Consider the following 144179-nt stretch of genomic DNA (forward strand, 5'->3'; position numbering starts at 1 on the left):
AACAAATGGTGCTGGCATAACTGGATATCCATCTGCAAAAAAATGAAACAAGACCCATACCTCACTCCATGCACAAAAACGAGCCCAAAATGGATCAAAGACCTAAATATAAAATCTAAATAAACATCATGGAAGAAAAAATAGGCACGTTAGGAGCCCTAATACATGGCATAAACAGTACACAAAACACTATTAAGAATGCAGAAGAAAAACTAGGTAACTGGGGAAAAAAATCAAACACCTATGCTCATCCAAAGACTTCACCAAAAGAGTAGAAAGATTACCTACAGACTGGGAAAAAGTTTTTAGCTATGACATTTCCGATCAGCGCCTGATCTCTAAAATCTGCATGATACTGCAAAAACTCAACAGCAAAAAGACAAATAGCCCAATGAAACAATGGGCAAAATATGAACAGACACTTCACTAAAGAAGACATTCAGGTAGCTAACAGATACATGAGGAAATGCTCACGATCACTAGCCATTAGAGAAATGCAAATCAAAACTACAATGAGATTTCATTGCACTCCAACAAGGCTGCCGTTAACCCAAAAAACACAAAACAATAAATGTTGGAGAGGCTGTGGAGAGACTGGAACACTTATGCACTGCTGGTCGGAATGTAAAATGGTACAACCACTTTGGAGACAGATTTGGTGGTGCTTCATTAAAAAGCCAGAAATAGAACTACCATACGATCCAGCAATCCTACTCCTTGGAATATATCCTAGAGAGATAAGAGCCTTCGCACGAACAGATACAGGCACACCCATGTTCATTGCAGCATTTTTTACAATAGCAAAAAATGATGGAAGGAACCAAGGTGCCCATCAACGGATGAATGGATAAATAAATTATGTTATATTTACACAATGGAATACTACACATTGATAAAGAACAGTGATGAAACTGTGAAACATTTCATAACGTGGAGGAACCTGGAAGGCATTATGCTGAGTGAAATTAGCCAGTTGCAAAAGGACAAATATTGTATAAGACCACTATTATAAGAACTCGAGAAATAGTTTAAACACAGAAGAAAATATTCTTTGATGGTTACGAGAGGGGGGAGGGAGGAGGAGTGGGGTATTCACTGATTAGGTAGTAGGTAAGAACTACTTTAGGTGAAGGTAAAGACAACACACAATACAGGGGAGGTCAGCACAACTGGACTAAACCAAAAGCAAAGAAGTTTCCTGAATAAACAATGCTCCGAAGGCCAGCATAGCAGGGGCAGGAGTTCGGAGACCGTGGTTTCAGGGGACATCTAAGTCAATTGGCATAATAAAATCTATTAAGGAAACATTCTGCATCCCACTTTAGTGAGTGGTGTTTGGGGTCTTAAACGCTAGCAAGTGGCCATCTAAGATGCATCAATTGGTCTCAACCCACCTGGATCAAAGGAGAATGAAGAATACCAAGGACACAAGCTAATTACGAGCCCAAGAGACAGAAAGGGCCACATAAACCAGAGACTACATCCACCTGAGACCAGAGGAGCTAGATGGTACCCAGCTACAACCAATGACTGCCCTGATAGGGAAGACAACAGAGAACCCCTGAGGGAGCCAGAGAGCAGTGGGATGCAGACCCCAAATTCTCGTAAAAATACCAGACTTAATGGTCTGACTGAGACTAGAAGAACCCCAGGGGTCATGGCCCCCAGACCTTCTGTTGGCCCAGGACAGGAACCATTCCCAAATCCAACTCTTCAGACACGAATTGGACTGGACAATGGGTTGGAGAGGGATGCTTGTGAGGAGTTAGCTTCTTGGATCAGGTGGACACTTGAGACTATGTTGGTATCTCTTCCCTGGAGGGGAGGTGAGAGGGTAAAGGGGATTGGAAGCTGGCAAAATGGGCATGAAAAGAGAGAGTGGAGGGAGGGAGCAGGCTGTCTCATTAGGGGGAGAGGAATTGGGAGTATGTAGCAAGACGTATATAAGTTTTTGTCTGAGAGACTGACTTGATTTGTAAACTGTTACTTAAAGCACCATAAAAATTAAAAAAAAAATTACAGCCTTGGAAACCCTGTGAGGCAGTTCTACTCTGTCCTATAGGGTCACTATGATTTGGAATCAACTCGACACCAACAGGTACCCAGTGAACCGACACACACATGATGGTAATCCCAGAAGGAGAAAAGAGAAAGAGATAGAAAGAATATTTGTACAAATATTAGCAGAAAACCTCCCATATTTAATGAAGAACATGCATCTATAAATCCAAGAAGCTAAACAAATTCTAAGCAGTATAAACCCAAAGAGATCCACACCAATATAATTTATAATCAAACTCCTGAAAACTATCTTAGGCTAGGTCTCTAGAGGAGCAAAACCAGTGAAGCTGGTTTGAGAGAGAGAGAGAGAGAAATTTCAAGAAAATAGCTCACACAGTTGTGGAGGCCAGCAAGTCTCAAATCCATGGGTCAGATGTCAAGCTAGAGGCTTCTCCTGACTCATGTGGTTGCAGGGGCTGATGATTCCAAAATTGGCAGTTAAGACAGCAGACTGTTGGCTCACAGGGCTGCAGGAACTGGCGAATCCCAACATCTGCAGATCCTGGCAGGCTGCTGGCTCATGTCCCAAGAACCGGAGGTCAGAGGATGATGAACCAAACGCAAGATCCAGAGAGGGCAAACTTTACCAGAACATCTATATATATTGAATGCAGGCCTTATACTCAAGGAAACTCTGTTTTCAACTGATTGGTTGCTCACATCAGATCTCAAAATGGACGATGATTACATAATATCTGTCAAACCACTGAGAATCATAGCCTAGCGAAGTTGACGCATAACCTTAACCATCACAAAAACCAAAGATAAATGTTATTGCAGTGGGAAATACTAACAAATGTTAAGTATTAGCACTGGTCCCACACATTCTCTTCCAGAAAATAAAAGAGGAAATAAGCACTTTTCAAATATATCTCATTGATATGACAGTATAAAAAGAGAAAACTACTGACCAATATCTGTCATGAATACAGATAAAAAAAACATTATCAAGATATTTGTAAATAAAATTCAGGTATATATAAAAGGACTTATACACCGTGTCAGAGGAGGTTTATTTGGATGCAAGGCTGGTCAGATATTCAATAATCAATACATGTAATACAGTATATTGACAGGATGGAGAAAAAAATTGCATCATCATATCACTTAGTGCAGAAAAAGCATTTGGCAAAATCCGTCCCTCATTCCTGAAAAAAATTCTCAGAAATAAAGGAACAGAGAGGGGCTTCTTCAACTTGTTAAAGAGTACATACAAAAAATATGTACAACTAAAATCATACTTAATGGTGAAAGACTGAATGCTTTTCCCCTAAGATCAGGATCAAGGAAATAATGTCCACTCACCCTGATTTTATTTAACATAGTGCTGGCAGTTTTAGCTAGGGCAATAAGACATGAAAAGGAAATAAAAGGGATACAGAATAGAAAGGAAGAAAAAACTGTCGCCGTTTAAGGAGAGCATGATTGTCTACTAAAAATTTTTTAGAGCTAATAAGTGAATTCGGCAGGGTCTCAGGATACAAGGTAAACATACAAAAATCAATTGTATTTCTACATAATACCAACGACCACATGGACATAAAAATTTTAAATACAATATCAATTATTCCAGAGAAATGAAATACTTAGGTGTAAATAGAACAAACATATTCAGGACTTGTATGTTGAAAACTACAAAATAATGTTGTAAGAACTCCGAATTCAGGGGGCCAAGATGGCGGAGTAGTCAGATGCTTCCAGTGATCCCTCTTACAAAAAAGACCTGAAAAATCAAGTGAAACAATTATATTTATGATAAGCTAGGAGCCCTGAACATCGCAGGAAAATATATAAAATGGACTGAGCAGCAGGGGGTGAGAGAGACGGTTCAGAAGTGGAGAGGAGTTTCCAGACTTGAATCACCAGGAACCCTCAGATGCCATTCCCAGGAGCGACTGTGGCAGGCTGGCAGTAGCGTTCTAGCTACAGTTTCCTCAGGGAGAGACAACCAGCCACACATCCTACTCACACCTCCGGAACCAGAGAGGAGTGGTGCCCTCAGCCAAAGCTAAGTACTTCTGTATATTTTACTGCAGCCCCAGCCCCCAAGCTGGCTTATGTGGCCGTTGATTTCCATGGGCCTGAGATAGGTCCTGCTGACCATCCTGAGGCATTCTCCTGGCCTTGGAGAAGGAATAAATTCACAATTGGGGGAAAAGATAATCTATCAACTCCACTAACCTGGGGAGCTCAGGACAGAAGCAGCTCCTGTCTAGGCATAAACAGTCCGTGGACTTTGAATACCTTTGCCCCCTGCATGGACCTGTGTGGGCCTATTTCAGGAGAATAGGCCCTTGTTGGCAGACTGCAACTGTTTCAGCTGTGCGGTGGAGAGGTGGTTGTTCAATGTTTGAGAGTACTTTGCCTATTAAACAGGGTCCTCACCTACCCACATCAGGGGCCTAAGGACTAGTGGCTCCACTCACGTCACACAGCCATCTGCAACTGGGGTCCAAGGACAACTGGTACCTCTCAGTCCTTACAACCAAAAGCATTGGGTGCCCAAGGTCCGTCTGCAGAACCCACCCACCTGTGTGCTCTAGGAAACAGGGACACACTTTCCTCACAGACTCGGGGGAAGTTTGTCAGCCCCCTGCCTTGTTCAGAGCATGACCTCCTGCTGCAACCAGATATTTGTACCTACACCAATCACCCCTGCCCCTCTAAGACTGTAGGACAGAGCTTGTACCACACACTTGATGACCAACTATCTGGACACCTGAGCCGAATCCATACAGGAAAAGTGGATGGACTCCTAGGCTCATATACCTGATAACAGCTCTAGCCAGCTGGTGACAGGACATTAGCTTCAAAGGCAAAAATAATCAAGCTAGCTCACTCAGGAACCTATTTGGGCATATCAAAACAAAAGAAAGCAAAAAGCTAGGAAACAGTAAGCAAACATAAAATAAACTAATAACTTATAGATGGCTCAGACACAACAGTCAATATCAAATCATATAAAGAAGCAGACCGTGATCGCGTCAACAAGCTCTCAAAACAAGGAATCAAGGGATCTTCTGGATAAAGGTGCCTTCCTGGAATTACCAGATGCAGAATACAAAAGATTAATATGCAGAACTCTTCAAGACATCAGGAACGAGATCAGGAAGGTGATCAGGCAATACACAGAACAAGCCAAGGAACAGACAGTTGAAGTTAGAAAAGTTATTCAAGAACATAACGAAAAATTTAATAAGCTGGAAGAATCTGCAGAGAGACAGAAATCAAACTCAGAAGATTAACAATAAAATTACAGAATTAGACAACTCAATAGAAAGTCAGAGGAGCAGAATTGAGGACATGGAAGGCAGAATTAGTGAGTGAAGATAGAACACTTGGCACCAATATATTTGAAGAAAAATTAGATAAAAGAATTAAAAAAAATAAACCCTAAGAATCATGTGGGACTCTATCAAAAGAAATAACCTATGAGTGATTAGAGTACCAGAACAGGGAGGGATAACAGAACATACAGACAGAATTGTTGAAGATTTAGTGGCAGAAAACTTCCCAGATATCGTGCAAGATGAGAAGATATCTATCCAAGATGCTCATCAAACTCCACATAAAAAGGTAGAGTAGATCTCAAAAGAAAATCACCGAGACATATTATAATGAAACTTCCAAAACTGAAGATAAAGAATTTTAAGAGTGGCTAGGGATAAATGAAAAGTCACCAACAAAGGAGAGTAAATAAGAATAAGCTCAGACTACTCTGCAGAAACCGTGCAGGCAAGAAGGCAATGGGATGACATATAAAGCATTGAAGGAAAAAAATTGCCAGCCAAGAATCATATATCCAGCAAAACTTTCTCTCACATATGAAGGTGAAATTACTACATTTCCAGATAACCAGAAGTTTAGGGAATTCGTAAAAAACCAAACCAAAACTACAAGAAATACTAAAGGGATTTCTCTGGTTAGAAAATCAATAATATCAGATATCGACCCAAGACTAGAACACAGGACAGAGCAACCAGATGGCAACCCACATAGGGAAATCACAAAAATAAATCAAGATAAAAAAAAGGTCAAAGCAGGGAAACATATCAACGAAGACAACATTAAAACAATAAACAGGGACTAAGAAATGTAGTCTTAGGTCCTTCATATGGAGAGGAAGACAAGGTGATATAAAGAAATAAAAGTTAGGTTAAAACTTAGGAAAATAGGAGTAAATATCATCAAAATAAAATACAAGAAAAAATAAAATATCATCAAAATAAAATACAAGAAAAAAACAGAGACTCGGCAGAAACAAAATCAACAACGAATAACATGAAAAGACAATATATAAAGATGAACTACTCAGCACAAAAATTTAAGTGGGAAAAAATTGTCCACGACACACAAAAAAGACATCAAAATGACAACACTAAATTCATACCAATTCATAATTACGTTGAATGCCAACAGACTAAATGCACTAATAAAGAGAGAGTGACAGAATGGATAAAAAAAACAAAATCCGTATATATGCTGCCTACAAGAGTCACACCTTAGACTTAGAGACAAAAACAAACTAAAACTCAAAAGATGGAAAAAAATACATCAGGAAATCAACAATCAAAAAAGAGGAGGAGTGGCAAAATTAATTTCTGACAAAATAGACTTTAAAGTTAAATGCACCATAAAGGATAAGAAAGCACACTACACAATGATTAAAGAGACAATATACCAGGAGCATATAGCCATGTTAAATGTTTATGCACCCAATGACAGGGCTGCAAGATATATAAACTCTAACAGCATTGAAAAGTGAAAGAGACAATTATAGTAGGAGACTTCAACACACTGCGTTCAGTGAAGGACAGAACATCCAGAAAGCAGCTCAATAAAGACATGGAAGATCTAAATGCCTCAGTCAACCAACTTGACCTCATAGACATATACAGAACACTCCACCCAACAGCAGCCAAGTATACTTTCTTTTCTAGCGCGGATGGAACTTCTCTAGAATAGACCACATATTAGGCCATAAAGCAAGCCTTAGCAAAATTCAAAACACTGAAATATTACGAAGCATCTTCTCTGACCATAAGGCCATAAAAGTAGAAATCTATGACAGAAAAAGCAGAGAAAAGAAATCAAATACTTGGAAACTGAACAATACCCTGCTCAAAAACTACTGGGTTATAGAAGACATTAAGGATGCAATAAAGAAATTCATAGAATCTAATGAGAATGAAAACACTTCCTATCAGAAACTTTGGGACACAGCTAAAGCAGTGCTCAGAGGTCAAGTTATATCAATAAATGCACATATCCAAAAAGAAAGGGCCAGAATCAGAGAATTATCCCTACAACTTGAACAAATAGAAAGAGAGCAACAAAGGAAACCCTCAGGCACTAGAAGGAAGCAAATAATAAAAATTAGGGAAGAATTGAATGAAATAGAGAACAGAAAAACAATTAAAAGAGTTAACAAGACCAAAATCTGGTTCTTTGAAAAAATCAACAAAATTTATAAACCATTGGCCAAACTGATAAGAGAAAAACAGGAGAGGAAGCAAATAACCAGAATAAAAAATGAGATGGGCGATATCACAACATACTCAACTGAAATTAAAAGAATCATGTCAGATTACTACAAAAAATTGTACTCTCGCAAATTTGAAAACCTAGAAGAAATGGATGAATTTCTAGAAAAACTCTACCTACCCAAACTAATACAAACAGAGGTAGAACGAGTAAATAAACCCGTAACAAAAGAAGAGATTGAAAAGGTAATTTAAAAACTCCCGACAACAAAAAAAAAGCCCTGGCCCGGATGGCTTCACAGGAGGGTTCTACCAATGTTTCAGCAAAGAGATAACACCACTACTGCTAAAGGTATTTCAGAACATAGAGAAGTACAGAATACTCCAAACTCATTCTACAAAGCCAGCATATGCCTGATACCAAATCGAGGTAAAGACACCACAAAAAAAGAAAATTACAGACCTATATCCTTCATGAACTTAGATGCAAAAATCCTCAACAATACTCTAGCCGAAAGAATTCAACAGCATATCAAAAAAAAAATTGACCATGACCAAGTGGGATTCATATCAGGTATGCAGGGATGGTTCAACATTAGAAAAACAATCAGTGTAATCCTTCGTATAAATTAAACAAAAGACAAGAACCACATGATCTTATGAATTGATGAAGAAAAGTCATTTGACAAAGTTCAACACCCATTCATGATAAAAACTCCCAGCAAAATAGGGATAGAAGGAAAATTTCTCAACATAATAAAGGCATTTATACAAAGCCAACAGCCAACATCATCCTAAATGGAGAGAGTCTGAAAGCATTCCCCTTGAGATCAGGAACCAGAGCAGCATGTCGTTTATCACCACTCTTTTTTAACATTGTGTTGGAGGTCCTAGCCAGAGCAATTAGGCTAGATAAAGAAATAAAGGCATCCAAATTGGTTAGGAAGGAGTAAAAATATATTTGTAGATGACATGATCTTGTATACAGAAAACCCGAAGGAATCCTAAAGATGCTACTGAAACTAATAGAGTCCAGCAGAATGTCAGGATACGAGATAAACATAAAAAAATCAATTGGATCCCTCTACACCAACAAAAAGAACATCAAAGAGGTAATCACCAAATCAATACGATTTACAGTAGCCCACAAGAAGATAGAATACTTAGGAATAAATCTTCCCAGAGATGTAAAAGACATATAGGAAAAAACTACGAGACCCCACTGCAAGAAACCAAAAGAGACCTACATAAGTGGAAAAACATACCTTGCTCATGGATAGGAAGACTGAACTTTGTAAAAATGCCTATTCTAGCAAAAGCGATCTATAGATACAATGAAATTCTGATCCAAATTCCAACGACATTTTTCAATGAGATGGAGAAACAAATCACCAACTTCATATGGAAGGGAAAGAGGCCCCAGATAAGTAACACATTACTTAAAAAGAAGAGAAAAGTGGGAGGTCTCACACTACCTGATTTTAGAAGCTATTATACTGCCACAGTAGTCAAAACAACCTGGTGCTGGTACAACAACAGATACATAGACCAGTGGAACAGAATTGAGAATCCAGACATAAATCCATGCACATATAAGCAGGTGATATTTGACAAAGTCCCAAAATCAGTGAAATGGGGGAAAGGACAGTCTCTTTAACAAATGGTGCTGCCGTAACTGGATATCGACCTGCAAATAAATGAAAGAAGACCCATAGCTCACACCATGGAGCAAAACTAACTCAAAATGGATCAAAGACCTAAATATAAAATCTAAAACGATAAAGGTCATGCAAGAAAAAATGGGGACAACACTAGGAGCCCTAATACATGGCATAAAGAGTATAGAAAAGATTCTTAACAGTGTACAAATACCAGAAGACAAAGTAGATAACTGGGAAGTCCTAGTAATCAAACACCTCTGCTCATCCAAAGACTTCACCAAAAGAGTAAAAAGGTTACCTACAGACTGGGAAAAAGTTTTTAGCTATGGCATATCTGATCAGCGTCTGATCTCTAAAGTCTACATAACACTGCAAAAACTCAAAAACAAAAAAGACAAATAACCCAATTAAAAAATGGGCAAAGGAACTTCAGTAAAGAAGACATTCAGGTAGCTAACAGACAGAGGAAATGCTCTTGATCGTTAGCCATTAAAAAAAAAAAGAAGAAATGCTCATGATCGTTAGCCACTAGAGAAATGCAAATCAAAACTACAATGAGATTCCATCTCACTCCAACAAGGCTGGCATTAATCCAAAAAACACAAAATAATAAATTTGGAGAGGTTGTGGAGAGACTGGAACACTTATACACTGCTGGTGGGAATGTAAAATGGTACAACCACTTTGGAAATCGATTTGGTGCTTCCTTAAAAAGCTAGAAATAGAAGTACTGTACAATCCAGCAATCCCACTCCTTGGAATATATCGTAGAGAAATAAGAGCCATCACACAAATAGATATATGCACACCCATGTTCATTGCAGCACTGTTTACGATAGTAAAAAGATGGAAGGAACCAAGGTGCCTATCAAAGGATCAATGGATAAATAAATTATGGTACATTCACACAATGGAATACTATACATCGATAAAGAACAATGATGAATCCGTGAAACATTTTATAACATGGAATCCGGAAGGCATTATGCTGAGTGAACTCAACCCAAACTCACTGCTGTCAATTCGATTCCGACTCATAGCGACACTGGTGGCATAGTGGTTAAGTGCAACCAAGAGGTCAGCAGTTCAAATCCGCCAGGCAGGCGCTCCTTGGAAACTCTATGGGGCAGTTCTACTCTGTCCTATAGGGTCACTATGAGTGAACTTAGTTGCTTGCAAAAGCACAAATATTGTATGAAACCACTATTATAAGAACTTGAGAAATAGTTTAAATGGAGATGAAAATATTCTTTGATGGTTGTTACTCGAGTGGGGATGGAGGGAGGGAGAGGGTTTTTCACTAATTAGGTAGTAGACAAGATCTATTTTTGTTGAAGGGAAAGACAACACACAATACAGGAGAGGTCAGCACGACTGGACTAAACCAAAGTCTGTTTCCTGAATAAACTGAATGCTTTGAAGGCCAGCATAGCAGGGGCAGAGATTTGGTAACCATGGTTTCAGGGGACATCTAGGTCAGTTGGCATAATAAAATCTATTAAGAAAATATTCTTCATCCCACTTTAGAGAGTAGTGTCTGGGGTCTTAAACACTAGCAAGCGCTCATCCAAGATGCATCAATTGGTCTTAAGCCACCTGGAGCAAAGGAGAATGAAGAACACCAAAGATACAAGGTAATTATGAGCCCAAGAGACAGGAAGGGCTACATAAACCAAACTACATCAGCCTGAGACCAGAAGAACTAGATGGTGCCCGGCTACAACCCATGACTGCCCTGATGAGGAACAGAACAGAGAACTCCTGAGGGAGCAGGAGAGTGGTGGGATGGAGACCTCAAATTCTCGTACAAAGACCAGACTTAATGGTCTGACTGAGACTAGAAGGACCACGGATGTCATGTTAGCCCAAGACAGGAACCATTCCCAAAGCCAACTCTTCAGACAGGGATTGGACTGGAATATGGGGTAGAAAATGATACTGGTGAGGCGTGAGCTTCTTGGATCAAGTAGACATATGAGACTATGTGGGCAGTTCCTGTTTGGAGGGGAGATGAGAGGGCAGAGGGGGTCAGAAGCTGGCCAAATGGACACGGAAATAGAGGGTGGAGAGAAGGAGTGTGCTGTCTCATTAGGGGGAGAGCAACTAGGCATAAATAGCAAGGTGTATATAAATTTTTGTATGAGAGGCTGACTTGATTTGTAAGCTTTCACTTACAATAAAAATAAAAAGAAGTTTGAATTCAGGGCGCCAACGCCAGGGGAAGGCTTTCTCTTTCTGTTGGCTCTGGGGGAAGATCGTTGTCATCAATCTTCTTCTGGGTCTAGGAGCTTCTCAGCACAGGGATCCCTGGTCCAAAGGACATGTTCCACCTCTGGCTCTTCTTTCCTGGTGGTAAGAGGTCCCTCTCTCTTTGCTGGCTTCTCTTTTATTTCTCAAAAGAGATTGACTCAAGATACAACCTGATGCTATAGATTATGTCCTGACTCATTAACGTAACTGCCTCCAATCCTGCCTCATTAACATTATTGTTGTTGTTGTTAGGTGCCCCAGAGTCAGTTCTGACTTGTAGTGACCCCATGTACAACAGAACAGAACACTGCCTGGTCTTGCACCATCCTCACAAACACTGTTAATGCTTGAGCTCTTTGTTGCAGCCATTGTGTCAGTCCACCTCGTTGAAGGTCTTCATCTTTTCACTGACCCTCTACTTTATCAAGCATGATGTCGTTCCCCAGGGACCGGTCCCTCCTGATAAAATGTATGTGAGATGAAGTCTCGTCATCCTTGCTTCTAAGGAGCATTCTGGCTGTACTTCTTCCAAGATAGATTTGTTTGTTCTTCTGGCAGTCAATGGTACATTCAATACTCTTTGCCAACACCATAATCCAAAGGTATCAGTTTTTCTGCAGACTTCCTTATTCACTGTCAGGCTTTTGCATAAATATGAAGGAATGGAAAATATCATGGCTTCAGCCAGGCGCACCTTAGTCCTCAAAGTGACATCTTTGCCTTTTCACACTGTGAAGAGGTCTTTTGTAGCAGATTTGTCCAGTGCAATGTGTCTTGATTTCTTGACTGCTGATTAAAAAAAAAAATGCCATAGATTAGTATTTTCAACACATAGGATAATTAAATCAGATTACAAAATGGAGGACAACCACACAATACTGGGAATCATGGCATAGCCAAGGTGACACACATTTTTGGGATACACAATTCAATCCATAACAAAAGTCATCATGGACTTAAATGTAAATTGTAAAAGTATAAAACTTTTAGGAACAAAAGAAAAGGAGAACATCTTTAGTATCTTGAGTTAGGCAAAGAATTCTTAATCCTGACACAAAAAGCACAATTCATAAAAGGAAAAATTAATAAATTGGACTTCATCAAAACTCAAAACTTTTGCTATGGAAAATCCTGTTAAGAGTATGAAAAGACAAGCTGCAGAATTGGAGAAAATATTTGGAAAATACATATCTGACAAAGGACTATTATCTAGAATATATAAACAACTGTCAAAACTCAACTGTAGAAAAACACAATTCAGTTAGAAAGATGATGTCCATCAACTAAGAAACCATTACCTCACCCAAGGTCATAAATACTTACACCTAGGTATTCTTGTGGAAGCCCTGGTGGCGTAGTGGTTAAGTGCTATGGCTGATAACCAAAGGGTTGGCAGTTCGAATCTGCCAGGCGCTTGTTGGAAACTCTATGGGGCAGTTCTACTCCGTCCTATAGGGTCGCTAGGAGTCAGAATCGACTCGACGGCACTGGGTTTGGTTTTTTGTTTGGCTTATGTATTCCTGTAAAAATTTAATAATTTTAGCTCTTACAATTATGCCTTTGATCCATTTTGAGTTAATTATTGTGGTGTGAGGTTGATGTCCAAAGTCATTATTTTGCATGTGGATATCCAGTTGTCCCAGTACTATTTGTAGAAAACAAAATTCATTCCCCGTTTAATTGTCTTGGCACCATTGTAAAATATCAATTAACCATAAATGAGGAGATTTCTCTCTGGACTCCTGATTCTGTTCCATTGAACTCTACATCTGTCCTTGTGCTAGCTTCACACTGTCTTGGTTACTGTAGCTGTGAATTAACTTTTGATATAGGGAAGTGTGAGCCTTCCAACTTTGTTCTTCTTTTTCAAGATTGTTTTGGCTGTTCCTAACCCTTTGAATTTCCAAATGAGTTTTAAGATTGTCTTGTCAATTTATGCACAGAAATAAGATGGATTTTTTTTATAGGGATTGCATTAAATCTGCAGTTCAGTTTGGAGAGTACTGTCACCTTAATATTAAGTTTTCTGATCCATAACATGTAATATATTTACATTTATTTAGGTCTTTAATTTTTTCAAAAATCGTTTTTAATTTTCCGAGTATAAGTTTTGCACTTATTTTCTATTTATTCCAACTAAGTATTTTTTTAAGTAAAAAATCATTTTTGTTGTTGTTTTTGATGATGAGAGTGTACACAAATAGAGGACCAGTGGCAGGGAAGCAGCAGCAGCAGCAGCAGCAGAACCAGGAGAGGAGTGCATGACAGCCCTGGAGCCAACCCACGGAGCAAGGGAGCTGAGTGCCTGTGCACAGAAGGCTTCCTGGTGGAGTGGGGTACCTCCAGGCACTTATCCGTGGAGCTAAGCTTCCCGACCCACAGAGAGAGAGAGCTGAGTGCCTGTGTGCAGGAGGCTTCCTCGTGGAGTGGGGTGATCTCTGGGCACTTATCGGTGGAGCTACAGAGCTTTGGAACACTTGCCACAGCAGGGCAGATGCGGGCGTGAGGCCCTAGGAGCCGAGAGGCCAAGAAACCAGGAAACAGAAGTTGAAGTGACAAGGAACACAAGAAGCAGAGCTGCCTCAGTCTCAAAAGGTATGGCCATGACCTCAGGGGTTTCAAAAGTGGAGCCATGGCCTCTGGTGTTTCTAAGGGTGGAGTCGCCATTCAGATGGACCAGGAGAATGGTGTGCCTAAAGCTGAGGGAGCAGAGTTGCTGTCCCAGTGGGCCTGGAAGGTGGAGCTGAAGCCCAGGGCTGAGGGGCCTCCACTCAGAATCTGGAGAGTGTGGCCAATACCTAGAGTCTGGAGGGCAGGGCTATTACGTAAATGGTCTCAGAGAACAGAGGATTATTTTCAAAGCCTTGAGGACTAATATAATGTGTTCTGCTGAGTTGCTTGGTGCCTGTTATGACTTCTTTTCCTCCAATTTGTCCTATTTGTAATGCAAATGTCTAGTTTGTGCCTCTTCTGCCTTGTGCCTGTGGAAGCAGATAACTTGTATTCTAGATTTCACAGATGAAGAAGAATTTTTGGATTTTGGACTTGGAGTTAAGACTTTTGCTATGATATGGGATGAGAATGTTTTGCATGCTGCAAAGATGTGATTTTGGGGGGGCCAGAGGGTGGAATGTCATAGATTGAATTATGTCCTCCCCAAAATATGTGTATTAACTTGGTTAGGCCGTGATTCTCAGTATTCTGTGGTTGTCCTCCATTTTGTGATTGTAATTTTATGTTAAAGAGGATTAGGGTGGGATTTTAATGCCCTTACCAAGTCACATCCCTGATTCAATGTAAAGGGAGTTTCCCTGGGGTGTGGCCCATATCACCTTTTACCTCTTAAGAGATAAAAGGAAAGGGAAGCAAGCAGAGAGTTGGGGACCTCATGCCACCAAGAAAGCAGCACTGGGAGCAGAGCGTGTCCTTTGGACCTGGGGTCTCTGTGCCTGAGAAGCTCCTCAACAGTGGAAAGACTGAGGGCAAAGACCTTCCCCCAGAGCCAGTGGGAAGACTGAGAGCAAAGACCTTCCCCCACAGCCGACAGAGAGAGAAAGCCTTCCCCTGGAGCTGACACTTTGCATTTGGACTTTTAGCCTACTTTACTATGAGGGAATAAATTTCTCTTTGTTAAAGGCATCCACTTGTGGTATTTCTGTTATAGCAGCACTAGATGACTAAGACAAATTTTACCCCACATGGATAGATCTTGAAAGAGTATGATGCTCAAGGCAGAAATTCTCTACTAGGTAAGCTAAACTATTGTTTGGTTTTAAGAAGACTTTAGCGGATATTTTTGGTTTAAGGTTTAAAGCTTATCTCAGGGCAATAGTTTCAGGTTTATCCAGCCTCCATGGCACCAGAAAGCCTGGCGTTCATGGAAATTTACAATTCTGTTCTGCATTTTCCCGCTTTTGATCAGGATTGTTCTATAGAATGTTTCATCAAAATTTTCAGTAATGATAGCCAGGCACCATCCAGTTTATCTGGTCTCCTGGCAAAGGAGGCAGTTGTTAATGGAGGCAATTAGCCACACATTCCATTTCCTTTTATTCCTGTCTCTCCTTCCTCTGTTGCTCCAGGCAAATAGACACCAGTTGTTGTGCCTTGGATGGCCATTTGCAAGCTTCTAAAGCCCCAGGCAATATGCAACAGACTAGGAGGTAGAACAGAGTAGGCCAATTAACTGGAATGTCCCAAGAAACCATGACACTAAACCTCCAAACCAAGCAATCAAATCCGTTGAGGTGTTTGGTTGTGCATAAGCAGCCCCAGCAGCTACTCTTTTGTTGTTGTTGTAAATATATCTATCACACAAATTTCGCCAATTAACTTTTTAGAGGTGTACAACTTATTGACATCAATTTGCAATAATTGGCTGTGCAACCCTACCTTTAATCAATATGATTTTTCCATTACCATTAAGCTCTCCCCCCTCTCCCTCCTGGTAACCAACCACTAATGAACTTTGGTCTCTATACATTTGCCTTTTCATCTTTTTATGTAAGTCATACAGTATTTGTCCTTTTGTGATTGACTTATTTTACTCAGCATAATGTCTTCAAGCTCCATTCATATTGTAGAATTTATTATTTTTGATGCTATTGTGAATGGAATTTTTTTCTTAATTTCATTTTCTGTTTGGTAATGTATACAAATACAATTGATTTCCTTTTATGCAACCTTGCTGAACTTGTTCACTGGTTCTAATAGATTTTTAAGTGTAATACTTAGGATTTTCTATATACGAGAGCATGTATGTCAAGATCATCTGCAGATAGAGAGATTTACTTCTTCCTTTTAAATATGGATAAATTAATTTTATTCTGTCACCTAATGGCCCTAGCTAGTTCCTCCAGTAAAATGTTGGATAGAATTGTGAGGCGTGGACATTCTTATCTCATTTCTGATCTTTGGGGGAAAAGAGTCAATCGTTTACCATTAACTGTGATGTTAGCTGTAGGTTTTTCATAGATGTTCTTTATCACGTTCAGAAAGTTCCTTTACTATTCCTACTTTGTTGAGCGTTCTTCTATTATGAACGAGTGTAGAATTTTGTCATATGCTTTTTTCTGCATCTATTGAAATGATCCTGTGATTTTTGTCCCCCCCCCCCTTTTTTTTGTACATGTGGTGCATTAAATACATTGATATTTGGGCTTTAAACCAACCTCATATTCCTGGGATGAATCTCACTTGGTCATGGTCATAATTGTTATAATATCTCGATGGACTTTTTTTTTTTAATTTATTGCGCTTTAAGTGAAAGTTTACAAATTAAGTCAGTCTCTCATACAAAAACTCATACACATCTTGCTATGTTGTCCCAGCTGCTCTCCCCCCGATAAGACAGCACAGTCCTCCTTTCCACCCTATATTCCCTGTGTCCATTCAGCCAGCTCCTGTCCCCCTCTGGCTTCTCATCTCGCCTCCAGATAGGAGCTGCCCACAGAGTATCATGTGTCCACTTGAGTCAAGAAGCTCACTCCTCACCAGTATCCTTTTCTATCTTATACTCCAGTCTGGTACCTCTCTGAAGAGTTGGCTTCAGGAATGGTTCCAGTCTTGGGCTAACAGAGGGTCCAGGGACCATGACCTCCAGGGCCCCTCCAGTCTCATTCAGACCATTAAGTCTTGTCTTTTTACAAGAATTTGAGATCTGCATCCCACTGTTCTCCTGCTCCATCAGGGATTCACTGTTGTGTTCCCGGTCAGGGCAGTCATCTAGTTCTTCCATCTAGTTCTTCCAGTCTCAGGCTGATGGAGTCTCTGGTTTATGTAGCCCTTTCTGTCTCTTGGGGTCATCTTTACCTTTTGTCTTTGGTGTTCTTCATTCTTCTTTGCTCCAGGTGGGTTGAGACTCATTGATGCATCTTAGATGGCCCTTGAACACCCCAGACGCCAATCACCAAAGTGGGATGCAGAACATTTTCTTAATACATTTTCTTATGCCAGTTGACTTAGATGTTCCCTGAAACCATGCTTCACAGACTGCAGTCCCTGCTACTCTGGCCTTGGAAGTGTTTGGTTGTATTCAGGCAACTTCTTTGCTTTTGGTTAAGTCCAGTTTTGCTGACCTCTCCTGTATTGTGTGCTGTCTTTCCCTTCACCTAAAATAGTTCTAGTCTACTATCTAATTAGTGAACACCCCCTCCCTCCCTCCCTCACCACCCTCATAACCATCAAAGAATATTTTCTTCTGTGTTTAAACTTTTTCTTGAGTTCTTATAATAGTGCTCTCATAAGATATTTGTCCTTTTGCAACTAATTTCACTCAGTATAATGCCTTCCAGATTCCTTCATGTTATGAGATGTTTCACGTATTCATCATTGTTCTTAATCATTGCATAGTATTCCACTGTGCAAATATACCATAAGTTATTTATCCACTCATCTGTTGATGGGCACCTTGGTTGCTTCCATCTTTTTCCTATTGTAAACAGTGCTGTGATGAACGTGGGTGTGCATGTATCTGTTCGTGTGAAGGCTCTTATTTCTCTAGGACATATTCCAAGGGGTGGGATTGCTGAATGGTTTGGTAGTTCTATTTCTAACTTTTTAAGGAATCACCAAATCGATTTCCAGAGTAGTTGTACCATTTGACATTCCCACCAACAGTGTATAAGTGTTCCAGTCTCTCCAAAACCTCTCCAAAAAAATAAAAAGCACTTATTATTTTCTGTTTGTTGGATTAATGCCAGCCTTGTTGGGGTTAGATGGTATCTCATTATAGTTTTGATTTGCATTTCTGTAATGGCTAATGATCGTGGGCCTTTCCTTATGTATCCGTGAGATGCCTGAATGTCTTCTTTGATTGAAGTGCCTTTTCATATCCTTTGTCCATTTTTTTAATTAACTTTTATTAAGCTTCAAGTGAACGTTTACAAATCCAATCAGTCTGTCACATATAAGTTTACATACATCTTACTCCGTACTCCCACCTGCTCTTCCCCTATTGAGTCAGCCCTTTCAGTCTCTCCTTTCGTGACAATTTTGCCAGCTTCCCTCTCTCTCTATCCTCCCATCCCCCCTCCAGACAACAGCTGCCAACACACTCTCAAGTGTCCACCTGATATAATTAGCTCACTCTTCATCAGCATCTCTCTCCCACCCCGCTGACCAGTCCCCTTCATGTCTGATGAGTTGTCTTAGGGGATGGTTCCTGTCCTGTGCCGACAGAACGTCTGGGGAGCATGGCCGCCGGGATTCCTCTAGTCTCAGTCAGACCATTAAGTATGGTCTTTTTATGAGAATTTGGGGTCTGCATCCCACTGATCTCCTGTTCCCTCAGGACTTCTCTGTTGTACTCCCTGACAGGGCAGTCATCGATTGTGGCCGGGCACCAACTAGTTCTTCTGGTCTCAGGATGATGTAGGTCTCTGGTTCATGTGGCCCTTTCTGTCTCTTGGGCTCCTAGTTGTCGTGTGACCTTGGTGTTCTTCATTTTCCTTTGCTCCAGGTGGGTTGAGACCAATTGATGCATCTTAGATGGCCGCTTGTTAGCCTTTAAGACCCCAGACGCCACATTTCAAAGTGGGATGCCGAATGTTTTCATAATAGAGTTATTTTGCCAATTGACATAGAAGTCCCCTCAAACCATTTTCCCCAGACCCCCACCCCTGCTCTGCTGACCTTTGAAGCATTCATTTTATCCCGGAAACTTCTTTGCTTTTGGTCCAGTCTAATTGAGCTGACCTTCCATGTATTGAGTGTTGTCTTTCCCTTCACCCAAAGCAGTTCTTATCTACTGATTAATCAATAAAAAACCCTCTCCCTCCCTCCCCCCTTCGTAACCACAAAAGTATGTGTTCTTCTCAGTTTTTACTGTTTCTCAAGATCTTATAATAGTGGTCTTATACAATATTTGTCCTTTTGCCTCTGACTAATTTCGCTCAGCATAATGCCTTCCAGGTTCCTCCATGTTATGAAATGTTTCACAGATTCGTCACTGTTCTTTATCGATGCGTAGTATTCCATTGTGTGAATATACCACAATTTATTTACCCATTCATCCGTTGACGGACACCTTGGTTGCTTCCAGCTTTTTGCTATTGTAAACAGAGCTGCAATAAACATGGGTGTGCATATATCTGTTTGTGTGAAGGCTCTTGTATCTCTAGGGTATATTCCGAGGAGTGGGATTTCTGGGTTGTATGGTAGTTCTATTTCTAACTGTTTAAGATAACGCCAGATAGATTTCCAAAGTGGTTGTACCATTTGACATTCCCAGCAGCAGTGTATAAGAGTTCCAATCTCTCCGCAGCCTCTCCAACATGTATTATTTTGTGTTTTTTGGATTCATGCCAGCCTTGTTGGTGTGAGACTGAATCTCATCGTAGTTTTAATTTGCATTTCTCTAATGGCTAATGATCGAGAGCATTTTCTCATGTATCTGTTGGCTGCTTGAATATCTTCTTTAGTGAAGTGTGTGTTCATATCCTTTGCCCACTTCTTGATTGGGTTGTTTGTCTTTTTGTGGTTGAGTTTTGACAGAATCATGTAGATTTTAGAGATCAGGCGCTGGTCTGAGATGTCATAGCTGAAAATTCTTTCCCAGTCTGTAGGTGGTCTTTTTACTCTTTTGGTGAAGTCTTTAGATGAGCAGAGGTGTTTGATTTTTAGGAGCTGCCAGTTATCTGGTTTCTCTTCATCATTTTTGGTAATGTTTTGTATTCTGTTTATGCCTTATATTAGGGCTCCTAGGGTTGTCCCTATTTTTTCTTCCATGATCTTTATCGTTTTAGTCTTTATGTTTAGGTCTTTGATCCACTTGGAGTTAGTTCTTCTGCATGGTGTGAGGTATGGGTCCTGTTTCATTCTTTTGCAAATGGATATCCAGTTACGCTAGCACCATTTGTTAAAAAGACTATCTTTTCCCCAATTAACTGACACTGGTCCTTTGTCAAATATCAGCTGCTCATACGTGGATGGATTTATATCTGGGTTCTCAATTCTGTTCCCTTGGTCTATGTGCCTGTTGTTGTACCAGTACTAGGCTGTTTTGACTACTGTGGCTGTATAATAGGTTCTGAAATCAGGTAGAGTGAGGCCTACCACTTTCTTCTTCTTTTTCAGTAATGCTTTGCTTATCCGGGGCTTCTTTCCCTTCCATATGAAATTGGTGATTTGTTTCTTTTATCCCCTTAAAATATGACATTGGAATTTGGATCGGAAGTGCGTTATATGTATAGATGGCTTTTGGTAGAATAGACATTTTTACTATGTTAAGTCTTCCTATCCATGAGCAAGGTATGTTTTTCCACTTAAGTATGTCCTTTTGAATTTCTTGTAGTAGAGCTTTGTAGTTTTCTTTGTATAGGTCTTTTACATCCTTGGTAAGATTTATTCCTAGGTATTTTATCTTCTTGGGGGCTACTGTGAATGGTATTGATTTGGTTATTTCCTCTTCGGTGTTCTTTTTGTTGATGTAGAGGAATCCAAGTGATTTTTGTATGTTTATTTTATAACCTGAGACTCTGCCAAACTCTTCTATTAGTTTCAGTAGTTTTCTGGAGGATTCCTTAGGGTTTTCTGTGTATAAGATCATGTCATCTGCAAATAGTGATAACTTTACTTCCTCCTTGCCAATCCAGATGCCCTTTATTTCTTTGTCTAGCCTAATTGCCCTGGCTAGGACTTCAAGTACGATGTTGAATAAGAGCGGTGATAAGGGGCATCCTTGTCTGGTTCCCGTTCTCAAGGGAAATGCTTTCAGGTTCTCTCCATTTAGAGTGATATTGGCTGTTGGCTTTGCATAGATGCCCTTTATTATGTTGAGGAATTTTCCTTCAATTCCTATTTTGGTAAGAGTTTTTTATCATAAATGGGTGTTGGACTTTGTCAAATGCCTTTTCAGCATCAATTGATAAGATCATGTGGTTTTTATCTTTTGTTTTATTTATGTGATGGATTACATTAATGGTTTTTCTGATATTAAACCAGCCTTGCATACCTGGTATAAATCCCACTTGATCAGGGTGAATTATTTTTTTGATGTGTTGTTGGATTCTATTGGCTAGAATTTTGTTGAGGATTTTTGCATCTGTGTTCATGAGGGATATAGGTCTGTAATTTTCTTTTTTTGTAATGTCTTTACCTGGTTTCGGTATCAGGGAGATGGTGGCTTCATAGAATGAGTTGGGTAGTATTCCGTCCTTTTCTATGCTTTGAAATACCTTCAGTAGTAGTGGTGTTAACTCTTCTCTGAAAGTTTGGTAGAACTCTGCAGTGAAGCCGTCCGGGCCAGGGCTTTTTTTTGTTGGAAGTTTTTTGATTACTGTTTCAATCTCTTTTTTTGTTATGGGTCTATTTAGTTGTTCTACTTCTGATTGTGTTAGTTTAGGTAGGTAGTGTTTTTCCAAGAATTCATCCATTTCTTCTAGGTTTTCAAATTTGTTAGAGTTCAATTTTTCGTAGTAATCTGAAATGATTCTTTGAATTTCATTTGGTTCTGTTGTGATGTGGTCCTTCTCGTTTCTTATTCGGGTTATTTGTTTCCTTTCCTGTATTTCTTTAGTCAGTCTAGCCAATGGTTTATCAATTTTGTTAATTTTTTTGAAGAACCAGCTTTTGGCTTTGTTAATTCTTTCAATTGTTTTTTAATTCATTGAGTTCAGCTCTAATTTTTATTATTTGTTTTCTTCTGGTGCCTGATGGATTCTTTTGTTGCTCACTTTTTATTTGTTCAAGTTGTAGGGACAGTTCTCTGATTTTGACTCTTTCTTCTTTTTGTATGTGTGCATTTATCGATATGAATTGGCCTCTGAGCACTGCTTTTGCTGTGTCCCAGACGTTTTGATAAGAAGTATTTTCATTCTCGTTGCATTCTATGAATTTCCTTATTCCCTCCTTAATGTCTTCTATAACCCAGTCTTTTTCCAGGAGGGTACTGTTCATTTTCCAAGTATTTGATTTCTTTTCCCTAGTTTTTCTGTTATTGATTTCTAGTTTTATTGCCTTGTGGTCTGAGAAGATGCTTTGTAATATTTCGATGTTTCGGACTCTGCAAAGGTTTGTTTTATGACCTAATATGTGGTCTATTCTAGAGAATGTTCCATGTGCGCTAGAAAAAAAAGTATACTTTGCAGCAGTTGGGTGGAGAGTTCTGTATAAGTCAATGAGGTCAAGTTGGTTGATTGTTGTAAGTAGGTCTTCCGTGTCTCTATTGAGCTTCTTACTGGATGTCCTGTCCTTCTCCGAAAGTGGTGTGTTGAAGTCTCCTACTATAATTGTGGAGGTGTCTATCTCACTTTTCAATTCTGTTAAAATTTGATTTATGAAGAAGATATTCAGGCAGCCATCAGATACATGAGAAAATGCTCCCGATCATTAGCCATTAGAGAAATGCAAATTAAAACTACGATGAGATTCCATCTCACACCAACTAGGCTGGCATTAATCCAAAAAACACAAAATAATACATGTTGGAGAGGCTGCGGAGAGATTGGAACTCTTATACACTGCTGCTGGGAATGTCAAATGGTACAACCACTTTGGAAATCTATCTGGCGTTATCTTAAACAGTTAGAAATAGAACTACCATACAACCCAGAAATCCCACTCCTCGGAATATACCCTAGAGATACAAGAGCCTTCACACAAACAGATATATGCACACCCATGTTTATTGCAGCTCTGTTTACAATAGCAAAAAGCTGGAAGCAACCAAGGTGTCCGTCAACGGATGAATGGGTAAATAAATTGTGGTATATTCACACAATGGAATACTACGCATCGATAAAGAACAGTGAGGAATCTGTGAAACATTTCATAACATGGAGGAACCTGGAAGGCATTATGCTGAGCGAAATTAGTCAGAGGCAAAAGGACAAATATTGTATAAGACCACTATTATAAGATCTTGAGAAACAGTAAAAACTGAGAAGAACACATACTTTTGTGGTTACGAAGGGGGGAGGGAGGGAGGGAGGGAGAGGGTTTTTTATTGATTAATCAGTAGATAAGAACTGCTTTGGGTGAAGGGAAAGACAACACTCAATACATGGAAGGTCAGCTCAATTAGACTGGACCAAAAGCAAAGAAGTTTCCGGGATAAAATGAATGCTTCAAAGGTCAGCAGAGCAGGGGCGGGGGTCTGGGGAACATGGTTTGAGGGGACTTCTAAGTCAATGGGCAAAATAATTCTATTATGAAATCATTCTGCATCCCACTTTGAAATGTGGCGTCTGGGGTCTTAAAGGCTAACAAGCGGCCATCTAAGATGCATCAATTGGTCTCAACCCACCTGGAGCAAAGGAAAATGAAGAACACCAAGGTCACACGACAACTAGGAGCCCAAGAGACAGAAAGGGCCACATAAACCAGAGACCTACATCATCCTGAGACCAGAAGAACTAGTTGGTGCCCGGCCACAATCGATGACTGCCCTGTCAGGGAGCACAACAGAGAACTCCTGAAGGAGCAGGAGATCAGTGGGATGCAGACCCCAAATTCTCATAAAAAGACCAGACTGAAGGGTCTGACTGTGACTGGAGGAATCCCGGCGGCAATGCTCCCCAGACCTTTTGTTGGCACAGGACAGGAACCATTCCTGAAGACAACTCATCAGACATGAAAGGGACTGGTCAGCGGGTGGGAGAGAGATGCTGATGAAGAGTGAGCTAATTAAATCAGGTGGACACTTAAAAAAAAATTTTGATTTATATATCTTGCAGCCCTGTGATTGGGTGCATAAATATTTAATATGGTTATGTCTTCCTGATCAATTTTCCGTTTTATCATTATATAGTGTCCTTCTTTATCCTTTGTGGTGGATTTAAGTCTAAAGTCTATTTTGTCAGAAATTAATATTGCTACTCCTCTTCTTTTTTGCTTATTGTTTGCTTGATATATTTTTTCCATCCTTTGAGTTTTAGTTTGTTTGTGTCTCTAAGTCTAAGGTGTGTCTCTTGTAGGCAGCATATAGATGGATCGTGTTTCTTTATCCAGTCCATGACTCTCTGTCTCTTTATTGGTCCATTTAGTCCATTTACATTCAGCGTAATTATAGATAAATAAGTTTTTAGTGTTGTCATTTTGATGCCTTTTCATGTGTGTTGTTGGCAATTTCATTTTTCCACATACTTTTTTGTGCTGAGACATTTTTCTTAGTAAATTGTGAGGTCCTCATTTTCATAGTGTTTGACTTTATGTTAGTTGAGTCGTTACGTTTTTCTTGAGTTATGGAGTTGTTATACATTGTGTGGTTACCTTATTATTTACCTCTATTTTTCTAAGTAAAAACCTAACTTGTATTGTTCTATATCGCCTTGTATCACTCTCCATCTGGCAGTTCAATGCCTCCTGTATTTAGTCCATCTTTTTGATTATTGTGATCTTTTACCTATTGACTTCCATGATTCCCTGTTATGTGTATTGTTATTTTTTTTAATTAATCTTAATTTGTTTGTTTTTGTGATTTCCCTATTTGAGTTGATATCAGGACATTCTGTTTTGTGACCTTGTATTGTGCTGGTATCTGATATTATTGGTTTTCTGACCAAACAATATCCTTTAGTATTTCTTGTAGCTTTGGTTTGGTTTTTGCAAATTCTCTAAACTTGTGTTTATCTGTAAATATCTTAATTCCGCCTTCATATTTCAGAGAGAGTTTTGCTGGATATATGATCCTTGGCTGGCAGTTTTTCTCCTTCAGTGCTCTGTATATGTTGTCCCATTGCCTTCTTGCCTGCATGGTTTCTGCTGAGTAGTCTGAACTTATTCTTATTGATTCTCCCTTGAAGGAAACCTTTCTTTTCTCCCTGGCTGCTTTTAAAATTTTCTGTTTATCTTTGGTTTGGGCGAGTTTGATGATAATATGTCTTGGTGTTTTTCTTTTTGGATCAATCTTAAATGGGGTTCGATGAGCATCTTGGATAGATATCCTTTCATCTTTCATGATGTCAGGGAAGTTTTGTGTCAGGAGTTCTTCAGCTATTCTCTCTGTGTTTTCTGTCCCCCCTCCCTGTTCTGGGACTCCAATCACCCGCAAGTTATCGTTTTTGATAGAGTCCCACATGATTCTTAGGGTTTCTTCATTTTTTTTAATTCTTTTATCTGATTTTTTTTCAGCTATGTTGGTGTTGATTCCCTGGTCCTCCAGATGTCCCAGTCTGCATTCTAATTGCTCGAGTCTGCTCCTCTGACTTCCTATTGCGTTGTCTAATTCTGTAATTTTATCGTTAATCTTTTGGATTTCTACATGCTGTCTCTCTATGGATTCTTGCAACTTATTTTTCCACTATGTTCTTGAATAATCTTTTTGAGTTCTTCAACATTTTCATCGGTGTGTTCCTTGGCTTTTTCTGCAGTTTGCCTTATTTCGTTTGTGATGTCTTGAAGCATTCTGTAAATTAGTTTTTTATATTCTGTATCTGATAATTCCAGGAGTGTATCTTCCTTTGGGAAAGATTTTGATTCTTTTGTTTGGGGGGTTGGAGAAGCTGTCATGGTGTGCTTCTTTATGTGGTTTGATATGGACTGCTGTCTCCGAGCCATCACTGGGAAACTAGTTTTTCCAGAAAATCCGCTGACTGGTACGCTGGCTCCAGGCTCTGAAAACTATCGCTGCCTCTCCGTATTTGTTCGTTCTCCATCTCTAAATCTGTGTTTGTTGTTCAGGGTTTGTAGATTGTTATGTATGTGATCGATTCACTTGTTTTTCCGAGTCTTTGTTGCAAGAGGGATCCGCGGTATCGTCCACCTAGTCCGTCATCTTGGCCCCGCCTCCCTTTGTCCACTTTTTAATTGGGTTATTTGTTTTTTGTTCTTGAGTTTTTGCAGTATCACATAGATTTTAGAGATCAGACGCTGATCGGAAATGTCGTGGCTAAAAACTTTTTCCCAGTCTGTTGGTGAAGTCTTTGGATGAGCATAGGTGTATGATTTTTAGAGGCTCCTGGACAGAGCTGGAGAAAAATGTAGAACAAAATTCTAATTCAAGAAAAAACACCAGACTTGTTGGCCTGAGAGAGACTGCAGAAACCCTGAGAGTATGGCCCCTAGACACCCTTTCAGCTCAGGAAGAAGGTCACTCCTGAGGTTCACCCCTCAGCCAAAGATTGAACAGGCCCATGGAACAAAACAAGACTAAAGGGGCGCACCAGCCCTGGGGCAGGGACTGGAAGGCAGGAGGGAACAGGAAAGCTGGTAATAGGGAAGCCAGGGTTGAGAAGGGAGAGTGTTGACATGTCATGGGGTTGTTAACCAATGTCATAGAACAATGTGTGTACTAACAGTTTGATGAGAAACTAGTTTGTTCTATGAACCTTCATCTAAAGTATAATTAAAAAAAAAAACTGACAGAACAGAGAACAAGGAGCGATATGAAGTGGAGGTCCCTTACCAGCTAATGCAGCATGGATTCACCAACGTGGACTGTATAGTCACCAAGGAACACAGACAAGGAGTATGGGAAGGCAACTTCACGGAGCTCCCAACAGGAGACAGAGCACCCAGTAACCAGGGATATACGCTTTCCCACCTCCCACCCTTCTTCCCTCTATGCACCCTCTGCCACTTTCCAACAGGCCATGGTCGCTCAGCGGGAGAGACACCAGCTCAGTGCCCCTTGGGTCCGCCCAGCCCCCACCAGCAGGCCTCTTCAGTGTCATTTTTTTGGTTTTTATTTTTTATTGTTTTTTTTTTTTTGGTAGCTTTTCTTTCTCTCCCTTCCTTCCTTTCCTTTCTCCTGCCCAGCTAGCCCCTGTGCCATCCCCTCCCCTTCCTGGCGGGCTGTGATTTTTTGATCTGTTTCTTTTTTCCTATTTCTTCTCTCTCTTTCCTTTTTGTTCTCCCTCCCACCCAGCCCTATGCACTGCCCCTACCATTTCTCGAGAGGCTGTGCTGCTGGAGAGTCACTGCACATGGCCTTCCTGGGTCTGTACTGCTGTTACCAACTGGCTCACTCAGCACCACTTTATTTTTGTGTTTGATTTTGTTTTCTTTTTTTGTTGCTGTTGTTTCTTCTCTCTTCCTTCCTTTCCTTTCTCCCACCCACCTAGCCCCATATGTCACCCCTGCCCCTTAGCAGACTGTGCTGTACCACTTGGCTAGAGACCATCTGGCATATGGCCTCTCTCGTTCTGTGCTGCCCCCACAGGCTGGCTCCCCCAGAGCCATATTTTTAATATTTTTTTAGCTTTCCATCTCTCCCTTTTCCCTCCCACCTAGGCCCTGAGCTGCCTCCACCCCTTCCTAATGGGCTGTGGCATGCCACCTGATAAAAGGGACATCAGCTTGCTGCCACCCCACTTCTGCACCACCCCCAAAGGCCAGCTGCCCCATTATATGTATATATTTTTCTTCTTTTATTATTATTTTTTATGTATTTATTTTCTTTGATTGTTGGTTGGTTGGTTTCTTTGCTCTTCCCATCTTTCCTATCCTTTCTCTTGCCCACCTAGCCCCATGCACCACCCATGACACTGCTCAGTTAGACAGCCACCGGTATGCAGCCTCACTGGGTCTGCTCTGCCCCCACAGTGCTGCCATTTTATTTACTTTTTTGTTTTTTTCCTTAATTTTTTTCTTTTTGCTTTGCTTCTCTCTCTTCTTTCACCCACCCACCTAGGTCCACACATAACATCCTCTCCTTTCTTTCCTGCCTATCTACACCATGTGCCAAGCAAAGGGCCCCTGATCAGCATGGATGCAATTCCCCAGACCCCACCCTGCATTGCCCCCCCCGCCCCTGCCCTGTTGGCCCCAGTTTGTGGCGTAAGCTACTTATCCTGGCCCCTCCACCCTTGCTGGATCCAACGTGCTGCATGATAGCTGAGTGGCTGACCCTGCCCACCTGGACAAGGTGGTGAGAAGTACAGTGCCCACAGGTGAGCAAGCAGCAAAGCACGCCCAGCCCACCTGCCCAGACATAACCAAATAAAACAAGAAGCAGGACAAAACAATCAAATCTACAATCAGTAAACAAGGTAAATAATTCCTGAATGTCCTGGAAGCAGCAAACAATACCAAAACATATTAAAAAAAAAAACAAAACAGGAGAGGATGGCTCCAGAAAGCAACAAAAATAAAACACCAGATGACCTTCTGGTAGAAGAAAAGGCACTGGAACTACCTGACAGGGAATTCAAAACTAATATTCAGGGTTCTCCAAGAAATGAAGGAAAATGCAGACAAAAATAAGGAAAAAATAGACAAAATCATGGAAAATACAGACAAAATCAGGGAAAGAACAAACAATGGAAGAATTCAGAAAGATGATACAGGAACAAAATACCATAATAAATAAACAACTAGAAATCATATAAAAACAGCAATTAGAATTCCAAAAGATAACAAGATTTCAGAAATTGACAGGGCAATAGAAGGTTTTAGGAGCAAAATTGAAACAATGGAAGACACAATAAACAAAATCAAAGACAAATCCTTATATACCATTTTGTTTGAGGAAAAATCAGAGAAAAAAATGAAGAAAAATGAAACCCAGAGAACAACATGGGGTACAATCAAAAGCAAAAGTTTGCATATGATCGGAGTTGCAGAACATGGTGAGAAAACAGAAAACACAGACAAGATCATTGAAAATTTGCTGACAGAAAATCTCCCTAATATCATGAAAAACAAAAACCAAACCATCCAACCCAACCCCATATAGGATACATTCCAAAAGGAAATCACCAAGACATATCATAATCACACTCTCTAAAACCAAAGAAAAAGAAAGAATTCTGAGAGCGGCATGAGAAAAACAAAGTCACATACAAAGGGGAAACATATAGACAAAGCTCTGATTATGTGGCAGAAACCATGCAGGCAAGAAGGCAATGGAATGACATATACGAAATCTTGAAAGAAAAAAAAAACTGCCAACAAAGAATAATATATCCTGCAAAACTCTCGCTCAAATATGATGGCCAAATTAGGACATTTCCATATAAACAGAAATTAAAGGGTGTCTTAGTCATCTGGTGTTGCTATAACAGAAATACCACAAGTGGATGGCTTTAACAAAGAGAAATTTATTTCCTCACAGTAAAGTAGGCTAAAAGTCCAAATTCAGGGTGTCAGCTCCAGGGGAAAGCTTTCTCTGTCTGTCAGCTCTGGAGGAAGGTCCTCATCCTCAATCTTCCCCTGGTCGAGGAGCTTCTCAGGCACAGGGACCCCAGGTCCAAAGGATGCACTCTGCTCCTGGTGCTGCTTTCTTGGTGGTATGAGGTCTCCCCCTCCCCCTTCCTCCACCCAGCTTGCTTCCCTTTCCTTTTATCTCTTCTAAGATAAAAGGTGGTGCAGGCCATACCCCAGGGAAACTCCCTTCGCATTGGATCAGTGATGTTACCTTAGTAAGGGTGTAACAATCCTACCTTAATTCTCTTTAACATAAAATTACAATCACAAAAGAGAGGAAAACCACACAATACTGGGAATCCTGGCCCAGCCAAATTGATACACACATTTTTTGGGTGACATTAGCCCATGACAAAGGGAACACATAAAAACCAAATTAAACTTAGAAGAATTATTAAAGGAGTCCTTTTTTTTTTTCAGTTAGAGAACCAACAACATCAGACAACAACCTGAATGCAGGACGCAAGACAGCATCAGCCAGATACCAACACAAGTAATGAACTCTTAAGGATGAAACAAAACTAAAATATTTACAACAGGGAATGAGAGAGGTCAATCTGTAAATGACAAAGTCAGAACAATAAATCAGGGAATGAATGGTGTAGGTATATAACTTTCAAATGGAGAGAAAGTCAAGGTGATATCAAGTAATAAAAGTCTGGTTTAAACTTAGGAAGATGGGGTAAATTTCAAACAAATTTACAGAAAGTTAATAAACTTACTCATCAAAATAAAGAAGGAAAAGGTAAAGTCCCAGTAAACACAAAATCTCCAAAAACAAAACAAACAAACAAACAAAAATCCACAAACAAAAGGAATTCAGCACAGAAGAGTAAGAGGAGCAAAGAAAACATCAGCACCACAAAAAAAGCACTACAAAATGACAGCAATAAACTCACACCTCTGAATAATCACATTGAATGTAAATGACTTAAATGCACCCGTAAAGAGATAGAGAGCAACAGAATGGATTAAAAAAAAATACAGGACCCATCAATATGCTGTCTACAAGAGACACGTTAGAAATAAAGACATAAATTTATTAAAAATCAAAGGATGGAAAAAATATATCAAGCAAACAGCAACCAAAAAAGAGCAGGAGTGGCAATACTAACCCCAGATAAAATAGACTTTGAAATAAATCCACCATAAAAGACAAGGAAGGACATTATACAATGCTTAAAGGGACAATCGACCATGAGGACATAACCATAAAAATATCTATGCACCCAATGACACAGCTCCAAAACACATAAAAGAAACTCTAACAGCACTGAAAAGAGAAACTGACAGTTCCACAATTACAGTAGAAGACTTTAACACATCACTCTCAGTAAAAGACAGAACATCTAGAAACTCAACAAAGAGAAGATCTAAAGGCCACGATCAACCAACTTGACCTCATAGACCCCACAGATATATATAGAACACTCCACCCAAACAGAAGCAAAGTATACATTCTTTTCCAACACACATGGAACATTCTCCAGAATAGACCACATCTTAGGCCACAAAGGAACATTCAACAAAATCCAAAACACTGAGATAATGGAAAGCATCTTCTCTGATCACAATGACATAAAAGTAGAAATTAGTAACAGGAGAGCAAGGAAAAAAAAATCAATTACATGGTAACTGAATAACACCCTGCTTGAAAACCACTGGGTAATAAAAAAAATCAAAGGTGGAATCAAAAAATTCCTAGAATCAAATGACAATGAAAACTCATTATACCAAAACCTTTGGGGCACAACAAAGGCAGTGCTCAGAGGTCAATTTATAGCAAGAGATACATACATCAAAAAAGAAGAAAGGGACAGAATCAAAACATTAGGTATACAACTTGAACAAAAAGAAAGGGAACAGCAAAAGAAACCCACAGCCACCAAAAGAAAGCAAATAACAAAGATCAGAGCAGGAATAAATGAAAGAGAGAATAGAAAAGCAATAGAAAGAATCAACAAAACCAAAAGCTGGTTCCTTGAAAGGATCGACAAACCACTGGGCAAACTGACAAAAGAAAAACAGGAGAGGACACAAATAACTCAAATAAGAAACGAAATGGGGGACATTACAACAGTCCCAACTGAAATAAAAAGGATCATAACAGATACTATGAAAAACTATACTCCAACAAATTTGAAAACCTAGAGGAAATGGACAAATTTCTAGAAACTCACTACTTACCTGATGTAACAAACTGAAGTCAAAAATCTGAACAGACCCATAACAAGAGAAGAGATTAAAAAGTTAATTAAAAAAAAAAAAACTTCCAACAAAAAAAATGCCCTGGCCCAGATGATTTTGCTGGAGAATTCTACCAAACATTCAGAGAAGGGCTTGCACCAGTACTACTCAAACTATTTCAGAACATAGAAATGGAAGGGATTCTTCCAAATTCATTCTATGAAGCCAGCATAACCCTGATACAAAAACCAGGCAAAGACACCACAAAAAAAGAAAATTACAGACCAATATCTCTCATGAATTAAGAAAAATAATTGCTATTGAGTCAATTTCTACTCATAGCGACCCTATAGGACAGAGTAGAACTGCCCCATATGGTCTCCAGGGAGTGCCTGGTGGAATCGAACTGCTGGCCTTTTGGTTAGCAGCCATAGCTCTTAACCGCTGCACCACCCGGGTTTCCAATATAGATGCAAAAAAACTCAACAAAATTCTAGCCAATAGGACTCAGCATCACATCAAAAAAATAATACACCATGACCAAGTGGATTCATACCACATATGCAAGGGTGGTTCAATATTAGAAAATCGATCAACGTAATCCACCACATAAACAAAAGAATCACATGATCATCTCAATCAACACTGAAAAGGCATTTGGCAAAGTCCAACACCCATTCCTGATTAAAAAAAAACTCTCAATAAAATAGGTATAGGAGGGAAATTCCTCAACATAATAAAGGGCATTTATCCAAAACACCAAGAGCCAACATCACTCTTAATGGAGGGAGGCTGAAAACATTCCCCTTGAAAATGGGAACAAGATAAGGATGCCCTTTATCATCAGTCTATTTAACATTGCGCTGGAAGTCCTAGTGACAGCAATAAGGCAAGAAAAAGAAATAAAGGGGATCTGAATTGGAAAGGAAGAAGTAAAACTATCCCTATCTGTGGCTGATATGATACTATACATAAAGAACCCAAAGGACTCCAACAAGAAAGCTACTGGAACTAGTAGAGAGATTCAGCAGAGTAGCAGGATACATGATAAACATATAAAAATCAGTTGGATTCCTATACACCAATAAAAAGAACTAGGTAAGGGAAATCAGGAAACCAATACCAATAATAGACCCCCCCCCCAAAAAAAAGCACTTAGGAATAAACCTAACCAGGGATATAAAAGACCTATACAAAGAAGACTACAAAATACTACTGCAAGAAACCAAAAGAGACATATATAAATGGAAAAACATACCATGCTCATCGATATGTAGACTCAACATTGTGAAAATGTCAATTCTATCAAAAACAATCTACAAATACAATGCAACCCCAATCCAAATACCAACAGCATTCTTTAATGAGATGGAAAAACTAATCACTAACTTTATATGGAAAGGAAAGGGGCCCCAGATAAGTAAAGCACTATTGAAGAAAAAGAATAAAGTAGGAGGATTTGCACTACCTAACTTTAGAACCTACAATACAGCTACAGTAGTCAAAACAGCCTGGTACTGGTACAATGACAGAAACGTTGACCAATGGAACAGAAGTGAGAACCTAGATGTAAATCCGTCCACCTATGGTTACCTGATCTTCAACAGAGGCCCAAAGTCCATTAAATGGGGAAAAGACAGTCTTTTTAACAAACGGTGCTGCAAAACTGGATGTCCATCTGTAAAAAAATGAAACAGGACTCATACCTCACACCATACACAAAAACTAATTCAAAATGCATCAAAGACCTAAATATAAAACCAAAAACTATAAAGATCATAGAAGAAAAAATAGTGTCAACACTAGAGGCCTTAATACACAGAAAATAGCTTACAAAACCATAACTAACAATACACAAACACCAGAAGATAAGCTAGATAACTGGGATCTTCTAAAAATTAAACACTTATGCTCATCAAAAGACTTCACCATAAGAGTAAAAAGAGAACCCACAGACTGGGAGAAAAATTTTGGCTATGACAAATCCGACAAAGTTCTAATCTCTAAAATCTATAGGACAATCCAACACCTCTACAACAAAAAGATGAATAATCCAATTAAAAAATGGACAAAGGATATGAACAGACACTTCACCAAAGAAGACATGCAAGCAGCTAAGAGATACCTGCGGAAATGCTCGAGACCACTAGTCATTAGAAAGATGCAAATCAAAACCACTATGACATACCATCTCACCCTGGCATTACTGGAACAAATCAAGAAAACAGAAAATAATAAATGTTGGAGAGGCTGTGGGGTGCTTGGAACTCTTATGCACTGCTGGTGGGAATGTACAACCATTTTGGAAAACGATATGATGCCTCCTCAAAAAGCAAGAAATAGATATACCATATGATGCACCAATCCCATTCCTAGGAACATATCCTAGGGAAATAAGAGCTGTCACACAAATAGACATATGCACACCCATGTTCATTGCAGGATTATTCACAATAGCAAGAAGATGGAAACAATCTAAGTGCCCATCAACAGACGAATGGATAAACAAACTATGGTACATACATAAAATGGAATATTATGCAACAATAAAGAACAGCGATGAATCTGCGAAACATCTAACAACATGGATGAATCTGGAGGGCATTACGCTGAGTGAAATAAGTCAATCATAAAAGGACAAAGACTATATGAGACCACTATTATAAAAACTCATGAAAAGGCTTACACACATAAAGAAACAATCTTTGATGGTTACTAGGGTGGGGAGGGAAACACACTAACTAGACAATAGATAAGTAATAACTTTAGCTAAGGGTAAGACAATACTCAGTAGTGGGGGAGTCAGCACAACTTGTCCAAGGCAAGGTCATGGAAGCTTCATAGACACATCCAAACTCCCTGAGGGACCGAATTGCTGGGCTGAGGGCTGTGCGGACCATGGTCTCAGGGAACCTTTAGCTCAATTGGCATAACATACTTTATAAAGAAAATGTTCTACATTCTACTTTAGTGAGTAGTGTCTGGGGTCTTAAACGATTGTGAATGGCCATCTATGATATTCCACTAGTCCCACTCCATTTGGAGCAAGGGAGAATGAAGAAAACCAAAGACACAAGGGAAAGATTAGTCAAAAGGACTAATGGACCACATCTACCACGGCCTCCACCAGACTGAGTCTAGTACAACTAGACGGTACCTGGCTACCACCACTGACTGCTCTGACAGGGATCACAATAGAGGCTCCTGGACAGAGCTGGAGAAAAATGTAGAGCAAAATTGTAACTCACAAAAAAAGACCAGACCTACTAGTCTGACAGAGACTGGAGAAACACTGAGAGTATGGCCCCTGGACACCCTTTAAACTCAGTACCGAAGTCACTCGTGAGGTTCACCCTTCAGCCAAAGATTAGACAGGCCCATAAAACAAAACGAGACTAAATGTTCATATCAGCTCAGAGGCAAGGACGAGAAGCCAGGAGGGGACAGGAATGCTGGTAATGAGGAACCCAAGGTCGAGAAGGGGTGAGTGTTGACATGTCATGGGGTTGGCAACCAATGTCACAAAAGAATATGTGTATTAATTGTTTAATGAGAAACTCATTTGCTCTGTAAACCTTCATCTAAAGCACTATAAAGAAAAAGAAAAAAACACAAAAAAGTAAAATGTAAAAAAATAAAAATAAATTAACATAAAAAAGAAAAAGACTGATAAATCTACTTTCAAAAAAATCAAAAACCTCTATCGGAATCGATTCAATGGCACAGGTTTATTCATTTAAAAAACAGCACTAAAAGAGAAAAAAGGAAAGCCACAGTGTAGGAAATGATATCTGCAGCACATATTACCAACACAGGGCTTATATCTAGAGTATATAAAGAACTCTTACAAATCCATAAGAAAGAAAAAGAGATCATGTAGTAGAAAATTGGGCTAAAATGGGCATTTTACAAAAGAGGAAATCTAAGGCTTTAATAAACACACAAAAAGAGGTTTAACTTCCTTAATAGCCAGGAAATGCAAATTAAAACCACAATGAGATGCCACTACACAACATCCAGAATGTCTTAAATGAAAAGATTGTTGAAGAGGATATGGTACAATAAGAACACTCATATTGCTGATGGGAGTATAAATTGGTACGACCAGGTTGGAAAATGTTTTGGCTTTATCTGGTAATGTTGAAGATATGTAACCATTATGATACAGCAGTTCCATGCCTAGAAATATGCCCAATAAAAATATGTGCATATGTACAAGAGACATGTTCAAGAATATTTATAGCAGCACTCTCTTAGTTATCTAGCACTGCTATAACAGAAATACCCCAAGTGGGTGGCTTTAACAAACAAATTTATTTTTTCACAGGAGGCTAGAAGTCCAAATTCAGGGTGATGGCTGTAGGGGAAGGCTTTCTCTCTCTGTTGGCTCTGGAAGAAGGTCTTTATGTCTATTCAGCTTTTGTTCCTCAGCAATGTTAGATCTTTGATCTTCACGTGGCTTGACATCTATCTTCCCCCATTTCTGCTTGCTTGCTTGATCTTTTATATCTCAAAAGAAACTGACTTAAGACACACCCTACACAAACACTGCCTCATTAATATAACAAAGAAAACACATTCTCAAATGGGATTATAACCACAGATATAAAAAACCTGACCATTGCCTTTGAATCAATTCTGACTCATGGCAACCCTATAGGACGAGGTAGAATTGCCCCATAGGGTTTCAATCTTTACAGAAGCAGACTACTACATCTTTCCCCTGTGGAGCAGCTGGTGGGTTCAAACTGCTGACCATTCAGTTAGCAGCCAAGCACTTAACCACTGAACCACCAGGGCTCCTTAACTGCAGGTATAGGGGTTAGATTTACAAGAAACATTTTTTGGGGAAAGAGTTCAATCCATAATAAGTACTGTTGAAAATGTATAAATATATCATGATGAAACAGTTAAGAATTAACAGTAATTTTAAAAACACCAATGTTCACTGTATGTACAGTATCCTACCATATTTGTGAAAAAATAATAAGGATGTTTTTCTTAGTTGTTTTTATTTATATAAACTCTAAGCATACACCCCAACTATCCCCCTCTCCACACACACAAACTATAAAGACTGGTTTTCTGTGTTAGGGAGACTGGGGAGTTTGGGGAAGAGAACCATGTAAATGTATTATAAATTCAAAAATTAAGTTAAAAACTACCAACAGGACCCAAATGGAGTAGACACACTTCCTATTCCTTCTGCTAAATATAGCTAAAACATTATATATAAGACATTATATATAAAACAAAGATAAGAAGACTCTAAAAGTTTGAGAGAAGAAGGCAGACCAGCTAGAGACCTCAGAACCTGAGGAATGACATAAAGATCATTTCCTTGAGTTTTCTTTTTGGCTTATATATCCTGGACTAGGTGCTGGAGAAGTTGGCAACCCAGAAATGCCAACAAGCATAGACAAAAACTGTTTCAAGAAAAGTCTACTCTCTGTAGCTAAAAGACCAAGAAAGGGGCAACCTAGCCAGGCAGAAAAATTTAGATAATAACTGCCCTACTCCAGTCAAGCAGCAGAAATAATTGTGGCCCCACCACCATTCCTGTCAGCAAAGGCCAAGTGGGGAGCTTAGACTTTTATACTTGTCCAGATGTAACAAGGTACTACTCACCCATCCTACTGGGGTGCTATCAGAGAAGACTAAACGGGGAGCCAAGGCTTCCATCTCCACCTGTGGGTGATGAGGCCCCGCCCCACGGTGTCAACTGAGGCCACATAGAAGTCCTGGACATCTACCTTCCACCCAGAGGTAATGAAGTTCCCTTCCTCCTCCTACCAGTGTCAGAGGCGTTGAGAGGGAAACCTGATATCTCACCCACCTAGAAGTAATGAGGCACTCCTTCCTCTCTGGGGCATCAACAAAGGCTGAATGCAGAACCTGAACTTCCACCTCCATCTGGCAGAAAGAAAGAGATGCCCCTCTTCTCCTAGCAGAGCAGTATCAGAGGAGGCCTGCTAAAACACAAGATTTAAATAAGATCCAGAAACTCATAACATAAAACTCAGAATATCCAGAACATAGTAGAAAACCAGGCATCATATGAAGAACCAGGAAAATCTCAACTTAAATGACAAAAGACAATAAAAGCCAACAGCATGATGACACAGATGTTGGAATTATCTGACAAGGATTTCAGAGCAGCCATCATAAAAATGCTTGAAAGAAATGAGAAAATAGAGAGTTTCAGCAAAGAAACAGAACATATAAAGAAGAACCAAATAGAACTGAAAAAACAATAACTGAAATTAAAAAAACTCAATGATGTCCTCAACAGCAGAATGGAGAGGACATAAGAAAGAATCAGTGAACTTGAAGACAAAACAATGGAAATTACCGAATCTGAACAACAAAGATAAAATTGAAAAAAAAAAAATGAACAGAGCCTCAGGGACCTGTGGGACTACAAGAAAAGATCTAACATTTGTGTCATTACAGTCCCAGAAGGAGAGGAGAAAGAGTGTGGGGCTGAAAAAATACTTGACGAAATAATGGCTAAAAATCTCCCAGATTTGGCAAACAATATCAACTTAGCAATTCAAGAAACTGAGTGAACTCCAAAAGGACAAACCAAAGAAATCTACACTAACACATCATAATCAAACGTCAGAAAACTAAAGACAAAGAAAAAAACCCTTGAAATCAGCAAGAGAGAAATGATACTTTACCTATAGGGGAGAAACAATTGCAATGACAGTGGAGAAACCATGGAGGTGAGAAGTGGATCACTAGGCCTTTTCTCCACGGTGCCTCTGGGTGAACCCAAAGCTTCAACTTTTCTTCAATTAACAACCAAGTGTGTTAACCATCTGTACCACCCAGGGACTCCTTACACCCACTTGGACAAGTATAATAAAAAAGAGAGATAACAACAAATGTTGGTGAGGGTATGGAGAAATCAGAACCCTCATATTGCTGGTGGGAATATAAAATGCTGCAGCCACTCTGGAAAACAGTCCAGCAGTTTCTCAAAGGATTAAACATAGAATTACCATGTGATTGAGCAATTTCACTTTTAGGTATCTACCCAAAAGAAATGAAAACATATGTCCACACAAAACTTCTGCATGAATGTTTATAGCAGCATTTTCATAATGCTGTTGTCGTGCTGTTAGGTGCTGTCGAGCTGGTTTCAACTCATAGCAACCCTATGTACAACAGAGTGAAACATTGTCCAGTCCTGCACCATCCTTACAATCCTTGCTATTTTTGAGCCCATTGTTGCAGCCACCTTGTCAGTCCATCTCATTGAGGGTCTTTTTCTTTTTTGTTCACCCTCTATTTTACCAAACATGATGTCCTTCTCCAGGGACTTGTCCCCTCTGATAACATGTCCAAAGTATATGAGACAAATTCTTGCTATCCTCACTTTTATGGAACATTCTGGCTGTACTTCTGCCACAACAGATTTGTTCATTCTTCTGGAGTTAGAAAGCCAAAAGGGAAGAACACACTCAGCATTTCTCAAGTTGAAAGAACTGAAGAAAAAATTCAAGCCTCCAGTTGCAATACTGAAGGAGTCTATGGGCAAAATATTGAACGACACGAGAAACATCAGAAGCAGATGGAAGGAATACACAGAGTCACTGTGCCAAAAAGAATTGGTTGAGGTTCAACCATTTTGTCACTCTTCCCTTCTGGCTTTCTAGCTCCAGGACTTTGCACATTTCATTATAATACTTTACTTTGTCTTCTCGAGCTGTCCTTTGAAATCTTCTGTTCAGCTCTTTTACATGATCATTTCTTCCATTTGCTTTAGCTACTCTATGTTCAAGAGCAAGTTTCAGAGTCTCTTCTGATATCCATTTATTTTTTATTTTTGTTTATTTATTATTATTGTACTTTAGATGAAGGTTTACAGAACAAACTAGCTTCTCATTAAACAATTAGTACACATAGTGTTTTGTGACATTGCACTCAGCCCCTGGCCTTGTTCTGATGATATTGAGCTTCTCCATTGTCTCTTTCCACAGATGTGGTTGATTTGATTCCTGTATATTCATAATACAGTAGTCAAAAGGTAGAAACAACCCAAATGTCCACCAACTGATGAATGGATAAACAAAATGAGGTATACCCATACAATGGAACATTGGCCGTAAAAAGGAGTGAAGTACTGATACATGCTGCAACATGGATAAACCTTGAAAACATTATGCTAAGTGAAAGAAGCCAATCACAAAAGAACACATATGATATGATTCCATTTATATGAAATGTCCAGAATAGGCAATTCTATAGAGAAAGTACATTAGTGGTTATTTATAGTTGCAGGGGGGAGGGGGAATGAGAGGATAGGGGTTAATAGTTCATGGGTATGAAGTTTTCTTTTTGAGGTGATGAAAATGTTCTAAAATTGACTGTGGTGATGGCTGCACACATCTGTGAATATACTAAAAACCGCTGAATTGTATATTTTAGATGGGTGAATTATATGGCATGTGAATTATTATCTCAATAAAGCTGTTATTTAAAAAAAAAAAAGAAATGATTGGGAAATCAAGACATCCTCAAATAAAGGGAAAGTAAGGGAATTTGTTGACAGCAGACCAACCCTAAAAGAAGGGCTCGAGGAAGTTCTCCAAACAGAAAGATGATAAAAGAAAAAGTATCTTGGAACATCAGGGAAATATAACAGAAACAGCAAAAATCTGGGTAAATAAAACAGATTTTCCTTCTTTTGAGTTTTGAAAATTATGTTTGAAGGTTGAGGCACAAAGTATAATATTGTCTTATGTGGATCTCAATGTATGCAGAGGAAATATTTAAGACAATTATATTATAAATGGGTGAGAATAAAAGGACTTAAAAGGAGGTAAGGTTTCCACAGTTCACTCTAAACTGGCAAAATGTTAACACCAGTAGACCTTTGTGGTGATGGAATAGTTCTGTATCTAGATTATGATTGTAGCTACAGGAATCTACACATGTGATAAAATGGCCTAGAACTGTACATACAAGTTATACCAATGTCATTTTCCTTTTTGTGACATTATACTATGTAATCATTGCAGAAAACTGGGTTACATGGAGCTTCTATGTACTGTCTTTGGAACTTCCTGTAAGTCTATCATTATTTCAAAAAATTTTTTTAAACTACCAATATTATCCTCAGAAAGATTACAGAAGTTAATGGACACATCAAAGAAGAACAGGATACTATTAAAAAGCATCTATCTGCCTACCTACCTACATACCCACCTATCATATGGATTTATGGTTTCTTATTTTATTCAGTAGATTATAATCTATTACTGTCATTATTTATTTTGCTACTCATATTATCCTAGAATTGGCCAAAGGGAGCTCCTTCAAGCTGGCTGTTTCCTTTTGACATGAACCCATCTTTTGAGCTCTTTCTTACTTTCTGGCACAATTCTTCCAGGATCATCTTGTACTTTCCTTGTCCTAGCTCTTGCGTCAGCCACTTACCAAGAAGCTCTAGTTCCTATTAGTCAGAAATGGTCTTTATAAATCAAAGTGTACTGATGATTATGCCTGGCATCTCATTGTCCTTTTAGCAGTCAGAACTAGGAATAATTTTCCTTACAGTAGAATGCTAACTAATAAATGTAGAAGGAATGATGGAATTAGAAAAACACCGTTAGGGGAACACCACCGTAATTGACTGTTACAGGCAAGAATCGTCAATGAATCCCAAAAGCAGCGGCAAAGTATGAGAAATAGGGTAGTTACATAGTCTCAAAGTATCTCCCCACAAAATACATATTAATTACAAAGGGACAAATAGTAACTTTAAAGTGGAGGTATCTGACAGACATCCCCTTAATCAAGTAATCAAAGTTAATTACCATCAATAACAGGACAAATTGATATTGAATGTCTCCTGACATGGGACACAGCATCACTTCTGTGACATTCCTGACAAAAATGAATAACCTGAATCTAATTATATGGAAATGACAAATCCAAATTGAGGGACATTCTTTAAAAATGTGTGATGAAAGTCAAGGAAAGACAGGCCCCATTCCAGATTAAAGACTAAAGAGACATGACAATAAAATGCAATACATGAACTTGGATTGAATCCTGGATCAAAGGGAAAATGCTATAAAGAATATTACTGTGACAACTGGTAGAACTGTATATTATACATAATAATAGTACTATATCAAAGTTGAATTTCTTGGTTTTGATAACTGTATTGTGGTTATGTAAGAGATTGCCCTTGAGAGACACCCATTGAAGTATTTAATGGTAAAGGGGCATTATATCTGCAAATTACTCCCAAATCGTTCAGAAAATAAAAATTTAAATATCTGTGTATGTGTGTAGACACATACATACATAAATTGAGAAGAAAATGAAAGCAAATGTGGCAAAATGTTAATAATCAGTGATTCTGGATGAAGGGCATAGATTGTTCCTTGTATTATTCTTGCAACTTATCTTTAAGTTCAAAATTATTTCAAAACAATAAGCTACAAAAGAATCAAACTTTTAAAACTCTTAGTAGAAAATACAGGTGAAAATTCATTTAGGTCTTGGGGTAGTAAGGATTTCTTAAAGACATAAAATGCATTACGTATCAAAGAAAAAAATCTAATGATTTGACTATAATGAAACAAGGAATCTATATTCATCAAAAGACCTTCTGATGTTTTAGAACCCTGGTTGACCTCCCCTTGTTGATTATTCAGGAGGTTAGAGCAGGCAGGGGACTAACAGAACCTGCTCCACCACCAGCAGCTCCCAGAGGCAGGTCTGCAAGCACTGGGCCATGTCCCAGCACTTCTCCACCCACCAGCTCTCCTGAGCACAAGTCCTGAGGGGTGTTGAGAACTGGATCTCTGCCTGACCACCTAGCATGCTCCTGCTTTCATCACACAAGGGCAGTCAGTCATCCAGGGAGAGCCTTGCGGGGTCAGGGTTGAGGGAACTTCTCATTCTGTGTGTCCCACAGATGCCTGCATGGGCTGTATCACACTACGGATCCCTGCCCTGGCTTTCTTGCTGGCCACCTCAGAACAGACCAGCAGATGTGTGGGTGACATAGGAGAGGAGCCTCAGGGGGTGGGGGAGCAGTATCTATTTGCCCACCAGTATAAGAAGTATGCAAATATTTTACCAGCTGACATAGTTAAACATTTCAACAACTGCTACTGCCTACCTGCTGACCTAAGCCTAAACTTGTGGACAAAAAACCACCCTCACCTGTCTCTCCCTCCGTGGGAATCATTAAGGCCAGATGCACAGGGAAACCATACAAAGACCATGCCAGACATTATGTGTTAACAAGTGCAAGATGAATATATATAAGGTACGCTGATCACTCTCCCCATCAAAATAAAAGTCTCGGACCTACTCTGACTGGGTAGGCATTATGTGGGATAGTGGACGACTTTGGTGCTACAGACTTGGGTACAAAGTACCCAAATGATAACACAGACCCACCAGATTCCAGCCTCACCCAGCCACATAAGAAAAGGTTTGATTTAAGCACTACCGTGGAAGATGGCATGTACCCCTACCACAACAAGGACCCCTACAAGGACTTCCCAACCTAGGTAAAGCCCCCCACATGGCTCCTCACTGCTCTCCAGCCAATCACACAGCAATGTCTCCTTTCAGGGTCATCTCAGTGCATTATGTATCCCTCCCCCACTCCCAGGCATGCTGGGCTACCAGCCTTGGCTACTCACTGCCTACACTGTCCCTGATCCCCTAGCTACCCGCTCTATCCTACCCTGAAGCTGGCAGAAGGCCCAAACCTTCACCTCAGGGCTGTTCCCATCCAGCCCCAGGACATTTCTACATCATTTCCTGTGATACCACTCTGCCTTTCTAAATCCTGCCCTGGGCCTAGTGAGTGCACACTCACCTGGGGCCAGGTACCTGCCTCCCTGGATGTTCCTCCTTGCCATAGGGTTCCCTGGTCTCCCCTGCTCCACCCAGCTGTTCCCTATCCATTTGACTATTACTTGTTTCCTCTGATTGTTCTCTGTGCCCCTACAAATGTTCTTCCTCCCTTTGGTTTTTCTGTTTCCTCTGACCATTCCCTGTCCATCTATTTGTTTTCCCTGACTTTTCCCTGCTCTGCCTGCAGGTCCTTGTTCCCTCTGACTGTTCCCTGTCTACTTGACTATATCTTATTCCCTCTGACTGTCCCTTGATCCCTCTGTTTACTGTTCCTGCTAAATGCTTCTTATTCCTTCAGACTGATTCTCTTTCCGGATGACCCTACTTCTTGCTTCCTGATTGTACCCTCCGTGGGAATCATTCCATGCTTCCTGTTTTCTGTTCCCTCTGCCTGATCCTGGTGCTTCCTACTTTCCTGTGTCCTCTTAGGCAGTTGTCCCTCTAGCTGATCTGTGTTCTGTGATACCATTCTTCTGATTGTTCCCTAGTCTATCTGACCGTCCCCTGGCCCCTAAAATCCTTCCTTCTTCCCTCTAGCTGTTCCTTGTTCACATAGACTATTCTTTGATTCCTCTAACTGTTCCCTAGTCCCCCTGATTCTCCCATTCCCTTGGAAAGTTCCTTGAATGCATTTCTAATATACTCTCACATGATGCTGATGTATCTGGTCCATGAAACCACACTGAGCAGTACTCGTCTAGCTGGCTTCTTAGCCTATGTTCTTAACCATTAAAGTGTTCTATACTTCTGTCTTCTCCATTACTCATATTACATCTGACTGTTTGGTTGCTTCCCCTGGTTTTTTCCTGGGTAGGGTGAACAACTGTCCCAGTTTGCCTGGGACTTTCCTGATTTTAGCACTGAAAGTCTATGTCCTGGGAAGCCTCTCAGTTGCAGCCAGAGCTTTGAATGGCAGAGCTTCAAAACAGTTTGAACCCCTGCTGAGAATTTCCATTTCTAACAAGTTTCCTGATAAGAATTTTTATTTCCATCTCCAGATATACTGAATCAGAATCCACATTTCAACAAGACCCCCCCCCCCATGATTCTTTTGTATAGCTCCCTGGGAGGTTGTTAGAAATGGAAATTCTCAGGAGGGAACTTGTTAGAAATGGAAATTCTCAGCAGCAGTTTGAACTGGAATGAACCGGTTCAAAGCCCTGGTTGCAGGCAAACTAGGATGGTTGGTGTTATGGATCGAAATGTGTCCCTCCAATATATGTGCTGGAATCCTAACCCCTAAACCTGTGGTTGTAATCTTGTCTGGAAATAATGTTTTCTTTGTTATGTTAATGGCTGTATCAGTGTAGGCTGTGTCCTAAACCTAATAATTTCTGAGTCATAAGGAGCAGCATAGACAGAGAGACAAGCAAGCACAAGCTCCTGGGGAAGATAGAAGCACATGTGAAGATCACCAAGGAACTGAGGAATGCGGGGGCTATAAGAAGCTGAGACAAAGAACTCTTAACAGAGAAAGAGCCTTCCCCTACAGCCAGTGCCCTGTATTTGGATGTCTAGCCTCCTGAACAGTGAGAAAATAAATTTTTCTTCTTTAAAGGCACCCACTTGTGGTATTTCTGTTATAGCAGCACTAGGAAAATAAGACAGTTGATAACTCTATTCCTGGGAACTCTCACTGTTCCCCAGCCTCTCCCTGGTTTCAAATGTTTCTTAACCCCAGTGACTACTGCATGGGACCTTTGGCTGTTAATTAGCTTGAGTAATTTATACTCCCCCACGTGTCTGTCAGTTTGTTGTACTGTGGGGGCTTGTGTGTTGCTGTGATGCTAGAAGCTATGCCACCGGTGTTCGGACACCAGCAGGGTCGCCCATGGAGGACAGGTTTCAGCTAAGCTTCCAGACTAAGACAGACTAGGAGGAAGGACCCGGCAGTCTACTTTTGAAAAGCATTAGCCAGTGAAAACCTTATGAATACCAGCAGAACATTGTCTGATATAGTAGTGGAAGATGAGCCCCCCAGGATGGAAGGCACTCAAAAGATGACTGGGGAAGAGCTGCCTCCTCAAAGTAGAGTCGACCTTAGTGACGTGGATGGAGTAAAGCTTCCGGGACCTTCAATTGCTGATGTGGCATGACTCAAAATGGGAAGAAACTGCTACAAACATCCATTAATAATCGGAACCTGGAATGTACGAAGTATGAATCTAGGAAAATTGGAAATTGTCAAAAATGAAATGGAACACATAAACGTGGATATCCTAGGCATTAGTGAGCTGAAATGGACTGGTATTGGCCATTTTGAATTGGACAGTCATATAGTCTACTATGCTGGGAATGACAACTTGAAGAGGAATGGTGTTGCATTCATTGTCAAAAAGAATGTTTCAAAATCTATCCGGAAGTACAATGCTGTCAGAGATAGGATAATATCCATATGCCCACAAGGAAGACCAGTTAATACGACTATTATTCAAATTTACACACAAACCACTAGGGCCAAAGATGAGGAAATAGAAGATTTTTTTCAGCTTCTATAGTCTGAAATTGATTGAACAATCACTCAAGATACATTGATAATTGCTGGCAATTGGAATGCAAAAGTTGGAAACAAAGAAGAAGGATCAGTAGTTGGAAAATATGGCCTTGGTGATAGAAACAATGCCGGAGATCGAATGATAGAATCTTGCAAGACCAATGACTTCTTCATTGCAAATACCTTCTTTCACCAACATACACGGTGACTATACATATGGGCCTCGCTAGATGGAACATACAGAAACACAATTGACTACAGTGTGGAAAGAGATGATGGAAAAGCTCAATATCATCAGTCAGAACAAGGCCAGGGGCCGACTGTGGAACAGACCATCACTTGCTCATATGCAAGTTCAAGCTGAAACTGAAGAAAATCAAAGCAAGTCCACGAGAGCCAAAATATGACCTTGAGTATATCCCACCTGAATTTAGAGACCAAGTAAAGAATAGATTTGATGCATTGAACACTACTGACCAAAGGCCAGACGAGTTGTGGAATGACATCAAGGACATCATCCATGAAGAAAGCAAGAGGTCACTGAAAAGACAGGAAAGAAAGAAAAGACCAAGATGGATGTCAGAGGAGACACTGAAGCTTGCTCTTGAGTGTTGAGCAGCTAAAGCAAAAGGAAGAATTGATGAAGTAAAAGAACTGAATAGAAGATTTCAAAGGGCGTCTCGAGAAGACAAAGTATTATAATGACATGTGCAAAGAACTGGAGATGGAAAACCAAAAGGAAAGAACACGCTCGGCGTTTCTCAAGCTGAAAGAACTGAAGAAAAAATTTAAGCCTCGAGTTGCAATAGTGAAGGATTCCGTGGGAAAAATATTAAACGATGCAGGAAGCATCAAAAGAAGATGGAAGGAATACACAGTCATTATACCAAAAAGAATTAGTCGATGTTACCATTTCAAGAGGTGGCATGTGATCACCGATGGTACTGAAGGAAGAAGTCCAAGCTGCTCTGAAGGCACTGGTGAAAAGCAAGGCTCCAGGAATTGATGGAATATCAGATGAGATGTTTCAACAAACAGATGCAGTGCTGGAGGTGCTCACTCATCTATGCCAAGAAATATGGAAGACAGCTTCCTGGCCAACTGACTGGAAGAGATCCATATTTATGCCTATTCCCAAGAAAGGTGATCCAACTGAATGTGGAAATTATAGAACAATATCATTAATATCACACACAAGCAAAATTTTACTGAAGATCATTCAAAAACGGCTGCAGTAGTATATTGACAGGGAACTGCCAGAAATTCAGGCCGGTTTCAGAAGAGGACGTGGAACCAGGGATATCATTGCTGATGTCAGATGGATCCTGGCTGAAAGCAGAGAATACCAGAAGGATGTTTATCTGTGTTTTATTGACTATACAAAGGCATTCGACTGTGTGGATCATAACAAACTATGGATAACACTGCGAAGAATGGGAATTCCAGAACACTGAATTGTGCTCATGAGGAACCTTTACATGGTTCAAGAGGCAGTTGTTCAGACAGAACAAGGGGATACTGATTGGTTTAAAGTCAGGAAAGGTGTGCGTCAGGGCCGTATTCTTTCACCATACCTATTCAATCTGTATGCTGAACAAATAATACGAGAAGCTGGACTATGTGAAGAAAAATGGGGCATCAGGATTGGAGGAAGACTCATTAACAGCCTGCATTACGCAGATGACACGACCTTGCTTGCTGCAAGTGAAGAGGACTTGAAGCACTTACTAATCAAGATCAAAGACCACAGCCTTCAGTATGGATTGCACCTCAACATAAAGAAAACAAAAATCCTCACAACTGGACCAATGAGCAACATCATGATAAACGGAGAAAAGATTGAAGTTGTCAAGGATTTCATTTTACTTGGATCCACAATCCACAGCCATGGAAGCAGCAGTCAAGAAATCAAAAGACGCATTGCATTGGGCAAATCTGCTGCAAAGGACCTCTTCAAAGTGTTGAAGAGCATAGATGTCACCCTGAAGACTAAAGTGCGCCTGACCCAAGCCATGGTATTTTCAATCACATCATATGCAGGTGAAAGCTGGACAATGAATAAGGAAGACGGAAGAAGAGTTGACACCTTTGAATTGTGGTGTTGGCGAAGAATATTGAGTATACCATGGACTCCCAAAAGAACGAACAAATCTGTCTTGGAAGAAGCGCAGCCAGAATGCTCCTTAGAGGCAAGGATGGCGAGACTGTGTCTTACAAACCTTGGACATGTTGTCAGGAGGGATGAGTCCCTGGAGAAGGACATCATGCTTGGCAGAGTACAGGGTCAGCGGAAAAGAGGAAGACCCTTAACAAGGTGGATTGACACAGTGGCTGCAACAATGAGCTCAAGCATAACAAGGATTGTACGGATGGCTGAGGACCAGGCAGTGTTTCGTTCTGTTGTGCATAGGGTTGCTATGAGTCGGAACCGACTCGACAGCACCTAACAACAAGAACAATTTATACTAGTCATTCTGACTTTTCTCTAGCCCCTCTAGCTGTTCTCTAGTCAATCAGGCTGCTATCAACATGAGATACACTTTTTATTTGTTCCCTAGTTCCTCTGGTTCTTTCCTGAGACCTCTGGTTGTTCCCCAACCTCAGTGACTATTTCTTGCTCCATGTGTTCCCTGCTACTGTAGGCTACTCCTCACCCATAGAGGCTCTTCTCTCATCTTTCTGTTTCATGGTTCCTGCCTCTTTCCTGATCCCTCCGCCTGTTCTTTAGCCTCAGCAACTGTTTTCTGGACCCTCTGGCTGCTACCCATTCCCAGGGTCATGTTTTCCTTTTCTTTCCATTTCTTGTTTCCTGGTACTTCTACTTTTCCCCCATACCTTGAATTGTCCTCTAAACCAAGGAGTTGCTCCCTGACTCCTCAGAAAGTTTCCCATCCCTCTGGCTGCTATCTAGTTGACTATTCTCTGGTCCCTTCTCCTGTTTCAAGATTCCTCTGAATGTCTCCTAAACCTCTGGTTCTTCCCTGCTCCTGAACTCTTACTTGGCCCTTTTGTTTCTTGCCTGGTCTCTCAACCACTTCTCCAGCCTCAATGACTATTTCTTGATCTCTCTGGCTGCTACGAGGCCTCTGGCTCATGTTTCCTGTTTGTTCCACTATACCCCAAACCTGTTCCCTGGACCTCCTGGCTATTCTCCATCTGCAGTAAGTACACCATGGTCCCTCCAGCTGTTCCCTGGTCCTTATCCTTCTGCCTATTCCTTGTGGCTGTTCCCTAGTCCCTCTTTGTCTAACTGATCTGCCTGCCTGTTCTCCAGCTGCAGCCACTGTTTTCTGGTCTGTCTGGCTGCTCCCCAACCCCTGGGGACATTTTTATTGGTTCCTTCCTCTTCCCTGAACTCTAAAGTCTAATGAAAACAAAAAGTATAACAAATAAGTGAACAAATAATATTCAGCAGTGTCTTAACCATTTCCATCTCTTCTTGAGAAGGGGTAGAGATTTGTGAAGTTAGTTGGGGAGAAATGGATGAGTGGAGAAACGTGCCTTGCAGAGCCCAGAATCATTAGTCTAGAAATTCCTACACATCAACTGGGCAAAAGGCTAACTATGGAAGGACTGGGGAGGACCACATTGTTGTAGCCCCAACCTGAAGGTCCATGACTGATATAACTGAGTAAACAAGGAAGCTTTTCCACTGGGTGGAAATACACTATAGTTAGGCACTGATTCATTTACCATTCGATGCCCCATACTTTTGAGTCAAAAAATATAATTTCAATAACTTGGGCAAAAAGATTTAAATGTTAGAATTTTACCACAGTAGTTTTAATCTCAATAATAAACCTGAAATACCCAAAATGCACACCAATAGTGGAGTAGTTAAATTAGTTATAATATACCCAAAGGACAGAATGCTATGCATCATGTGTATAAGAAGAAAAATATTTGCTGCCTAGAAAATTATTTGTTAAGCTGCCAAGTTAAAAAGGAGATAACCCAATAGCATGATTCCATTTTTTAACTTTAGCTGTGCATCTGTATGTTTATGTGCATGGGTATATATGCATACTCACAGATGCACACACATGCACACATGCACATACAAAGGAAAAAACAACTGAAAGGGAACAGGGCAAAATATTAACGATGGTTATCTTTGGGTAATGCTAGAATTACAAGTAATTTTTTTACTGTCTTCTATTTGCTAACCTGTATTTTCTAACATTTTGCTACAAAATAATGAGATTATGAATAAAAATCAAAATAATTTTGAATTTAATATTATCATGACGACCACAGGCCCTGAGCCCCTGCGATGAGCCCTTCCTGAGTGGTGAGAGCAGCCACAGGAAGGTATTCAAGGAGAAAGCTGTTGGACAGGGCCTGGCTCTCTCATTGTCTTTGCCTGTTTACAGCAGCTCAAAGGGAACTTTAAGTGGGAAACTTGGTTTTGGCTGAAGTGTGATGAGGCTGGATGACACATTCAGGAGATCTGGTTCCAGTCTACTGATGCCACTCACAACCTGAGAGATCTGGGCAACTCACACATCTTCTCAGGCCGTTTTATTCATCTTTGAAAGGAGGCAAAAGAACTAGAAAGGTTTAGAAACTGTTGTCAGTCTCTGTGGTTCAGTTAATTGCTATTATATGGCCCTTTCTAGCCATGGTCTTGTAACTCCCACAAAATGATTGGGTATGACTATGCAAATAAGGTGCTTGTGGTCCACCAAGGGCACTAGACAGTTTTGCTAATGCAAATAAGGTACATGGAACCCTTGTGGGACCATGAAAATAAAGTACATGGAACTCTTGTAGGGGATTGGTCAGTTTTACCATCCCGCTAAGCTTAAAGGGAGCCAATCCCAGAGGTTAGGAGGTGGACCTCACTACCATCAAGAAGACGAGCTGGGAGTGGAGCATCCTTTGGACCCAGAGTCCCTGCGCGCTGAGAAACTCCTAGACTCAGGAGACAGAAAGAGAGCTGAAACACTGAAGACGGCACAAGACAGCAGAAACATGGGACAGGCTAGGCTTGCCAACCTACAGAGTGAGAGAGAGCTAAGCACCTTTGGGCAGGAGGCTTCCTGGTAGAGTGGGGTGCCTCCGGAGACTTATTAGCGGAGTTAAAGAGGTTTGTAACACTTACCTGAGCAAGGCAGAGGCCAGGCCAAGAGCTAGGGCCAAGAGCCAAGGGCCGAGGACTATCTGTGGGCACAGCTGAGAAGCAGCTGTCCTGATCAAAGAACTGTATCCTGAGTTGTTCCTATTACCTCCAAGTTGATCCTGAATTGTAACCAGTTACCTTCCTAATAAACCCTATAATCGTGAGTATGGTCTGTGAGTTCTATGGTCATTGCAATGAATTACCGAACCCAGCAGAGAAGTAGAGAGTGCCGTGGGAAAGACAGCTAGTGTGAGAACTGGCAAAAAGGTTGGAGAGTGGAGGTATGTATGACCTCTACCTCATGGGAGTCAGTTTTATCCTCATGCTGATGGCGATTATCCTCCCTGCTCCTGAAGTTAGGTGAGGTCTCACACCATGCCATTTTTACACTCTCTGGCCTGCCATTCTTTAAGTTCCAAAGAAAAGGGTTATTTCTGCACCTTTAGGATAATTGAGAAATGAGCAAATCCCCAAAGCCTGGGGGAAAGGAGGCTCTGGCGGGGATCAGCTAGGGTCTGTAAAGAGCCAATGGAGAGTGAAGGGCCTGTGCTGGGTGGGGGGTGTCAGTGTTTCCTTGTCTATGACTGGCAATCACAATCCTGAGAGCCCACACTCAATTCCCTGCAGGGAGCTGCCTCCTCCTTTCTCCTTACTATGGGGCTGGACCCTCCATTTCCCACTTTTTCTCCATCAGCCACATCACATTTTCCACTGAAACACACAGGGCTCCAATGTGGTGACATCAGCCCTGTGTTGCTCACTCTCAGCAGGAGGATTGTGATCTGTCTTGGGGACAACAAGATTAGAATCCGCTTTCTGTGACCCACCTGCCCCTGCCCTGAGAGTCTGGTGACAGGCCAGGGGTATCTCCCTGATGAATAAATTCCTGTTCCTGGAGTCCTCTCCACCTCACCTCACACAAGCTGCTGTGTCCCTCCTCAGCCAGGGTCAGGAACCACTGGGGAGAGTTCCTGTTAGCTGGCATGTTCACGCTGGGCCTCAGCCCTCGAGCTTTCTTGCTGACAGCTTCACTCTTCTCAGGAGCCTGAAGCCAGGTGGGCGTCTGTAGACTCAATCAGAATTGCCGGGGTGAGGTGGGCTGGGGTTGGAAGGAAGATCCTACAGTTTCCACTAAGGAGTCTGCCTGGCCCAGGGATTCTGCAGAGATACCAAGAAACCCTGGAAAGACAGTGTCCACATGGTTAGTCATTCCACATTCACCCCACAAACACTTCCTGGGGGCACCGGACTAGGCATGGAAAAGTTCAATGAAACCAACATTAAGTATTACCATAAAGTATGGGAAAATTAATGAGATTTAGTGTAAAATAAATGCTGGATTTGAATTCCAGCTTTTCTGTGTTCTACCTGTGAAAATCTGGAAAAGTCAGAATTTCTTGATTTTAAAACTGAGAATGAGAACACTCATTTCACAGAGTTTTTAGTATTAAATGAAATAATGCTTCTAAAGCACTCACATCTACCTGGCAACTGGAACACATTCAATTAATTTTTTTTTATTACAAGGTGCAATACATGTTTTATTAGGTGATTTAATTTTCACGTTCATCCTGTGAACTAGGTATTACTATCATTATTATTCCCATTTTCCATCAGACAGAGCTGTTCGGAAATGCTAAGAAATTTTCCCCAAGATCACTCCAGCTAGAGGGAAGGACAGAGATTCAAATCCAGGTATGCCTGGCTCTAAAATGCATTTCCTTAACTACTGTGCCATACAGTACTCTTACATGGTAAAGTTATAGAAAATATTATTTCTGTTTCCTGTTGTCTTCAAAGCACTCAGGCTGAAGTGACTATGTCACATGTGCAAAAATTGAGCTTCTGTATAATTCAGTGTACATCCTGGGCGACTTATGGAGCTCGCTGTCTTATGCCAAAATGAAAACTTAAACTCACTCACCCTGCCAATTCCCATCTGGGCCATGAAAACCAGCAGGTCTACATAGGATCCTAAATCATTAACCAATGCTGCTTGACAAAAACTGTGCCCCAAATAGTGCCATCAATTGGCTTCCACCGACTCCTCAAATAATCGCCACATGCATCAAAATAATGTATCCTCAATAGGAAACCTACCATTAATCTGCTCAAGGGGTCAACGTGGCCAAGCCTGACTTCTTATTGGACCCCATAACTCACAGCCCACATATAGAATCAGCGACCCCCAGTAAGAGAACTGGGGGTCACTGATAAAACCCTCAGTAATAGAACTTCCAGTCCATCACATGCCAACTCATAGTTCTACAATTACTGATGTCCACAGGTCCCAATAGGCCCCCCAAAACTGACTCCCAAAACTTGCAATCCCTTGATGACCCTATGCTTGCAATAACTCATTCACCACTTCAAAGCCCCAATCAATAACTCTGATGACTGAATCAATGACTTCAGATACTCACATCTCCAATTCCTATAAAACCTCAAGAATTTCTATAGAGGTCCCAATCACTTACCCACATGTCTCCAATTATTTTCATTCAAGGACCCCCCCACCAAAACTGTTACTCACTGCCCCCATATGAATTATACTTATTGGCTCTGCATTCTTAATCCTATAGCACCTTGACTCCCAGAGGAACCAAATCAATGCCCAAATTTGATTTGGTGTTGAATTTAAAAGATAAAATAGAAAATCTAAAATACTTACACACAGAAACAACATGTTATTAACAAAGGAAAGAGGTCACAATGGTACCAGACTTCCTGCTTGCAATAATAGAGGCCAAGTTAGAAAAAATATCTACAGATTATTAAGAGAAAAGGACTGATATCCAAGAATGTTATACCCACCCTAGCTAGTCACCATTCTTCTGTCAGAACAAAAGAAAAATGATTTTAGATATAAAAGCATTTATATTACAATATGCCAATATTCCCTATCTCAGGAGAATACTCAAGGGAATAGTCTAAACAATCATAAACTGAATAGTAACAGAAATATCAAAATAGGAAGAAAACAGTTTTGAGGTATGATTCTTGCAACTGACACATGATTATATCTGAATTAAGAATAATAATGTGATTGGGCATTTGGAAAAAATAAGACTATTATTAAATGTAAATTTAGAAACACCTTGGGAAAATTTACTGAGTGAATCGAGGAGGCAAATTACACATCTCCATGAGTAGATACTGATACAATATTATTTGAATCTAGTAACAGAAAATACAGACTTAATCATATTTGTGAGGAAGATAAAGGTAACTGCTAGCAGCAATTGATAAAAAATAATCAAAATTACAAATTAATAAGAAATAGAGGGAAATTAAGAGAAATGGGACCAAGTCAGAAGAAATAAGGGAAAGAGAGGAAGCATCAACTAAGGAAAATAAATAAATAGCAAACATAAAATAATGTTGTTGTTGTTAGGTGCCGTCGAGTCGGTTCCGACTCATAGCGACCCTATATACAACAGAACAGAACACTGCCCGGTCCTGCGCCATCCTTACAATCGTTGTTATGCTTGAGCTCATTGTTGCAGCCACTGTGTCAATCCACCTCATTGAGGGTCTTCCTATTTTGCGCTGACCCTGTACTCTGCCAAGCATGATGTCCTTCTCCAGGGACTCATCCCTCCTGACAACACGTCCAAGGTATGTAAAACACAGTCTCGCCATCCTTGCCTCTAAGGAGCATTCTGGCTGTACTTCTTCCAAGACAGATTTGTTCGTTCTTTTGGGAGTCCATGGTATATTCAATATTCTTTGCCAACACCACAGTTCAAAGGTGTCAACTCTTCTTCCGTCGTCCTTATTCATTGTCCAGCTTTCTGATGAATATGACACAATTGAAAATACCATGGCTTGGGTCAGGCGCACCTTAGTCTTCAGGGTGACATCTATGCTCTTCAACACTTTGAAAAGGTCCTTTGCAGCAGATTTACCCAATGCAATGCGTCTTTTGATTTCTTGACTGCTGCTTCCATGGGTGTTGATTGTGGATCCAAGTAAAATGAAATCCTTGACAACTTCAATCTTTTCTCCGTTTATCATGATGTTGCTCATTGGTCCAGTTGTGAGGATTTTTGTTTTCTTTATGTTGAGGTGCAATCCATACTGAAGGCTGTGGTCTTTGATCTTGATTAGTAAGTGCTTCAAGTCCTCTTCACTTGCAGCAAGCAAGGTCGTGTCATCTGCATAATGCAGGTTGTTATTGAGTCTTTCTCCAATCCTGATGCCCCGTTCTTCACATAGTCCAGCTTCTCGTATTATTTGTTCAGCATACAGATTGAATAGGTATGGTGAAAGAATATGGCCCTGACGCACACCTTTCCTGACTTTAAACCAATCAGTATCCCCTTGTTCTGTCCTCTTGATCTATGTAAAGGTTCCTCATGAGCACAATTAAGTGTTCTGGAATTCTTCAAAATGTTATCCATAGTTTGTTATGATCCACACAGTCGAATGCCTTTGTATAGTCAATAAAACACTGATAAACATCCTTCTGGTATTCTCTGCTTTCAGCCAGGATCCATCTGACATCAGCAATGATATCCCTGGTTCCACGTCCTCCTCCGAAACCGGCCTGAATTTCTGGCAGTTCCCTGTCAATATACTGCTGCAGCCGTTTTTGAATGATCTTCAGTAAAATTTTGCTTGTGTGCGATATTAATGATATTGTTCTATAATTTCCACATTCAGTTGGATCACCTTTCTTGGGAATAGGCATAAATATGGATCTCTTCCAGTCAGTTGGCCAGGAAGCTGTCTTCCATATTTCTTGGCATAGATGAGTGAGCACCTCCAGCGCTGCATCTGTTTGTTGAAATATCTCAATTGATATTCCATCAATTCCTGGAGCCTTGTTTTTCGCCAGTGCCTTCAGAGCAGCTTGGAATTCTTCCTTCAGTACCATCGGTTCCTGATCATATGCTACCTCTTGAAATGATTGAATATCAACTAATTCTTTTTGGTATAATGACTCTGTGTATTCTTTCCATCTTCTTTTGATGCTTCCTGCATCGTTAAATATTCTCCCCATGGAATCCTTCACTATTGCAACTCGAGGCTTGAATTTTTTCTTCAGTTCTTTCAGCTTAAAATCCACTATATTATAATCTAACTAAATTGATTAAGCTGAATTCTCCTATAAAAGATAAAGACTATGGGACTGGGCTAATAAACAAAATACAATTGCCACACATCTAGAACAAAAAAACAAAGATGCAAAATGACATTGGAGACAAATATATCATGTTATTTATCATTCTTTCCTTTATGGTTGGCACTCATATCTTAGGAAATCTTGGCTTACCTCAGGGTCATAAAGATGTTTACTATTTTCTTCTAAAAATTTTATTGTTTTACCTTTCACATTTAGATCTATAGTCCACCTGGAATGGATTTTTTTGTATGGTATGTGTTAAGGTCAAGATTATTTCTTCGATATGGATATCAAGATGACCCAACATCACTTATTGAAAAGACCACCCTTTCTCTACTGCTCTGCAGTTGTCACCTTCCGACCATATATGTGGGGGTCCATTCCGAAACTCTGGATTCCCATTGGTCTATCTTATAGACAACACCATACTTTCTTAATTAATGTACTTCATATTAAGCCTTTGTATCTGGTAGAGCAAAAGATTGTTAAATTGGAGCCCATTAAAATTAAGGACTTCTGTTCATCAGAAAACAAAATTAGAAGAGTGTAAAGGCAAATTCCACAGTGGGAGAACATATTTGCAATGCACGAATCTGAAAAATGTTTCATTTCCCAAATATATCAAGAATTTTCTAGAAATCAGAAAGAAAGAAAACCCAATAAAAAAGAGTAAAAGGAAGAGGCACTGCACAAAGAGGATATCCAAATGGCAAATAAACATAAGAAAAGATGCTCAATTTTATTAGTTATCAAAGAAATATAAATTAGAACTATACTGAGATACTCCTACACATCTACCAGAAATCGCTAAAATGAAAAAGATGGAAAATAACCAATAGTTGGTGAGGATGTGGAGCAACTGAAACTCATAAATTGTTGGTAGGAGTGTAAAATAGTACAAACACTTTGGAAAACTGTTTAGTAGTACCTATTAAAGTTGAATATCTGCAATATGCCATTACCCAGCTATTCCACTCTTAGGTATATACTCAAGAGAAATGCAAATATACATTCACCAAAAGACACATACAATAATGTTCATAGAAACTTTATTCAAAACTAGAAACTACCCAAATGCCCATCGACATTAGAATGGATAAACAAGTTGTGCTGAATTTATACAAAGAAATACTATACAGCAATCAGAATGAACAAATGATTGCTACACATTAACATGTAAGAATCTCCTCTCAAACATTATGTTGAGCCAAAGAATCCAAAGAAGCCAGACTCAAACGAGCAATGGAGCAATACTGTATGACTACATTTATATAAATTTCAACAACATGCAAAACTAATCTATGTTGTTAGAAGTCAGGTACCCCAGGGTGGGGGGAGCAGAGAGTTAGTGATTGGAAAGGAACACAAGGTGGGCTTCCTGGGTGCTAGTAATGTTATACTTCTTGATCAAAGTGGTGATTATGTATGATTGTTCAGTCTATTAAAAAATCATCAAGCTAATCTTTAAAGATTAAACTCAAAACCTGTTGAGGCAGTCAATTCCAACTCATAGCAACCCTATGAGATGGAGTGGAACGGCCCCATAGGATTTCCAAGGCTGTAATCTTTGTGGAAGCAGATTGCAGCATCGTTCTCCTGCGGAGCAGCTGGTAGGTTCAAATTGCTGACCTTTCAGTTAGCAGCTGAGCACTTGGCCACTGTGCCACAGGGCTCCTTCCAATAAAGACTGCAGCCAAGAAGGCCGTATGTGGTTGCTGTGAATAGAAATCAACTTGAAAGGCACCTAACAACAACACTTTTTAAGCTCGATTGGATGTTTTTAAGACCCTAATCCGTGGACTAGAATGAATATTGACAGCTGCATTGAACATCCAACACATAGAAATACATTACAAAACTGAAAAAAAAAAAAGATCAAGGCAGCCTACTCTTCTCTTTCACTGATATCTAAATGTGTAAGACAGCACTGAAGATGCCAGAGCAAGATCTGAACAAGAGAGCATAAGCTCATCAAAAAGCAACCCTGCAACCAAGGCTGAACCATGGAAGAGATACAATACAAAGTGCAGTACAACTGCCATAAACTTCTCTCTTGACTGTTACGTGTGATGGAGAATATAGTAGAATATCAAAGTTAGTCAAATACTATTTTAAAAATAAGTAATTAGAACAGAGGGAAAACAAGCTTCCATAAAAAAACAGATCCCAGAGGAGGCGGGGCCAAGATGGCGGACTAGGTAGACGCTACCTCGGATCCCTCTTGCAACAAAGACTCGGAAAAACAAGTGAATCGATCACATACATAACAATCTATGAACCTTGAACAACAAACACAGATTTAGAGACGGAAAACGAACAAATATGGGGAAGCAGCGACTGTTTTCAGAGCCTGGAGCCAGCATCCCAGTCAGGTAACATTGGCGCCAGGCTTCTGGGCCCAGGGGAGCTGAACTCATAAATCTTGTGACGGCGCAAAAAAGGGGAGCAGCCCTACCCCCCTGAACTGAACCCGAGAGGGGACCCAGCCAGTGCGTGTGGGCGGCGTGGCAACGCAGCTGGTGGGAAAAGTCCCCGGGAGGCAGTGACGGGTTTTGGAGCCGGGAGTGCAGCGTCCCAGCCGGGGAACCTTGGTGTCGGGCTTTTGACTGGGCGCTGTCACAGCTGAAGCACGGGGCGCAGCTCTACTCCCCTGAACTAAACCCAGGAGGGGGCCCAACCGGTCCGCGGAGGTGGTGCTGCGACGTGGCTGGCAGGACGAGAAGTCCCCAGGAAACAGCGACTGATTTTGGAGCCGGGAGTGCAGCGTCCCAGCCGGGGAACCTTGACGCAGGGCTTTGGACTGGCAGCGGAGGATCTGACCGAGACTTCAGCAGGCCAGACCCCCGGGGGCAATCTCCACACAGCCAGCACACATAGCCGACACGCCCCTCGGGAATCTCAGATAAAATAGTCATTCCAAGCAAGACAAGCAACTACGGCTATATTCCGAGGTGCTACTCTCTTATCTCTCTGATCCCTCCCCCACCCTTCCCAGGCGGCTTCATTAACATTGGAATTTCCTGAGCCAGAGGGAGAATGGCTCTGGCTCTGCGGCGGCTTTGCTTCCCCCCCGCCCTTTTTATTTTGGTCTTTTCCTAACCCATTCTTCTGGCCTGAGAGAAGCAACCACAAAAAACGCAGGGACCAAAAATCCATCCCTAATTGGATTAAAAACACACAACCAGCTACAGCCAAGCATATATGATCCAAATCTCAGACTTTCATCCTTACAGGGAACAAGGTGGCGGTTATAATCCAAAGGCAGTTCTGCTAGGGATCTGACTGCATTTTTTTTTTAGCGGATTTTCTGGAAAAACAGGTTTCCCGGTGATGGCTCGGAGACAGCAGTCGATATCAAACCACATAAAGAAGCAGACCATGACTGCTTCTACAACCCCCCAAACAAAAGAATCAAAATCTCTCCCAAATGAAGATACAATCCTGGAATTATCAGATACAGAATATAAAAAACTAATTTACAGAATGCTTCAAGACATCAGAAACAAAATAAGGCAAACTGCAGAAAAAGACAAGGAACACACTGATAAAACAGTTGAAGAACTCAAAAAGATTATTCAAGAACATAGTGGAAAAATTAATAAGGTGCAAGAATCCATAGAGAGACAGCATGCAGAAATCCAAAAGATTAACAATAAAATTACAGAATTAGACAACGCAATAGGAAGTCAGAGGAGCAGACTCGAGCAATTAGAATGCAGAGTGGGAAATCTGGAGGACCAGGGAATTAACACCAACATAGCTGAAAAAAAATCAGACAAAAGAATTTAAAAAAATGAAGAAACCCTAAGAATCCTGTGGGACTCTATCGAGAAGGATAACTTGCGTGTGATTGGAGTCCCAGAACAGGGAGGGAGGACAGAAAACACAGAGAGAATAGTTGAAGATCTGCTGACAGAAAACTTCCCTGACATCATGAAAGACGAAAGGATATCTATCCAAGATGCTCATCAAACCCCATTTAAGATTGATCCAAAAAGAAAAACACCAAGACATATTATCATCAAACTTGCCAAAACCAAAGGTAAAGAGAAAATTTTAAAAGCAGGCAGGGAGAAAAGAAAGGTCTCCTTCAAGGGAGAATCAATAAGAATAAGTTCAGACTACTCAGCAGAAACCATGCAGGCAAGAAGGGAATGGGACGGCATATACAGAGCACTGAAGGAGAAAAACTGCCAGCCAAGGATCATATATCCACCAAAACTCTCTCTGAAATATGAAGGCGAAATTAAGATATTTACAGATAAACACAAGCTTAGAGAATTTGCAAAAACCAAACCAAAGCTACAAGAAATACTAAAGGATATTGTTTGGTCAGAAAACCAATAATATCAGATACCAGCACAACACAAGGTCACAGAACACAACATCCTGATATCAACTCAAATAGGGAAATCACAAAAACAAATTAAGATTAATTAAAAAAAATGCTAAAAACAGGGAATCATTGAAGTCAATATGTAAAAGATCACAATAATCAAAAAGAGGGACTAAATACAGGTGGCATAGAACTGCCATATGGAGAGGGATACAAGGCGATATAGGACAATACAAGTTAGGTTTTTACTTAGAAAAATAGGGGTAAATATTAAGGTAACTACAAAGAGGTATAATTTCTCCATAACTCAAGACAAAAGCCAAGAAAAACGTAACGACTCAACAGACATAAAGTCAAACACTACGAAAATGAGGATCTCACAATTTACTAAGAAAAACATCTCAGCACAAAAAAGTATGTGGAAAAATGAAATTGTCAACAACACACATAAAAAGGCATCAAAATGACAACACTAAACACTTATTTATCTATAATTACGCTGAATGTAAATGGACTAAATGCACCAATAAAGAGACAGAGAGTCTCGGACTGGATAAAGAAACACGATCTGTCTATATGCTGCCTACAAGAGACACACCTTAGACTTAGAGACACAAACAAACTAAAACTCAAAGGATGGAAAAAAATATATCAAGCAAACAATAAGCAAAAAAGAAGAGGAGTAGCAATATTAATTTCGGACAAAATAGACTTTAGACTTAAATCCACCACAAAGGATAAAGAAGGACACTACATAATGATAAAAGGGACAATTGATCAGGAAGACATAACCATATTAAATATTTATGCACCCAGTGACAGGGCTGCAAGATACATAAATCAAATTTTAACAGAACTGAAAAGTGAGATAGACACCTCCACAATTATAGTAGGAGACTTCAACACACCACTTTCGGAGAAGGACAGGACATCCAGTAAGAAGCTCAATAGAGACACGGAAGACCTAATTACAACAATCAACCAACTTGACCTCATTGACTTATACAGAACTCTCCACCCAACTGCTGCAAAGTATACTTTTTTTTCTAGCTCACATGGAACATTCTCTAAAATAAACCATATATTAGGTCATAAAACAAACCTTTGCAGAATCCAAAACATCGAAATATTACAAAGCATCTTCTCAGACCACAAGGCAATAAAACTAGAAATGAATAACAGAAAAATTAGTGAAAAGAAATCAAATACTTGGAAACTGAACAATACCCTCCTGAAAAAAGACTGGGTTATAGAAGACATTAAGGAGGGAATAAGGAAATTCATAGAATGCAACGAGAATGAAAATACTTCCTATCAAAACCTCTGGGACACAGCAAAAGCAGTGCTCAGAGGCCAATTTATATCCATAAATGCACACATACAAAAAGAAGAAAGAGCCAAAATCAGAGAACTGTCCCTACAACTTGAACAAATAGAAAGTGAGCAATAAAAGAATCCATCAGGCACCAGAAGAAAAGAAATACTAAAAATTAGAGCTCAACTCAATGAATTAGAGAACAGAAAAACAATTGAAAGAATTAACAAAGCCAAAAGCTGCTTCTTCGAAAGAATTAACAAAATTGATAAACCATTCGCTAGACTGACTAAAGAAATACAGGAAAGGAAACAAATAACCCAAATAAGAAACGAGAAGGGCCACATCACAACACACCCAACTGAAATTAAAAGAATCATATCAGATTATTACAAAAAATTGTACTCTAACAAATTTGCAAACCTAGAAGAAATGGATGAATTCCTGGAAAAACACTACCTACGTAAACTAACACATTCAGAAGTAGAACAACTAAATGGACCCATAACAAAAAAAGAGATTGAAACAGTAATCAAAAAACTCCCAACAAAAAAAGCCCTGGCCCGGACGGCTTCACTGCAGAGTTCTACCAAACTTTCAGAGAAGAGTTAACACCACTACTACTAAAGGTATTTCAAAGCATAGAAAATGACGGAATACTACCTAACTCATTCTATGAAGCCACCATCTCCCTGATACCAAAACCAGGTAAAGACATTACAAAAAAAGAAAATTACAGACCTATATCCCTCATGAACATAGATGCAAAAATCCTGAACAAATTTCTAGCCAATAGAATTCAACAACATATCAAAAAAATAATTCACCATGATCAAGTGGGATTTATACCAGGTATGCAAGGCTGGTTTAATATCAGAAAAACCATTAATGTAATCCACCACATACATAAAACAAAAGACAAAAACCACATGATCTTATCAATTGATGCAGAAAAGGCATTTGACTAAGTCCAACACCCTTTTATGATAAAAACTTTCACCAAAATAGGATTTGAAGGAAAATTCCTCAACATAATACAGGGCATCTATGCAAAGCCAACAGCCAACATTACTCTAAATGGAGAGAACCTGAAAGCATTTCCCTTGAGAACGGGAACCAGACAAGGATGCCCTTATCACCGCTCTTATTCAACATCGTGCTAGAAGTCCTAGCCAGGGCAATTGGGCTAGACAAATAAATAAAGGGCATCCGGACTGGCAAGGAGGAAGTAAAATTATCTCTATTTGCAGATGACATGATCTTATACACAGAAAACCCTAAGGAATCCTCCAGAAAACTACTGAAACTAATAGAAGAGTTTGGCAGAGTCTCAGGTTATAAGAGAAACATACAAAAATCACTTGGATTCCTCTACATCAACAAAAAGAACATCGAAGAGAAAATAACCAAATCAATACCATTCACAGTAGCCCCCAAAAAGATAAAATACTTAGGAATAAATCTTACCAAGGATGTAAAAGACCTATACAAAGAAAACTACAAAGCTCTACTATAAGAAATTCAAAAGGACATACTTAAGTGGAAAAACATACCTTGCTCATGGATAGGAAGACTTAACATAGTACAAATGTCTATTCTACCAAAAGCCATCTATACATACAATGCACTTCCGATCCAAATTCCAATGACATTTTTTAAGGTGATGGAGAAACAAATCACCAACTTCATATGGAAGGGAAAGAAGCCTCGGATAAGCAAAGCACTACTGCAAAAGAAGAAGAAAGTGGGAGACCTCACTCTACCGGATTTCAGAACCTATTATACAGCCACAGTAGTCAAAATAGCTTGGTACTGGTACAACAACAGGCACATAGACCAGTGGAACAGAATGGAAAACCCAGATATAAATCCATCCACATATGAGCAGCTGATATTTGACAAAGGCCCAGTTTCAGTTAATTGGGGAAAAGATAGTCTTTTTACCAAATGGTGCTGGCATAACTGGATATCCATTTGCAAAAAAAAATGAAACAGGACCCATACCTCACACCAAGCACAAAAACTAACTCCAAGTGGATCAAAGACCTAAACATAAAGACTAAAACGATAAAGATCATGGAAGAAAAAATAGGGACAACCCTAGGAGCCCTAATACAAGGCATAAACAGAACACAAAACATTACCAAAAATGATGAAGAGAAACCAGATAACTGGCAGCTCCTAAAAATCAAACACCTCTGCTCATCTAAAGACTTCACCAAAAGAGTAAAAAGACCACCTACAGACTGGGAAAGAATTTTCAGCTATGACATCTCCGACCAGCACCTGATCTCTAAAATCTACATGATTCTGTCAAAACTCAACCACAAAAAGACAAACAACCCAATCAGGAAGCGGGCAAAGGATATGAACACACACTTCACTAAAGAAGATATTCAGGCAGCTAACAGATACATGAGAAAATGCTCTCGATCATTAGCCGTTAGAGAAATGCAAATTAAAACTACGATGAGATTTCATCTCACTCCAACAAGGCTGGCATTAATCCAAAAAACACAAAATAATAAATGTTGGAGAGGCTGCGGAGAGATTGGAACTCTTATACACTGCTGGCGGGAATGTCAAACGGTACAACCACTTTGGAAATCTATCTGGCGTTATCTTAAACAGTTAGAAATAGAACTACCATACAACCCAGAAATCCCATTCCTCGGGATATACCCTAGAGAAATAAGAGCCTTCACACAAACAGATATATGCACACCCATGTTTATTGCAGCTCTGTTTACAATAGCAAAAAGCTGGAAGCAACCAAGGTGTCCATCAACGGATGAATGGGTAAATAAATTGTGGTATATTCACGCAATGGAATACTACGCATCGATAAAGAACAGTTAGGAATCTGTGAAACATTTCATAACATGGAGGAACCTGGAAGGCATTACGCTGAGTGAAATTAGTCAGAGGCAAAAGGACAAATATTGTATAAGACCACTATTATAAGATCTTGAGAAATAGTAAAAACTGAGAAGAACACATACTTTTGTGGTTACGGGGGGGGGAGGGAGGGAGGGAGGGAGGGAGAGGGTTTTTTACTGATTAATTGGTAGGTAAGAACTGCTTTAGGTGAAGGGAAGGACGACACTCAATACAAGGAAGGTCATCTCAATTGGACTGGACCAAAAGTAACGTTTCCGGGATAAAATGAATGCTTCAAAGGTCAGCGGAGCAAGGGCGGGGGTTTGGGAACCATGGTTTAAGGGGACTTCTAAGTCAATTGGCAAAATAATTCTATTATGAAAACATTCGGCATCCCACTTTGAAATGTGGCGTCTGGGGTCTTAAATGCTAACAAGCGGCCATCTAAGATGCATCAATTGGTCTCAACCCACCTGGAGCAAAGGAGAATGAACAACACCAAGGTCACATGATAACTAGGAGCCCAAGGGACAGAAAGGGCCACATGAACCAGAGACCTACATCATCCTGAGACCAGAAGAACTAGTTGGTGCCCGGCCACAATCGATGACTGCCCTGACAGGGAGCACAATAGAGAACCCCTGAGGGAGCAGGAGATCAGTGGGATGCAGACCCCAAATTCTCATAAAAAGACCATATTTAATGTTTTGACTGTGACTAGAGGAATCCCGGCGGTCATGGTGCCCAAACCTTCTTTTGGCACAGGACAGGAACCATTCCCGAAGACAACTCATCAGACATGAAAGGGACTGGACAGTGGGTAGGAGAGAGATGCTGATGAAGAGTGAGCTAATTATATCAGGTGGACACTTGAGACTGTGTTGGCATCTCCTGTCTGGAGGGGGGATGGGAGGATAGAGAGAGTTGGAAGCTGGCAAAATTGTCACGAAAGGAGAGACTGGAAGGGCTGACTCATTAGGGGGAGAGCAAGTGGGAGTATGGACTGGCTTGATTTGTAAAAGTTCGCTTGAAGCTCAATAAAAGTTAAAAAAAAAAAAACAGATCCCAGAACAGTGAGGTGAACAGATAGGCCTGTTTAAAAATAACAGATGTCGACAAAAGTTGACAGAGTAAACTTGTTTTTGTCACATAATTTTGTTCACGGAAGTAAAATATAGTTTGCATATAACTGTAAAAAAATCCAGTAGTACTGCAGTTATCACCAGGAAAGGGCTTGTTATGAATTGAATAGTGTCCCCCCAAAATAATTCCATTTGGAAATAGGGTTTTCTTTGTTAAAGAAACCTTATCAGTACAGGATGTGTCCTAAACCTAATCAGTTCTCAGTTTTATAAAGAGCAGTACAGACAGAGACAAGCAAGCACAAATAGGGAAGAGAAATGCCACGGGAAAATCGCCCAAGAACACCAGGGCTACAGAAGTTGAAAGCGGCAAGGATCTTCCCCAGGGGCCGGGAGAGAAAGAGAGCCTTCCCTGAGAGCCAGTGCCCTGAATTTGGACTTCTAACCTCCTGAACTGTGAGAAAATAAAGTTCTGTTCTTTAAGGCCACAAAAAAAAAAAATCAAGCTAAACATATATAGTATGTGCACTATTCTATATCATGTTATATTTCAATAAAGAATATTTTTAAATATACAATAACTAAAAACTCACTGTCGTCGAGTCAATTCCGACTCATAGCAACCCTATAGGATAGAGTAGAACTGCCCCATAGTTTCCAAGGAGCGCCTGGCAGATTCAAACTGCTGACCTTTTGGTTAGCAGCCGTAGCACTTAACCAATATACAATACACCAGACAAATGCAAGAAAATGAATGCAGGTCTAGAAATATAGTTATCAAAATGGAAATTCAAGTTCAAAGCACTCAACAGATATAAAAGGGGCCTCTTTTTTTTTTTATTAACTTTTATTGACCTTCAAGTGAACGTTTACAAATCAAGTCAAACTGTCACATATAAGTTTATATACACCTTACTCCGTACTCCCACTTGCTCTCCCCCTATTAAGTCAGCCCTTCCAGTCTCTCCTTTCGTGGCAATTTTGCCAGCTTCCAACTCTCTCTATCCTCCCATCCCCTCTCCAGACAGGAGATGCCAACACAGTCTCAAGTGTCCACCTGATACAAATAGCTCACTCTTCATCAGCATCTCTCTCCTACCTACTGTCCAGTCCAAAAGGGACCTCTTTTAATAATAATAATACGTTGTTGTTAGGTGCCGTCGAGTTGGTTCCGACTCATAGAGACCCTATGCACAACAGAATGAAACACTGCCTGGTCCTGCGCCATCCTCACAATTGTTGTTATGCTTGAGCCCATTGTTTCAGCCACTGTGTCAACCCATCTGGTTGAGGGTCTTCCTCTTTTTTGCTGGCCCTCTACTTTACCAAGCATGATGTCCTTCTCCAGGGGTTGATCCCTCCTGATAACATGTTCAAAGTATTTGAGACGTAGTCTCGCCATCCTTGCTTCTAAGAAGCATTCTGGTTGTAATTCTTCCAAGACAGATTTGTTCGTTCTTTTGGCAGTCCACGGTTTATTCAATATTCTTCACCAACACCACAATTCAAAGGCATCAACTCTTCTTCGGTCTTCCTTATTCATTGTCCAGCTTTCACATGCATATGAGGCGACTGAAAACACCATGGCTTAGGTCAGGCACACCTTAGTCCTCAAAGTGACATCTTTGCTTTTTAACACTTTAAAGAGGTCTTTTGCAGCCGATTTGCCCAATGCAATGTCTTTTTATTTCTTGACTGCTGCTTCCATGGGTGTTGATTGTGGATCCAAGTAAAACGAAATCCTTGACAACCTCAATCTTTTCTCTCTTTATCATGATGTTGCTTATTGGTTCAGCAGTGAGGACTTTTGTTTTCTTTATGTTGAGGTGCAATCCATACTGAAGGCTGTGGTCTTTGATCTTCATCAGTAAGTGCTTCAAGTCCTCTTCACTTTCAGCAAGCTAAGTTGTGTCATCTGCATATTGCAGGTTGCCAATGAGGCTTCTTCCAATCCTGATGCCCCATTCTTCTTCATATAGTCTAGCTTCTTGGATTATGAGATTTAATAATATAATACATAATAAATAAGTACTAACTTGTTGGAATCGACTCGACAGCAGTGGGTTTAGTTTTTCTTTTTAACTGGCATAAACCTTTAAGATCATTCAACATACATAAATAAAATCAGCACAGATGTATGGAACAACATGAACTCTTAAACATCATAATTATGAGTATTTCCTCTTCTGAAAGATAAAGTAGATATATTTTTTCCTATTTCTCCTCCCAAATACAAATTGCAAAGAGTGGTAATCTCAAATCAATTAAATTAAAATTCTCAAAATGTAATACAGATCAAAACCCTACTTTTTACTTCTCTGTTCAATTCTGACACCAGCTGCGCATGCAGTACTTCTCTGACTCTCACCATGAAGGTAGGTCAAATCTCACAAGTTAAAAGGACAACATCCTTCAGACTGCCAAATAGGCAGATGCCATCCACAAGTTTGGGAGTCCACATGACACCCTCACTTCTGACCTCCTGGCTATAAATGTGGGGTTTCTCTCTACCTCTTCAGGATGCCAGCCACAAGCTCAGGGTCCTCCTGAACTCCCTCACTTCTGACCTGCTGGCTACCAATTCAGGGTTTCCATCTATCCCTGGGTTTCCCAACCCCCCTCACTTCTGACCTGATGGCTCGCACTACTCCTTTGGTTCGATAATTCCCTGGAATGACTCACAAAACTCATAGAAAGTGCTATACTTATGATTACAGGTTTATTTTAGCAAACAAGGATATAAATGAAGCAATGCATAGGTTGAAGTCTGAGAGGGTTCCCAGCGTGGTGCCTCCATGTCCCAAAGGACACACTACCCTCCCATGTGCATTGATGTCTTTTACCAACAAAGAAGCCCATGGAGTTTCAGTGTCCAGAGCCTTTAATTGACTTTATTATGTAGTCATGATTGATTGGATCAGCCTTCCCCTGCCTCCCCTGAGGTCAGCTGATATCAGGCCAAGGGGTGGCCTTTATGGTCAGGCCAGTCCCCAACCATTAGCACAAACCCTCAGATATGGTTTAGATAACAAAGGTGCTCGATTACTCAGGAACTTTAAAGGATTTAGAGGAATCTCTCAGGAGCCAAGAGCAAAGGCCAAATTACTTAGGTAAAGTAATTTTTTACCCCATACAGCTAAAAATCCTGGGCGTTATGTATAAAACAGAAGACTCTGAAAGGTAGACAGAAGAAAATAAACTGGCTAGGGTCCTCAGGACCCCAAAAATGACACAGCAGCGAATTCCCTGGGTTTTATTTTAGCCTCATATACCCTAGACTTGGTGCTGGAAAAGCCCACAACCCAGAAGTGCCAACAGGTGCACACAAAAACAGCCCTAAGAAATGCCTGCTCTCTCTAGTCAAAGGACAAGGAAAGGGGCAATCTAGCAAGACAGAAAACTTTTAGACAATAACTCTACTGCAGCCAAATACCACAAAAAAAACTGGCTTCACCTCCATGACTAAGAGCAAGGGCCATGTGGACGGCCTAGACTTCCACTCTTACAGACTGTAATGAAATGTCCCATGTCCCTTGCCCCATGCTAGGATGATGTCAGAGAATGTTGAGTGGGGAGCTGGAATCTTTCATCCCTGCTGGGTGGTGATGAGCCGTCTCCCCACACCCCACAGTGACAGTGGAAACCACATAGGAAGCCTGGGCTTCCATCCTGACCTAGCTATAAAAAAGTGCCCTTCCCCCTCCCCAATGGGGTGATGTCAGAGGAGGCCTACTGGAGCTTTCACCACAGCCCAGCACTAAGAAGGACACCCCACCGCCACCAACAGTGTCAGTGGACACCACATGGGAAGCATAACAAGATGCCCATCCCCCTCTTAGCCAGGGTGCCTAGTGAGGAGCCTGAACTCCCACACCCCACTGAGCAATAACAAGGAGCCAAGTCCCTTATAGCAGAGGCTGGGCGGAGAACCTGGATTTCCATTCCCACAAGGCAAAGTCCCCCATACCAAGTGAAGCAGTGTCAGAGAAGCTTACAAAAACAAGAGATTTAAAGATAATACCCACAATGTCCAGGACATAATAAAAAATCAGGTGTCATACCAAAAACCAGGAAAATCTCAATTTGAATGAGAAAACACAATCAACAGACACCAACAGCGAGATGACGCAGACTGTAGATTTGACAAGGATTTTAGAGCATAAAAATGCTTCATTGAGCAATTATAAAAATGCTTAACACAAATGAAATAATAATGGTACAATCACTATGGAAAACAGTATGGTGCTTCCTCAAAAAACTAGAAATAGAACTACCTTATGATGCAGCAATTTCACTTCTAGGTATATACCTAGAGATCTACTACAAAAGACACAATCTGACATACGCACACCTGTGTTCACTGCAGCACTATTTTCACAACACAAAAAAGATGGAAACAACCCAAGTATATATCAACAGATGAATGGATAAACATAATGTGGCACGTACATACAATGGAATGCTATGCAGCCATGAAGAATAATGATGAATTCTCAAAATACAATATGGATGAATCTGGAGGGCATTATGCTGCATGAAATAAGTCAATCACAAAGGACAAATACAGTGATCTCACTATCATAAAAAGACAAGAATAGGTATACATATTGAAACCAATGATCATTGGTGGTGGTTTTGACGGAAGGATAGACATATAGATCAATGTAACAGAATAGAAGATACAGAAATAGTCCCACACAAGTATGGCTAACTGACTTTTTTTTTTAATTAAAAAAAATATTTTTACTGCAGTGAAAATATACACAGCAAAACATTAATAAATTCAAAAATTTCTACATGTATAATTCAGTGACATTGATTACATTCTTCATGTTGTACAACCATTCTCACTGTCCTTTTCCAGATTATTCCACCACCATTAACATAACCTCAATGTCCCCTAAGCAAAACCTCCCCCTTTCCTCTCCCCAACCTCTGGTAGCCACTAACAATCTTTGGTTTCTATATATGTGCTTATTTCACATTAATGAGATCATAAACAGTATTTGTCCTTTTGCAATAACTTATTTTGCTCAGCATAATGTTTTCAAGGTTCATCCATGTTGTGGCATGCATCAGGGCTTCATTTCACTTTGTAGCTAAGTAATATTCCATTGTATGTATATACAACGTTTTGTTTATCCATTCATCTGTTGATGGACACTTTGGCTGTTGCAACATTTTGGTTACTGTGAAAAGTGCTGCAGTGAACATTGGTGTAGGCCAATTGATTTTTGACAAAGGTGTAAAACAATTTGTGGTGCAGTGAAATTATTTAATATGGCCCTTTTAGCCACAGTCTTTTTGAAGCACTTACTGGTGAAGATCAAAGACCACAGCCTTCAGTATGGATTACACCTCAACATAAAGAAAACAAAAATCCTCACAACTGGACCAAAAAGCAACAACATGACAAATGGAGAAAAGCTTGAAGTGGTCAAGGATTTCATTTTACTTGGATCCACAATCAACGCCCATGGAAGCAGCAGTCAAGAAATCAACAATGCACTGCACTGGGTAAATCTGCTGCAAAAGACCTCTTTAAAGTGTTAAAAAGCAAAGATGTCACTTTAAGAACTTAGGTGCGCCTGACCCAAGCCATGGTGTTTTCAATCGCCTCATATGCATGTGAAAACTGGACGATTAATAAGGAAGACCAAAGAATTGATGCCTTTGAATTATGGTGTTGGCGAAGAATATTGAATGTACCATGGACTGTCAAGAGAATGAACACATCTGTCTTGGAAGAAGTACAACCAGAATGGTCCTTAGAAGCAAGGATGACAAGACTATGTCTCACATACTTTGGACATGTTATCAGGAGGGATCAGTCCCTAGAGAAGGACATCATGCTTGGTAAAGCAGAGGGTCAGCAAAAAAGAGGAAGACCCTTAATGAGATGGATTGACACAGGGGCTGCAACAACGGGCTCAAGCATAACAACGATTGTGAGGATGGCGCAGGACCAGGTGTTGTTTCATTCTGTTGTACACAGGGTCACTATGAGTCAGAGCTGATTCGATGGCACCTAACAACAACAAATCATAGTCTTTGTGACTCCCACACAATGATTGGATGGGACAATGCAAATAAGATGTATGGAACCCTAAGGAGGTGTGGTGGCTGGTGTTGTGTGTCAACTTGGCTAGGCCATGATTCCCAGAATTGCGTGGCTGTCCTCCATTTTGTTATCTGATGTCATTATCCTAATTATTCTCCATTTTCTGTGTTGTAAATCCCAACCTCTATTATGTTAATGGGGCAGGATTAATGTGGGGTGTATCCTGAGTCACAGCCTTACAGGGTGTGACTCAAGTCTCACCCTTACCCTAGTTGTGTCCTTCCCTTGGGTGTGGCCTACATCCAATGTATATATGTGGGTGCTCATGCAGGGCTCTCTCTCTCTGCATCTTGATCCTGCGCCTGGCTCATCATTGTCTGACCTCCAGTTCTTGGGACTAGAGCCAATGGCCTGCCATCTGACCTGCCAATTCTGGGATTTGTCAGTTTCTGCAACCCTGTGAGCCAGCAGCCTATCATCTGACCTGATTTGCCAGCCTTCGCAGCCTTGTGAGACAGCAGCCTGTCATCTGGCCTGCCAATTTGGGTTCGTCGGCCCCTGTGGCCACGTAAGTCAGGAGAAGCCTATGCCTGACTCATGGATTTGGGACTTGTCAGCCACCACAACCATGTGAGCCATTTCCTTAATACGGTTCATGAGTTTTGTGAGACATTGCAGCAAATTATAGAACCCAAAGACAGGAGGGAGAGTACTGGGGGGAGGAGGAGTAGTTGATGTTAGAGATGATAGAGTGGTATGGCAATTTGGAAAAGTTGGACATTTAGGACATCTTTAACCTCCACCTCATAGGAACCAGCTTTGTGCTGATCCTTATAAAAGTTATTCATTTACAATTCAATGAAGTCTTTTCAAAAAATGGTGCTGGAGCAATTATACATCTATAGGCAAAAAAAAAAAAAAACTCAACCTAAACTTTACTCCTTAAGCAAAAATTAACTCAAAATAGGTCATAGACTTAAGTGTATAATATAAAACTATGAAACTTAAAAATAGGAGAAAATTTGGGGGATCAAGGGCTAGGCAAACAATTTTTATATTGGACACCAAAAACATGATCCATAAAAGAAAAAAAAAATCTGATAAATTAGATCTTGCCAAAATTAAAACTTCTGATCTGAGAAAGATCTCCTGAAGAAGATGAAAAGACAAGCTACAGACCAGGAAAAATATTTGTAAATAATGTATCTGATGTAAGACTGGTGTCTAGAATATATAAAGAACTCTCAAACCCCAGCAGTAAACAAACAATTCAATTAGAAAATAGGCAAAACACACAGACATTTTACAAAGAGGATATACAGATGACGAATAAATATAGAAAAAGATGTTCAACACCATTAGCCATCAGGGAAATGCAAATGAAAACCACAATGAGATATCACTACACATCTATTAAAAATGGCTAAAATAAAAAATAAAGACAACACAAAGTACTGGTGAGTAAAAACTGGATGGATCTCTTACACACTGCTGATGAGAAATGGTACAGCCAATCTAATCTAGAAAATAGTTTGGTAGTTTCTTATAAAACTAAACATGCAATTACCATGTGACTCAGCAATTGCAATCTTAAGTATTTATCCCAAAGAAATGAAAACTTACGTATACACAAAAACCAGTACACTAATGTTCATAGCAGCTTTACATGTAATAGCCAAACACTAAAACCAGTCTAGATGTCCTTCGACAGGCGAATGGTCAAACAAACTGTGATGCATCCACACCACGGAAAACAGCTTAGAAATAAAAAGGAATAAACTACTGATGCTTGCAACAACTTGAATAGTTCTCAAGAACGTTATGCTGAGTGAAAAACATCAACTCCAAAAATTTATATCCAGGTTGTCCCCAACTTACAATGTATTTGAGTTACAATGAACCATGCTGCGGCACAGTGAATTGCTTAATATGGCCCTTTTAGCCAGAGTCTTTGTAACTCTCACCAAATGGGTGTGACTATGCAAATGAGGTGCTTGTGGCACACCAAGGAGATTCGATAGCTTGCTAATAATGTAAATAAGGTACATGGCACCCTTGTGGGGGTGGGAACATGCAAATAAGGTATATAGAATCAAAACGGAGGGATTGGTCAGTTTTGTCATCCTGGTAGGCTTAAAATGAGCCATCCCCGAGGCAGGAAGGGAGGATCTCATCATCACCAAGAAAGAAGAGCCAGGAGTGGAGTGCATTATTTGGACCTGGATCCCTGAGCTGAGAACCTCCTAAATCCATGAGACAGAGAGAGGGAGCTGTAACACAGAATACAGCGAGAGAAGGCTGTGCGAGATGTCAGGAACCAGGAGACTGGTGCAAGACAGCTGCAGTGGCCTTCCTGGCCCATGGAGCAAGAAAGCTGAGCACTTTTGGGCACCCTACTGGTGGAGTGCGGCGCCTGTCAGCAGAGCTAAAAGAGCTTTGTAACACTTGTCCAAACAGGGCAGAGGCCAGGCCAAGGGGCCGAGAGGCTGAGGGGCCAGAGAGAGGTATACCTGCAGGCATTGCTGAGAAGAGGCTGTCCTGATGCAAGAATTGTATCCTGAGTGTTCCTGAAACTAAATTGTAACCTGCTACTTCCCTAATAAGTTCCATAATTGTGAGTATTGTCTGTGAGTTCTGTGTGGCCATTGTAATAAATTATCGAACCCAGCGGAGAAACAGGAAGTGCCATGCCCGTGTCAGAATTAGTAAAGATGGTGGAGAGAGGAGGCATGTGTGACCTCTACCTCATAGGAATCAGTCTTGGGCTTTTTATCTTGATTCTCCTTCTCCCTTGTGAAGTTAGGGGAGGTCAGATGCCTCCGCCACACAATTCTGACACGCACTTATCACTGTCAGTGTATCTGGAACATAGCATCTTCCTGGGAAGAAGTTACAGGAAAATGCATGCAGGGGATATGGAAAAAATTGCTGAGTTACGTGAACACAGTCCAAGTATTTGATCAGGGTAACATAATGGAAGAGATCAGTGATAAAACTGTCTATACGGCAAGAATGCTGAGTTTAGAACTTGAAATCGCCGGTGTAGAACAGCTCACAGATCACAAAGAAGGGGAATTGCCAGATCAAGGTTTAATGGATTTTGAAGAGGAAAGAAATGCTGAGGAAGAAAGAAATAATGAGGAAGAGAGAGAAGTCGTCAAAAAAATTTACAGTGAAAGAAATTAGCTGGAGTGTTTTCTAATCTAAATCAGGGGCTTCAGTTGCTCGAAAACATGACCCAAGAGCTGATCGCTTTGATAAAGTTGATTAGCAGATTCAGGAAGCAGTGAGATATTACCACGAAATATATGGAAAAAAAGAAAAGAACCATACAGACAACTCTCACTAATTTTCTGACCAGAAACGCCATCCCCATTCCCAGGGATAATCCAGATGACCCAGAGCCATCCATAAGCAGAGTTACTACCGCAGCTGACAAAATGACAACACTGTCCAACTCTTCATTGTCAGAGTAAATTTTTATAATTTGTGTATTTTTTACATATGTATGAAAATATATCTGTAAGTTTATATGTAATGTTTCCAACCCCCAAAGACAAAGATTGGATTTGCAAACATACTGATAATAAAAGGCAATAATGATGAAAAACAAAAAAAAATGAGGTATTCGCCTTACATCAGAACCGACTTACAATGGAGTCCTCAGAACAGAATCCTGTCTGAGGTGTAAAAAAAAAAAAATTTTTTTTGAGGTGTATGAATTACTTAATATGGCCCTTCTAGGCATGGTCTTGCAACTCCCACCCAGGTGATTGGCCGGGACTGTGTGATAGGGTAACTGTGGCCCCCCAAGAGGACTGGTTAGCTTTGCCATCCCGCTGGGCTTGAAATGAGCCAACCCAGAGGCAGAGAGGAGAATCTTACCATCCCCAGTAAGAATGGCCAGGAGCCGAGGGCGCATCCTTTGGACCTGGGATTCCTGCGTTGGGAGGCTTCTGGGACCAGGAGACACAGAGAAAGCTGTAACCCTGAAAACAGTGAGAAGAGGTAGCAGGAGAGACCTGGCAGCAGAGACCCAGCAGCAGGAGACAGCATGGTGGGATTCTCAGCCCACATAGAGAGAAAGCTGAATGTCTTTGGGCAGAGGCCTAGGGCTAGGGAAAGGCGTGCCTGCGAGCAAGCTGGGAAGAGGCTGTCTTGATGAAAGAACTATCACTGAGTGTTGCTGAGCCTGAATTGAAACCTGTTACTTCCCTAATAAACCCCATAATCGTGAGTATGGTCTGTGAGTTCTATGTGGCCATTGCAATGAATTATCGAACCCAGCAGAGAAGTAGAGAGTGTCGTGGGAAGGAGAGTTGGTGTCAGAGTTGGTAAAAATGGTGGAGAGAGAAGGTATGTCTGAAACCACCTCATTGGCCTATTGATCTTGATTTTCCTTACCTTTGTGAAGTTAGAGGTCAGACATTACCTCCGTGCCATTTTTACACTGTCGTAAGTTGGGGACCACCTGTACGGTATGATTCTATTTATATAATATTTTTTAAATGGCAAAATTTAAGAAATGGAGGACAGATTAGCTGTTTCTAGGGGTTAGGGACGGGGTGCAGGGACAGAAGGAAAACAGTTCTGGTTATAAAAGGGCGACATAAGGTATCTTTCCGGAGGTAGACCCGGTCACTATTTTTTTTTAATTGTGCTTTAAATGAAAGGTTACAAATCAAGTCAGTCTCTCATACAAAAATTTATATACACCTTCCTATATACTCCTGGAAACACTGATGGCGTAGTGTTTAAGAGCTGCTAACAAAAAGGTTGGCAGTTCGAATCCACCAGGTGCTCCTTGGAAACTCTACAGGGCAGTTCTCCTCTGTCCTACACGATCAGTATGAGTCGACATCAACAGGTTTATATACTCATAGTTGCTCTCCCCCTAATGACAGCACACTCCTTCTCTCCACCCTGTATTCCCGTGTCCATTCAGCCAACTTCTACCCCCCTCTGCCTTCTCATCTCCCCTCCAGACAGGAGCTGTCCACATAGTCTAATGTGTCTACTTGATTCAAGAAGCTCACTCTTCACCAGTATGATTTTCTATCCCATAGTCCAGTCCAATCCCTGTCTAAACAGTTGGCTTTGGGAAAAGTTCCTGTCTTAGGCTAAGAGAAGGTCTGGGGACCATGACCGCCGGGGTCCTTCTAGTCTCAGTCAGAACATTAAGTCTGGTCTTTTTACCAGAATTTGAGGTCTGCATCCCACTGCTCTCTTGCTCCCTCAGGGATTCTCTGTTGTGTTCCCTGTCAGGGCAGTCACTGGTTGTAGTCAGGCACCATCTAGTTCCTCTGGTCTCAGGCTGATGTAGTCTCTGGTTTATGTGGCCCTTTCTGTCTCTTGGGCTCATAATTACCTTGTGTCTTTGGTGTTCTTCATTCTCCTTTGCTCCAGGTGGGTTAAGACCAATTGACGCATCTTAGATGGCTGCTTGCTAGCGTTTAAGACACCAGACACCACTCTCCAAAGTGGGATGCAGAATGTTTTCTTAATAGATTTTATCATGCCAATTGACCCAGATGTCCCTGAAACCATGAGCCCCAAAAGCCCACCCCTGCTACACTGGCCTTCAAAGCGTTCAGTTTATTCAGGAAACTACTTTTGGTTTAGTCCAGTTGAGCTGACCTCTCCTGTATTGTGTGTTGTCTTTCCCTTCACCTAAAATAGTTCTTGTTTACTATCTATTTAGTGACGACCCCTCTCCCTCCCTACCTCCCCACTCGCGTAACCATCAAAGACTACTCTCTTTTTAAACTATTTCTTGGGTCCTTATAATAGTGGTATCATACAATACTTTCCTTTTGCAACTGACTAATTTCACTCAACATAATGCCTTCCAGATTCCTCCATGTTATGAAATGTTTCACAGATTCATCATTGTTCTTTATCGATGTGTACTATTCCATCGTGTGATCATAATTTATTTATCCATTCATCCAATGATGGGCACCTTGGTTGCTTTCATCTTTTTGCTATTGTAAAAAGTGCTGCAATGAACATGGCTGTGCATATATCTGTTCATATAAAGGCCCTTATTTCTCTAGGATATATTCCAAGGAGTGGGATTGCTGGATCGTATGGTAGTTCTACTTCTAGCTTTTTAATGAAGCACCAAATCAATTTCCAAAGTGGTTGTAACATTCTACATTCCCACCAGCAGTGTGTAAGTGTTCCAGTCTCTCCACAACCTCTCCAACATTTATTCTTTTATGTTTTCTGAATTAATGCCAGCCTTGTTGGAGACAGAATCTCATCGTAGTTTTGACTTGCATTTCTCTTATGGCTAATGATCATGGGCCTTTCCTTATGTATCTGTGAGACGCCTGAATGTCTTCTTTGGTGAAGTGCCTTTTCATAACCTTTGTCCATTTTTTAATTGGGTTATTTGTTTTTTGTTCTTGAGTTTTTGCAATATCACGTAGATTTCAGAGATCAAACGCTGATCAGAAATGTCATAGCTAAAAACTTTTTCCCAGTCTGTAGGTAATCTTTTTACTCTTTTGGTGAAGTCTTTGGATGAGCACAGATGTTTGATTTTTAGGAGCTCCCAGTTATCTAGTTTCTCTTCTGGTGTTTATGCATTGTTAGGAATGTTGTGTACACAATTTATGCCATGTATTAGGGCTCCTAGTGTTGTCCCTATTTTTTCTTCCACGATCTTTATCATTTCAGATTTTGTATTTAGGTCTGTGATCCATTTTGAGTTAGTTTTTGTGCATGATGTGAGCCATGGGACTTGTTTCATTTTTTTGCAGATGGATATCCAGTTATGCTAGCCGCATTTGTTAAACAGACTGTCTTTTCCCCATTAAACTGACCTTGGGCCTTTGTCAAGTATCAGCTGCCCATATGTGGATGGATTCATGTCTGTATTCTCAATTCTGTTCCATTCGTCTATGCATTTGTTGTTGTACCAGTACCAGGCTATTTTGACTACTGTGACAGTATAATGGCTTCTAAAATCAGGTAGAGTGAGGCCTCCCACTTTGTTCTTCTTTTTCAGTAATGCTTTACTTATCTGGGGCCTTTCCCTTCCATATGAAGCTGGTGATTTGTTTCTTCATCTCATTAAAAAATGTTGTTGGAATTTGAATTGGAATTGCATTGTATCTATAGATCACTTTTCATAGAATAGACATTTTTACAACGTTAAGTCTTCCTATCCATGAGCAAGGTATGTTTTTCCACTTACCTAGGTCTCTTTTGGTTTCTTGCAGTAGTGTCTTGCCGTTTTCTATGTATAGGCCTTATACATCTCTGTTAACATTTATTCTTAAGTATTTTATCTTCTTGGGGTCTACTCTAAATGGAATTGTTTTAGTAATTTCCTCTTTGGTGTTCTTTTTGTTGGTGTAGAGGAATCCAACTCATTTTTGTATGTTTATCTTGTATCCTGATGCTCTGCTGAACTCTCCTATTAGTTTCACTAGTTTTCTTGAGGAATCTTTAGGGTTTTCTGTGTATAAGATCATGTCATCTACAAAGAGAGATGCTTTTACTTCTTCCTTACTAATCTGGATGCGCTTTATTTCTTTATCTAGCCGAATTGCTCTGACCAGGACCTCCAGCACGATGTTGAATAAGAGTGGTGATAAAGGGCATCCTTGTCTGGTTCTGGATCTCAAGGGGAAAGCTTTCAGACTCCCTCCATTTACGATGACGTTGGCTGTTGGCTTTGTATAAATGCCCTGTATTATGTTGAGGAATTTCCCTTCTATTCCTATTTTGCTGAGGGTTTTTATCATGAATGGGTGTTGAACTTTGTCATATGCCTTTTCTGCATCAATTTGTAAGATCATGTGGTTCTTGTCTTTTGTTTTATTTACATGATGAATTATATCGATTGTTTTTCTAATGTTGAACCATCCCTGCATAGCTGGTATGAATCCCACTTGGCCATGGTGAATTATTTTTTTGTTATGTTGTTGAATTCTATTGGCTAGAATCTTGTTGAGGATTTTTGCATCTAAGTTCATGAGGGATATAGGTATCTAATTTTCTTTTTTTTTTTTTTTGGTGTCTTTACCTGGTTTTGGTATTAGCGATATGGTGGCTTCATAGAATGAGTTTGAGAGCATTTCATCCTTTTCTATGCTCTGAAATACCCTTAGTAGTAGTGGTGTTAACTCTTCTCTGAAAGTTTGGCAGAACTCTGCAGTGAAGCCATATGGAATAGGGCTCTTTTTGTTGGCAGTTTTTTAATCACCTTTTAAATCCCTTCTTTTGTTATGGGATATTTACTTGTTCTACCTCTGTTTGTATTAATTTAGGTAGGTAGTGTGTTTCTAGGAATTCATCCATTTGTTCTAGGTTTTCAAATTTGTTAGAGTACAATTTTTCATAGTAATCTGATATGATTCTTTTAATTTCAGTTGGGTCTGTTGTAATATCACCCATCTCATTTCTTATTTGGGTTATTTACTTCCTGTCCTGTTTTTCTTTTGTCAGTTTGGCCAGTGGTTTATCAATTTTTTTAAGTTTTTCAAAGAACCAGCTTTTGGTCTTGTTAACTCAACTATTTTTCTTCTCTTTCATTTAATTCTGCCCTAATTTTTATTATTTGCTTTCTTCTGGTGCCTGAGTGTTTCTTTTGTCGCTCTCTATTTGTTCAAATTGTAGGAATAATTCTTTGATTTTGGCCCTTTTTACTCTTCAGATGTGTGCATTTATTGCTATAAATTGACCTCTCAGGAGTGCTTTAGCTGTGTCCCAAAGGTTCTGATAGGAAGTGTTTTCATTCTCACTGGATTCTATGAATTTCTTTATTCCATCCTTAATGTCTTCTATAACCCAGTTATTTTTGAGCGGGGTATTGTTCAGTTTCCAAGTGTTTGATTTCTTTTCCCTGCTTTTTCTGTTATTGATTTCTACTTTTATGGCCTTATGGTTAAAGAAGATGCTTTCTAATATTTTGATGTTTTAGATTCTGCTAACGCTTGCTCTATGACCTAATACGTGTTCTATTCTAGAGAATGTTCCATGTGCGTTGGAAAAGAAAGTACACCTGGCTGCTGTTGGGTGAAGTGTTCTGTATATGTCTATGAGGTCAAGTTGGTTGTCACATTTAGATCTTCTGTGTCTTTACTGAGCTTGTTTTTGGATCTTCTGTCCTTCACTGAAAGTGGTGTGTTGAAGTCTAGTACTATAATTGTGGAACTGTCCATCTCACTTTTCAATGCTCTTAGAGTTTGTTTTGTGTATCTTGCAGCCCTGTCACTGGGTTCATAAATATTTAATATGGTTATATCCTCCTGGTACATGGTCCCTTTAATCATTATATAGTGTCCTTCCTTATCCTTTTTCGTGGATTTCACTTTAAAGTCTATTTTGTCAGAAATTAATATTGCCTCTCCTGCTCTTTTTGATTGTTATTTGCTTGATGTATTTTTTCCATCCTTTTAGTTTTATTTTGTTTGTGTCTCTAAGTCTAAGGTGTGCCTCTTGTAGGCAGCATACAGGCGGTTCATGTTTTTTTATCCATTCTGCCACTCTCTGTCTCTTTATTGGTACATTTAGTCCATTAACATTCAGCGTAATTATGGATAGGTTTAGTGCTGTCATTTGCATATCTTTTTTTGTGTGTTATTGACATCTTTTTCCCGCTTAATTTTTTGTGCTAAGTAGTTTATCTTTATATATTGTCTTTTCCTCTTATTTGTTGTTGTTGATTTTGTTTTTGTTTAAAAGCCATGAAGAGCTCTACAGATACTGGCTGCAATGATTATCACTCTGTCAGTGGAATCCAGAGGGCAACCATCAGGCAGGCCTTGGCCAAGGCATTGTAGGGAACACCAGGAAACTCTGGCCAGGATAACACACTGATAACACCAAAGATTTATGTGCCAGGGAGAATCATATTTCAATTGCTAGCTGCCAGCTGCCTCTTTTTCCTCTTCACTAGTGGAAAAGGGGGAAGCACAAGGCCCCAGAAAACTGACCCAATTTGCAAATTTGACAAATACATTTTTTAAATTCTGCCAAAAAAAGCACCAGTTCTAAGTGTGTTCATACCTGAATTGACTACAGATGATAATTTCTATGCCATTTAAGCAGTTCCAGATCATATAAAGAAACAGAAATCTCCTGAATCCCTTTTAAGACTTAGCATAACCTTAATACCAATACTTGTTAAATAGAGTACAAAAACAAGAAAACTATAAGAAATTTTCTTATAGTGGTATAAATTCTAAATAAAATAGTAACTTAAATCCAACTGTGTCTCATAAGAAAAATGTCCCTTGACCAAACAGAATTATTCCAGGAAGGCAAAGATGGATCTACATTACATACGAACATAATTCATTACAACAATCAGTTAAGGAAAATAACATCATAAGGCTATTCACATCAAAAAGGCATCTGACAACATTGGAGCCCAGAGGCAATGTAAGGATATATTTAAAGCACTCAAGGAAATAAACTATCATCCAAGAACACTATACCCAGCAAATCTGTCCTTCAAGAATGAGGATGGAATTAAAACATTCCCAGACAAACAGAAGCTGAGAGAGTTCATATCCATCAGACCAGTCTTACAAAAAAGACTAATGGTAGTTCTGCAGATGGAAGGGAAAAGACACTAGAAAGTAATTCAAAGCCATACATAAAAACAAAGATCCCTAATAAAGGGAATTGTATGGACAAGCATAATGGCTAGTAATAAGATATTCAAGCTTGATAATTCTAATTGTTTTGTCCTTCATGCTTTTTCATAACAACTGTATAAAAAGCAAGGATAAAAATATGTTACAGGGCACATGAAATGTAAGGACATACTTAGTGGTAACAAAACAAAATGGGGGGTGAGAATGGTATAAAATTTCTTCTATATTACCAAAGTTAAGTTGGTATCAATTTAACCTAAAAAAAATTGCCATTCAGTCCATTCTGACTCATAGTGACTGTCTTAGGTTGGGTTCTCCAGAGAAGCAAAACCAGAAAAGCATATAAATATATACAGAGATTACATCAAGGAAATGGCTCATGTGGTTATAGAGGCTATAAAGTCCCAAGTCCATGGGTCACGCTGGGGTCTTCTCCTGACTCACATAGCTGGAGGGGCTGGTGATCTCCAGATTGGCAGGTCTGAAAGCAGGCCTCTGGCTCACAGGCTCCCATGATTGGCAGGTAAGCTTCTAGCTCAAGTCCCAAGAACTGGAGGTCGGATGAACAGGAGCCAGCTGCAGGATCCAGAGTAAGCAAAAGCCAAAAAGCTTTGCCAGAAAGTCCACCTATATTGGATGCAGGCCACACCCTCAAGGAAACCCCCTTTCAACTGATTGGCTTTTCATAACAGATCTCATCATGGAGGTGATTGCATTATATCAGATTTCATTATGGAAGTGAGTTCATCATTACATAGCTACCAAACCACTGAGAATCATGGCCCAGCCAAGTTGACACACAACCTTAACTATCACAGAGACCCTATATGACAGAGTAGAACTGCCCCATAGGGTTTCCAAGGCTATAAACCTTTACAGAAACAGACAGCCACACCTTTCTCCTGCAGAGCTGCTGGTGGGTTTGAACTTCTGACTTTCAGCTAGAGGCCGAGATCTTAACCACTGCACCACCAGGGCTCCTTCAGAACTGCCACATGACCCAGCAATTTCACTCCCAGATATATACTCAAAAGACTTGAAAGCAGAGACTCAGAAACTTGTACACAAATGTTCATTGCAGCACTATTCACAATAGCCAAAAGGTGGAAACAACCTAAATGCCCATCAGCAGATGAATGGATAAACAAAATATGGTACATACATACAATGGAATACTATGCAGCAAGGAAGAGAAATGAACTCAATACATGCTATAATATGGATGGAGTTTGATGACATTATGCTCAGTGAAATAAGTCAATCATAAAAGGACAAATATTGTATAATCTTATATAAAGACAAGAACAAGCAAATGTATAGAGATTAGTTTCTCACTGGACACCAGGGGTGGAAGGGGAAAGGGGGGGTTAGGTTTACAATGATGAAAAAATCGTATTAATTAAGGGTAGGGTTGCACAGCTGATTAATGCAATTGCTGTCAATAAGTTGAACACCTGTAAAAAGTTGAACTGGCAAAAGTCCTGTGACATATACATCTACAAAAACAACATAAGCGTAGCTGCTGAGGCTCCTTATGTACAACCAAACACCTACTGGGATTTGGTTACTTGGTTTGGAGATTTAGTGTCATGGTTTCATGGGACATCAAGTTATTAACATCAAGTTATTAAGGCTAATAATATGTTCAGTGCTTCTGCTCAATCTCCTAGTGCACTGCATAGTGCCTGGGTCTTGCAAGCAGCCATCCAAGGCACAACAATTGGTGTCTATTTGCCTGGAGCAACAGAAGTAGAAGGGGAGTCAGAAATAGGAGGAGAACGTGGAATGTGTGGCTAATTGCCTCCATGAACAACTGCCTCCTTTGCCATAAGACCAGAAGAACTGGATGGTGCCTGGCTATCATTACTGAACATCTTGACTAAAGGTTCAATTGAGGAGGTGGGGCCAAGATGCTGGAATAGCCAGATGCTTCCAGTGATCCCTCTAACAACAAAGATCCGAAAAATCAAGTGAAACGATTATATTTACAACAAGCTAGCAGCCGTGAACATCAAAGGCAAAGTTAGAAAATGGACTGAGCAGCAGGGGGAGAGAAAGATGGTTCAGAAACATTCAGAAGCAGAGAGGAGTTGCCGGACCTGAATCGCTGGATTCCCTGAGGCACCATTCCCAGGAGCAGCTGCGGGCAGGCTGGTGGTAGCGTTTGGCTGCAGTTTCCTCAGGAAGAAGCAGCCAGCTGCACAGCCTATTCACACCTCCGGAACCAGAAAAGAACGACGCTCTTAGCAAAAGCTAAGTACTTGCATATATTTTACCACACCCCCAGGCCCCAAGCTGGTTTCAGTGGCTGTTGATTTCCCTGGGCCTGAGATAGGACCATTTGAGCACCTGAGCCATGCTCCCAGCCTTGGAGAAGGAATAAATTCACAATAGGGGGAAAAGATAATTTGCCAGCTCCACTAACCAGGGGAGCTCAGGACAGAAGTGGCTCCTGTCCAGGTGGAAACACTCTGTGGACTTTGAATACCTTTCCCCCCTGCATGGAACTGTGTGCGCCTATTTCAGGAGAATAGGCCCTTGCTGGCAGACTGCAACTGTTTAACCTGTGCGGTGGAGAGGGGGTGTTTGATATTTGACACTGCTTTGCCTATTAAACAGGGTCCTCGCCTACCCACATCAGGGGCCTAAGGAATAGTGGCTCCACTCAGGTCACCCAGCCACCCACGACAGGGGTCCAAGGACAACTGGTACCCCCCAGTCCTTAAAACCAAAAGCAGTGGGTGCCCATGGTCTGTCCGCAGAATGCACTGATCTGTATGCTATAGGGAACAGGGATGTGCTTTCCTCAGAGACACTTGGGGGATGGTTGTGAGCTCCTTACCTTGTTCAGAGCGTGACCCCCTGCTGCAGCCAGATATGAGTACCTACACCAAACACCCCTGCCTCTCTAAGACTAAAGGACAGAGCCTGTACTACACACTTGATGACCAGCTACCTGGACACCTGAGCTGAATCCACACAAGAAAAGTGAATGGACTCATAAGTTCATATACCTGATTACAGCTCTAGCCATCTGGTGACAGGATGTCAGAGCTCCAAAGGTGAAAATAATCAAGCCAGCTCACTCAAGCAACCCATCTGGGCATATCAAAACAAAACAAAGCAAAAAACTAGGAAGTGGTAAGAAACATAAAATAAACTAATACAATAACTTATAGATAGCTCGGAAAAACAGTCAATATCAAACCACATAAAGAAACAGACCATGATCACTTCAACAAGCTCTCAAAACAGAGAATCAAAGGATCTTCTGGATGAAGGTGCCTTCCTGGAATTACCGGATGCAGAACTCAAAAGATTAGTACACAGAACTCTTCAAGAAGACATCAAGAAGGAGATCGGGCAATACGCAGAACAAGCCAAGGAACACATAGATAAAAGAGTTGAAAAAATTAAAAAGGTTATTCAAGAACATAATGAAAAATTTAATAAGATACAAGAATCCATGGAGAGTCAGCAATCAGAAATTCAGAAGATTAACAATAAAATACAGAATCAGACAACTCAATGGAAACTCATAGGAGCAGAACTGAGCAAGCAGAAGGCAGAATGGGTGGCTTTGAAGATAAAGCACTTGGCACCAATATATTTGAAGAAAAATCAGATCAAAGAATTAAAAAAAATGAAGAAACATTAAGAATCATGTAGGACTCCTATCAAAAGAAATAACCTACGAGTGATTGAAGTACCAGAACAGGGAAGGATAACAGAAAATACAGAGAGAATTGTTGAAGATCTGTTGGCAGAAAACTTCCCTGATATCATGAAAGATGAGAAGGTATCGATCCATGATGCCCATCAAACTCCATGTAAGGTAGTATTAAAAAGAAAGTCACCGAGACATATTATAATCAAACTTGCCCAAACCAAAGATAAAGAGAGAATTTTAATAGCAGCTAGGGATAAATGAAAAGTTACCTACAAATCACAGCCAACAAGAATAAGCTCGGACTATTCAGCAGGAACATGCAGGCAAGAAGGCAATGGGATGACTTCTATACAGCATTGAAGGAAAAGAATTGCCAGCCAAGAATCATATATCCAGCAAAACTGTCTCTCAAATACGAAGGTGAAATTAGGACATTTAGAGATAAAAAGAAGTTTATGGAATTCATAAAAACCAAACCAAAACTACAAGAAATACTAAAGGAAGTTCTTTGGTTACAAAATCAATAATATCAGGTATCCACCCAAGACTAGAACACAGGACAGAGCAATCAGATGTCAACTCAGTTAGGGAAATCACAATAATAAATCAAGATAAAAAATGCTCAAAACAGGGAAACAGCGATGTCATTATGCAAAAGGAGACAACATTAAAATGACAAAGGGGGACTAAGAAATGTAGTCATAGATCTTTCCTATGGAGAGGAAGACAAGGCGATATGAAGAAATAAAATTTAGGTTTAACTTAGAAAAATAGGGGTAAATATTAATGTAACCACCAAGGAGACAAACTATCCTACTCATCAAAATAAAATACAAGAAAAAAAATAGAGACTCAGCAGAAACAAAATCAACAACAACGAATAAGAGGAAAAGACAATGCATAAAGATAAACTACTCAGCACAAAAAATTAAGTGGGAAAAAGAAACTGTCAACAACACAAAAAACAAGACATCAAAATGACAGCACTAAACTCATACCTATCCATAATTACACTGAATGTAAATAGACTAAATGCACCAATAAACAGACAGAGAGTGGCAGAATGGATAAAAAAACATGATCTGTCTATATGCTGCCTACAAGAGGCACACCTTAGACTTAGACACACAAAGAAACAAAAATTCAAAGGATGGAGAAAAATATATCAAGCAAACAACAATCAAAAAAGAGGAATGGCAATATTAATTTCCGAAAAGGATAAGGAAGGACACTATATAATGATTAAAGGGACAATATTTTTTTTATACCAGGAAGATATAACCATATTAAATATTTATGCACCCAATAACAGGGCTGAAAGATACATAGAAAAAACCCTGACAGCACTGAAAAGTGAAAGAGACACTTTCGCGATTATAATAGGAGACTTCAACACACCACTTTCGGTTAAGGACAGGACATAGAGAAAGAAGCTCAATGAAGACATGGAAGATCTAAATGCCACAATCAACGAACTCGACCTTATTAACAGATACAGAACACTCCACTCAAGAGTATCCAGGTATACTTTCTTTTCTAGTTCACATGAAACATCCTCCAGCATAGACCACATACTAGGTCATAAAGCAAGCCTTAGCAGAATCCAAAACATTGAAATATTACAAAGCATCTTCTCTGACCATAAGGCCATAAAAGTAGAAATCAACAACAGAAAAAGCAGGGAAAAGAAATCAAACACTTGGAAACTGAACAATAAAAAATACCCTGCTTAAAAAAGACTGGGTTATAGAAGACATTAAAGACGGAATAAAGAAATTCATAGAACCCAATGAAAATGAGAATATTTCCTATCAGAACCTTTGGGACACAGCTAAAGCAGTGCTCGGAGGGCAATTTATATCAATAAACGCACACATACAAAAAGATGAAAGGGCCAAAACCAAAGAATTATCCCCACAACTTGAACAAATAGAAAAAGAGCAACAAAAGAAATCCTCAGGCACTAGAAGAAAGAAAATAATCAAAATTAAAGCAGAACTAAATGAAATAGAAAAACAATTGAAAGAATAAGAGCAAAAGCTGGTTCTTTGAAAAAATTAACAAAATTGATAAACCATTGGCCAAACTGACAAAAGAAAAACAGGACAGGAAGCGAATAACCCAAACAAGAAATGGGGTGGGCGATATTACAACAGACCCAACTGAAATTAAAAGAATCATATCAGATTACTATGAAAAATTGTACTCTAACAAATTTGAAAACCTAGAAGGAATGGATGAATTCCTAGAAACACACTACCTACCTAAATTAACACAAAGGGAGAGAGAACAAGTAAATAGATCCATAACAAAAGCAGAGATTGAAAAGATAATCAAAAAACTCCCAACAAAAAAAAAGCCCTGCCCCTTATGGCTTCACTGCAGAGTTCTACCAAACTTTCAGAGAAGAGTTAACACCACTGCTACTAAAGGTATTTCAGAGAACAGAAAAGGACAGAATACTCCCAAACTCATTCTATGAAGCCAGCATATCCCTGATACCCAAACCAGGTAAAAAACCCAGTGCTGTCGAGTTGATTCCGACTCACAGCGACCCTATAGGACAGAGTTTCCAAGGAGCACCTGGCGGATTCGAACTGCTGACCCTTTGGTTAGCAGCCATAGCACTTAACCACTATGCCACCAGGGTTTCCTAAACCAGATTAAAAAAAAAAAAGACACCACAAAAAAAGAAAATTACAGACCTATATCCTTCATGAAATTAGATGCAAAAATTCTCAACAAAATTCTAGCCAAAAGAATGCAACAACATTTTATCAAAAAAAAAAAATTGTTCATCATGACCAAGTGGGATTCATACCAGGTATGCAGGGAATTTTATGCAGGGATGGTTCAATATTAGAAAAACAATGTATTACATCATATAAATAAAACAAAAGACAAGAACCAGATGATTTTATCAATTGATGCAGAAAAGGCATTTGAGGAAGTTCAACACGCATTCGTGATAAAAACTCTCAGCAAAATAGGAATAGAAGGAAAATTCCTCAACATAATAAAGGGCATTTATACAAGGCCAACAGCCAACATCATCCTAAATGGAGAGAGTCTGAAAGCATTCTTGAGATCAGGAACCAGACAAGGATGCCCTTTATCACCACTCTTATTCAACATCGTGCTGGAGGTCCTAGCCAGAGCAATTAGGCTAGATAAAGAAATAAAGCGCATCCAGATTAGTAAGGAAGAAGTAAAAGCATCTCTATTTGCAGATGACATGATCTTATACCCAGAAAACCCCAAGGAATCCTCAAGAAAACTTCTGAAACTAATAGAAGAGTTCAGCAGAGCATCAGGATACAAGATAAACATACAAAAATGAGTTGGATTCCTCTACACCAACAAAAAGAACACCGAAGCGGAAACTGTGAAATCGATACCATTTACAGTAGCCCCCAGGAAGACAACATACTGAGGAACAAATCTTACCAGAGATGTAAAAGACTTACATATAGGAAACTACAAAACACTACTGCAAGAAACCAAAAGAGACCTACATAAGTGGAAAAACATACCTTGCTCATGGATAGGAAGACTTAACATTGTAAAAATGTCTATTCTACCAAAAGTGATCTATAAATACAATGCAATTACGATCCAAATTCCAATGACACTTTTAATGAGATGGAGAAACAAATCACCAACTTTATATGGAAGGGAAAGAGGCCCCAGAGAAGTAAAACATTACTGAAAAAGAAGAACAAAGTGGGAGGCCTCACACTACCTGATTTTAGAACCCTATTGTACTGCCACAGAGTCAAAACAGTTTGGTATTGGTACAACAGGTACATAGACCAATGGAACGGAATTGAGAATCCAGACATAAATCCATCCATGTATGAGCAGCTGATATTTGACAAAGGCCCAAAGTCAGTTAAATGGGTAAAAGACAGTCTGTTTAACAAATGGTGCTGGCATAACTGGATATCCACCTGCAAAAAAATGAAACAAGACCTATAGCTCACACCATGCACAAAACGAACTCAAAATGGATCAAAGTCCTAAATATAAAATCTAAAACAATAAAGATCATGGAAGAAAAAATGGGGACAATGCTAGGAGACCTAATACGTGGCATAAACAGTATACAAAACATTACTAACAATGCAGAAGAGAAACTAGATAACTGGGAGCTCCTAAAAATCAAACACCTATGCTCATCCAAGGACTTCACCAAAAGAGTAAACAAACTACCTACAGACTGGGGAAAAGTTTTTAGCTATGACATTTCTGATCAGCACCTGATCTCTAAAATCTAGATGATACTGCAAAAACTCAGCTACAAAAAGACAAATAATCCAATTAAAAAATGGACAAAGGACATGAACAGGCACTTGACTAAAGAAGATTTTAGGTAGCTAGCATGAAGAAATGCTCACAATCATTAGCCATTACCCACCCAGTGCCATGGAGTCGCATTAGCCATTAGAGAAATTCAAATCAAGACCACAATGAGATTCCATCTCACTCCAACAAGGCTGGCATTAATAAAAAAAACACAAAATAATAAATGTTGGAGAGGCTGTGGAGAGTCCAGAACACTTATACACTGCTGGTGGGAATGTAAAATGGTAAAACCACTTTGGAAATCGATTTGGAGCTTCCTTAAAAAGCTAGAAGTAGAACTACCATATGATCCAGCAATCTCCCACTCCTTGGGATATATCCTAGAGAAATAAGAGCGTTTACACGAACAGATACATGCACACCCATGTTCATTGCAGCACTGTTCGCAATAGCACAAAGATGGAAGCAACCAAGGTGCCCATCAACGGATGAATGGATACATTACGGTATATTCACACAATGGAATACTACACATCGATAAAGAACAATGATGAATCCGTGAAACATTTCATAACATGAAGGAATCTGGAAGGCATTATGCTGAGTGAAATCAGTCAGTTGCAAAAGGACAAATATTGTATAAGACCACTATTATAAGAACTGGAGAAATAGTTTAAACAAAGAATATTCTTTCACAGTTATGAGAGGGGGGAGGGAGGGAGGGAGAGAGGTTTTCACCAATTACCTAGTAGATAAGAACTGTTTTCGGTGAAGCAAAAGACAACACACAATACAGGAGAGGTCAGCACAAGTAGACTAAACCAAAAGCAAAGAAGTTTCCTGGATAAACTGAATGCTTTCAAGGCCAGCATAGCAGGGGCGGGGGTTTGGGGACCATGGTTTCAGGGGACATCTAAGTCAATTGGTGTAATAAAATCTATTAAGAAAACATTCTGCATCCCACTTTGGAGAGTGCCATCTGGGGTCTTAAACACTAGCAAGCGGCCTTCTAAGATGCATCAACTGGTCTCAACCCAGCTGGAGCAAAGGAGAATGAAGAACACTGAAGACACAAGGTAATTATGAGCCCAGGAGACAGAAAGGGCCACATAAACCAGAGACTACAGACTACATCAGCCTGAGACCAGAAGAACTAGATGGTGCCTGGCTACAACCAATGACTGCCCTGACAGGGGACACAACAGAGAACCCCTGAGGGAGCAGGAGAGCAGTGGGATACACACTCCAAATTCTCGGAAAAAGACTAGACTTAATGGTCTGACTGAGAGTAGAATGACCCTGGAGGTCATGGTCTCCAGACCTTCTGTTAGCCCAAGACAGGAACCATTCCGAAAGCCAACTCTTCAGACAGGGATTGGACTGGACTATGGGATAGACAATGATACTGGTGAAGAATGACCTTCTTGGATCAAGTAAACACATGAGTATGTTGGCATCTCCTGTCTGAAGGGCAGATGAGAGGGTAGAGGGGGTCAGAACCTGGCCAAATGGACATGAAAAGAGAGAGTGGAGGGATGGAGTATGCTGTCTCATTAGGGGGAGAGAAATTAGGAGTATATAGAAAGGAGCTTATAAATTTTTGTATGAGAGTCCGCCTTGATTTGTAAACTTTCACTTAAAGCACAATAAAAATAATAAAAAAAAAAGATTCAGTTGAACATCTTGATCAAAGATTCAGTAGAAGAATCTTGATCAAAATTTCAGTAAAGGGGAAACCTTGAAGACGGCTGATTAGGTAGACGCTACCTCGGATCCCTCTTGCAACAAAGACTTGGAAAAACAAGTGAATCAATCTCATACGTGACAATCTACAAACCCTGACCAACAAACACAGATTTAAAGAGTTGACCTGAGCGACAGAGACGGAGAATGAACAACTACGGGGAAGCAGAGACTGTTTTCGGAGCCTGGAGCCAGCGTCCCAGTCAGGTAACCTTGGCGCCGGGATTACGACTGGGCGCAGGGGAGTTGTACACAACATCGTGTGACGGCGCAAACACGGGGCGCAGCCCTACCCCCCTGAACTGACCTCAGGAGGGGGCCCAGCCGGTCAGCGCGGGCAGCGCGGCGACACGGCTGGCGGGAGGAGAAGTCCCCGGGAGGCAGTGATGGTTTTGGAGCCGGGAGTGCAGCGTCCCAGCCGGGGAACCTTGGTGCAGGGCTTTGGACTGGGCGCAGGAGAGCTGAGCACCACATCCTGTGATGGTGCAAACATGGGGCGCAGCCCCAACCCCCTGAACTGACCTTGGGAGGGGGCCCAGCCGGTCAGCGCAGGCGGTGCGGCGACGTGGCTGGTGGGAGGAGAAGTCGCCAGGAGGCAGTGACTGGTTTTGGAGCCGGGAGTGCAGCGTCCCAGCCGGGGAACCTTGAAGCTGGGTTTTTGGACTGGCAGTGGAGGAACTGACAGCAGCTTCTGCGGGCCTGACCCTCGGGGGCAATCTCTACACAGCCAGCACACATAGGCGACACGCCCCTTGGGAAAATCAGATAAAATAGTCATTCCAAGCAAGATAAGCAACTTTGGCAATATTCTAGGGTGCTACTCTCTCCTGTTTTTCTGAACCCTCCCCTCTCCTTCCCAGGCAGCTTCATTAACGTTGGAATTTCCTTAGCCAGAGGGAGAACTGCTCCTTGGTTTTTCTTTTCCCTTTTTTTTTGGTCTTTTCCTAACCCATTCTTCCGGCCTGAGAGAAGCAACCACAAAAAACCCAGGGACCAAAAATCCTTCCCTAATTGGACTAAAAACACAGAACCAGCTCCAGCTAAGCATATGTGATCCAGAGTCTCGGGCTTTCATCCCTACAGGGAACAAGGTGGCTATTATAATGCAAAGGCATTTCTGATAGGGATCTGACTGCATTTTTTTTTAGCGGATTTACTAGAAAGACAAGTTTCCCAGGTCTGATATCTCTGCATATTCAACAGAGCCCTCACTGACCCACAACAGGGAACTGAGGGTTGAAGCTCCCCCCAGACCACCCAGCCTCCTGCCTTAGGGGTCTAAGGAGGGTGACATCTACCAACCTGTAGAGGTACTTCCATTCGGGGCCTAAGGTACAGCTGCAGAGCCCACCCACCAAGGTGCTTTAGGAATAGAGACACACCTACCTCACTGACACTTGGGGGAAGCCTGTCAGCATCCTGCCCCCCCCGGAGGGTGAACCCCAGCTGCTAATAGAATCTGGTGCACACAACTATCACCACTACTTCTCGAGGTGGATAGGTGATAGGGTGCATCACACACTTGATGACCCAAAATCAGATTCTACTCTAGAATAGTGAATGGACTCAGGCATATATATCTGGTAACAGCCCAAATCAGCTGGTAATAGGTCATAAGTAAGTCAAGGGCTACAACAATCAAGACAGCACAATCTAGTAGCCCATCCACTTATATTGAAAGAAAACAAAACAAGATAAGACTCAGTGAGCAAATATAGAATAAATCACTACAATATCTTAGTGATGGCTCGGACACAGCAGTCGATATCAAACCACATAAAGAAGCAGACCATGACAGCTTCTACAACCCCCCAAACAAAAGAATCAAAATCTCTCCCAAATGAAGATACAATCCTGGAATTATCAGATACAGAATATAAAAAACTAATTTACAGAATGCTTCAAGACATCAGGAATGACCTCAGAAATGAAATAAGGCAATCGGCAGAAAAAGCCAAGGAACACACTGATAAAACAGTTGAAGAACTCAAAAAGATTATTCAAGAACATAGTGGAAAAATTAATAAGTTGCAAGAATCCATAGAGAGACAGCATGCAGAAATCCAAAAGATTAACAATAAAATTACAGAATTAGACGACGCAATAGGAAGTCAGAGGAGCAGCCTCGAGCAATTAGAATGCAGAGTGGGAAATCTGGAGGACCAGGGAATTAACACCAACATAGCTGAAAAAAAAATCAGATAAAAGAATTAAAAAAAAATGAAGAAACCCTAAGAATCATGTGGGACTCTATCGAGAAGGATAACTTGCGTGTGATTGGAGTCCCAGAAAAGGGAGGGAGGACAGAAAACACAGAGAGAATAGTTGAAGATCTGCTGACAGAAAACTTCCCTGACATCATGAAAGATGAAAGGATATTTATCCAAGATGCTCATCGAACCTCATTTAAAACTGATCCAAAAAGGAAAACACCAAGACATATTATCATCAAACTTGCCAAAACCAAAGATAAAGAGAAAATTTTAAAAGCAGCCAGGGAGAAAAGAAAGGTCTCCTTCAAGGGAGAATCAATAAGTTCAGACTACTCAGCAGAAACCATGCAGGCAAGAAGGTAATGGGATGACATATACAGAGCACTGAAGGAGAAAAACTGCCAGCCAAGGATCATATATCCACCAAAACTCTCTCTGAAATATGAAGGCGAAATTAAGATATTTACAGATAAACGCAAGCTTAGAGAATTTGCAAAAACCAAACCAAAGCTACAAGAAATACTAAAGGAAATTGTTTGGTGAGAAAGCCAATAATATCAGATACCAGCACAACACAAGGTCACAGAACAGAACATCCTGTTATCAACTCAAATAGGAAAATCACAAAAACAAATTAAGATTAATTAAAAAAAATGCTAAAAACAGGGAATCATTGAAGTCAATATGTAAAAGATCACAATAATGAAAAAGAGGGACTAAATACAGGTGGCATAGAACTGCTATATGGAGAGGGATACAAGGCGATATAGGACAATACAAGTTAGGTTGCTTATTACTTAGAAAAATAGGGGTAAATATTAGGGTAACCACAAAGAGGTATAAGAAGTCCATAACTCAAAATAAAAACCAAGAAAAACATAACGACTCAGCAAACATAAAGTCAACTACTATGAAAATGAGGAACACACAATTTACAAAGAAAAACATCTCAGCACAAAAAAGTAACTGGAAAAATCAGATTGTCAACAACACACATAAAAAGGCATCAAAATAACAACACTAAACACATACTTATCTATAATTACGCTGAATGTAAATGGACTAAATGCACCAATAAAGAGACGGAGAGTCTCAGACTGGATAAAGAAACACGATCCGTCTATATGCTGCCTACAAGAGACACACCTTAGACTTAGAGACACAAACAAACTAAAACTCAAAGGATGGAAAACAATATATCCAGCAAACAATAAGCAAAAAAGAAGAGGAGTAGCAATATTAATTTCTGACAAAATAGACTTTAAATTTAAATCCACCACAAAGGATAAAGAAGGACACCACATAAGGATAAAAGGGACAATTGAACAGGAAGATATAACCATATTAAATATTTATGCACCCAACGACAGGGCTGCAAGATACATAAATCAAATTTTAACAGAACTGAAAAGTGAGATAGACACCTCCACAATTATAGTAGGAGACTTCAACGCACCACTTTCTGAGAAGGACAGGACATCCAGTAAGAAGCTCAATAGAGACACGGAAGACCTAATTACAACAATCAACCAACTTGACCTCATAGACTTATACAGAACTCTCCACCCAACTGCTGCAAAGTATACTTTTTTTTCTAGCGCACATGGAACATTCCCTAGAATAGACCACATATTAGGTCATAAAACAAACCTTTGCAGAATCCAAAACATCGAAATATTACAAAGCATCTGCTCAGATCACAAGGCCATAAAAGTGGAAATCAATAACAGAAAAATTAGGGAAAAGAAATCAAATACTTGGAAAATGAACAATACCCTCCTGAAAAAAGACTGGGTTATAGAAGACATCAAGGAGGGAATAAGGAAATTCATAGAATGCAACGAGAATGAAAATACTTCCTATCAAAACCTCTGGGACACAGCAAAAGCAGTGCTCAGAGGCCAATTTATATCGATAAATGCACACATACAAAAAAGAAGAAAGAGCCAAAATCAGAGAACTGTCCCGACAACTTGAACAAATAGAAAGTGAGCAACAAAAGAATCCCTCAGGCACCAGAAGAAAACAAATAATAAAAATTAGAGCTGAACTCAATGAATTAGAGAACAGAAAAACAACTGAAAGAATTAACAAAGCCAAAAGCTGGTTCTTCAAAAAAATTAACAAAATTGATAAACCACTGGCTAGATTGAATAAAGAAATACAGGAAAGGAAACAAATAACCCGCATAAGAAACGAGATGGGCCACATCACAACAGACCCAACTAAAATTAAAAGAATCGTATCAGATTATTACAAAAAATTGTACTCTAACAAATTTGCAAACCTAGAAGAAATGGATGAATTCCTGGAAAAATACCACCTACCTAAACTAACACAATCAGAAGTAGAAAAACTAAATAGACCCATAACAAAAAAAGAGATTGAAATGGTAATCAAAAAACTCCCAACAAAAAAAAGCCCTGGCCCGGATGGCTTTACTGCAGAGTTCTACCAAACTTTCAGAGAAGAGTTAACACCACTTCTACTAAAGGTATTTCAAAGCATAGAAAATGACGGAATACTACCTAACTCACTCTATGAAGCCACCATTTCCCTGATACCAAAACCAGGTAAAGACATCACAAAAAAGGAAAATTACAGACCTATATCCCTTATGAACATAGATGCAAAAATCCTCAACAAAATTCTAGCCAACAGAATTCAACAACATATCAAAAAATTAATCCACCACGACCAAGTGGGATTTATACCAGGTATGCAAGGCTGGTTTAATATTAGAAAAACCATTAATGTAATCCACCATATAAATGAAACAAAAGACAAAAACCACATGATCTTATCAATTGATGCAGAAAAGGCATTTGACAAAGTCCAACACCCATTTATGATAAAAACTCTTACCAAAATAGGAATTGAAGGAAAATTCCTCAACATAATAAAGGGCATCTATACAAAGCCAACAGCCAATATCACTCCAAATGGAGAGAGCCTGAAAGCATTTCCCTTGAGAACGGGAACCAGACAAGGATGCCCTTTATCACCGCTCTTATTCAACATCGTGCTAGAGGTCCTAGCCAGAGCAATTAGGCTAGACAAAGGAATAAAGGGCATCCAGATTGGCAAGAAGGAAGTAAAATTATCTCTATTTGCAGATGACATGATCTTATACACAGAAAACCCTAAGGAATCCTCCAGAAAACTACTGAAACTAATAGAAGAGTTTGGCAGAGTCTCAGGTTATAAGATAAACACACAAAAATCACTTGGATTCCTCTACATCAACAAAAAGAACATCGAAGAGGAAATAACCAAATCAATACCATTCACAGTAACCACCAAGAAGATAAAATACTTAGGAATAAATCTTACCAAAGATGTAAAACACGTATACAAAGAAAACTACAAAGTACTACTGCAAGAAACTGAAAAGGACCTACTTAAGTGGAAAAACATACCTTGCTCATCGATAGGAAGACTTAACATAGTAAAAATGTCTATTCTACCAAAAGCCATCCATACATACAATGCACTTCCGATCCAAATTCCAATGTCATTTTTTTATGTGATGGAGAAACAAATCACCAACTTCATATGGAAGGGAAGAAGCCTCGGATAAGCAAAGCATTACTGAAAAAGAAGAAGAAAGTAGGAGGCCTCACTCTACCTGATTTCAGAACCTATTATACAGACACAGTAGTCAAAACAGCCTGGTATTGGTACAACAACAGACACATAGACCAATGGAACAGAATTGAGAACCCAGATATAAATCCATCCACATATGAGCACTTGATATTTGACAACGGCCCAGTGTCAGTTAATTGGGGAAAAGATAGTCTTTTTAACAAATGGTGCTGGCGTAACTGCATATCCATTTGCAAAAAAATGAAAGAAGACCCATACCTCACACCAAGCACAAAAACTAACTCCAAGTGGATCAAAGACCTAAACATAAAGACTAAAATGATAAAGATCATGGAAGAAAAAATAGGGACAACCCTAGGAGCCCTAATACAAGGCATAAACAGAACACAAAACATTACCAAAAATGATGAAGAGAAACCAGATAACTGGCAGCTCCTAAAAATCAAACACCTCTGCTCATCTAAAGACTTCACCAAAAGAGTAAAAAGACCACCTACAGACTGGGAAAGAATTTTCAGCTATGACATCTCCGACCAGCGCCTGATCTCTAAAATCTACATGATTCTGTCAAAACTTAACCACAAAAAGACAAACAACCCAATCAAGAAGGGGGCAAAGGATATGAACACACACTTCACTAAAGAACATATTCAGGCAGCTAACAGACACATGAGAAAATGCTCTCGATCATTAGCCATTAGCCATTAGAGAAATGCAAATTAAAACTACGATGAGATTCCATCTCACTCCAACAAGGCTGGCATGAATCCAAAAAACACAAAATAATAAATGTTGGAGAGGCTGCGGAGAGATTGGAACTCTTATACACTGCCGGTGGGAATGTCAAACGGTACAACCACTTTGGAAATCTATCTGGCGTTATCTTAAACAGTTAGAAATAGAACTACCATACAACCCAGAAATCCCACTCCTCGGAATATACCCTAGAGAAATAAGAGCCTTCACATAAACAGATATATGCACACCCATGTTTATCGCAGCTCTGTTTACAATAGCAAAAAGCTGGAAGCAACCAAGGTGTCCATCAACGGATGAATGGGTAAATAAATTGTGGTATACTCACACAATGGAATACTACGCATACATAAACAACAGTGAAGAATCTGTGAGACATTTCACAACATGGAGGAACCTGGAAGGCATTATGCTGAGTGAAATCAGTCAGAGGCAAAAGGACAAATATTGTATAAGACCACTATTATAAGATCTTGAGAAATAGTATAAACTGAGAAGAACACATACTTTCGTGGTTACGAGGCGGGGAGGGAGGGAGGGCGGGAGAGGGTTATTTACTGATTGGTTAGTAGACAAGAACTACTTTAGGTGAAGGGAAGGACAATACTCAATACACGGAAGGTCAGCTCAACTGGACTGGACCAAAAGCAAAGAAGTTTCCGGGCTAAACTGAATGCTTCAAAGGTCAGCGGAGCAAGGCGGAGGTTTGGGGCCTATGGGTTAAGGGGACTTCTAAGTCAATTGGCAAAATAATACTATTATGAAAACATTCTGCATCCCACTTAGAAATGTGGCGTCTGGGTCTGGGGTCTTAAATGTTAACAAGCGGCCATCTAAGATGCATGAATTGGTCTCAACCCACCTGGATCAAAGGAGAATGAAGAACACCAAGGTCACAAGATAACTAAGAGCCCAAGAGACAGAAAGGGCCACATGAACCAGAGACTTACATCGTCCTGGGACCAGAAGAACTAGATGGTGCCCGGCCACAACCGATGACTGTCCTGACAGGGAGCACAATAGAGAACCCCTGAGGGAGCACGAGATCAGTGGGATGCAGACACCACATTCTCATAAAAAGACCAGACTTAACGGTCTGACTGAGACTAGAGGAATCTCGGCAGTCATGGTCCCCAAACCTTCTTTTGGCCCAGGACAGGAACCATTCCCGAAGACAACTCATTAGACATGGAAGGGACTGGACAATGGGTTGGGGAGAGATGCTGACAAAGAGTGAGCTACTTGTATCAGGTGGACACTTGAGACTGAGTTGGCATCTCCTGTCTGGAGGGGAGATAGGAGGTTAGAGAGAGTTGGAAACTGGCAAAATTGTCATGAAAGGAGAGAATGGAAGGGCTGACTCATTAGGGGGAGAGTAAGTGGGAGTATGGAGTAAGGTGTATATAAGCTTATATGTGACAGACTGACTTGATTTGTAAACGTTCACTTAAAGCTCAATAAAAATTATTCAAAAAAAAAGTTTCAGTAGAAGAATCCTGATCAAAAAGGGGAAAATGCAGAACAGAAATTCAAATTCTCATGGACTCCAGTCTTCCAGGAGCCATGGAGGCTGATGAAGCCCTGAAACTATTGCCTTGAGATAATCTTTAAACCTTTAACCAAATATATCCCCTAACATCTTCCTAAAAGCAAACAATAGTTTAGCTTAACTAGTAAAAAATGTCTGTCTTGAGCATCATGCTTTTTTAAGACCTATGTATATGGGATCAAATTGACAACAGTAACTTAAAAGATTAGATAAGAACCTGTTATGGATCAAATTCTGCCCTTCCCCCAAATATGTGCTGTAAATCCTAACCTCTACGCCTGTGGTTATAATCTCATTTGGGAATGGGTTGTTTTTGTTATATTAACGAGACAGGATTAGTGTAGGGTGTGTCTTGAGTCAATCTGTTTTGAGATATAAAAGAGATTAAATAAGCAAGTGAAAGAAGTAGAGATGGGGGAATAGAGATACCAAGCCACAGGAAGACTACCCAGGAGGAGAAGCTGAGAAGAGACAAAGACCTTCCTCCAGAGCTGACAGAGAGAGAGAAAGCCTTCCCTAGAGGTGGTGCCCTGAATTTGGATTTCTAGTCTAAACTGTGAGAAAATAAATTTTTGTTTGTTAAAGCCATCCACTTGTGGTATTTCTGTTACAGCAGCACTAGATAACTAACAGAGAACCTTAGGGGACAGTGAGTTTATGTTAATGGAGGAAGAACAACTCGGAAAAAGAAGGTGAGAATGGTTGCACAACTCAAAGAATGTAATCAATGTCGTGACTTGTACATGGAGAAATTGTTGAATTAGTATATGTTCTGCTGTGTATATACTCAATAACAGCAACAAAACTAAATTAGTTTTTTTAAAAAAGGGCATCTGACACAATTCAGTACCCATTCCTAATAAAAACACAAACTAAAATAGGAACATAAGACTATTTAAATATTACAATGACAAAAGTAATCAGCAAACATTATGCTAAAAAAACTCCAGATTGAAAGACTTAATATTGTTAAGATGGCAATACTCCCCAAAATGATCTACAGATTCAATGAAATCCCTATCAAAATTCCAGTTGGAGTTTTTGCAGAGGTTGATAAATTGATTCTAAAATTCATATGGAAAAGCCAAGGACCCAGAATAGCCGAGACATTCTTGGAAGATACAGTTGGAGGACACACATTTCCCAATTGCAAATCTTAGTACAAAGTTACAATAATCAAGACAGTGTGGTACTGGCATGAAGATAGATATATAGATCAACAGGATAAAACTGAGAGGCCAGAAGTAAACCCTTACATTTCAGTCAATTGATTTTAGAGAAGGGTTCAATGTGTTTTCAACAAATGGTGCCTGGGACTTCTGGGCAACATGGTACCATAGCCAGAAGCACCACACTGTCCTTCCACAGTAAAGACCCCCAAAACTAAGTAAAACAGAGACAAACGTCATTCCTGGAACTCGAAGTGTCAAATGAAGATATAAAAGACTAAGCCAAACACTGAATGGAATAAGAAACTAAGAGAGGACAGAGAGCGAGGAGAGATGTGTGAAGGTCCCTCAACAGCTAACACAGCACACATTTGCCATCTTGACTCCTGTCAGGGATCGGCAGACAGGGAACACAGGAAAGCAGCTTCACAGAGATAGCAGCAGAAGATAGAGCACCTGGTAACCAGCGATACACACTTTCCTACTACCATCCTCTTCCCGCTGTTCTACCTCCGAGCTTACCATCTGGCTGCCGTGGATCAGCCTGCCAGGGAGTGCAGCGTCCTTGCCGCTTGGGTTTGCCACACCCACATCGCAAATCGGCAGACAGGAAGTATGGGAAAGCAACTTCACGAAGTTCCCAGCAGAAGACAGAGCAACCAGTCATGAGTGATCTACGCTTTCTGAAACCCCACCCTTCTTCCCCCCACTTCACCCTCCTCAGCTTCCCACCAGCTGTAGTCTCTTTGCTGGGAGGCAACTGCTTCCGCCCTGGCCCGCTTGGGTTCACCCCGCTCACGCTGGCCAGGTCCCTGAGCTTATGTGTTGCTTCGTTCCATTTCATTTGGTTTCTTCCGTGCCTCCCGCCACCTCCCTCTCCTTTTTCTCAACCCCCTGGCTCCGTGTGCCATCTTTCCCTCTTCTTGAAAGGTTGTGAAGATCCGCTCAACTGGGGAACCACTCCCCTTGCCTGTGACACCATGCTGGTGGGATCCCTGCGGCTCTTTTTTTTTTTTTTTTGCTTGTTTTGTTTTGTTCTGTTTTCTTTTCTTTCCCTTTTTGCACTTGGGAGCCCCTTCTAGCAGGGCTGCAGTTCACAGCTTAGGAGCCACTCCCCTAATCTGTGCAGCCATGAAGGTGGGATCCCTGGGGTCATTCCAGTCTGCTGAATACCTGGTGCTATGTGACATCTATACCCCCTCTAGTCAGGCTATACCGTGCAGCCTGGGAGCCACCTCCCCAGTCTTCACAGCCACAGCGCTGGAACTCCTCGGATATTTTTTTTTCCTACTCTAAATTTTTATCTAGTTAGCTTTTTCCTTTTCCCTTTTTCTTTTTTGTTTTTCCTTTTCTCCATTTGTCGGCTTCTCATCTCTCCACTCCAAAGGCAAGCGCCCTTAGCACTCTTTTCTTTTCCTTTGTTTTTCACTCCTGTTTCTCTCTCCTCTTCCCACACCCATATTGGCTCAACACATCACAACCTCCCACCTCTTTCCCCCCTACCTGCACCATGCACTGATCATTACACCCCTGAGCAGCACAGGCATGGTCTTCTGGAACCTGCCCAGCACTGACTCCTGGCCCACCCTGTAGACCCTAGTACACGCCACAAACACCCATCCAGGCCCCTCCCCTTCAGCTGGACCTACCCTCTGCACCATAGTTGAGTGACTGACCCTGCCCATTGGACAAGGTGAAAAGGATCATGACTACAGACGAGCAAACAACGAAGAACGCACAGCCCGCCTGCTCAGACATAACCAAATAAAACAAAAAAGCAAGACAAAAAAACAAATCTACAATCAAGAAACAAAGAAAATAACTACTGAATGTCCCAAGAACAGCAGACAGTATCAAAATATCTAAAAAAAACAGGAGAGGATGGTTCCAGTAGGCGTCCAAAATAAAACGCCAGATGACTTTCCAGTAGAAGAAAAGGCACTAAAACTACCCGACAGGGAATTCAAATCTCTAGTATTCAGAACTATCCAAGAGTTGAAGCAAAAAGCAGACAAAAATGAGGAAAAAATAGACAAATATGGAAAATGCAGACAAATTCGTGGGAAATACAGGAAAAAATGGAAAAATTCAGGAAAATAATACATCATGAATAATGAAAAGCTGACCATCCAAGAAGCTCAACGAAGCCCATATAGGATAGACCACAAAAGAAAAGGCATATCATAATAACACTTGCTAAAACCAAAGAAAAAGAAAAAATCCTGTGAGCAGCTCGAGAAAAAAAAAAGTCACATTCAGAGGAAGAAACAATAAGACTAAGCTCTGATTATTTGGCAGAAACCATGCAGGCAAGAAGGCAATGGGATGACATATCTAAAACCTTGAAACAAAACAAATTGTCAACCATGAATAATATATCCTGCAAAGCTTTCATTCAAATATGATGGTGAAATTGGGACATTTCCAGATAAACAGAAATTAAGGGAATACATAAAAACGAAACCAAACTTACAGGAATTATTGAAGGGAGTCCTTTAGTCTGAGAATAAACAACATCAAACCACAGCCTGAATCTAGGATGCAGGATTGTACCAGCCAGATACCAACCTAGGAAATGAACTCCCAAGGACTATCCCAAACCAAAAGAATTGTAACAGGGAACCAGAGGTTAATCCATAAATGACAACAACATCAGAAAAATAATAGAGGGAATAAACAGTGTAGGTATAGAATTTTCTAAAGGAGAGGAAGGCAAGGTGATACCAAGTAATAATAGACTGGTTCAAACCTTTTTTTTTTTTTTTCAAACCTAGGACGATAAGGGTAAATTTCAAGGTAACCACAAAGAAAGCTAGTAAACCTACTCATCAAAATAAAGAAGAAAAACAAAGTATCAATGAAAATAAAATATACAAAAACAAAAGAAATGAAAAAGAAATCCACAAAGAAAAGGAAGTAAGAGGAACAAAGAAAATGTTAGCACCCCCCCCAAAAAAAGCACTACAAAATGATGGCAATAAACTCACACCTAATTACACTGAATGTAAATGGCGTAAATGCACCCATAAAGAGACACAGAGTGACAGAATGGATAAAAAACAGTATCCAGCAATATGCTGTCTACAAGAGACACATCTTAGAAACAAAGATGTAAATTTATTAAAAATAAAAAAAAACCAAACCAAACCCACTGCCACTGAGTCGATTCCAACTCATAGCGACCCTATAGGACAGAGCAGAACTGCCCCATAGAGTTTCCAAGGAACGCCTGGCGAATTTGAACTGCTGACCTCTTGGTTAGCAGCCATAGCACTTAACCACTACGCCTCCAGGGTTTCCATTAAAAATCAAAGGATAGAAAAAAATACATCAAGCAAATAACTATCAAAAAAAAGCAGGAGTGGCAATACTAATCTCAGATACAATAGACTTTAAAGCAAAATCCACCATAAAAGACAAAGAAGGACACTATATAATGAATAAAAGGATGATCCATCATGAAGACTTAACCATAATAAACATCTACGCACCCAATGACAGGGCTCCAAAATACATAAAACAAACTCTAACAGCACCGAAAAGAGAAATCGACAGTTCTACAATAATAGTAGGAGACTTCAACATACCACTCTCGGTAAAGGGCAGAACATCTAGAAAGAAAACTCAACAAAGATACAGAAGAGCTAAAGAGCACAATCAGACAACTTGACCTCACAGACGTATACAGAACACTCCACTGTACAGCTGCAAAGTACACATTCTTTTCCAACGCACATATGCTGAGTGAAAAAAGTCAATCACAAAAAGACAAATATTGTATGAGACCACTACTGTAAATACTCATGAAAAGGTTTACATACCAAAAAAAAAATCTTTGATGGTTATGAGGGAGGGGAGGGGTGCAGATGGAAAAACATTTAACAGACAATAGGTAAGTGGAAACTTTGGTGAAGGGTAAGACAGTACACAACAGTGGGGAAGCCAGCACAATGTGTACAAGACAAGGTCATGGTAGCTCCACAGACACATCCAAATGCCATGAGGGACCGAACTGCTGGGCTGAGGGCCATGGGGACCATGGTCTTGGGGAACATCTAGCTCAATTGGCATAACATAGTTTATAAAGAATATGTTCTATATTCTACTTTGGTGAGTAGCATCTGGGGTCTTAAAAGCCTGTGAGGGGCCATCTAATATACTCCACTGGTCTCACCACTTCGGGAGCAAGGAAGAATGAAGAAAACTAAAGATACAAGGGAAAGATTAGTCCAAAGGACTAATGGACCATATCTACCACGGCCTTCACCAGACTGAGCCCAGTACAACTAGATGGTGCCTGGCTACCTCCACTGACTGCTCTGACAGAGATCACAATAGAAGGTCCCAGACAGAGCTGGAGAAAAATGTAGAACAAAATTCTAACTCCAAAAGAAAACCAGATTTGCTGGCCTGACAGAGAAATGGAGAAACCCTGTGAGTATGGCTCAGTAATGAGGTCACTCCTTAGGTTCACTCTTCAGCCAAAGACTGAAAAGGCCCATGGAACAGAACAAGAATGGAGGGGTGCATCATCCCTGGGAGAGGGACTGGAGGGCAGGAGGGAACAGGAAAGCTGGTGTAGGGAACCCAGGGTTGAGAAGGGAGAGTGTTGACGTGTTGTGGGGTTGTTGACCAACATCACAGAACAATGTGTATACTGGCTGTTTGATGAGAAACTAGTTTGTTCTGTAAACCTTCATCTAAAGTACAATTAAAAAAATGGTGCCTGGACAACTGGATGTTCACATGCAAAAGAATGAATTTGGACCCCTACCTCACATTATACCCAAAAATTAACTCAAAATGTATGACAGGCCTAAATATAAGAACAAAACCATAAAACTCCTAGAAGGAAAAATAGGAGTAAATCTTCAAGACCTAGAGCTAGGCAATGGTTTCTTAGATATGACACTAAAAGCAACAAAAGAAAAAAAAAATAGATAAATTGGACTTGATAAAAATTAAAAACGTTCATGCTACAAACGACACCATTAAGAAAGTGGAGACACGAGGAAAATATTAGCCCAAGAGACAGAAAGGACCACATAAACCAGAGACTCCATCAGCCTGAGACTAGAAGAACTGGATGATGCCTGGCTACCACCAATGACCAGGAACACAACAGAGAGTCTCTGATGGGGCAGGAGAAAAGTGGCATGCAGAATTCAAATTCTAATAAAAAGACCAGACTTAATGATCTGACTGAGACTGGAGGAACCCCGGAAGACATGGCCTCTGGACTCTCTGTTAACCAAGAACTAAAAGCATTTCCAAAGCCAACTCTTCAAACAGAGATTAGACCATAAGACGTAAACCGATACTCGTGAAGAGTGTGCTTCTTAGTTCAAGTAGACACATGAAACTAAGTGGGTAGCTCCTGTCCGGAGGCAAGATGAGATGGCAGAAAGGGACAGGAGCTGGTTGAACGGAGTGGAAAGAAGGAGTGTGCTGTCACATTCTAGAGAGAGCAACTAGGGTCACATAACAATGTGTGTATAAATTTTTGTATAAGAAACTAACTTGAGCTGTAAACTTTCACTTAAAATACAACTAAAAAAAAAGAAAGTGAAGACAGTATAGGCTGGGAGAAAATATATGCAAATCATATATTTGATAAGAGACTTGTATTTAGAATATATAAAGCAACAACAAAAAAAGTTGCCTTCAATTCCAATTCACAGCAACCCTACAGGACAGAGCAGAACCGTACTCATAGGGCTTTCAAGGCTGTAATCTTTACCCAAGCAGACTGCCACCTCTTTCTTGTGCAGAGTGACTAGTGGGTTCGAACCACCAACCTTTCAGTTAGCAGCCAAGTGCTTAACCACTGCGCACCAGGACTCCTTAGAATATACAAAAAACTCTTAAAACTCAATAATAAAAAAGAGGAATAACCCAATTAAAAAGTGGGCCAAGAATTTAAATAGATATTCCTCCAAAAAAGATACATAAATGGCTAATAAGCATATGAAAAAATGCTCAACATCAGTAGTCATTAGGGAAATGCAAATGAAACCACAATGACATACCACTTCACACCCACTAAACCAGGAAAACCCGTTGCTGTCTACGCGATTCCGACTCATAGCGACCCTACAGGACAGAGTAGAACTGCCCCATAGACTTTCCAAGGAGCGCCTGATGGATTCAAACTGCCGATCTTTTGGTCAGCAGCCGTCGCTCTTAACCACTACACCACCAGGGTTTCCTCACACCCACTAGGATGGCTATAATAAAACAAACAGACAATAACAAATGTTGGCAAAGATGTCAAGAAACTGGAACCCTCATACACTGGGATGTAAAATGAAGCAGCCATTTTGGAAAACAATTTAGCCAATTTCTCAAAATGTTAAACATAGCGTTACTATAAAACCAAAAATCAAACCAGTTGCCACTAAGTTGATTCCAACTCATGGTGACTGAGCAGAACTGTGCTCCATAGTTTTTCAAGGCTGTGACCTTTCAGAAGCAGATCGCCAGGCCTTTCTTCCAAGACACCTCTGGGTGGGTTTGAACAGCCAACCATTCAGTTAGCAGTCAAATGCTTAACCGCTTGTGCCACCCAGGGACTCTACAGTTACCACAAAATTCAGCAATTCTACTCGAGAGAAATAAAAATACATATCTATACAAAAACTTGTACATGTATGCTAATAAGCAGCATTATTTATAATAGCCCCAAAGTGGAAAAACAATCCACATGTCCATCAGCTGATGAATGGATAAACAAAATGTGGTATATCCATGATTGAATATTATTGAAATAAAAAGAAATAGAATTATTGATATATGCTATAACATAGATGAATCTCGAAAACATGGTAAGTGAAAGAAAACAGTCACAAAAGAATACATATTGTATGATTCTATTTATATGAAATGTATAGAGTAGGAAAATCTATAGAGAAAGAAAGATTAGTGGCTGTTTGTGGTTGGAACAGGGTGGAGCAGGAATGGGGATTGAGTGCTAATGGGTACTGTTGCTGTCGAATCGATTCCAACTCATAGTGACCCTATAAGACAGAGTAGAACTGCCCCATAGGGTTTCCAAGGAGCAGCTGGTGAATTCAAACTGCCAACCTTTTGGTTAGTAGCCAAGCTGTTAACCACTGTGCCACCAGGGCTCCAACGGTATAGGATTTCTTTTTGGAGTGATGAAATGCTCTAAAATAGATTGTGGTGATGGTTCCACAACTCTGAATATACCACTGAACTGTACACTTTAAATGGGTGAATTTTATAGTAGGTGAATTATATCAATAAGGTTGTTGTGGGGGGAAGGATCATATACCTTGTAAGTGGCCAGGCAGAGTTTCAAAACCAGTATCCGGCAAGGGGTAGGCACTCAATAATTGTTTGCGGAATGAACGAATGAATGAACGCCTTGCAGGTTCAAGTAAAAAAAATGCCCGAACTGTTCTTACTAAAATTAGCAAGATAAGAACACCTTCTATCAAGTGTCACTCAACACTGTTCTGGATGCTTCAGCTAATGCAACAGAAGACAAAGTAATCAGAATAAATATCTGAAAGGAATAGTCCGTCACACTGTTCTCAAAATTGATGCTTCGAAAAAATTTAGAGGGATGTGATATGGTATTATGTCTAGGAAAACTAAGAGACTATTAAAAAAACCCACTGCCGTCGAGTCGATTCCGACTCATAGCGACCCTACAGGACAGAGTAGAACTGCCCCGTCAAGTTTCCAAGGAGCGCCTGGTGGATCTGAACTGCTGACCTTTTGGTTAGCAGCCATAGCTCTTAACCACTCCGCCACCAGGGTTTCCAGAGACTATAAAAAGCAACTAGAATTCATATGCAAATTTGATAATTGGCTTGGATAAGAAACAAAATTACAAAATTGATAGATTTTTCTCTACAGAGATGGAAAAAATATGGTATTCACAATGATGACAAAGACAAATGTAAAATACCTAAGAAAGAAAATTTTTTTTAAAAAGGTGCTGGACCTGTAAGAAGAAAACTATGAACTAGCATAGTTTTAATGGTTATTTTTGAGACTTGATAAAATAGTTTTAACATTCATATGGAAGAAAAAATGCTCACAAATATTAAAGAAAACAGCAATAAAGAAGAGTGAGGGGGACTAGCAATACTGGATATTAAGACTATTTCTAATACATTTTTAAAAAGGAAGTAGACACATAAATAAGAGAACAAAATAGAACAATATACACTTGGGAATTCATTTGACAAAAGTGGCATTGAATTGTGTTAGAAAAGGGTAGTTCATTTAATGATTGATGCTGGTAAATTGGCTAACCAAATGGAAAAAGACAAACTTTGATCCCATCTTACATCACACATCAGAATAAATTCTAGCTGGATTAAAATTTAACTTTAGAAATTAAAACACTAAAAATGTTAAAATAAATTTAAGGTACATATTTGTTTATGTGTGAAGTAGAAAGAACTCAATTATGTAAGACAATGAACTCAAAATCCACAAAGAAAAAAGATATAGTATACATAATCACAGGCGACTATTTTTCTAATTATATGTGAAGACATCCTTCAAAATTCAAGAGATAAAGAGCTAAAAGGGAAATATAATTACAATAAATGACAGAGTTAATATTCACAATTTAGTAAGAAACACAAACCACCTAAAAAGCCAAAAAACCATACACATTGCCTTCGAGTCAATTCCAACTCACAGCGACCCTACAGGACAGAGTAGAACTGCCCCATAGTTTCCAAGGAGCGCCTGGTAGATTCCAATTGCCAAACTTTTGGTTGGCAGTTGTAGCACTTAACCACCACGCCACCAGGGTTTCCAACCTAAAGAGCAAATTCAAAAAACATGAAAATTCAAAAAATAACATTTCAATGGCCAATAAATACGAAAAGAAGTTCAAGCACTAGTTATCAGGAAATGCACCTCAAAGCAACCTAGATACTGTTGATTTTGGCCCTCAGAATAGGGGAAATTTAAAAAGTAACAGCATTTAGTGTGGGGGGGATCGTGAAATGAGCTAATTGCTGGTGGGAGTTCCAATTTTACAAAATTTTTGAAAATAATTTGGCGGTATGTATTGACCTTAATACCCATTCCTCAGATGACAGTTTCTGACCACAATTTAGAAGTCAACAACAAAAATTTCAACCTGAGGGGGTGGGCTCATATCTAAGTAACTAAGGGGTCAGAGAGAAAAGCACAACAGAAATTAGAAAACATTAAAAGTAAACTATAGTGAAAAACCTACATGTCAAAACTTGTGGCATGAAATTAGTGTTCTTATAGAAAAATTCGCTAACTTAACGTTTATATTACAAAAGAAAAAATGAATATTAATGAGGTAAACATCTAATTTAGGAATTTAAAGATAAGAACAAAAGAGAAAAAACTCATAGAAAAGAAATAATGAAGTCAAAGGCAGAAATTTACAATACAGAAAACAAAAGGTACAGAAGGACAAAGTCAACAGTATGTTAAAAAAATCCCATTTCAGACCTAAAGACCACTGATCACTGACCTCACAAAGCCACATATCTGATTCCATAGACCCCTCATCACTAATCCCAACACTCGCCACAATAACATCCCATCACATCCCACAGAACGCCATCACTCACACCACAAAGACCTCCTCCACCCACCCAATAAACGCTATCAACACAGCTCACAGACCATTACATTACCTACCATCTCCCACCGTTCACCCCACAGATCCACCATCACTCACTCCACGGAACCCTCATCAATTTTCCTGAAGTCCCTCCATCATTTACCCTACAGACCATTACTCTCCACACAGACGCCCCCCCCCATCACGCATCCCACTAATCCCCTATGACTCACCCTACAGGCCTCATCACATCCCAGAAAACCTATCACCCACCTACAGTCCCCATTCCTCAACCCCACTAACCCTCTATCACTCACCCCAAAAGAGCTCCATCATTTACTCCACAGACTGCATCATTCACCCCATCGGTGATCCCAGAGGATCTCCATCACTCACCCCAGTCCCACCAACACTCACCCCAGAGACTACTCATCACTCTCCCCCACTGACCCCACCACTCACACCACAGTCGCAATCACTGACCTCACACAATTCCATCATTTATCCCACACACTCATTCCTCACCAGTCTGGCCCATCACTCACCCCACAGACCATATCATTCACCACACAGTCCCATCATTCATCCCACCCAAACAAAAAAAAACCAAACCTGTTGCGGATTCCGACTCATAGCGACAGTATGGGACAGAGCAGAACCGCCCCGTGGAAACAGACTGCCACATCTTTCTCCAGCAAAGCGGCTCATGGGTTCCAACAGACAACCTTTCGGTTAGCAGCTGAGTGTTTAACCACTGAACCACCAGGACTCCTTCCCACAGATCACCCATTATCTCTCCTCACAGATACCCATCGCTCACCAGTCTCTCTCCCATCCCTCACCTCAGAAACCCTCCACCACTCACTCCGTTAACCCCCATTACTTACCACACAGACCCCACATCACACCCCAGAGACCCTATCACCCCAGCCCCCGTTCCTCACCTCACTAACCCCCATCACTCACCCCATATTTCCATCACTCACCCCAGACTTCCATCACTCACTCACAGACCTCCATCAGTGACCCCAGATTATCCCTGTCACTCACTCAACAGTCCCTATTCCTCACCCCAGTGACTCTCCATTACTTACTCCACAGACCCCCCCATCGCTAACCCGCAAACCCTTGTCACTCACTCTACACATTTCCCCATAAAGTGACACCAGAGAAGTTCCATCACTCACCCTACATAGTACCATCATTAACTACGAAATCCACGTCTTAATGTCCCCATAATTATCTTAAAGCTTAACTGGCCCTAAATCGCCACCTGTTAAACTCAGTCCCGGAGCCCTAAGTCTAGAAACTGCTTCCCAGGGTCTCTTCCTTTTCTGGACTTTATAGTGCATGTGCTCAATGTCAGTATGGAAACGGTAGCTCGCCAACAATTACACATGGTGCATTTACAATGTGCTGGGGGGCGGCGGTGGTGCGCTTTCAGTGATCTCCAGTGACCTTGCCAGGGGCTCTACGGGAGCCGCCATCTTGGAAGGGTGGATATTTTTACTGCGGAGCAAGCACTCCCCTACCTGATATTCCCAGGTGGAATTTCATAGTAGCAGATTGTACCAGACTGTGGACTGTACCACCCTGACTTCTCCCCTCTCTCCTGAGGTCTCCAGTAGTTATCTCAGAGGCACATGCCAGGCACTTTCCCTTCCTCATCTCAACACTAATGGTGCCCCTTCCTCATACCGTATCCCAAGGGCTTCTTTAAACATTACATAGACCCCCTGATCCTAAGTAGAATGAGCCTCTCTTCCAGCAAGTTGGCCCAGAAATAAACACACCCGCTACCGCGGAACCCAACTCCGCTTCTCTGTTGTACGGAATAAGCCCTCTTCCACCATGGCGGCTTACGTTTCCCACCTGACGCACCTCTGTCGGAAGCTACGACATGACTGCATCCTGGACGTGTCGACTGACGTAACCATCTAGCTTCCGCGCTGGAGCGTCCTTGCTGTCGCTGAGCATGCGTATTTGCTGCCCGGGGAATGTTGGGAGTCAGACTTAGGGCTGGAAGAGGAAGTCGCCGTCTGGGGCGTTTAACCAATCTTGGCCGGAGGAGTTGAAGTAATTTAGGGATCCACCAAAATCCACCTGGGACTCGTAGCGACCCTGTAGGTTACACTAGGACTGCCCCATAGGATTTCAAAGGCTGTAAATGTTTGCGGAAGCCGATTGGCACATCTTCTGCAGAGCAGCTGGTGGGTTCCATCCTCCAACCTTTCTGTTAGCAGTCCAGCATCCCAGAGCTTAACCACTGCAGCCACCAGGCCTCCTGATTTAGGGATAAAGATAGAATAACTGTGGCGTAAGTGGGGTGGTAGGTCTGTGAGATCAGTCGTGGGGTATTGTATTTAATTTTTTTTAATTGCGTAGTCAGCCTTCCTTGTTTGCTTATATAAGCATTCGTATTTTTTTTTATAAAGACCCAAGGTTTTATTTTCATTATTGTTCAGTTTTAAGTGCTTTGTAATTTGTAACTTTTTTTTTCTTTTGACTCATGAATTATTTAGAAATTCATTGTCGAACTTCTAAAACTGCTCCAAGACTCAAACAGCAAGGGAATGGGTACTTTATTCAGGCTGTGGCAACAGCCAAACGGATTGTCTCCCGGAACAAAAGCGGCAGGGCGCCAGCTGCACGTTTGGCGGGCTTCGGTCAGGCAGGCGTGGGAATATTGCCGAAAGGAGCTGTTTAGTTTGGTCCATTTGCCTGTAATGTCCTGTTCTCAGAATTGATGGCTCAAAGAAGGAATTTAGAGGGAGTGTCAAAAGTTTTACAAATTTTTTTGATATAAAATTCATGCATGGTTTATAATATAGAGCCCTGGTGGTGCAGTGGTTAAGAGCTAAGGTGAGCTACTGCTGCTCATCAAAAGGTCTGCAGTTCAATCTACGAGCCGCTCCTTGGAAACCCTATGGGGCAGTTCTACCCTGTCTTACAGGGTCGCTATACTTGTATAATAACACATGTCAAAAAGTGACATTCAAAATGATCTATAACATGAATACAGGTTTTTAAAATGAAAATACCCGTTGCCATCGAGTTGATTCCGACTCATAGCGACCCTATAGGACAGAGTAGAACTGTCCCCATAGAGTTTCCAAGGAGTGCCTGGCGGATTCGAACTACTAACCCTTTGGTTAGCGGGTGTAGCACTTAACCACTACGCCACCAGGGTTTCCAAAATGAAAATAGATATAAATATATGCATATTTAATTTATGTAAATACACAGAAAACAACAGAATGAAAATCAGCACCACTGTAAAGGGCAGCTGCAGGGAGCAGCATTCACACTGAAGTCTATGAAGACACAACATACAATAGTTAACAGTGATTTTTACAAATTTTTGTTTAGTAAAATATAACAAAAATTTTGCCATTTTAACCATTTTTAAGTGTATAGTTCAGTGACATTAATTGCATCCTCGTAATGAGCAAACATCAACATTTCCAAATTTTTCATAACCCCAACCAGAAACTCAGTACCCCTTAAGCAATAACTCACTATCCTCCACTTCCTTCAGCCCTTGGTAACCATTAATACACTATTGAGAGATTGAATATACAAACAGACAGTGGCCGGACCATATATAAAAACAGAACTCTGACCCACAATCTCCAGCATCCAGCCCAGGAAGTCAAACCACTATCTGCAGCAACCAGCCCAGGAAGCCAAACACCAACCCCTGTAGCAATGGGCCTCCAATGGCCTGGACTTGAATAATAACTGACATCTTTCTTAATTTTTGGCCCCATCTCTTTTCAACTCTGGACCAACCAGAGAAAGCCAAATATGCTCCCCCAACCAATCTCTTCCAGTCAGCCTGCCTCCCCCAGCTTCCCCATGCTAAGAGTTTCCAATCAGGGCATACCTGAAGTCTTCCCTTTTTTCCACTATAAAGTTTTCCCACTCCCTTTCCTGCCTTTGAGAGACCCTGTCAAACAAGTGATAGTGGTTATCCCTTGCTACAGCAAGCTCTGAATAGTCTTTGTTCTCATTTGGGTGGTCTTTGTCTCTTTCCACATCGTGCACCTATTCTAGATATTTCACATAATTGGAGTGATACAGTATTTTGTCCTTTTGTGTGTGACTTATTTCACTTAGCATAATGTTATCAAAGTATCAGAACTTCACTTCTCTGCATGGCAATAATATTCCATTGTATGTATGTAACACATTTTGCTTATCCATTCATCGGTTAATGGACATTTGGGTTGTGTCTTAGTTATCTAGTGCTGCTGTAACAGAAATACTGCAAGTAATGGCTTTAAGAGACAGAAATTTATTTTCTCACAGTTTAGGAGACTGGAAGTCCTAATTCAGGGTGCCAGCTCTAAGGGGAGGCTTTCTATCTCTTGTCAGCTCTGGGGGAAGATCCTTGTCTCTTCAGCTTCTGTTTCCTGGTTCCCTGGATATCTCCATGTGTTTTCACATCTATCTTACCCCATCTCTGCTCACCTAATCCTCTCCTTTTATCTCTTGTAGGAGACTGACTCAAGACACACCCTACACTAATCCTTCTCATTAACACAATTGGAGCCCTTATCCATTGCTGGTGGGAATAGAAAATAGTACAACTGCTGTGGAAAATAGTTGGGCAGCTCCTCAAAAAGTTCAAAATAGCACCATATGGTCCAACAATTCCAGTCCTAGGTATATACCCAAGAGACTTGAGAGCAACGATTCTTCAGTGTGGTGAATCATGGCCCTTTAGCCATAGTCTTTGTAACTCCCACCAAATGACTGAGTGGGACTATGAAAATGAGGTGCTTGTGGCTCACCAACGGAATTGTATAGCTTGCTAATAACGTAAATAAGGTACATGGCACACTTGTGGGGGTGAGATCATGCAAATAATGTGTATGGAACCCTAATGACGGAATTTGTCAGTTTTGCCACCCTGCCAGGCTTAAAATAAGCCATCCCAGATGCAGAGAAGAGAGGATCTCATCACCACCAACAAAGAATAGCCAGGAGTGGAGTGTGTCCTTTGGACTCAGGATCATTGTGCTGAGAAGCTCCTGGAACCAGGAGATTGAGAGCTGTAACACCAAAGATGATGAGAAGCAGCGACACAGAAACGGCAGCAATGGAGGCAGGAGACTACATGGTGGGTTTCCCGGCCCACAGAGTGAAAAAGCTGAGTGCGTTCAGCCAGGAGCCTTGCTGGCAGAATAGGGTGTCTCCAGGCAGTTGGTGGAGCTAGGTTTGCTGACTCACGGAGCTAGAGCTGAGCGCCTTCTGGCCGAGGCTTACTGGCAGAATGGGGTGCCTCTGGGCACATAACGACACAGCTAAGAGTGTTGTAACACTTGGCCAAGCTGGGAAGAGGCCAGGCTCAGAGACGGAGGGGCCAAAGACAGGTGTGCCTATGAGCATGGCTGGGGAGAGGCTGTCCTGATTGAAGAACTGTATCTTGAGTGTTCCTGAACCTGAATTGTAACGTGTTACTCCCCTAATAAAGCCCTTAACTGTGAGTATGGTCTGTGAGTTCTTTGTGGTTATTGCAACAAATTATCAAACCCAGCAGAGAGGCAGAGGGCCTTAAGAGGAACAGTTGCTGTCAGAATTGGTAAAAAGGTTGGAGAGGAAGTATGTCTGACCTCCACTTCATAGCAGTCACCCTTGGGCTGTTGATCTTGATTCTCATTTCTCCTTGTGAAGTTAGTTCAGGTCAGACTTCTCCACCATGCCATTTTTACAGATGCAAACAAACACGTACATCAACGTTCATTTCAGCACTATTCACAATAGCCAAAAGGTGGAAACCACTTGAAAGTCCACCAACAGATAAATGGATAAACAAAATGTGGTATATACGTACAGTGAAATATTACTCAGCCGTAAAGAGAAATGAAGTCCCTGTACATGCTACAACATGGATGAACCTTGAAACACTATGCTGAGTGATTAAGTCAATCACATAAGGACAAATATAGGAATTCACTCATATGAAATATATAAAATAGGCAAATGTATATAGACAAAAGTTTATTAGTGGTTACCAGGGACAGAAGGTAGGGGGAAGAGGGGAGTTGTTGCTTAGGAAACATTGAGTTTCTATTTATGGTGATGGAAAATTCGGCAATGGATATTGGTGATGATTGCACAACATAATTAACGTAATTGATGTCACTAAATTCTACACGTGAAAAATGTTAAATTGGCAAATGTTGTGGTACATATATACATATATAGTCACAACAATTAAAAAACAACATACAGGCATACCTCGAAGATATTGCGGGTTCGTTCAGTTCCAGACCACAGCAATAAAGCGAATATTGCAATAAAAAAGTGAGTCCCATGAATTTTTTTATTTCCCCGTGCATATAAAAGTTATTTTTACACTATATGTAGTCTATTAAGCGTGTGGAAACCCTGGTGGCGTAGTGGTTAAGAGCTATAGCTGCTAACCAAAAGGTCGGCAATTTGAATCCACCAGGTGCTCCCTGGAAATTATATGGGGCAGCTCTCTGTCCTCTAGGGTTGCTATGAGTTGGAATCGACTCGATGGCAACAGGTTTGGTTCTTTTTAAGTTTGCAGTAGCATTATGTCTAAAAAAACCAATGTACGCACGTTAATTAAAAAATACTTTATTGCTAAAAAATGCTAACCATCATCTGAGTCTTCAGCAAGTCATATTCTTTTTGCTAATGGAGAGTCTTGCTTCGATGTTGATGGCTGCTGACTGATCAGGGTGGTGGTTGCTGAAGGTTGGGGTGGCTGTGGCAGTTTCTTAAAATAAGAGAACAATGAAGTTTGCTGTATCAATTGACTCTTCCTTTCATGAAATATTGCTCTATAGCATATGATGCTGTTTGATAGCATTTTACCCACAGTAGAATTTCTTTCAAAATTGGAGTCAATCCTCTCAAACCTTGCGGCTGCTTTGTCAACTATGTAATATTCTAAATCTTTAGTTGTTATTTCAACAATGCTCACAGCTTCTTCACCAGGAGTAGATTCCATCTCAAGAAACCATTTTCTCTGCTCATCCATAAGAAGCACTTCCTCATTTGTTAAAGTTTTATCATGAGATTGCAGCAATTCAGTCACATCTTCACGTTCCACTTCTAATTTTAATTGTCTTGCTATTTCCACTATATCTGCAGTTATTTCCTCCTCTGAAGTCTTGAACCTTTCAAAGTCATCCATGAAGGTTGCAACCAACTTCTTCCAAACTCCTGTTAATAATGATATTTTGACCTCCTCCCATGAATCACAAATATTCTTAATGACATCTAGAATGGGGAATCCTTTCCAGAAGGTTTTCGATTTACTTTGCCCAGATCCATCAGAGGAATCACTATCTATGGCGGCTATAGCCTTATGAAATGTACTCCTTAAATAATAAGACTTACTTAAATAATTTAAGACTTCTTAAAATAACAAGACTTGAAAGTCAAAATTACTTCTTGATCTATGGGCTGCAGAAAAGATGTTGTGTTAGCAGCATGAAAACAACATTAATCTCCTTGTAGCATTGGAACCCTGGTGACACAGTGGTTAAGAGTTTGGCTACTAACCATAAAGGTCAGCAGTTCAAATCACATCTCCATCAGAGCTCTTAGGTGACCAGGTGCATTGTCAATGAGCAGTAATATTTTGAAAGGGATCTTTTTCCTGAGCAGTGGTTCTCAACAGTGGGCTTAAAATATTCAGTAAACCATGTTGTAAACAGATGTGCTGTCATCCAGGCTTTGTTGTTCCATTTACAGAGTAGATCTAGCATAATTCTTAAGGGTCCTAGGATTTTCAGAATGACAAATTACCATTGGCTTCATTTCACCAACTACATTAGGCCCTAACAAGAGAGTCAGCCTGTCTTTTGAAGTTTTGAAGCCAGTCATTGACTTCTCTCTAGCTATGAAAGTCCTAATGGCATCTTCTTCCAATATAAGGCTGTTTCATCTACACTGAAAATCTGTTGTTTAGTGTAGCCACCTTCATCAATTAGCTAGATCTTCTGCATAACTTGCTGCAACTTCTACATCGGCACTAGCTACTTCACCTCACACTTTCATGTTATGGAGATGGCTTCTGTGCTTAAATCTCATGAACCAACCTCGCTAACTTCAAACTTTTCTTCTACAGCTTCCTCACCTCTCTCAGCCAAGAATTAAGAGAGTTAGGGCCTTGCTCTGGTTTAGGCTTGGTTTAAGGGAATGTTGTGGCTGGTTTGATCTTCTACAGCTTCCTCACCTCTCTCAGCCAAGAATTAAGAGAGTTAGGGCCTTGCTCTGGTTTAGGCTTGGTTTAAGGGAATGTTGTGGCTGGTTTGATCTTCTATACAGACCACTTAAACTTTCTCCACATCAGCAATAAGGCTATTTTGCTCTCTTATAATTCATGTGTTCCTTCAAGAACTTTTCCTTTGCATTCACAACTTGGCTAACTCTTCAGTGCAAGTGGACCAGCTTTCAGCTTGTCTCAGCTTTCCACATGCCTTCCACACTAAGCTTAATCATTTCTAGCTTTTGATTTAAAGTGAGAGATGTGCGACTCTTCCTTTCCCTTGAAAAGTTAGAGGCCATTGTAGGGTTACTAATTGGCCTAATATCAATATTGTTGTGTTTTAGGGAATAGGGAGGCCTGAGAAGAGGGACAGAGATGGGGAATGGCCAGTTAGTGGAGCAGTCAGAACACACACATTTATTAAGTTTGCTGTCTTATATGGGCACAGTTCATGGCACCCCAAAACAATTACATTAGTAACATCAAAGATCACTGATCACAGATCAGCATAACAGATATAACAATAATGAAAAGTTTTGAAATATTACAATAATTACCAAAATGTGACACAGAGACACAAAGTGAGCACATGCTGTTGGAAAAACAGCACTGATAGACTTGCATGACTCAGGGTTGCCACAAAACTTCAATTTGTAAAAAATGCAATATCTGCAAAGCACAATAAAGTCAAGTGCAATAAAATGAGGTATGCCTGTAATAGTTTGGGGAAAGCTAATATTTTTATTGTATTAAGCCTTTGTATCCAGGTATTTGATTATGTTCTATTATATCCTGCAATGATTCTTTATAGTTTTCTTCTTGACGTCCATTTTTTTTTTTTTGGCTAAATCTATTCTTACATATTTATTATATTTTTGTCATCATTGTTAAGACATTTTTTCTTTCCATCTGCTGACTACTACTATAGGAAGAAAGTGTCTATTTTTAAAATTGTATCTTGTACCAGCTCATCAAAATTACCTACCAGTAAGCAATGAAACACACACCAACCCAACAACCAGAGAGGACACCCCATGCACCCACAGCCAGATGACCAACAGGACAGATTCATCACCTCACCAAAAACGCCACCTACATCTTCAGCAGCCCCACAAGAACAGTGAACTGACTCACGGGCTCACACACCTAGAAGCTGCTCTGACCACTTGAAGACAGGAGGTGAGAACTTCGACAAGGCCAGATAAACAACCAGAGTAGTACACACGCCCAGCCTACTTGTACAGATCAAAACAAAACAAAAATTCAGGATGCAGTAAACAAAAATACAATAAATAAATATAATAACTTGTTGATGTCTCTGAGACAACAGTCAATATCAAATCATATAAAGAAGCAGGACAAGATGGCTCCAGCAAGTGACCAAAATAAAGAACCAGAAAACCTTCTGGAGTAAGATAAGGCAATGGAACTACCTGATAAAGAGTTCAAAAGATTAACATACAGAGCTCTCCAAGAGATTCAAGAAGGACATGAGGCAAAAGAGAGACCAAACTAAGAAACACACAAACAAAGCAATAGAATAATTCAGTACAAGTACAAAACAACAGACTACAAAATGACAGGCTGCTAAAAACCATACAAAAACAGCAACTAGAAATCCAAAAGATTAACAATAAAATTTCAGAATCAGATAACCCAATAGGTCATAGGAGCAGAATTGAGACATTGGAAGTCAAAATTAGTGAAATTGAAGATAAATCCCTTGACACCAATTTGTTTGAGCAAAAATCAGAAAAAAGGGTGAAGAAAACCTGAGAAATATGTGGAATACTATCAAGAGGAAAAAACTATGAATGATTGGAGTACCAGAACAGGAGAGGATAACGGAAAACACAGAGAGAATTGTCAAAGATTTGCTGACAGAAAACTTCCCTAATATCATGAAAAATGATAAGATATTTAAGAAGCTCAACAAACCCCATACAGGGTAGACCCCAAAAGAAAGTCACCAAGACATATCATAATCAAACTTGCCAAAACCAAAGACAAAGAAAGAATCCTGAGAGCAGCTAGGGATAAATGAAAATTCACCTACAAAGGAGAACCAATAAGACTAATCTCTGATTACTCAGCACAAACCATGCAGGCAAGAAGGCAATGGAATGACATATAAAACCTTGAAGGAAAAAAAATTGCCAGCCAGGAATTATATTTTGTAAAAACAGTGTGGAGGCAGTGTCTGACCTCCTCTAGCTTCACAAAGGGAAAGGAGAATCAAAATCAACAGTGCAAGGCTGATTCCTATGAGGCAGGGGTCAGACATACCTCCACTCCCTGCAATCTTTACCAATTCTGACCCAACCGTCCCTCCCACTGTACTCTCTGCTTCTCTGCTGGGTTTGATAATTCATTGCAATGGCCACACAGAACTCATAGACTGTACTCATGATTATGGGGTGTTATGGATTAAACTATGTCCCCCAAAAATGTACGTCAACTTGGCTAGGCCATGATTTCCAGTATTGTATGATTGTCCATTTTGTCATCTGATGAGATTTTCCTATGTATTGTAAATTCTACCTCTATGATATTATATAGGCAGGATTACCAAACCAAAAACCAAACCCATTGCTGCTGAGTTGATTCCGACTCATAGCAATCCTATAGGACAGAGTAGAGCTGCCCCATAGAGTTTCCAAGAAGTGCCCAGTGAATTCCAACTGCTGACCTTTTGGTTAGCAACCGTAGCTCCTACCCACTATGCCACCAGGGTAAAGGCAGTTATATTAATGAGGCAGGACTCAATCTACAAGATTAGGTTGTGTCTTAAGTCAAAGTCTTTTTAGATATAAAAAAGAGAAGTGAGCACAGAGACATGGGGACCTCATACCACCATGAAACAAGAGCCAGGAGAATAGCACATCCTTTGGACCTGGCATCCCTGCACTGAGAAACTCTTTGATTGGGGAAGATTAATGACAAGGACTTTCCCCCAGAGCTAACACAGAGAGAAAGCCTTCCCCTGGAGCTAGTACCCTGAATTCAGACTTTAACAAAAAATTTCTCTTTGTTAAAGCCATCCACTTGTGGTATATTTCTGTTATAGCAGCACTAGATAACTAAGACATGGGGTTTATTAGGGAAGTAAAAGGTTACAATTCAGGCTCAGGAACACTCAAGAATACAATTCTTCCATCAGGATAGCCTCTTCCCAGCCGTACTCGCAGGCATGCATCTCCCTGGCCCTAGGCCTCTGGATAAAAGGCACTCAGCTTTCTCTCTCCATAGGCTAGGAAGCCTACCGTGCCATCTCCTGCTGCCAGGTCTCTTCTGCCTTTGCTTCTCAGGCTTAGAACTTGCTCTCTCTCTTGGTCTCCTGCTTCCAGAAGCTTCTCAGCACAGGCATCCAAGTCCAAAGGACGCACTCTCCACTTCTGGCTGTTATTCCTCGATGGTGGTGGGCTCTTCTCTTTCCTACCTCTGGGGTGCCTCATTTCAACACCAGCGAGATGGCAAAATGAACCTATCCCACTGGTGGGCCACAATTATCCTATCACACAGTCCCACCCAATCACTTGTGTGGGAGTTACAAACCATGGTTAGAAACACCACACAAGAAAGTGATCTATCACATCACAGACCACCCCCTGGCTTTTCTAGCCATGGTTCTTTCATACATGGAGGAAAACTTCCCCCTCCCAATCATTTTACCAGTCCAAAACAGTCATTAACAATTAGTCCTGCAGTAGGGCAAAGAGTCCTAAGGATGAGTTTACTCAGGTTCTAGCCATTCAGGTCTGTGGCAGGTTTCCATCTGAATCTGGATAGGTTCTCCAAAAGTCATCTCTGCTTCACCCTTTCTGGTCTCTGATAAAATTTCACTGAGAGATTATTCCCTGCTCTCAGCCTCACAAGGTATCAGCATAGCAAAACCTTTAAGGGACTTTACGTTCAGCCACTGTACTTGAGTCCAGCAATGCCACCCCCTTAGTCCACTCTTTCACACTTACAGCTTCTACAATTACAGTTTTTACAATCACTATTAACCCTGTTAATGATCAAAACTCACAGCTGAATCATATAATCCTATCAGCATCTTCCCCCGCCTTCTCTTCCCCAGAGCCATCAGGAAAAGAGGAATCTATTTCAGAGATCCTCCCTGCCCGCCCCCCCATTTTACGTAAGCACACTCATGAAAGCATGTAAGCCAGCTGCTTCATGCCTTACTCCCCCTGTTTTAGATAGCCAATGTTTAAATTGCCCATCCCTATCAAACCAGAGCTGAGGAGACAAGCATGTTCCTTGGTGTTGATGAACCTTCTGTTCCTGCTGGCACTTTGAGCATTTGCATTCATACGCAAAGTCCAGTCCAGAGCAAGCCATCGAATTGCAGCAATCTATACCAGTTCACTGTGTCAAACATCTTTCTCTTCATTGGGTCGGGTTCTGGTTAGCTCATCCCCAACCATCCAAACTAGGTCACAATGCATAGCAGCCTCAGGCTTGAGAGGTCCTGGCACTTCAGACAGCCCCTTCACACACTTTCATCCCTAGCCCCCTTGGGCTAGGTCAATGGGCTTCACCGGTAAACTTAGGAGTCCACACACAACTCTCTTTCCTTCTGACCTGCCAGCCCTTCCTCTCACTCTCATCCCTAGCCCCCATGGGCTGGGTCAATGGGTGTCAGTGGAACTTGTCCAAACTTGGTCTGTCTCTTTATTGCTGCACTTCCCCCACTTCCAGCCATTAGTGGACCCAGATGGTTACTACAAGGCAGCAGACCAAACTGTCTACTTGCTGGTTCCCTTTAACTTCCAGCCCTGGAGGGAGGCTCCTTCTGATGAACACTGACTTTTCTGGCCTCAGACTCAATGCATCCAACAGCAAATCACTTGCTTGACATTCAAAAAGCAAAACAGTCACTTTTTTTCTAAAGATCCTTGCTTCAAATGCAAATCTCCAGTTTTCTCAGCAGTTCTAGGTGGTTCCACATGTCTTTTCAAATGCAAAATCTGGGTAGGGCTCAGGTTTTTGACCTAAGCCCCTACTCTATACACCAAAACCCCACCAAACCAAACCCAGTGCCGTCGAGTCGATTCCGACTTGTAGCGACCCTATACACAGGTCTAAAAAATCAACATAACCAAACCCAGTGCCATTGAGTAGATTCTGACTTATAGTACATTCAGGCAGCCTGTGTTTCACTCGGTCAAATCCTAGTTCCCCTTTTAGCATATCCAATCAAGTATTGGTTAAAGGTGGAGTTATACCCTCTCTGTAATCTATAATACCCAATATTCATTTCTAGCATACATTTAGGTCTGCATTACAACAACTAGGGAGGAGAAACATTCAATTAGACACATAATTCTAAACACATAACCCTTTCTAAAATACTCCAGTTTTGTATTATCTTCTCCATCCCTTGACTATCTTCCCGTTCATATGTATATAGCCTTGTGCCTCTGGCTGGGTGGAACCAGTAAACCCTGGCCCCCTATCAATCACCCCACTCATCTGGCCGGGCTTTGGCCCCAGGCCACTCCAGCTGCAGCTTTTCAACCATTATAGGTAACAACAACCAAAGTAACCATCTAAGAATCCAAAGTTTCACTTCCCAAGCCCCTTTGTTCTTTCTCTTACAAAGTTCCATGTTTTCATGAGTCTGGAGCCATTGTAAAGAATCCTGCTTCTGATGTCAACTGTAAAAATGGTGTAGGGGCAGAGTCTGACCTCCTCTAGCTTCACAAGGGGAAAGGAGAATCAAGATCAACAGCCCAAGGTCAATTTCTATGAGGTGGGGGTCAGACATGCCTCCTCTCTCCACCATCTTTACCAATTCTAACACCAACCGTCCCTCCCACTGTACTCTCTACTTCTCTTCCAGGTTTGATAATTCATTGCAATGGCCACACAGAACTCACAGACCATACTCAGGGTTATGGGGTTTATCAGGGAAGTAACAGGTTACAATTCAGGCTCAAGAACACTTGAGGATACAGTGCTTCCATCAGGATAGCCTCTTCCCAGCTGTGCTTGCAGGCACGCCTCTCCCTGGCCCTAGGCCTTTGCCCAAAGGCACTCAGCCTTCTCCCTCTGTGGGCCGGGAAGCCCACCACACCATCTCCTGCCATTGGGTCTCTGCTGCCGGGTATCTGCTGCCACCACTTCTCACCATCTTTAGGGTTACAACTCACTCTCTTTCAGTCTTCTGCTTCCACAAGCATCTCAGTGCAGGGACCCCAGGTCCAAAGGATGCGTTCCCCGCTACTGGCTGTTTTTCCTTGGTGGTGGTGGGCTCTTCTTTTTCCTGCTTCTGGGGTGGTTCATTTCACACCCAGGTGGATGGCAAAATTGATCAATCCCATTGGTGGGCCACAATTACCCTATCACACAGTCCTGCCCAATTGCTTGGATGGAAGTTACAAGACCATGGCTAGAAAGGCCACACACGAAAATGATCTGTAACACCACATATATCCAGCAAAATAGTCTCTCAAATATGATGGTGAAATTAGATCATTTCCAGATAAAAAAAAAATTAAGGAACTATGTAACAACCAGAACAAAATTACAAGAAATATTAAAGAGAGTCCTCTGGTTAGAAAACCAAAAACATCAGACAACAATCCAAGACTAGGACACGGGACAGATCAACCAGATACCAACCCAGATAGGGAATTCACGAAAACAAAACAGCTAAAAGACTGAAAATAGGGAACCAGAGACATCAATATGCAAATAACGACAACAACAAAACAAAAAAGAGGGAATAAATGGTGTAGTTATATAACTTCTGTATGGAGAGGAAGTCAAGGCAATATCAAGAAATAAAAGACTGGTTTAAACTTAGAAAAATAAAGGTAAATTTCAGGATAACCACAAAGGAAGCTAACAAATCTACCCATTAAAATAAAAGAAGAAAAAAAAAAAATAAAGATTCAGCAAACACAGTATCAACAATAATGAAAGAGATGAAAAGAAAATAGATACATAAACAAAAGGAGCTCTGCACAGAAAATTAAGCTGAACAAAGAAACTGTCAACACCACAAAGAAAAAAAAAAAAAAGTGACTGATTGTAAATGGCCTAAATGTACCAGTAAAGAGACAGAGAGTGGCAGAATGGATTAAAAAAAAATGATCCATCTATATGCTGTCTACAAGAAAGACACCTTAGACAAAAGACATAAACAAAACTCAAAGAATGGAAAAAATATATATCAAGCAAACAATAACCAAAAAAGAGGAGTGGCAATAATAATCTCTGATAAAATAGATTTTTGGCAAAATCCACTGTAAAGGGTAAGGAAGGACACTATATAACAACTAAAGGGTCAATACACCAGAAGGACATAACCATAATAAATACATATGAACCTAATGAAGGCTCCAAAATACATAAAACAAACTCTAACAGCATTGAAAAGAGAAATAGTTCCACAATAATAGTATGAGACTTCAACACACCATTTTCAGCGAAGGACAGAACATCTAGAAAGAAACTCAATAAAGATACAGAAGATCAAAATGCCACAATCGACCAATTTGACCTCATAGACATATACAGAACATTTCACCCAACAGCGACAAAGTATACATTCTTTTCCAAAGCACGTGAAACATTCTCCACAACAGACCACAAACCAAACCATAACAAGATCCAAAACATGGAAATAATACAAAGCATCTTCTCTGATCGTAATGCCATAGAAAGTAGAAATCAATAACAGAAGCAGCATATACGTGGAGCCATATGCCTGGAAATCATATAAATGGGAAAAAATCATATACATGGAAACTGAACAACACCTTGCTTAAAAACTACTGGGTAATAGAAGAAATCAAGGATGGAATAAAAAAATTCATAGACTCAAATGAAATGAATGAAAACATCTTAGAAAAACCTTTGGGACACAGCAAAAGCAGTACTTGGAGGTCAATTTATACCAATAAATACACACATCAAAAAAGAAGAAAGGGCCACAATCAAAACATTAACCCTACAACTCCACCAAATAAAAAGAACAGCAAAAGAAGCTCTCAGGCAACAGAAGAAAGAAAATAATGAAATAGAGAACAGAAGAACAATAGAATCAACAAGACCAAAAGTTGATCCTTTGAAAAGATCGCTGAAACTGACAATCCATTGGTCAAACTGACAAAAGAAAAACAGGAGACAAAGCAAATAACCCAAATAAGAAATGAGATGGGCAATATCACAACAGACCCAACTGAAATTAAAAGAATCATAGCAGAATACTATGAAAAATTGTACTCCAACAAACTTGAAAACCTACAGGAAATGGACAAATTTCTAGAAACATGCTACCTACCTAAACTAACACATACTGAGGTAGAAAAACTAAACAGACCTATAACACAAGAAGAGATAATATAAAAAACTCCCAATAAAAAAAAGCCCTGGCCTGGACAGCTTCACTGGAGAATTCTATCAAACATTCAGAGAAGAGCTAACACCAATACTACTCAGCTATTTCAGAGCATGGAAAAAGAAGAATACTTCCAAACTCATTTTATGAAGCCAGCGTAACCTTTATACCAAAGCTAGGCAAAGACACCACACACACACACACACACACAAAACTATAGACCAAGATCCCTCATGAACATAGAAACAAATATTCTCAACAAAATTCTAGCCAATAGAATTCAACAGCATATCAAAAAAAACAATACATCATGACCAAGTGGGATTTATAATAGGTATTCAGGGATGGCTCAACATTAGAAAATCAATCAAAGAAATCAACCATACATTTAAAAAGAAAATAATCACATGATCATATCAATTGACAAAGAAAAGGCATTCAACAAAATCCAACACCCGTTCCTGATTAAAAAAAAAAACTCAGCAAAATAGGAATAGAAGAGAAATTCCTCATCATAATAAAGATCATTGATAGAAAACCAACAGCCAACATCATTCTAGATGGAGAGAGACTGAAAACATTCCCCTTGAGAGCAGGAAGAAGACAAGGTTGCCCTTTATCACCACTCTTATTCAACATCGTGCTGGAAGTCCTAGCTAGAGCATTAAGGCAAGAAAAAGAAATAAAGGGCATCTAAATTGGTAAGGAAGAGGTAAAACTATCCCTATTGGCAGATGATATGATCTTATACACAGAAAACCCCAAAGAATAGACAAGAAAGCTACTGGAACTAATAGAAGATTTCAGCAAAGTAACATGATACAAAATTAACATACAAAAATCAGCTGGATTCCTCTATGCCAACAAAGAGGAAATCATTAAATACCATTTACAATAGCCCCCAAGAAGTACTTAGAAGTACTTAGAAATAAATCTAACTAGGGATGTAAAAGACCTATACAAAGAAAACGACAAAACACTACTGCAAGAAACCCAAAGAGACCGACATAAGTGGAAAAACATACTATGGTCATGGACAGGAAGACTCAAAATTGTGAAAATGTCAATTCTACCCAAAGCGATTTACAGACACAGTGCAATCCTGATCCAAAGTCCAATTGCATTTTTTAATGAAATGGAGAAACAAATCACCGGGAAGAGGCCCCAGATAAGTAAAGCATTACTGAAAAAGAACAAAGTGGAAGGCCTCACACTACCTGATTTTAGAACCTATATCATACGGAAACCCTGGTGGCATAGTGATTAAGTGCTACGGCTGCTATTCAAAAGGTCGGCAGTTTAAATCCACCAGACACTCCTTGGAAACTCTATGGGGCAGTTCTACTGTGTCCTATAGGGTTGCTATGAGTTGGAATTGACTCGATGGCAGTGGGTTTAGTGTTGTTGTTGTTTTTTTTTTTTTTTTTTTGGTATTATACAGCCACAGTAGTCAGAACAGCCTGGTACTGGTATAAGAACAGACACATAAACCAACAGAGCAGAATTGAGAATCCAGACATAACTCCATCCATGAGCAGTTGTTATTTGACAAATGGCCAAAGTACATTAAATGGGAAAAAGACAGCCTCTTTAACAAATGGTGCTGGCATAACTGGATGCCTGTCTGTAAAAAAATGGAACATGATCCATACCTCACACCATACACAAAAACTAACTCAAAATGGATCAAAGACCTAAACATAAAATCTAAAACAGTAAAGATCATGGAAGAAAAAATACGGACAACGCTAAGGGCCCCAATACATGGCATAAAGAGTATACAAACCATAACTAACAATGCACAAACACCAGAAGAGAAACTAGATAACTGGGAGAATCTAGAAATTAAACACTGAATCTCATTAAACAACTTCACCAAAAGAGTAAAAAGAGATCCTACAGACTGGGAAAAACTCTTTGCTATGATATATCCAACAAAGTCTAATCTCTAAAATCTACAAAATGCTTCAACACCTCAATAACAAAAAGACAAATAATCCAATTAAAAAATGGGCAAAGGATATGAACAGACACTTCACCAAAAAAGACATTCAGGCAGCTAACAGACACATGAGGAAATGCTCTCAATCATTAGCCACTAGAGAAATGCAAATCAAAACTGCAATGAGATACCATCTCACCCTGACAATACTGGCACTAATCCAGAAAACACAAAATAACAAATGTTGGAGAGGTTGTGCGGAGATTGGAACTCTTATGCATTGCTGGTGGGAATGTAAAATGGTACAATCACTTTGGAAAATGATACGGTGTTTTCTTAAAAAGCTAGAAGTAGAAATACAGATATATGCACGCCCATGTTCATTGCAGCACTGTTTACAATAGCAAAAAGATGGAAACAACCTAAGTGTCCATCAACAGATGAATGGATAAACAAATTATGGTACATACACACAATGGAATACCATGCAATGATAAAGAACAATGATGAATCTGCAAAACATCTCACAATGTGGATGAATCTGCAGGGTATTGTGCTGAGTGAAATAAGTCAGTCAAAAAATGACAAATATTGTATGAGACCAATATTATAAGAACTCAAGAAAAGATTACACACAGAAAAAAACATTATTTGATGGTTACGAGGGTGGGGAGGGGAAATCACTAACTAGATAATAGGCAAGTGTCAACATCAGTGAGGAGAAAGACAACACAAAATATAGGCGAAGTCAGCACAATTGGACCAAAGCAAAAGCATAGAAGTTTCCTAGACACATCCAAACACTTTGAGGGACTGAGTCGCTGGGGCTGGGGCCTGGGGGCCATACTCTCAGGGGACATCTAGATCAACTGGGATAACATAGTTCATAAAGAAAATGTTCCACACCCCACTTTGATGAATAGTGGCTGGCATCTTAAAAGCTTGCAATCAGCCGTCTATGATACGTCCTGTCCTGAGCAAAGGAGAATGAAGAAAACCAAAGACACAAGGAAAATATTAGCCCTAAGGACTAAACAACCACATGAACCAGAGACTCCACCAGCCTGAGATCAGAAGAACTAGATGGTGCCCGGCTACCACTACTGACCACTCTGACAGGATCACGACAGAGAGTCCTGTACAGAATGGGAGAAAAATGTAGAACAGAATTCAAATTCACAAAAAAAGACCAGACTCATTGGTCTGACAGACAGTGGAAGAACCCCTGAGACTATGGCCCCTGGACACTCTGCTAACTCAGAACTGAAACCACTGCTGAAGCCCATTTTTCAGACAAGTATTAGACAGGCCTCTAAAACAAACAATAACACACTTGAGGAATGTGCTTCTTAGTTCAATCACATGTACAAGATCAAATGGACAACTCCTGTCCAAAAGCAAGATGAGAAGGCAGGAATGGACAGGAACTGACACAGGGAAGCTGGGATGGAAAACGGGAGCATGCTGTCATGTAATGGGGATTACAATCCATGTCACAAAACAATTATGTGTATAAATTTTTGAGTGAGAAATTAACTGGAGCTGTAAACTTTCACCTAAAAAAAAAAAAAGCACAATAAGATTAAAAAAATTTTTTTGAGTTACGTACTTTGGTTCATAATAACAAATGGGCACTACTCTGTGACATGCATCAAAACATTATTATTCTTTTTATTATTATTATCATTATGTTAAAGATGTTCCAGTGATCTGGAAATGCTTCTTTAACTTTTTTATGCATAGGGAGGTACAGTATATACTATATACTAACAAAAACATTTGACTAACGTTAGATACGAATTGTAGGTGTTTCAACTCACGTGTAAATTCAACTTAAAGACAGACTTAGGAACAGAACTGGTTCATAATCTGGGGAATGCCTGTAGTCTCTTAGGCTTTCTAACTGCACAATTATATCACATATAGATATTATTCTCTCTTTTATCCAATATTTGATAAGGTTATTTATTCTTTTTTTTTCGTTATATTACTTGTTCTATACACTGGCCACTAGACTCATGTGGCTATTTAGATTTAAATAAAATTAAATATTAAATTTAAAATTCAGTTTATTGGGGGGGCCAAGATGGCTGACTAGGTAGACGCTACCTCGGATCCCTCTTGCAACAAAGACTCTGAAAAACAAGTAAATCGATCACATACACGACAATCTACGAACCCTGAACAACAAACAGATTTAAAGAGTTGACCTGAGTGACAGAGACAGAGAACGAACAACTACGGGGAAGCAGCAACTGTTTTTGGAGCCTGGAGCCAGCGTCCCAGTCAGGTAACCTTGGTGCCGGGCTTAGGACTGGGCGCAAGGGAGCTGAACACAACATCTTGTGACGGCGCAAACATGGAGCGCAGCCTTACCCCCCTGAACTGACCCCGGGAGGGGGCCCAGCTGGTCTGCACAGGCGGCAGGAGGAGAAGTCCCCGGGAGGCAGCGACTGATTTTGGAGCCGGGAGTGCAGCGTCCCAGCCGGGGAAACTTGACGCTGGGCTTTGGATTGGCAGTGGAGGGACTGACCGCGGCTTCTGCGGGCCAGACCCTCGGGGGCAATCTCTACACAGCCAGCACACATAGGCGACACACCCCTCGGGAATCTCAGATAAAATAGTCATCCCAAGCAAGATAAGCAACTTTGGCTATATTCCCGGGTGCTACTCTCTCCTGTTTTTCTGAGCCCTCCCCTCCCCTTCCCAGGCGGCTTCATTAACATTGGAATTTCCTTAGCCAGAGGGAGAACTGCTCCTCGGTTTTTCTTTTCCCTTTTTTTTTTGGTCTTTTCCTAACCCATTTTTCCGGCCTGAGAGAAGCAACCACAAAAAACCCAGGGACCAAAAATCCTTCCCTAATTGGACTAAAAACACAGAACCAGCTCCAGCTAAGCATATGTGATCCAGAGTCTCGGGCTTTCATCCCTACAGGGAACAAGGTGGCTATTATAATGCAAAGGCATTTCTGATAGGGATCTGACTGGATTTTTTTTTAGCGGATTTACTGGAAAGACAAGTTTCCCAGGTCTGATATCTCTGCTTATTCAGCATAGCCCTCACTGACCCACAACAGGGAACTGAGGGTTGAAGCTCCCCCCAGACCACCCAGCCTCCTGCCTTAGGGGTCTAAGGAGGGTGACACCTACCAGCCTGTAGAGGTACTTGCATTCGGGGCCTAAGGTACAGCTGCAGAGCCCACCCACCAAGGTGCTTTAGGAATAGAGACACACCTACCTCACTGACACTTGGGGGAAGCCTGTCAGCATCCTGCCTGCCCGGAGGGTGAACCCCAGCTGCTAATAGAATCTGGTGCACACAACTATCACCACTACTTCTCGAGGTGGATAGGTGATAGGGTGCATCACACACTTGATGACCCAAAATCAGATTCTACTCTAGAATAGTGAATGGACTCAGGCATATATATCTGGTAACAGCCCAAATCAGCTGGTAATAGGTCATAAGTAAGTCAAGGGCTACAACAATCAAGACAGCACAATCTAGTAGCCCATCCACTTATATTGAAAGAAAACAAAACAAGATAAGACTCAGTGAGCAAATATAGAATAAATCACTACAATATCTTAGTGATGGCTCGGACACAGCAGTCGATATCAAACCACATAAAGAAGCAGACCATGACAGCTTCTACAACCCCCCAAACAAAAGAATCAAAATCTCTCCCAAATGAAGATACAATCCTGGAATTATCAGATACAGAATATAAAAAACTAATTTACAGAATGCTTCAAGACATGAGAGATAACCTCAGAAATGAAATAAGGCAATCGGCAGAAAAAGCCAAGGAACACACTGATAAAACAGTTGAAGAACTCAAAAAGATTATTCAAGAACATAGTGGAAAAATTAATAAGTTGCAAGAATCCATAGAGAGACAGCATGCAGAAATCCAAAAGATTAACAATAAAATTACAGAATTAGACGACGCAATAGGAAGTCAGAGGAGCAGCCTCGAGCAATTAGAATGCAGAGTGGGAAATCTGGAGGACCAGGGAATTAACACCAACATAGCTGAAAAAAAAATCAGATAAAAGAATTAAAAAAAATGAAGAAACCCTAAGAATCATGTGGGACTCTATCAAGAAGGATAACTTGCGTGTGATTGGAGTCCCAGAACAGGGAGGGAGGACAGAAATCACAGAGAGAATAGTTGAAGATCTGCTGACAGAAAACTTCCCTGACATCATGAAAGATGAAAGGATATTTATCCAAGATGCTCATCGAACCCCATTTAAGACTGATCCAAAAAGGAAAACACCAAGACATATTATCATCAAACTTGCCAAAACCAAAGATAAAGAGAAAATTTTAAAAGCAGCCAGGGAGAAAAGAAAGGTCTCCTTCAAGGGAGAATCAATAAGAATAAGTTCAGACTACTCAGCAGAAACCATGCAGGCAAGAAGGCAATGGGATGACATAGACAGAGCACTGAAGGAGAAAAACTGCCAGCCAAGGATCATATATCCACCAAAACTCTCTCTGAAATATGAAGGCGAAATTAAGATATTTACAGATAAACACAAGCTTAGAGAATTTGCAAAAACCAAACCAAAGCTTCAAGAAATACTAAAGGAAATTGGTCAGAAAGCCAATAATATCAGATACCAGCACAACACAAGGTCACAGAACAGAACATCCTGATATCAACTCAAATAGGGAAATCACAAAAACAAATTAAGATTAATTAAAAAAATCGCTCAAAACAGGGAAGCATCGAAGTCAATATGTAAAAGATCACAATAATCAAAAAGAGGGACTAAATACAGGTGGCATAGAACTGCCATATGGAGAGGGATACAAGGTGATATAGGACAATACAAGTTAGGTTTTTACTTAGAAATATAGGGGTAAATATTAAGGTAACCACGAAGAGGTATAACAACTTCATAACTCAAAATAAAAACCAAGAAAAACGTAACGACTCAACAAACATAAAGTCAAATACTATGAAAATGAGGATCTCACAATTTACAAAGAAAAATGTCTCAGCGCAAAAAAGTAAGTGGAAAAATGAAATTGTCAATAACACACATAAAAAGGCATCAAAATGACAACACTAAACACTTATTTATAATTATGCTGAATGTAAATGGACTAAATGCACCAATAAAGAGACAGAGAGTCTCAGACTGGATAAAGAAACACCATCTGTCTATATGCTGCCTACAAGAGACACACCTTAGACTTAGAGACACAAACAAACTAAAACTCAAAGGATGGAAAAAATATATCAAGCAAACAATAAGCAAAAAAGAGCAGGAGTAGCAATATTAATTTCTGACAAAATAGACCTTAAAGTTAAATCCACCACAAAGGATAAAGAAGGATACTACATAATGATAAAAGGGACAATTGATCAGGAAGACATAACCATATTAAATATTTATGCTCCCAATGACAGGGCTGCAAGATACATAAATCAAATTTTAACAGAACTGAAAAGTGAGATAGATACCTCCACAATTATAGTAGGAGACTTCAACACACCACTTTCGGAGAAGGACAGGACTTCCAGTAAGAAGCTCAATAGAGACACAGAAGACCTAATTACAACAATCAACCAACTTGACCTCATTGACTTATACAGAACTCTCCACCGAACTGCTGCAAAGTATACTTTTTTTTCTAGCGCACATGGTACATTCTCTAGAATAGACCACATATTAGGTCATAAAACAAACCTTTGCAGAGTCCAAAACATCGAAATATTACAAAGCATCTTCTCAGACCACAGGGCCATAAAAGTGGAAATCAGTAACAGAAAAATTAGGGAAAAGAAATCAAATACTTGGAAACTGAACAATGCCCTCCTGAAAAAAGACTGGGTTATAGAAGACATCAAGGAGGGAATAAGGAAATTCATAGAATGCAACGAGAATGAAAATATTTCCTATCAAAATCTCTGGGACACAGCAAAAGCAGTGCTCAGAGGCCAATTTATATCGATAAATGCACACATACATAAAGAAGAAAGAGCCAAAATCAGAGAACTGTCCCGACAACTTGAACAAATAGAAAGTGAGCAACAAAAGAATCCATCAGGCACCAGAAGAAAACAAATACTAAAAATTAGAGCTGAACTCAATGAATTAGAGAACAGAAAAACAATTGAAAGAATTAACAAAGCCAAAAGCTGGTTCTTTGAAAAAATTAACAAAATTGATAAACCATTGGCTAGACTGACTAAAGAAATACAGGAAAGGAAACAAATAGCCCGAATAAGAAACGAGATGGGCCACATCACAACAGACCCAACTAAAATTAAAAGAATCATATCAGATTATTACAAAAAATTGTACTCTAACAAATTTGCAAACCTAGAAGAAGTGGATGAATTCCTAGAAAAACACTACCTACCTAAAGTAACACAATCAGAAGTAGAACAACTAAATAGACCCATAACAAAAAAAGAGATTGAAATGGCAATCAAAAAACTCCCAACAAAAAAAAAGCCCTGGCCCGGATGGCTATACTGCAGAGTTCTACAAAACTTTCAGAGAAGAGTTAACACCACTGCTAGTAAAGGTATTTCAAAGCATAGAAAATGACGGAATACTACCTAACTCATTCTATGAAGCCACCATCTCCCTGATACCAAAACCAGGTAAAGACATCACAAAAAAAGAAAATTACAGACCTATATCCCTCATGAACATAGATGCAAAAATCCTCAACAAAATTCTAGCCAATAGAATTCAACAACATATCAAAAAAATAATTCACCACGACCAAGTGGGATTTATACCAGGTATGCAAGGCTGGTTTAATATCAGAAAAACCATTAATGTAATCCACCATATAAATGAAACAAAAGACAAAAACCACATGATCTTATCAATTGATGCAGAAAAGGCATTTGACTAAGTCCAACACCCATTTATGATAAAAACTCTCACCAAAATAGGAATTGAAGGAAAATTCCTCAACATAATAAAGGGCATCTATGCAAAGCCAACAGCCAGCATCACTCTAAATGGAGAGAGCCTGAAAGCATTTCCCTTGAGAACGGGAACCAGACAAGGATGTCCTTTATAACCGCTCTTATTCAACATTGTGCTAGAAGTCCTAGCCAGAGCAATTAGGCTAGACAAAGAAATAAAAGGCATCTGGATTGGCAAGGAGGAAGTAAAATTATCTCTATTTGCAGATGACATGATCTTATACACAGAAAACCCCAAGGAAGCCTCCAGAAAACTACTGAAACTAATAGAAGAGTTTGGCAGAGTCTCAGGTTATAAGAGAAACATACAAAAATCACTTGGATTCCTCTACATCAACAAAAAGAACATCGAAGAGAAAATAACCAAATCAATACCATTCACAGTAGCCCCCAAGAAGATAAAATACTTAGGAATAAATCTTACCAAGGATGTAAAAGACCTATACAAAGAAAACTACAAAGCTCTACTACAAGAAATTCAAAAGGACATACTTAAGTGGAAAAACATACCTTGCTCATGGATAGGAAGACTTAACATAGTAAAAATGTCTATTTTACCAAAAGCCATCTATACATACAATGCACTTCCGATCCAAATTCCAATGTCATTTTTTAAGGGGATAGAGAAACAAATCACCAACTTCATATGGAAGGGAAGAAGCCTCGGATAAGAAAAGCATTACTGAAAAAGAAGAAGAAAGTAGGAGGCCTCACTCTACCTGATTTCAGAACCTATTATACAGCCACAGTAGTCAAAACAGCCTGGTATTGGTACAACAACAGGCACATAGACCAGTGGAACAGAATTGAAAACCCAGATATAAATCCATCCACATATGAGCAGCTGATATTTGACAAAGGCCCAGTGTCAGTTAATTGGGGAAAAGATAGTCTTTTTAACAAATGGTGCTGGCATAACTGGATATCCATTTGCAAAAAAAATGAAACAGGACCCATACCTCACACCATGCAGAAGAACTAACTCCAAGTGGATCAAAGACCTAAACATAAAGACTAAAACGATAAAGATCATGGAAGAAAAAATAGGGACAACCTTAGGAGCCCTAATACAAGGCATAAACAGAATACAAAACATTACCAAAAATGATGAAGAGAAACCCGATAACTGGGAGCTCCTAAAAACCAAACACCTATGCCCATCTAAAGACTTCACCAAAAGAGTAAAAAGACCACCTACAGACTGGGAAAGAATTTTCAGCTATGACATCTCCGACCAGCGCCTGATCTCTAAAATCTATATGATTCTGTTAAAACTCAACCACAAAAAGACAAACAACCCAATCAAGAAGTGGGCAAAGGATATGAACACACACTTCACTAAAGAAGATATTCAGGCAGCTAACAGATACATGAGAAAATGATCTCGATCATTAGCCATTACAGAAATGCAAATTAAAACTACTGTGAGATTCCATCTCACTCCAACAAGGCTGGCATTAATCCAAAAAACACAAAATAATAAATGTTGGAGAGGCTGTGGAGAGACTGGAACTCTTATACACTGCTGGTGGGAATGTAAAATGGTACAACCACTTTGGAAATCTATCTGGCGTTATCTTAAAAAGTTAGAAATAGAACTACCATACAACCCAGAAATCCCACTCCTCGGAATATACCCTAGAGAAATAAGAGCCTTCACACAAACAGATATATGCACACCCATGTTTATTGCAGCTCTGTTTACAATAGGAAAAAGCTGGGAGCAACCAAGGTGTCCAACAACGGATGAATGGTTAAATAAATTGTGGTATATTCACCCAATGGAATACTACGCATCAATAAAGAACAGCGTAAAACATTTCATAACATGGAGGAACCTGGAAGGCATTATGCTGAGCGAAATTAGTCAGAGGCAAAAGGACAAATATTGTATAAGACCACTATTATAAGATCTTGAGAAATAGTAAAAACTGAGAAGAACACATACTTTTGTGGTTAGGAGGTGGGGAGGGAGGGAGGGTGGGAGAGGGTTTTTTTACTGATTAATTAGTAGATAAGAACTGCTTTAGGTGAAGGGAAGGACAATACTCAATACATGGAAGGTCAGCTCAACTGGACTGGACCAAAAGCAAAGAAGTCTCCGGAATAAACTGAATGCTTCAAAGGTCAGCGGAGCAAGGGTGGGGATTTGGGGACCATGGTTTAAGGGGACTTCTAAGTCAATTGGCAAAATAATTCTATTATGAAAACATTCTGCATCCCACTTTGAAATGTGGCGTCTGGGGTCTTAAATGCTAACAAGCGGCCATCTAAGATGCATCAGTTGGTCTCGACCCACCTGGAGCAAAGGAAAATGAAGAACACTAAGGTCACACGATAACTAAGAGCCCAAGAGACAGAAAGGGCCACATGAACTAGAGACCTACATCATCCTGAGACCAGAAGAACTAGTTGGTGCCCGGCCACAATCGATGACTGCCCTGACAGGGAGCACAATAGAGAACCCCTGAGGGAGCAGGAGATCAGTGGGATGCAGACCCCAAATTCTCATAAAAAGACCATACTTAATGGTCCGACTAAGACTAGGGGAATCCTGGCGGTCATCGACCCCAAACCTTCTGTTGGCCCAGGACGGGAACCATTCCCGAAGACAACTCATCAGACATGAAAGGGACTGAACAGTGGGTAGGAGAGAGATGCTGATGAAGAGTGAGCTAATTATATCAGGTGGACACTTGAGACTGTGTTGGCATCTCCTGTCTGGAGGGGGGATGGGAGGTTAGAGAGAGTTGGAAGCTGGCAAAACTGTCACGAAAGGAGAGACTGGAAAGGCTGTCCGATTTAGGGGGAGAGCAAATGGGAGTACGGAGTAAGGTGTATATGAACTTATATGTGACAGTCTGACTTGATTTGTAAACATTCACTTGAAGCTCAATAAAAGTTAATTAAAAAAAATAAAATAATTGAGCATTACCAAGCAAAAAAAAAAAAATTCAGTTCATCAGTTGCACTAGCCCCATTTCAAGTGCTCAATAGCTGCATGTGGCTAGTGGCTACAGTGTTAGACATTACTGAATATAGGACGTTTCCATCATTGCAGAAAGTTGCATTGGACAATTATGAGCTGGAGCCTTGAAAACAATGTTGAATAATAGATGTGACAATCTTGTTGCCATTTTTAATGGAAATGACTTAAACATTTTACCACCTAGTATAAAGATTTCTGGCAATTTTTAGAAAATTGTTTTGTCACTTTTAAGTAGTTTACTTCTATCACTAATTTATTCTGAGTTTTTATTATTAACATAAATGGCTACTGAATTTTATCATGTACTTTTTTAAATTTTAATTGATAGCAATATATGGTTTTTGTCCTTAATAATTGGTGTGATGAATTAGGTTGATTGATTTACAAATGTTAAACCATATTAACATTCCTGGAATTGTCTTAATAGTTATGGTATATTTTGAGATTGATACACATCTGGATTTAATTTGCTGATACTAAGTATTTTTCATCCATATTCATAAATGATTGTCTCTACTTCTTGTTGGAGCAATATATACGAGTTTTGGTATCAGGGTTATTCTCCTTTCATAAAATAAATTAGAAATTTTCCTTCTTTTTCTATGAACTGGAAGAGTTAATATAAATAAAAAAAAATAACATAGACCCATTAAAAAATTTTTTTTTTAGTCCTGGTTTATTTAGGACAGTGTTTCTTAATTTCCTACAGTTAACCAGATAATTCTATCACCTTTTAATTTACTTCTGATTTCATTAGATATGATCAAAGATATGACCTGTCAAAGCGCTGCTTTTAAAAATGTATCTATCATTTCCCTGAGAAAAAGTTAGACAATTGGTTTTTTTAATGTTGCAAAGATATAGGAGTAGAGATTATATAGTTTGCTTGTAAGGTACAAAGTTCTTTTTATGTCTAATAAATATAGCTTATTTATTAAAATTTACATATCTTTTTGTTAACCTTTATTTTTGTTAACTTGACCCATCATATTCTGAAAGAGGTATAATCTCCCACTGTAAATTATGTTTTGAAGGTTTTGTTACATTTCTATGCATTTTTGCTGATGTTATTTGTATGTTTTGTAAAGGTTTATTTATATCCTCTTCATTTAATGTATACATTATTATTACATAGTGTCTCTTATATCTGTTGAACATTGTAGGCCTTGGATTTTAAATTGATAATTATACCATCAGACCTGCTTTCATCTTTGCACAGTGTTTAGTTTTGCTTCTAGTAAGCAACATATAGCTTTTCTTTTTTAACTCACTTCAAAGTCTCTATCTTTTGATAAGAGAAGCCTTTCCATTTGATTTATTTTATTAATGATATGCCTGATTTTGTGTCTTCAGTCAGACTTTGTTTCCTGTTTTTTACCTTGTTGCTGTTTCCTCCTTTTCAATTTCCTTACATTTGATGGATCAGTCAAGTGTCTGTTCATTCCCTTTCTCCGTCCGTTGAAAGTTTGACTTGGCTTATAAATTCTAAAAATTAAATATTCTATATTAAATTAAAAATTCTATATGGTGATTATCTATATCTTATCATCATTTAAGTCTGTATTTCTCTAATGGTAGATTAAACACATACACACATAGATGTGTTCTTGTGGTGCATTAAATTACTTAATACAGCCCCTCTAGCCACAGTCTTTATTATTCCCACACAATGATTGGTTGGGACTATGCAAATGAGGTGATTGTGGCACACTAAGGGGATTGAATAGCTTGTTAATAATGCTGATACAGTACATGGCACGCTTGTGGGGGTGGGAGCATGCAAATAAGGTGTATGGAACCCTAACAAGGAGCTTGGTCAGTTTTGCCATCCTGCTAGGCTTAAAACAAGCCATCCCAGAGGCATAAAGGGGGACCTAACTACCACCAAGCAGAAGAGGCAGGAGTGGAGTACGTCCTTTGGACCCAGGATCCCTGTGCCAAGAACCTCCTAAACTCAGGAGACAAAGAAAGAGAGCTGTAACACTGGCGAGAGCAAGAAACAGTGGCAGAGGAAGGGGAGTGCAGAGGCAGCAGAACTGGGAGACTGGCAGGAAACCATGCGGTGAGCTTCCTGGCCCACAGAGCTAGAGAGCTAACCACCTTCAGGCAGGAGGCTTACTGGAAGAGTGGCGTGCCCCCAGGCACTTACTGGCAGAGCTGAAGAGCTTTGTAGCACTTCCTGAGTAGGGCAGAGGCCAGGCCGAGGAGCTGAGGGCCAGAGAGAGGCCTCTTGTGGGCACAGGTAAGAAGATGCTGTCCTGATCAAAGAACTGTATCCTGAGTTATTTTTGATCCAGAGTTGTAACCCGTTACTTCCCTAATAAATCCCATAACTATGAGTATGGTCTGTGAGTTCTGTGTAGCCATTGCGCTGAATTTTGAACCCAACAGAGGAGCAGAGAGTGCCGTGGAAGGGATGCTGGTGTCAGAATTGGTAAAAATGTTGGAAAGTGGAGGTTTGTCTGAGCTCCACTTCATAGGAATCAACCTTGGGATATTGACGCTGATAGTGATTCTCTCTCCCCCTCGTGAAGTTACAGGAGGTCACACAACTTTGCCATGTCATTTTTACAGTTATTTACCTTTATGCCTAATTTCTTAGCAGAATGAACCATTTAGAATGTTTTCACTTCTTCATTCTAGCCCCACCCCAAATTTGTTCTTTTCTGAGATAAATTTTAAAAATAATATTTGATTGTACTTTTGAGGAAGGTTTACACAGCAGTTTAGGCTCCCATTCAACAATTTCTACACAAATTGTTCAGTGACATTGGTTACATTCTTCACAATGTGTGAAAATTCTGATTATTTCCGTCCTGGTTGTTCCATTTCCATTAATCAATTTTCTGTGCCCCTTTATATTCTTATCTTTGTTTTAAAGTAATTGTTGAACATTTGGTCTCATATAGGTGATTTTTTAAAGGAGCCCAGTACTTACAGGTGATGTTCATTATTTTGTAAGCCAATCTGTTATTTAGCTACAAGGTGACCTCAGAGGTTAGTTTTGATTTAAAGTTTGAAAAGTATCTCAGGGCCATAGTCTCAACCAGTCCAGTAAGTCTGTTTTGTTTTGTTTTTAGGAATTTGAAGTTCTGTTTCACATTTTTCTTCCATTCTATCAGGGTCTATCTATTGTGGCTCTGATTAGAATGGTTGGTAGTGGTAGCTGGGCACCATATAGTTCTTCTGGTCTCAGGGTAGATGAAGCCATCGTTTGTGTAGACTATTTGTCACGTAGACTAGTTTCTTCTTTGCGTCTTTGGTTTTCTTCTTTCTTTTTGCCCTGGATGAGTAGAGACCAATCGTTCTATCTTAGATGGCTGCTCACAAGCTTTTAAGACCCAAGACACTACTCACCAAACTAGGATGTAGGACATAAACTTTATGAACTATATTATGCCAGTTGACTGAGTTGTCCCAGGAGACTATGGTCCTAAGCCTTCAAACCAGAAAACCAATCCCATGAGGTGTTTGATTATGTCTAAGAAGTATTTGTAATTGTGGCTCCTATGTGCTTTATTATATGTATGAATATATGTGCATAAGTCACATACTTGCATATACATATACAAAAACCAAACCCGTTGCCATCGAGTTGATTCCAACTCATAGCGATCCTATGCACACATATATATTCACATATAAATACCTATACCCGTATATGCCTACATGCATGCATACATACCCGCACATATATTTTTTGGTTGTTACTGTTGTTTCAAAATTATATATGCCATAGCAATTACCAGCAGGTCCTTTTTTCTTGTGTACATTTTAGTGACGTTGTTTACCTTCGTCGAGCTGTGTACTCTTCACCCTCATTCGATGTTATCTTTCCCATCACCCAAAATAGCAAATTTCTACTATCTAGAGAGTGAATCTCCCCTCCCCCCATCCCTGATAACCATTAATGAATATTAATTTCTGTATATTTACTTATTTTTGTCATTTCATAAAAGTGAGAATATACAATATTGTTTTTTTTTTTTGTGATTGACTGATTTCACTCAACATAATGTCCTCAAGGTTCATTCATGTTCCAAGATGTTTTGGGAACTCATTTTCTTTATTCCCAAGTAGCATTCCTTTGCATGCATATACCACATTTTACTTATCCATTCATTTGTTGATGGGCACTGTCTAGTGCTGCTATAACAGAAATACCACAAGTGGATGGTTTTAACAAACAGAAATTTATTCTCTCATAGTCTAGGAGGCTAGAAATACAAATTCAGGGCGCCAGCTCCAGGGGAAGACTTTTTCTAGTCCAGTCTGGGGGAAGGTCCTTGTCATCAATATTTCCCTGGGTCTAGGAGTTTCTCAGCACGGGGATCCTGGGTCCAAAGCATGTGCTTCACTCCTGGCTCTTCTTTCATGGTGGTATGAGGTCCCTCTTCTCTCTGCTCACTTCTCTCT

At 40.2% G+C, this 144179-nt stretch overlaps 1 long non-coding RNA gene across 3 annotated transcripts; it reads right to left on the bottom strand.

Annotated features, from left to right (window-relative positions):
* Positions 1–1714: 1714 nt before the first annotated feature.
* On the bottom strand, positions 1715–116203 carry LOC135228906 (uncharacterized). 3 transcript variants are annotated; one of them, XR_010319770.1, is made up of 4 exons: positions 113055–116203; positions 52151–52416; positions 11381–12241; positions 1715–3784 (listed from the first exon to the last, which is right to left on the bottom strand). It is a non-coding gene; the product is annotated as an uncharacterized LOC135228906 (long non-coding RNA). The 3 variants fall into 3 exon arrangements; XR_010319771.1 differs by having other exon boundaries at positions 1715–12241; positions 113143–116203; XR_010319769.1 differs by having other exon boundaries at positions 1715–12241.
* Positions 116204–144179: the final 27976 nt, after the last annotated feature.

Source organism: Loxodonta africana, chromosome X, assembly GCF_030014295.1.
Source record: "Loxodonta africana isolate mLoxAfr1 chromosome X, mLoxAfr1.hap2, whole genome shotgun sequence".
NCBI classification, from domain to species: domain Eukaryota; kingdom Metazoa; phylum Chordata; class Mammalia; order Proboscidea; family Elephantidae; genus Loxodonta; species Loxodonta africana.